The 144,179-nt window shown below is 40.2% G+C and overlaps 1 protein-coding gene across 1 annotated transcript; it reads right to left on the minus strand.

Moving 5' to 3' along the window:
• Positions 1-7,796: 7,796 nt before the first annotated feature.
• On the minus strand, positions 7,797-82,759 carry CUNH1orf87 (chromosome unknown C1orf87 homolog). The gene is made up of 12 exons (XM_036347249.1): positions 82,653-82,759; positions 66,544-66,760; positions 58,713-58,721; positions 56,230-56,361; positions 55,410-55,673; positions 52,379-52,500; positions 48,789-48,954; positions 38,815-38,912; positions 25,071-25,135; positions 19,496-19,575; positions 15,774-15,981; positions 7,797-7,957 (listed from the first exon to the last, which is right to left on the minus strand). The coding sequence occupies exons 1-12, from the start codon at positions 82,757-82,759 to the stop codon at positions 7,797-7,799; spliced, it is 1,629 nt and encodes a 542-aa protein (XP_036203142.1).
• Between the last annotated feature and the right edge of the window lie 61,420 nt (positions 82,760-144,179).

Genomic DNA, 144,179 nt, shown 5'->3' on the forward strand with positions numbered 1-144,179 from the left:
TCCACTAACAATTCTAATTGTTAGTTGAACCAAAATTGATATCCTGATAATTCCCCATTCCTCCCACCACTCTTAGACCTAAAGAGGAGCAGAACACCTCTCCTACCTGCCTTTCTGTTCCTTCACTCTTTCGCCCAAATACTGATTATGAGGGCAGGTGGTGCCATGGCTAAGTAAGGAATGGGGAGTGTTTTTAACCAAGGTCAGTTCTGTAGGAGTATTTTGAGGTTGAGAGGGATCATTTGGGAGGGGCTACTTATAGGGATTTATTTAGAGACCCACTAATATGAAGTTAAAAATGGAGGGTGTTGGTCAGGGTTTGGATTACCTAGTAAGGCACATATAATTTTGATTGTGCAGAATGAAACGGAATTTAATAACCAAGAGTAAGTAAAAAGAGTATTGCAAGAAAAGAAAATTGCATGTGCAGAGGCAAAAAAAATCACAAACATGTATAATATCTTTAGGAAGCTGGGAATGGTCCATGTGACTGAAAAAAAGATGGGGAAATAGAGGCAAATGAGGCAGGAGAGGTGGGAAGTGGTGAGACAAAGGAATGCAGTGAGATGATTATTTCTAGCCAGTTATCAGCCAAGCTACAGTCAGTCTTATTTGATGGGTAATGGGTAGCCATTTAGTCATTATGCAGTTTTGTTACACTTTTTTCATTTATACAAAGACATTTATTTTGTATCCTCTATAGGCCAGGCCCTATTCATAACCCTGATGATTTGACAGCACAGGGCCCAAGACATAGTTTATGCTTTATGTGTATTTTCCAAATAAATAAGTACGGTAGCTGGCTTGTACAACTTATGGTATTATAACTTCACTTACGACATCGTTTCTTACAGTGTCTTGCATAGAATGCTAGTTCTGAAGGATGTCAAAATGTTAATTGAAAATAAAAGTAGTTTGCTCAGATAAGTTTGAAATAATTAAGGGTAAGAGAGGCTTTTTTTTTGTTGTTTTAATTGTTTGTTCATTGGGCATTCAGACTCACTAAGGGAGAAAAGATATAGCCTATGGTGCTTCCCAAATTTTCTTGAATATGGAACACCTGTCTAGAGAAGCACCACCTGGTCTTAGTGATCCAGGGAACACATTCTGAGAAACGTAGATCTATAGAAATCAGAAACTAAGTAAAGAGGAAGAGTGGTTTTCATCATTAAGAACATGGTGGAAGGACAAAGAGTTGCTGTTTAAAATATCCAGCCACAAAGTAACCTATCGATTTCCATTTTATTTCACTGATGATATTCACAAAGTTGTGTCTAGTTACAAGGAGTGCTGGAAAATGTAGTCTCTGCAAAATGGCTACTTTTCACTTTGAACTCCCCATTATGGGTCAGGGAATACAAATTTTGGTGGACAGCTAACAATCTCTGCTGTAGTGTCTGAAAGAAAGGTTCCGTGACTGAGCAGAAAAGAGAAAACTAGAAGAGTCTGGATATGCAATTTTACACAGCTGAGTTCCAAGGGCTATTATTGGTAGTTATTTCACTTTTCCTATTACTTGCCAGGGTGAAGCAGTCAGTTTAGGCAAGTGTTGCCATGGTAACAAACAATCCCAAATTCTTAGTGACTTAGTTTTTGTTTGTGCTAAAAGTTTACCTATATATATAAAGTCTAAGCAACCAAATGACCGAATGACCAAACAACCGGCTGACCAGTTGCTATGATGCACACTGACCACCAGGAGGCAGATGCTCAATGCAGGAGCTGCCCTCTGGTGGTCAGTGTGCTCCCATAGCCAACCTCCTGCAGCTAGCCAACCTTCTGATGTCCTTCCTTTCGGCTGGCCAACCCTGATTGGCTCTCATCGGTCCCAATCACCGGCCAGGCTGAGGGACCCCACCCATGCACAAATTTGTGCACTGGGCCCCTATATATATATATATATATATATATATATATATATATATAACGTTGATTTCTGCTCTGCTCCATGTTGCCTTTACCCCAGGTCCTAGGCTGCTCTCTGAGAGACTGCTGGCTTGTGGTTGAAGAAAAAGAGAGAACATAGAAGAAACCCACAATATCTTTTTAAGCTATTGTTAGGAGGGACATGTTTCTTCTAACCCAACTTTAATGACCTGAGTAAATGATTGGGGTTGACAGGATGGTGCTGACAATTCTCTCAGTGGGAGAAGAGTGAAAAGTCACAGGTTAAGCCACTGGTATCAATGAAGTAGGGAAGTATCTCCTAGGGAGAAGATACATTTTTGGACAATAGTTATTTTGAAAACATTATAATATATCAGAGAGGGGAGCCAGAATTCCTACCCTTTAGGGTTAGGCCACTGGAAGTTCCTGTGACATTACCAACAAATTTCAAGGGAAAGTCATACCTTCAGTTGTTGGCAGTCACTCATCATTAAATAGGGGATTGGATTTCTAGTCTTGTGACTGTTAGAGGTAATGTTCTGCTCACCTGGGACTGCTCTCAGCATCCCTGGAGCCCTGAGTTCAATAGTCTCTGGAGGACAGCACCCTTAATGAGGAATAGAATCCCAAATCCTGGCCTATGAAGGTGAGAGAAGAGTCTATACAACCTAGTGTGTGTGTGTGTGTGTGTGTGTGTGTGTATGTGGTGTGTGTGTGTGTGTGTTGGGAGGAGAGGATAGCAAATCTTGAAAAACAGTGAGGTGGAGAAGAGATTAGATGTGGCTTGGACATGCTCTTTCCTTTCCTGGTAACATCATTTCTCTTTACTCACCTGGAAAAATCTATCTCAGTACCCCAGGGTGAGCACAATGTCTTCTCCTTCAGGGAACCCTTGCTAATCCACTCAGGTAAAGACATTTAATTCTCATTGTTCCCTCCTTCTTCCCAAGGAAAATATAGGAACACATACTTATCACACACAGACAATTATTTACGTACTTGTTATTATGGATTGAATTGTATCCCCCCCATAAAAGATACATTGGAGTCCTAACTCCCAGTACCTCATAATGTGGCCTTATCTTCAACCAGGATCTGCACAGAAGTCATCAAACTAAAATGAGGCCATTATGGTGGGCTCCAATTTAATATGACTGCTGTCCTTATAAAAAGAGGGAATTTGGACACAGAGGCAGACATGCACACAAAGAGAATGCCTCCTCCCCAACTCAAGTCACTTCTAGAGGAAAGTTCTCTCCCTCTGTCTCTCTCTCCCTGATGTCTAGAAGGTCCAGGGTTTCTACAATCATTGTTGCAATTATTGATCAAACTTTACATTGTCTTTGGCCACAAGGAAGGGTAGCGAGTGAATTAAAAGAGAGATCAATTTTAGCAAAACAAATTGGAGCTGGAGCTGCCTAGAGAGGAAAATGATTACAAGTAATGAGGCCCACGTCTGAATGTGTTCAAACCTAGGAAGGCTGAAAGAAACTCTGCATAGGGTTGTTGCCATGAGACTGTTGAGAAATAGCTTTGCTGGTTGGCATCTTCTAGGAAGTGGCCTACTGATCAGTGTTTTGTAATTCCTGTGAGACAGAATCTGGGTAGCCATCCCCTCCTGGCGCTGTTGAAGATTGTGTGGGGAACAGGATGAGTGTTTTGAGCAAGGGCTTGGTACAAGGTGCCAATTGCTTTCCATCAGATGAGTCTTTGTCAGAGTTCAATCTGCTTGTGAATTATTCTGGAATCCATTCCCAGCAGAGCCATCTGTTCACAATTGTTCTACCATCTGACCATTTACCCTCTATCAACACCTGTCCCCTGGGCACTCCCACTGACAGTTAGAGTCAACCCATTGTCCAACCTGGATAAACTGAGTCTGAGGAGAGACTGGGAATGAGAGAGCGGAGGAGGAGGGAGACCTTTCAACACATTGGCATTCAGGGCCAAGATGTGTCTGGGGAGGCCCAACCAAGCCTTCACACAGAACTTGGGGAGAGAGCATGTGGCCCTGCCAGAGCCATATTGTGCCCCAGGCAGTCTGATGTCTCCACAAATAATATTGATGCCTTTTGTTTGGAAACTCTTTGTGGAGGCTTCCCATTTCCCAACAAGCCACGCTAAATGCTGGTCCTCCCCCAAGCCGCTTGGCCTTTTGCACAGTCCCTCAGCCAACTGTGCAGGCAGATGAGGGGCTCTGAATGCTAATGAGGGGAACGGCTGGCATTCCTGAGGCACCCCAGCTCTGGGAACCCCGCCTTTGTTGCTAAGGAGCCTTGGAACTGTAGCTGAAAGGCTCTGACAAGAGGGGGGAGCGAGGAGAGGGAGAGAAGAAAGGCATTTGTGTTTAGAGCTTCACAGTTCTCTGACCAGCTCCAAAGCTGTCCAATTTCTGATCCCAATTAGAATATCAAACTCTGTTATTGTTTCTCTTAATAATCTTGGGAAATTCCTTTGAAGAGTCAGTGAGCACTTAGCAAACCTTTTGGACAGTGTGCTCCGTACAGTTGTACTTCTGCTTATGTGAACAAACCACGTCGAGCATTCTGAAAACACCCTTTATTCCAGTCCCCAGAAGGCAGTCATGAGGTTGGGAGAACTAGAAGAGGGTGAAAGCTGTGGAGTTTTCAAAATGTTTATGTGAGAGCTCCATTCAACAGATGTTTTCCAGGTGCCCACTTACTGGTGAATCTGGGTTCTGTGCTGGGGACAAAAGTGAGCAAGACCTAGGTCCTGGCTTGGAGTAACCTTGAGACTTGTTAGGGAGACAGACCTCACATAGTAAAGAGAAATCTGTGGGTTATTTGCTCTTACTGTGACCCAGAGAGCACTGTTGAAGTGTGCACTGGATTCTAACCCTTGCTTAGTCCCTCCCGTGCTGTAAGTCCTTAGGCAAGTACATTTATCACCTTAAGTCTCAATTTCTCATCTGTACAATGGGCATAATAATACCAACCTAGCTGGGTTATAGTGAAGACAAGTGCAGGTGAGAGAATGAGGAGCAGGAATTTGGAGGATATTGTTTATCAGGATCCCATTATCAGTGAGCCAACTGTGGGCTTGGAAGGTGTCTGTACCCGAAAAAGACAACTAATGATTTGGCCTATTGAATAGGGTAAATCAAAATACTGTCTAAGAGTAAAGTACTAAGCCAATTTCCCTTTATGGAGCATGTCTATGCACCAGGAATAATGCTGGGCAATTTGGAAGCATGATCTCCTTACCACGAGAGTAAACAGTGAATTGCTCAGTATCACACATCTGGGAAAGAGTCTGCCCAGCTAGGGAGTCCCAGTGCCTGTCTTCAGTGCTCTTTCTGTCTTCAGAAGCTGAGGCTTTCAAACATTTGGGGAAGACACAGGTGACACCATGTATCTCCAGAGCATATAGGAAATTAACCAGTAAACTGAACACAGGCACTCACTTGGAAAGATTTGGCTAGAGAAAGTTGGTCAAGACCACAGATACCCTCTACTGTGTTCGTTAGAAATTCACAATGGCACAGCCATGAGGAGTATACAAAACACCACTGATCTGAGAAGAAAGAGAGAGAGAAATAAAAGGTTTTTTCATAAGCAAACCATGGAGAACTCCTAGCATAGAGGTCACAACAATATTTTGAAGTGTGATGACCTCATAGCATTTTCCTGTTTGTGTCCAGGGGTTTGGTTTGTTGATTTAACCTCTACATTGTCAACTTGATATCTAAACTTTTCTCTATGACTAAAGTGGAATTTTTGTTCTTCTAGTGTTTACTTAGAGAAAAACTAATGTATATGTACTTCTGCAAAGAGCAAGTCTTGTATGTCTGTGCACAGACACACAAACACATGCAACAGATGTTGGGTAAAGTAGTGGATATTCTCAGATAGGAGTTGATCTAAGAGCAATGACCACTTGGCTCTAGAAGGCAGATATATTTCAAAATTTATTTTTCTGTAGCAGAAACTTCACCTCTATATGCCATCTCACACAGACTGTTGTTCAAGCTTCCTGATGCTCAGCAGCTAACGGAAGGGACATAAGAAAGGTCCATCTCTACCATGTGCAAGGAATTGTTCAAACGACATGGCCTTCAAGGTTTATAACACTCCTCTGTAAAGATAATATTACTCCCACTTTACAGATGGAAAAACTGAAGCTCAGGGAGAGCCAATCAACATGACAGAAGTACAGGGTATGTACCATCTGTAGTCACCTAGGTCTGGGACACCTTTCATACTATGTCAATGGAGTCCCCTCCAGTTGTCTGACTTGGTGGGTGCTGAGGTTCTCATCTATTGGGAGCTATACTAGATACTGGAAATAAGAATTGAGCCAGGTATAATCACTGCCCTTCAAGACCTTATGATTTAGTCTGATAACCCCAGCTTCGTGTTCAGGGCCTTCCTTTACCTCAATTCCTTTCCCAATCCATTCCCCCACAGAGATGTATCTTAAGTATCATGTGACCAGTGCTTTCAAAAATGCCCTATACATCTGGCCAATTATCATCAGGTCAGGCCCAAGCCAGCATCTTTCTTTTCACTTCCCTGAGGCTCTCTTTCCTCATCTGTGAAATGGAGCTGTAAGAACTGCCTTATTGCATTGTCAGAGTTGAGTGAAACAAAACATGTCAAGTTCCTAGTGCACAGTAGTTGCCCTGTGCATGTTGAATTGTTTGATCTAACATTCTAATTTTCCTTATTTGGTATTTTTAGCATGAGAAAGTCACATCTGTTGACTTACTTCTTTGGCCTAAAAGGCAGCTAGTAGGTTGAAGAGTTCTAGAATGTTAGAGAGGTCATCAGTCTGTCTCCAGAAGCATTTCTCTGGGCAACTTGAGGATTATAGAAATGAAAGCAAGTTAGACCAAAGGGCCCTTAGAGGTCATTTATGTTAGTGGATCCAAATTATTTTGTTCATAAGGTTTTGTTCAAAAGACTTTATGAGACACGTGCTGTATACGATGGATAAAAGAGGGTACTCAGAGAGCTTTCTGTTTGCTTTTTCCCTTAAACCCAACTTGTCCATGCAGATGAGAAAACCAGGATCCAGGTCACTCGGCATTAGTGATGGTCCTGGGAACACATTTGTATCTGAAGTCCTGGACCAGTGTTCATCAATGAGCTCGTGCCACCTGTGGGGTGTGTAAGTGTGTAAGTGTGTGTTGGTGTGGGAGGTGCAAAGTTGAGGGTGGGGGGATGTTAATGATAGAAGAACTGAAAATTGCTGGAAAGTTTTACTTGATTTTTCTGCCAAAAGAAGTGAAGAAAATGCTACCTATTTCTAGAATTCTTTGTCCCAGGAGTCCCTCCTCAAAACTTCTATCCAGTACTCTGGGAAAACATCCCTGGAGACAGTGTAACATTATCTAGTTATGTACTAGAGAAAACACTGGGCTTGTTCAGAAAACCTCAGTTGGAATTCTACTTCTTAGTAGTAAGATAATATATTGTTAATAGTTTTATTTTTCCTATAACATGGAAATCTTTTCCAGAACAGTAACTTATCCAACAACTATGTATTTAGATCTATTATGTGACAGGCATTCTGGGGAATTGACAACATCTAGCCTGTTTTTTACGATATGAAAATGCAGGGTTTGCAAAAACACAGCTTGATCGGCAATGTAGAAAAAAATATGTAATATTCATAATAAGCTTTATTAGAATAGAAGGGGATTTTAAGAAATTGGATTCTTGCCACCTCAAAAGAGAAAACCTGACTCTCTCGTATCACTTTGAGCTGCTTATAAGCGAGCATCACAGCCAGAAACCAAGGCCAAGTCCAAAGCATCTACATTAGCTGCATCGGCCTGCACACTGACAGCGCCTGCCTCCACCACTACACTCGGGCTGGGGATCAACATGTGTGCGGGTAAAAAGGGAGATAAAGGAAACATCTGTTCTCACAATATGGACTTGTTATCATAGCTCCTTTAAGTACCGGAGTGCTGGTTCCAAGAGCATATTTTCTCCGGAACGGAATCTCCTCAAGGCCTGGTCGATTTTCCGAGGGCTCAGGGATAGGTTGTAAATGAGGTTGTAGTTGTGAATGAGGCGCCTGGCTCGTTCCTTCTCCAGGACTCCTGTTATAAGGTGGGGTTGGTGGGATGTTTTTAAAAGAGGGTGAAGAAAACAAAAAAGAATGCAAAATGTATTAGCTTGAATGACTTTGGAGAAACCATGAAATACTAATAGTTTGAAACTTTAAGCTACTTAAAAATCAAGGGACACCTTTAAAAGATATTTCTAGTCCAGGTATGCATCATAGATGCCAGCAGGATTTTTAGGGTGACTTTGGGGAGAGGAGATGGGGGTCCAGTAAAAACTGTAGGTAGATTCTAAAGCAATTTAAGCATGTTCTTTGTAGCCATAAAACTTAAAAAGCCAAGTTTTGAATTAGATGGGGTGTTTGCTAAAAAGAGTTTTTAATTGTTCCGGTTTATTTTTATCTGTGAAGTATCCTATATAATAAACAGCTAATACGCAAATGGTCATCACACCCTCGCGCCCTTGTTCCCGGGGCTGGGGGACCAGAAGCGGGGCCAGGGGACCTGAGGCTGCGCCTCCCGCCCTGGCACTGGGGCCAGGGGACCTGAGGCCATGCCCCTGGTCCCGGCATCAGGCCAGGGAACCTGAAGCTGTGCTGGGGGACCTGAGGCCATGCTCCCCGCCCAGTGGGGCTTGATAGGGGACCTGAAGCTGCACCCCCCACCCTGTGGGGCTTTATGGGGGTGGGGCCAGCTGGGTCTGGGTCTCACGTGATTTGGAGGCATACGCAGGTGGGTGGGAACTTAACTCTAGGTCCCATGGCACATCCAAGACTCCGACAGGAGGGAGATTTTCATATACACTTTACTAATTTTCTTTCATCTCTGACACTTCTATTATAGAGAAAGGGCAAAAGCAATATTAAAATATTTCCTCTAATTCCCTTTTAATGTGCACTAATTCTGTGCACTGGGCCACTAGTCCAAACATATACCTAAACATGCAGGATTCAAAAAGCACATTTTTATTCCTTTCTGGAAATGTATTTATTGTGACTCCTTTCAGCTTGCTGTGTAATCACAGGTAAACCACATAACTCCTTGTGGCTCAGAGTCTGAATCTGTCTAACAGAGATGGCGATGTTTATCATTATAGGATTTACTCTGGTATCCACATGTTGTATATACTGGTGCCAATGTGTTTCCCATGGTAAGGTTAGGTAGGTTTCAATAGTTGCAAAGAGTTTAAGTGTAGAACATTCCATCAGCCAAGACCAACAACTCATTCATATGCCCCTAATTGTGAACTTACATATGTCAGACACTGTGGTTGGGAATATAAAAGGTTTATAAAGGTGGTCTATTACCTCAGGAAACTTCCAACCAGTTGGAGCTAAAAGATATGCAAAAAATTAACTAAAGTGCAACAACAATAATAATAATGGCTGATACTTGTATATAAACTAGAGGCCTGATGCATGAAATTTGTGCACTGTGGGGGAGGGTGTCCCTCAGCCCAGCCTGCACCCTCTCCAATCTGAGACCCCTCGGGGGATGTCCTACTGCCGGTTGTGGGACATCCTTCTCACAATCCAAGACTGCTGGCTCCCAACCACTCGCCTGCCTGCCTGCCTGATTGCCCCTAACCGCTTCTGCCTTCCAGCCTAATCACCCCCTAACCACTCTCCTGCCAGCCTGATTGATGCCTAACTGCACCCCTGCCGGCCTGATCACCCCCAATTGCCCTCCCCTGCTGGCCCGGTTACCCCCAACTGCCCTCCCCTGCTGGCCTGGTCACCCCCAACTGCCCTCCCCTACTGGCCTGATGGCCCACAACTGCCCTCCCCTGCCGGCCATCTTGTGGCTGTGGGCACTGCCATCTTTGAGAGTGTGGTAGTCACTTAGCATATTCCCTCCTTATTAGCTGTGGGCGCCACCATCTTTGAAGGCGGGGCAGTCAATTAGCATATTCCCTCCTTATTGGCTGTAGGTGCCTCCATCTTTGCGATGGCATGAGGGTCAATTAGCATATCTCCTCTTTATTAGATAGGATTCACCATGTTTCAGGCACCCCTACAAGCATTTTACCAATAACAATTCATTCAATCCCAATGAGAACCCATTTTATGGAGTGAAAAACAGACGTGGAGATGGCAAGTCACTTGTCCAAGGTTGCTCGGGTCCATGCATTAAATCACTCCTCTAGATTATAGAATTAGGGGAAGGACAGTGTTTCTCATCAGGCTCATATTGTTTCCTGGATATGTTCCTTGATTGTGAAGCTCTATGCTAGTGGTATAAATGAGAAGATTTTAAATATCGGGATGAAAGATACATCCCTTAGATGTTGCTTTACTACCTTCCTGTACTTGTGCAGACTGTAGTAAATGATTGTAAAATTCTTTCTCAAAGACTCCAGAGGTGGTCCCCTGGTAATTTATCGAAAGCCACTGCCAGGCCATGAGAGAGAGGTCTAGTGGATGCCTGTCATGTCTGTGTAAGTTACCAAATACTGTTCGTATTGGAATGTGTAAGGACTGTTGAGCAAGATGTGCCCCTCTGAGCTCCCATTCAATGGGTGTTTTTATCAGTGGAATACAGACATGTGGTCCTAATGTGATTTATTCCTTCCACTTCTGTTCTGTTGTCCAGTCCTATTCTATATCTTGCCCATCCTATCCAGGTTTGTTTGTTTCTATCCTATTCAGATTTGTTTATTGTCTATCTCTTCTATTAGAATGTTGGTCCTTTCCTCTGCAGAAATCTTTTTCTTTGATGTTGGCCAAGGGCATCTCTGCAGATCTCTGGATTAGCTGGCTGCTGTTGATCTGGCCTGGAATTGATCCCTCAGGACACTTTCTTATACCCTGTCTTTGGAGTAAGTGTCTGCCTGGGAAAAGTGCTTTAACCTTTTGAGCTGTGGTTTCTTCGACTTTAAAATAGGGATAATAAAATTGTATAAAAAAATCAGTAAAATAGCAAGTGCTTAGCAAAAGGCCCAGAACTAGTAAGCACTCATTAATGCAGTTAATACTAGAGAATAATGATAGCAATTATAACATCCACATTGTTTCAAATATATAAGAATGTATTTTAATAAAAAGAAATAATTAAAAATATATATCCATATATACTTCAGTGTATATTTTAATTAAAGATTTAAAATAATGTTAACACATTTAGGAATCACCACTACTGTGTGTGTGTGTGGGAAGGCACATTTTCTATTATTTTATAAGCTTTACCATTGGTAGGGGCTCCCTACTGTCAAATAAAAGTCCATTGCCTGCCTTGGTTGAGTGGTTGGTTGTAGTGTGGTTCCATACCCCCAAATGTTTCAAGTTTGATTCCTGGTCAGGGCACATACCTAGTTTGCGGGTTCGTTCTCTGGTCGGAGCATAGAGGAGGCAACTGTTCAGTGTTTCTCTATCACATCAATATTTCTCTCTCTCTCTCTCTCTCTCTCTCTCTCTCTCTCTCTCTCTCTCTCTCTCTCTCTCCCCCTCCCTCCTTCCCTCCCTCCCTCCCTCCGTCTCTAAAAACCAATTAAAAAACAAAACAAAACATATCCTCAGGTGAGGATTAGAAAAAAAGTCCACTGACTGGAATTTGTATCTGTCTGATTTACAGTCATTAGGGGCTGCCCACAGCAGCTGCCTAAAATAACCCTTACAATCTATCTTAGTGATAGAAAGCTGGTTCTTCTCCCACCAGAATCAAAATGAAAGAAATAATAAGAACCTCTTTAGCATCCACTTCATTCTATAGTTCACAAAGAACGTTCAGATCTCATGTGATCCTTTCTCAAATCTGGGAAGTACATTTTATCATTATCTGTCCTCTTTTATAGTGGAGGAAAAGGCTCACATAATATAAGTGATTGGCTTTCAGGACTCAGAAATTGGTAACATCTAAACTTGAATCTAGGTTTTTTTTTTGGTAAAAGTCAACAAAGCAACAAAAGTAACTCATGTCCTTTCTGGTATATCATGGAAGTTTGGTGTATTGGGAAGTCCAATAGATCTGGATTTGAAGTATGGTTCAACTTCTACCTTGAACTAGGCTTTCTTCTCCATAATAAGGACACTAATTCCTTCAACATGTGGTTGATATGAGGAGTTAGTGAGGCAGTGTATGTAAAGTCTAGACCAGGGGTGGGCAAACTTTTTGACTCGAGGGCCACAATGGGTTCTTAAACTGGACCGGAGGGCCGGAACAAAAGCATGGATGGAGTGTTTGTGTGAACTAATATAAATTCAAAGTAAACATCATTACATAAAAGGGTACGGTCTTTTTTTTTTTAGTTTTATTAATTTCAAACAGGCCGGATCCGGCCCGCGGGCCGTAGTTTGCCCACGGCTGGTCTAGACCCACCCAGAGAATGTCCTTGAGGGCTCTCATTGCATTCTGTCACCTTGAACTCTAAAATACTTTTCACCCAGCCTTTATTTCACTGGGAAAATTCCAAATCTACCGTTCATCCCAACATTTATCTCAACTTCCTTTCCTTCTTTAGAAAATATGACCAGTTATCCAGTCATTTCTTATTCCTTCTACTCAAGGGTATTTTCTTGACAACCCCCATTAGCAAATAAGCACAAAGTAGGTTCCCAGAAACGCCAATTTGATGATGAATGGTCTGCCTTCATCCTGGATGGAGGACACCCTGGCCTACATATTTCCTTGCACATAATAAAGAACAGTGATTCATCAGTGGGCAAAATAGGTATCATCTGCTCAGTGTCTAGAATGGGGCAGTGGTGGTTTGCTAAATACTGGGGTTAATATGCCAACAAAATGACTTCAGTTAATCCTCTTTCCTAATTAAAGATAGTAATAGATGTTTCCAGATCTGCCTGACACATTCCTTGGCTATTGAGGAACTACTGAATTTCATAGAAACAGAGAAACAGACATAAATAGTAAAGAGGCCATGAGAAAGGCATTTCAGATCTCTTGGAATCTGCCTCCAAAGTCAACAAAATGCCGTTTTTCCTCAGAACAGTTAAGAAGCATGAGAAAGGTCCTGGTCTTTGGGGAGTCTCTTAGCAACTAAGTTTATGATCCATCATCCATCATCATAAGTCAGCATTTGTTTCTTTGAAAATGTCTTTTATTTCTATTCAGTTTTCTGTTTAATTTTGTCTCATTTTTGTTTGTAACTCATCACCACTCTCACAGTACTGGTCTGAGTACCTAGAGTAATGATTATTTCAATAATCTTTTAATCTCCTTTTCTCCAGTATCTTCCCTAAATGATCTATCTCAGCTTTCCTTGTGTTCTCCTCTGGGTGAACCTTTGCTGAACACTGGGTAGAGAATGAAGCCCCACCCTAGCTCTCAGGATTCACAATAGTGTCTCAACTTCACTATTCAAACAACATGAGTCTCGAGTTCTGACCTGTTCACTCCCTTCGCCAAACTTCATTCCAACCTCCAAACTTTGCGGAAGATGGTTTCAAACTTGGAATGCCCTACCCACTTATCCAAAGTCTACTGCTCCTCAGGCTAATCTCAAGCTCTCTTTTGCATGGAGCCCTCTCTGAGTACCCTAGCTCACATTAGACAATGAGTTTCTTTTCATCTCTCTCACTGTCCTTTGGATTCTTTAACTCTTATTTGTGTCTTTACTTGTAATAATTTACTATATGCTGTTTGGTGGTTTTTTTTTTTTGTTTTTTTTTAGATGGTATCAAACTATTGCTAGTCTCTGTGTCTTACCTTCTTACTTAAAAGCCCGTTGAGATAAGAGACCATGTCTCATTCTTTCTTGTTTCCCTCCCATTCCAGCCTCTAGCACAGTGCTGGTCTCATAAAAAATGCTTAATAAATGATTTTCTGATTCAGCTAAATAAATTTTTGTTGGAAATTTTTATCTTTTCCTTTCTTTGTTATAATTATTAAAAGTCCTTGGGTGATGGAGGGTAGTTATACTTCATGTGGTATATATTTTATTTCCTTTGGAAATTCAAAACAAAATGAAACAAAAAGAAAAAGAGAGAATGAAAAGACAGGCATTGATATTGTTGTATAATTACTTCTAGGGAGTACTGATGTGTATACTAACTCTTTAAAAATTAATTACTTTCAGTTTTATTGAAATATAACAGCATGTGAATTTAGGATGTACAATGTGATGATTTGATACATGTATATATTGTGAAATGTTTACCACAATAAGATTAGTTAAAACAACTTTTACTTCACATAATCACCATTTCATAGTTGTTGATACTGTTATGGTGAGAGCATAAAAACTGTACTCTCATACCAATTTTCAAGTATACAAAGAGTATTGTTTAATCACCACCCTACATATTAGATCCTCTGAACTTATTGCTCTTATAACTGAAAGTTTGCACTCTTTGACCAATGTCTCCTCATTTTTTTAGCAACCACAATTATAATCTCTATTTCTTTGAGTTCAATGTTTTTAGATACCACATATCATACACTAACTCTTCATGAACCACAATATGTGATTAAATACAACAGTTTCAGTCCATGTGCTTTTTCATAAGCTCCCTCCTTTCCATTCCCCAAGTCTCTGAATTCTGGAATTCATTCTCTCACTTGGACATTGCAATGGCCTCTGATCCCTTTTTCCCGCTTTCATCTTCTTTATTCATTCACACCATCAAGGATCTTTATGAAATACAACTTTATCACATACCCACCTGTTTAGAAACTACTCACTGTCTTTTCATTAAGTTCAAATTCTCTGGTCCAGCATTTAAGAGCTTCCTAGATCTAGTCCCATCCCATATTTCCACCTCTATCAGTTAATATTCTTCTTTAAAATTTTTATTATTTTATTTTTAAGTTATTTATTTATTTTTTGTTTTAATTTACAGTTGACATTCAATTACTATTCTTAATAGCACCTATATTCTACCCAAACCTCCTTGCATTGAGCTTTACACATAATACTTTGCTTGGCCAACTTGCACCTTTGCCAGGAAGGACGCCGTATTTCATTCTTTTATCTTAATGATCCATTTCACATTATGATCCAGTCCTTGATTACTTCACTAGGAAGGAATTGTCCTTTCTCTGAATACCCACATAGCACATTCTAATGGCATTTAGCACCTTCCATCTTGGATTTAGTTATCTGTGTACATTCACGCATTTATTTGCTGACTCAAAATTATGTTAAACAGAATTGTGCAAGGTGCTGGGGTAAAAAGGTAATGTAGTCTACTGGTGAGATAGTACTAAGCCCTTAGACTAAAAAAAAAATACACTATGTCCAATATGATAATGGATATTAAAGAACTCTGAGAGACCAGATAAAGGTTTGCCTAGGTCTGTCTGAGGAAATCAGGGAAGTCTCAGAGGAATAGAGCTTTAGTTCCAACATATAAGATTTATAGGTATTAAGTAGTCAGGTGGAAAAGATGGGAGGTGTCAGGCAGTGGGGTAGGTAGAAAAGAGGGAAAGAGCTCAGATGGAGGGTGTAGGGTTAGAAAAGGCAGGCTTTAGGACAAAGCAAGGCAAGTCTGAGGAAGGCAAGTTATTCATTATGACTGGGTAAGGTATGCTGAAAGAATAACAATTGAATGAGAAGAGACTAGTCAGTCAGGTGGATAGGACCTAGGTTTTGCCTTGCTAAGAAGTGTGGAGTTAGCGTGTTAGCAGGCATGCTGAAGTATTTTATTTAGGAGAATGAGATTGGATTATAGACTCAGGTAGTAGAGTGGAGGGAGGATCAGGGACACAAGGAAACTGTAAGTAGCCTGGTGGGGGATTCATTCATGTCTTGATTCATCTTTATATTTCTTGATTGTGCTCAGCACAGCACCAAGCACTAGGTTTATATGGAAATTGTATTTTTTAAGAAGTGAAAAAAGATGTGTCCACTTTCAGACTAGAACATGAAGAGAAAGGTATATCAGCTTCACACACTCACCTGTATTACTCAGATCACACAGGTAGAGGGCATTTTCTAGCTTCCTGAACCTGTCAATCCACATCTCACATTCTTCAGATTTGTTCTCCATCACTGGACTCACAAACGGCTGTGAGACTGGTCTAATCATCAAAGAGCTCAGGGGATCTTTGGGGGCTGACATCTCAGCAGGAAGGTTTTCTGGCTGCAGCTCCTCTTCGGGAGACTTCTACCAAAAAACACACAAGCATCTCACTGGCAGCACATTCACCACCCAGAGCGCCTCCAGTCTTTTGGCCAGAGACGAGGCCACACAACTAGTACGATTTACTGCAAGGTCTGGCTTTATAAAGGTAGGAGGATGAGTTTCAAATCCTCAGTGCCATAGGACCATATCTGCCAAGTCTTGTTGGATGTAAACTACTATCTGAGTGTGTGTGTGTGTTTTCAAGGAGAAGGGTGAAATCATGACTTTTATTCGGTTTGCATTTCTGATTTACACAAAGCAAAGTTTTTGTAACTGGCTGAGCCTTTTCATGATGTTTTAGTCTTCATATTAGTGGCACCAAGAGGACATGGGCTTCAGGAAATGGTTACAACATCTTGATGGGAAAACCTCTGGATCATGAATGTGAGTTTCTTGACAAAGAGTGGTTGAAACAACAGTGCTATTACCTTAGGCTAGTGGGCTCATTATACCAGGCCATAAAGCACCTCTAGTTCTGTTCATTTCATTCATTTAACAAAGGAAGCTGAGGTGAGTGGAAGTGACTTACTAAGATCTTACATTGAATGGTAGACAGAACTAGAGCAAGGGTGTAGAGGTTATGTCTAGTTCATCTTGGTAATATAACCCCATGTTCAGTATAAAATAAAGATTTTTTAAAGAATAAATTTAAAACAAGTCTGAACAAACAAGTCTCAGTGGGGCCATCCTGTCGCCTACCATGTAGAGAGCAGGTTATAGTTTGATCTACCCAGCTCCACTTTTCCAGGAATTGCTGCTCTCTACATGGTTGTAGAGAGAACTGAAATATATCTAAGTACTTAGTATAGGTCTGAGCATCTAATATAAAATGGGTCAATAAACACATTATCTAGTGATTTTGGAAATATTTGTGAGAAGTAAAGACAGAGAGGTAGACAAACGGAGATCTCTGGGTGAGAGGTAGGTACTCTAGCAGGTTTTCCACTGTGTACTGGAAATGAGCAAAAGCTGGTCAGTTGAGATATAGATGATAGATAGATCAATAGATAGAGATAGAGATAGATAGATAGATAGATAGATAGATAGATAGATAGATAAGAGAGATATAGAGTTGACAGAAGAGAAGAGAGAAAAGATAGAGGAAGTTATGATAATGTTTAAGAACCTGATTTTAGTTCATTGTTACATTTCTAACTTTAGGGAGCATAATATGCTTCTCTATTCATCCAATAAATAATGTTGGTAGAGTTGATTCTCGTAATTGCAACCCAAATAATCTTAACTAATTTGCCATAGAAGTATGCCTCTAACTTGTGTATAACATCTGTGCTTCCCCCCAACTTTCAAATACCTGAGTTTTTCCAATATTGTACCTTTGTTTCAAACTTCTCACTTATAAGCTATGAAAAAAATCCAATAGCTCTAAACAATAGTAATTGCAATAAGAAGCCAAGTTTTGAGTTTGTTAACAAACGTGGATTTAGCTGCTGCTAGGGATGTGAAGAATTGCTTCATTTGAAATAACAGAATGATATATGAAATTGAACCCATATGGATGATCAGCAACGAGTAAATTTTTAAGAGATTAATATTAAAAAATCCACTTTAGTCCTAGCCAGTTTGGCTCACTGGATAGAGCATCAGCCTGGGGACTGAAGGGTCCCAGGTTCGATTCTGGCCAAGGGCATGTACCTTGTTTGTGGGCACATCCCCAGTGGGGAGTGTGCAGGAGGCAGCTGATCGATGTTTCTCTCTCATCGATGTTTCTAACTCTCTATCCCTCTCCCTTCCTCTCTGTAAAAAATCAATAAAATATATATTTTTAAAAAATCCACTTTAATAAAATCAATTTTTGGAAAAGCTGCAAGCTACATAAAGAAAATTGTGTGGTAAGTGAGTCTTATACTTGTTAGAGCTTTGGGTCACTTTAGAAATCTGAAGGAAGCTTTAGATTATCTACCCAGGTAAAAGCACATTTGTATACAGCTTGGTGGATATTTAGAGGGTCCACAGAGATTCTTGGAGGTGAGAAACTGATTTTAAATAACTTTATATTTCTTTAGATAGTTCAACATTCTGTTTGACCACTAAAGACAGGGAAAGGGTAAATTTGTATGGACCCAAATTAAGCTCAACTCACTCACTCACACATCTTATACTGTTTTGGTCCCATTGCATTTAAATGAAGGCCAAATTCCTTGCTCGGCACACAAGACCATTCAAGTTCTTGTTCTTGCTATCTTCTTTCAGTCCTACTTATCCATATTTTTTCTCCAGCCACATAGAACCAGAGAAAAATGAGGTTGTTTTATGCCTTATACATGCTGTTCCCTCTTGCCACTTATTCATTGATAGGTTGGGCTCCTCCTACTCATCCTTCAAGACAGGAGTCTTATTTCACTTCTTGTGGGAATCCTTCCCTGGCAGCTGGGTGAGGGGCAGTTCTTTGCAGCTCCTTTATCCACTATAGCTCTTACTGTGGGCTGTTATAATAGTTATTAGAGTATCTCTCTCTTCCACCAGAGAACTGGAGACTGGGCCTGTGGCATAGTCACTTATATGCCTGCAAGGTCTGGTTAGTGGCTGGAACATGGTTCTTAAGACATGCTTACTGGATGAATCAGTGAATGAGTGAGTGATTTTATTTGGGGCAGTAAGAAAGTTGCTTTACCAAACCTCCACTTCAATTTCCCTTTCTGAATTCTGTTGATACAGGGATGTGAGAAGAATCAATTATTGCAGAGCTGCAGCAAAACCCTCCAAAAGAGGCAAAATAAAAGAGCAAAGTCTATTTTTCATAATCTTATTCACAACAGACTTAACACTCAAGGAGAAAGCGTTTGCTGCTGTTTCCTGCATGGCAAGTGGCTTGCCAAAATGGATACTATTTTTCTAAAATATTTCAAAGTGTGAAGTGCATGAAGAGGCCTCCCGTCATTTTAAGATGAATTATGTTCTAATCCGGGCATTTTAAAAACAACAACAACAGAAAAACTCAGGCTGGTTTTCAATTCTGTCTGCATCTCCTCCTGGCTAAGTGCTGGGGATATTAAAACAGATTTTTACTGCTTGCCAGATTTTTTTTTTTTTAAAGCAAAGAAAGAACCCATTATATTTTAAAATGTGATGTCTGGCGAGAAGGTCACCCTCCGTTTCTGGAAGCTGGGCTGAAAATGTTAAAATAGGTCTCCTGACCACCCTTTATTTTGATGGCAGCTGGTGGATGGGTCACAGGATTTGGAGGGACACCTGTGCACGTGCTACAGGTCCAGTTTCTTGGGGCAGATGGCACGCCTGTCACCAAGTGGTGATGAGGTCTCTGCATGCATGCTGGCTAGGACAGGGACCAGCCCACACTCTAGGAGTTCTGCTTCCCTTCTTTGCTGGAGGAGAGTCTCAAAGTCAAAGATAGTCTGACATCAAGGCATTGGGTGGAAATAAAAAAACCAGAAGGGAGGGCCCCACCCTGCATCAGAGACCAGAAGGGGAAGGACCGGTGAAGCCCTCCCTGAGCTGCATACACCCAGGTGCGTACCATATGTTCGGTTTTGCCCTGAGACATCTCAGGAACTTCAGCCTGTACTGCGGTGACAGGGGTTTCCTTTCCTTCCTTCCCTGGACAAGAAATAGAAAATGGAAGGGTTTAGTTTGGTCTCTTCATTTTAATACATACACACATGCCCCCAGGCAAAGAAGATGTTGAGGCTCTGCTATATGGCTGGCACTCTGTTGGGTGGTGGGGATACACTGGTGGGTAAGAAAGGCCGATTCCTGGCCTGATAGAGCTCTCAAAAGGGAGGCAGATGCTACATAACTACTCAAAATGATCATTTCATTACCAACTATCATAAACACAACACAGGAGAATGTAAAAATATTTAAACTTATTTTGGGGTATGTGTGAGTGTTAGAGGATCAAAGAAAGCTTCTTGGAGGAAGTGACACTTAAACTGGGGACCTGAAGTGTGAGTAGGAGTTTCCAGGCAAAGGTGATAATGGGGTGCACATGGTACAGAGCGTTCAATAGCCTGAACCACCCTGAGTCAGGAGGGCTTTTACAGTCTGGGGAGTGGTCCTGTCTCTTAATACAGAAGCAGGCACTTCTGCCTCTCCCTCCACACAGGTGTGTGCCTGAAGTTCAGGTAAAACCTTTGTCTTCTCCCTTCCTTGCTCCTTTCAGTGGTCAGAGATCCTGTGCAGGAAGATGTTTGAATAGCATCCTTAACCCAGGGATTCTGCAGGTTGCTCAGTTGGCTGTCTTCATGGATAGAAGAAATTTCATTAAGATTCAGGAAAAAGACACAATGACCTTCTGCTAAAACCCTCTAAGAGTTATTGTGAGTATTCCTCATTCATCACTTAATACCTTTCATCAGACTCGAGACTGAGTTCTTTTACAAATCTGTGCGATGACCACACAGTCCAGATTTCTGGTTGCTTCAACTCCAGTATTTAATGCAGATTCAAATATGCCAGTGGTTCTCAACCTTCCTAATGCCCTTTAATGTAGTTCCTCATGTTGTGGTGACCCCCAACCATAAAATTATTTTCGTTGCTACTTCATAACTGAAATTTTGCTACTGTTATGAATTGTAATGTAAATATCTGATATGCAGGATGTATTTTCATTGTTACAAATTGAACATAATTAAAGCATAGTGATTAATCACAAAAACAATATGTAAATATATATATGTGTGTGTGTGTGTGTTTTCCGATGGTCTTAGGAGACCCCTGTGAAAGGGTCGTTCGACCCCCAAGGGGGTTGTGACTCACAGGTTGAGAACCACTGAAATATACCATTAAGAAATACATACTGCTTCTGAGTTGGGTTTCACTATCCTATATAATAAAAGGCTAATATGCATATTGACCTAACAGCAGAACAACTGGTTGCTATGACACACACTGATCACCAGGGGGAAGATGCTCAATGCAGGAGCTGCCCCTGGTGGTCAGTGCACCAGAAGACGAGCTCACAGCTGGCAAATGCAGCAGCAGTTGCTGGAGCCTCTCCCACCTCCGTGGCAGCGCTAAGGATGTCCGACTGACGGCTTAGGCCTGCTCCCCTAAGCCGTCAGTCAGACATTCCCTGAAGGCTCCTGGACTGCGAGAGGGCACAGGCCAGGCTGAGGGACCCCCCTGAGTGCATGAATGCCGTGCACTGGACCTCTAGTTTTTCAATAGTTCTGACTCCTTTCTCTACTGGCTGCATGGCCTTGGTCAAGTTACTTGACCTCTTTGTGTCTCAATTGTGACTTCTGTAAAATGTGGAGAATGCCACCTAGAGGTGACTGTGAAAATTAAATGAACTAGAAAAGATAAAGCAAATACCTGGAGCATAGCCAGTGTTCACTAAAAGTTAATTAATAGAATTACCTATCTAAGGATGTTTATATAAATAAATTCACCTACCAGATTAAAAAGCTGTTTGTTAGACTTTTAACACCACACCTGAGAATCATTAAGAATCTTCTCCCTTAGTTTCTTGATGGAGAAAACAATGCGGTTTCATAATCTTCTCTGAAGCCCCAGCACCCAGCATTAGAATAAGGACTCAATGCATGCTTGTTGACTAAGTGAATAACCTTGTGCCTTAATTTGGAGTTTGATAAATAAAATCACTAAATATATAGTTCTGTTTCTCCAATTCCTTTTCAGACCCTAGAAGAGAAGGAGTTTTCTCTGTATTTCTGTATCCTCAACTTAGCCCAGCTGCCATACAGAGTAAAACTTAATGAGGATCTTGATGACAGCCAGTTAGGCCTGCCTCTTCCAGGCAGGTCTAATTTCATCTGCTGAAAACTTAAGTTGTCATGGGAACTCGTCATCACTTAGTAGCAATGGCCCTTGCTTATTTCAACCAGAATGTAAAGGAAGCTTTCTGTTTCCTGTAAATGAAAAGAGGTTCACATTATTCTGAATCATAGAGTCAGAGAGTTAACGGGATTCTAGAAACAGTATATAGCATAAGGGCAGAAAGGTGGATTTTGGTGTCAGACCCGAATGCTAGTTCTGCTTCTTCCCTTTACAAGCTTTCGGATTTTAATTTTGTCATTTGTGAAAAGGGAATGATATCAGCAATTTGCAGTAACGTGGGGATTTTTAAAAATTGCCTTAACATGGGCAAGATGCTCAAAACAGGACTTATTATTCGTTGTTGTGTTATCTATAATAATAAGAGCATAATATGCTAATTAGGCTGGACAGCCGAATGACCTTCCAGATGAAGCCGGGGCTGTGAGGGCTGAGCCCCTTGCACGAATTTTGTGCATTGGGCCTCTAGTTATAATTATGTGACCTTAAGCATATCTAGAAGAGAATTTAACATTAACTAGGATGTGCCAGGCATTCTTCTGGGTGCTGTTCATATGCATTATTCCTTTTAGTATAAGGTCTAGAATCTAGACTTTGTCCTAGTTCAATTTCTCTTTACTGTCTGCACTTCTGAAACTTCTTTTAGGAGAAAATGCATGCTAGTCGTCTTGGTGTCTTTTAAGTTTCTCTGTCTCCCTCTTAATACCTATAAGCATATAAAAAGCTAATGATTTGCACATGTAAAAATCGGTGGAGAAACCCCAAGGCAGAGCTATTTTTTTTTTCTTTCTAACACAGCAGGAAGGATAAATAATAACCATCTGTCTAGTCTGCCAGCTGAACATTTGTACTGGAGGAAATCAGCCAAGCTGGCTTCTAGAGATTTCCAGGTGTTGGAAGGGTCAGGTTTTACAGGGCTTCCCGTGGTTTCTGATAGTTACACAGCCAGTGCTCCCATTCCTCCCTCCCCCCACTCTCCCTGTCCTCCCCCGTCCACTGACTCCCCGCAAATAACTTGAATCAGTGGTCTTCAGTGCTGGCTGCTAACATGCTCATACCTGGGGAGCTTTAAACATTAACAATTCCCAGGCATCACACCAGGCCAATGAAATCAGAATCTTTAGGGGTGAGAACCCAGTTCAGGACTTGTAAAGAATTCCCTAGATAATTCTCAAGTGAAGCCAGGGTAGCTAAACACTGACCTCAATGGACCTACTGATGAAGTTCTTGTGAGAAGGAAAACAATATATGTCAAATATCTATATATGCCAGACACTTCCCTCATGTTTTCTTATCTCAAGAATAACCCTGTGATGTAGAAACTATCTCCATTTGACAGATAAGGAAACTGAGGCAATGCAAGTTTCATTTACCTGCTTATGACAACAGAGGTAGGGATAGGTCTGGGATTCTAATTCATTCATTTATTCAACAAGCATGTGTTAAGTGCTTACTATATACTAGGCCCAGTTCTAGGCACTATGATGCAACTATGAACAAGACATAATCTTTTCATGGAGTGTGCATTCCAGTGGTGGAGACAAACAAATAGATACATAAAATAATGTCAAGTAGTGATAAATGTTATGAATACATCTAAAGCCAATTATGGGCATAGAATGTAGTGGCAGTTGCTATTTTAGATAGGGCATCTGCCAAAGGCCTCTCTGCAGTGACATATAAATAGAGCCATGAGTGAGGAAACAAGGGAGAAAGGCATGAAAATGTCTGGGGAAAGAGCATTTCAGAAAAGAACTATGGCAAGGGCAAAGATTTCAGAGGGCCTTCTTAGTGTGTTCCAGCAATAGCTGAGAAGAAAGCCTTGCGGACCCAGGATGTAAAGGGAAGATAGTGGGTTAAATATTCACACAACTAAAGGGCCTCATGGGCCATGCATGTGACTGGAGTTGATTTTTTATTATTTTGGCGTCTTGGCATTCATTTCTTCTCTGATATCTTTCCCTTCATTACCCTCTTAGAGTGACAGCAACTGTATTTTGCTTTGTGTGGACCACTCCTCGCCATCCCAGTGTGTGGTGTGGTAGGAATGTTTCGGCTCCAGGCTTGGTCTCAAAGAGCTGAAGACTAGGGTGGGTCTTACATCCAATGAAGAGTGGTGTCTTTAGAAGAGAGAAGAGAGAAGATCTTAGAAAGGGGGACGCAGAAGGAGGAAAGCCATGTGAAGACAAAGGTGGGGTTTGTAGTTATGCAGACACAGCCAAGGAATGCCTGGGTCTCCAGACCTGGAGGAGGCAAGGAAGGACTCATTTTTAGAGCTTTCAGAGGGACATGATTGATTTCAGACTTCTGGAAATATGAGAGAATAAATTCCTATTATTTTAAGCCACCCAGTTTGTGGTATTTTGTTACAGCAGCACTAAGGAAATGAATACACTCACCATCCTCTTTTTGCTCTCTCAGTCTCTCAATATTCCTATAACAAATCCTCCAATTTCCTATTGTGAGTTCCCTCTGTTTGACATACCTAGTAAGGTTTTTGTTTTTCTGCTACAATAGAAACTGACATACTCCCCCACCATCAGATGCTCAGTACCTTGCATTTTGATCCAAAAGGTAATCCGTAAATGGTTGATGGATATAGTATATAGAGAAATTGCAACAGCAGATTAATATCAATGCATATTTTTTCACCTGTCATATTTAAAACTTGCCAGTTGCTAAATATTTTCTCCAATTCATCCTTATCACTTTACTTAATAATGTGTCTTGGAAATCTTCTTGTATTAGGCCAGCCAGGTTATAACAGTTGCATAGTTTTATCAGTTGGATATATTGTAATTTAAGGAAATGGTTCCTAAAGAATCTTTATATTGTTTCCATTTATTAAAACATTAAAAAATGCTGCCATAAACACATACACACACACACACACACACACACACACACACACACACGTCTGTGGAGTGTCTTTTTTGTGTGAGTTATCAGTCAGATAGGTCTGTACCCTTGATCTAAGGAACTGCATGACTAAAGTTTCAATAAATAATACCAACTTCCATAATTGTGCTGCATTCACCGTAAAGGGCTATCAGTAGAGAATGCTTCATGATATAATAAAAATTGGAGAGTTATGCATTTTATGATCCAACTGCCCTAAAAGAATAGTCATTAAGGTAATTCTCACTCTTATTTTTTCTGCACTGGTGAGCCATTTAAATTTCTGGGAGCAATGAAATCAAACCCAACAAGCAAACAGTTGGAGCTAAGCATTAGAGTCAACAATAGCTCTGGGAAATAGGAGGTCCTCAGAGGAACAATATTACTAAACTCACCTGTAGGCAAGTCAGAGGACAAATCAGAGGAAGCTCTGCTCAACAACTCAACAAAATTCTGCCATCTGTGCAAAAACAGAGACAAAATATTGGTGATCAATATCATTGCTTTGGAAGAATGTGCAACAAAGCTCAAAGTTTATATTGGTAGTTTTGAAGGAGCTTTTTTTCCCCATCCTCCCAGGAGGAGATGCTTAGAGAGTTGGGAAGGGAGAGAGAGAGAGAGAGAGAGAGAGAGAGAGAGAGAGAGAGAGAGAGAGAGAGAGAGAAAGAGAGAGACATTGAGGCATTGATTGGTTGCCTTCTGTAGCCTTCAGTATGCTTCCCAATTGGGGATCAAACTGGAAACCCAAGTACATGCCCTGACCAGCAACCAGCAACCTTTCTGTGCAGGGAGGACACTCAACCAACTGAGCCACTCCTGCCAGGCTTGAAGGAGCTTTCTGACACCTGTATTTTTCGGGCTGCAATATAGGAAACAGAAGCTCCTTTAAGTATCTCCACTAGAAAGGACTTCAATATAAGGAATTAGGTGCCCACAAATGACTGCAAGGTCCAGTAGAATGGAAATTGATGTCTGTTGCTAGGCTCAGGGTCAGGCCTCCCTCAGCAGATATAGTCTAGAAATCAGGACATTGCAGGGAATTCTGGCTCATGTCTCAGTTGCCCCTGACCATGAGGTTGGTGACTTGGCTGTACAAACTGCATTTTAGCCACTGGAAAACTGATGCCTGCCAGGGTCTGGGGTTCCTACTACTGCAGGAAAATAAATACTTAAAATATCTTTGTCCCACTTCTCACTTCCTTCTGTCTTTTAAATCTCTGATGGAACTTAAATCAATTTCAGAACTTTGGTGTCTAGAGAGTTTTAAAAAATGTTCTTTTTAGCCTTTCCAACTATGGGATGCATTGCAACACAGAAAAGAGCATAGAAGGGAGTAGGAATGAGTGCTGAGTGCAAATAGACACTATTTAGTGAAGTCCCCAAGCAGAAATTGCATTGAGCAATATATCTGCATGTGACAATCAGAGTCATGTAAGCTTACAAGTACTTTAGGAATGCTTTGGTATTGAAAAATCACTTATATTTGCTTGTCCAGCATCCATGCACTTTCCATTTATATACAAATATGTTTTTTTCTGGGGTAATGGACCATAATCAAGGGCCCATACCCTTCCCTGGACAGTGCTGTGACTCACCTTGTCTAATTAATCTCTATCACTTTCTCCATTCCCACTTTCTTCCCTTCCTCCCTCACTCCCACTCTCTGTCTCTGTATCTCCCCTAATTTTTGATTTGGCACTTCCTGAAGTTTTATTTTTCCCTAATTTTGTGTAATATTTCATATCCTTTCAAATATTTATTTTGCTTATGTGATCCAAGGGCAGTTTCTGTTGCTAGCAACCAAATTACATCTGATAAGAATTTTTATCTCCTTCTTACCCATCAGAAGTTAAGCAAAAAGAAAGAGCAAGTTGTGAGATATATGTCCTAGGTTTTCTAGAAGATTTCTAGTGTCACGTGATTGTATTCTCTTTAAATAAAAATAATTCGTTAGCTATGTAACTAGTTTTGCTTACATTGCATAAAACATTTCCAGTACATGATATCACAAATCAGCAAAGTTCTTAGATTGGTACAGAAAAATATGGCCTCCAGAGCTTCATTCATTTTGGGGCACATGACTACATCAAGCATAGTTATATAGAACCGCAAGCTGATGACTACATCAGCTGCCGAAGGCTAGGCAAGGAAGGACAAGCAGGATCTGATATTAGCACAGATCTGGGAATGAACTGCAGTAGAAGTAGTTCCTGTCTTTTACACTTGCTGCAATTTATTTCTAGGCCTTTACAGGAGCGCCAAGCTTATAACTAGAGCATCTTCTGATCTGTTGAAAAACAACAGCCTGACAAACAAAATCCAGATCTATTCATATTTTCACACTGCATAGCATTTATTTTTTCAAAACTGATAGGAGTTATCAAATATGAGATGAGGCCTCTGGACAAATGGCACCAGAAACTCTCTTGCCCCTTCTTGATTATGTGGTGATAGTAGGGGAAGGAAACTGTGGGAAAATTTTCTAAGTACTGAGTGTGGACATTACCTGATTTAAATGTTGCATAGGACTAATATGACTAATACATTTCTTAAGAATCTTTGAATAAAATGTTTTCTTCTATATTTTTAATTAAATTTATTGGGGTGATACTGGTTAATAAAATTATATAGGTTTCAAGTGTACCATTCTATGATACATCATCTGTATATTGCATTGTGTGCTAATCACCCAAAGTAAAATCTTCCAAATTTTTTATTTGAACTTAGCACCTTCAAAAAGTCATTGACAACTTAAATGTGAGAATGGGCTCTGGTTGTCATAACAAGACTATAATTCTAATCACAGAAGCAGGTGCCAAACTCCTAATATCAAGTCAAAGAAATCAGGCCTAGAGGACAAGGTCTGTGAGTCAGATCCTAGAGTTCAAATTCTAACTTCAATTTAATTTATTAAGTTAAAATGGCCTTCAGTGAGCTTTCTGAGAACTTTATGTGCATTTCTCATTTAACTGAAATAACCACTTGATGAGACATGTAGATAACTTGCCCAAGGACATGGATCAATGAGGCAGCCAGGATGTAAACCCTAGCTGTCTGACTCAAATTCTCTGCCCTTGACCATTGTACTATGTGATCTTGCATATGAATGTAATGTAACTTGGCTTCATTTACATTTTCCCTCTTTGGAATTCCATAAGCACAGCTCCACTGTCTTCTGACATTTATTATTGCAGAAGTTTGAGGTTAGTCTGATTTTTGTTCGTTTGTAATTATTTTTTCTCTTTATTTCCTTTGGTTTAGTTTTATTTTGCTTTTGGCCTAGAGCCTTAAATACTTTGTCTTTTTTAATACATAAGATTTGTCAGGATTGACATGGGTGCATTTGTTTCTTAATTTAGTTTAGAGCAGTGTAAATCCTTTTCACCTGTACACAGATAACTTTTTTCTCTTCTTCCATCTTTGCAAAGTTTTTTCAGTTTTAACTTTTGTTTTTATATCTTGAACAATTTTTCTGTTTTCTTATTTTACAATACCAAGGCTTTGGGGGTTCGATTTCTAGTCTTATTTTTCTACATCTACTATCTTTTCTTATTTTCTTCTCTGTTCTTCAGATTTTGTGGGAACCTCTCAAAATTAACATTTTGTATTAGATTATTTTTAGTGTTAATTTTGCTTTTTTATTGAGTACTGGTTACTCTTTTTTTGATAAATAATATTTTATTGGAACACAGCCATTTAGTTATGTATTGTTTTTTTTTTTTACTGCTTTCAGGCTACGATCACATATTTGAGTAGTTGCAACAGACTGTAGACCCACAAAGCCTACAACATTTACTATCTGGCCCTTTATAGAAAAGGTTTGCTGATATAAACATTTAACATAAATGCCATCATACCCTCAAATATCTAGTAGTATTCACATTTCCTTAACTGTTTCATAACTTTTATTGAGATATAATTTACACAACAATGTGTTAGTTTCAGGTGTAGAACAAAATGATTCAATATATGTACATACTGTAAAATGACAAACACAGTAAGTCTAGTTAACATCCACTACCACGTATAGTTACAATCCAGTTACCTCTTAATTCTACCTCTTAACTGTTTGCTTGAAACTATCCAGAATTCCCCAAGGTTTTACTAATTTCTTCTATTAACCTTTGGTGCTTTTAAAATTCATTTTTATAGCCTTTTAATCTCATTATGCTTATTATTTTCCAATTCCTTTCAACAGAGGACATACTAGTACCTTCTTATATCCTGTAGAGAACAGAGGTGATTATCTAGTTTCTAGAGTAAATCATTTTAAAAAGTTTGTTGTATTTGGAGACTGCAGAATCATGATTCCCTCTTTATGTTTGCAGTATTTTAAAAAATTGGGCCTTCTGTGTTGGATTTTCTCTTTATTCAGGGTCAAATGAGGAACTGTTCCCATTCAGCACAATACAGCGAATGAGTTGTGTAGATTTCCATTGGCCTACGCACTGCTCATTTAATCCTGCAGTTAAAGGGCAGGTGGCAACTGCCACCAACACCTGGATGCCTGGTACCCCTCAGTTGGGACCACATCAGGGGTGGGATCATTTCACCCCACCTATTGAATATCAGACACTAAATCAGTGTAGTATGTCATAATTGATATACCCCTCAGCATATACAATTACCAGCCTACACAACTGTATTTTCAGGAATTTTGCTTCACCAGGTGTAAACACCATAGCCAGCTTTTCCCTTTCCTGCCTTCCTTTCCCCAACTTACTGCTCTGTCAATCCTGGGAGTTGTACTCTCTGCATAGGTACAGAAAGGAGTGTGCAGTGTTGACCCCGAGAAGTAACCTGCCAAGGATTCCTTGTGGTTAATTGGGCTCAAATTCATAACCAGAATCTAGCAGCCATTGCTGACAGAGGCCTCTCACATACACTGCACTTCAGGGAAAAAGCCACAGACTGATCTGCCAGCCTCTTGCACTGTGTTCCTGCAGGCTGACTGGACCCTTATAAGGGAGTTCCTGGAATCGTCTTTCAACCAATGGGTTGAGACCTGCCCTGCCTGTCCAATCAGTAATGTACAGCTATAGCCTCATTTGCATCTTTACTGACCAATCAGAGCAGCTCCATAATACCAATCAGGACGTGTGAATCAGGATGGTACTATTTGGGCCAATCAGAGTGTGTAAATCTGGATTTCTCATTTGCATAGAAGTAGACCTATCAGGGAGGGAAGGGAGTGGAAACTTTACATAAGCAGGCCTTCCCTGGTGGGGATCAGTCTTTTCCTTTCTAGGCCTCTCTGGTTTGCACTCTGTTTACCTGAATAAAGTTTGTCCTGTTTACAAACCCCAGACTCAGAACTCCTGGGGCATTCGACTGGTGGCAGTGACATTTTGTTGACAGCAGGTAAGTGTATATTTGTGCGTTCTTGAGTGAGGGATGAAGGAGGTGGAAACAGAGCTACAGAAAGCACCTGTGTTACTTTCTGGTTGGTTAAAACATGGAGCCTTCAAATCAAAGGGAAGGCACAAAATGTCTTCTTTCTTCTGCACTTCTTTTAGGTAGGCAGGGTAAAACTTGGGGAACCAACTCATTAATTCGTCCAGATTCCGTGTGTTTATAGTTGGTAGAGATTCCTTTTAGATTGTGGTGTTATTAGTTTTTGCTACTGGTGCATTTTTTGTATCTTTATTTGTCCACTAGAATTTTGATAATGGGTTGTGAAGCAGGTGAAATTTTATACAGAACATTTTATATATAGAAACAAGACAAAACAGAAGCCAAACACACAAAATGTGAGCTTTTTCATAGAAATAACCTTTAACCATGATGAAATTAATTACAGGTGGCATGTTTCTCTGCGCTTCTTATAGGCTCAAATCAAAGGTGTTCAGGTGCTTCCTTCCCAAGCCCATTACCTTTTCCCCCTGTGAAATGTACACTTTGGTCATAACAACAGTGTGGTTCTCCAAACTTGCTATGCTTTTGCTCACTTTTTTGCTCCTTCTCTTTGAAATACTCTTCCCCCTCTCTCATCTGATTAGTCCCTACAAGTTAAGCTGACATACATGATAGAACAGTGCTGCAGAGAAGGTCTGTTCAATTGCTAGACTCAAAGGTTAACTCCTGTGATTCGAAGAGTTTACTCATTCTAGCCATTCCTTTGGGAATGTAATCTACTCCAGCTGAGAAGGTACAAAGTCTGCTAGAACAGTGGTTCTCAACCTTGGCTGCACATTAGAAACACCTGGGAATCTTTTTAAAATCCTGATTTCTGGGCCTCATCCTCCGGAAATTCTGTTCCTTTGTTACTAATGTTGTGACCCCACCCCATAACAAAGAAACAGAATTTCCGGAGGATGAGGCCCAGAAATCAAGATTTTAAAGAGACTCCCAGGTGATTCTAATGTGCAGCCAAGGTTGAGAACCACTGTGCTAGAAGGAGGAGGCAGATGGGAAGGAGACTATGGAAGAGACTGTTAGCCTTTAAGGCAGGGGTGGGAAACGTCCGGCCAGAGGGCCATGTAAGGCCCGAGAAATCATTTCGTCTGGCTCTGCCAAGGCATTAGGGGTGAGTTAATTAAATGTTTGAGCAAATATAGCAATTTTTAAGTTGATAATTTTGTATGGCTCTCAAATGATATTAATATCCAAATGGCCCTTAGCAGGAAAAAGTTCCCCACCCTTGTTTTAGGGGCTGTATAGTTTACTCAGGCTGCCATAACAAAATGCCACAGACTGGGTGGCTTAAACAACAGAAATTTATCTTCTCACAGTTCTGGAGGCTAGAAGTTCAAGATCAAGGTTTCATTAGGTTTGGCTTCTCTGAAGGCTTAGAGATGGCAGGCTTCTTACTGTGTCTTCACAGCTGTGTCTTTTCTCTAGGAGTACAGATTTTCTCATCTCATAAGGACACCAGGCAGATTGGATTAGGGCCTAACCTGATGAACTCATTTTAACTTAATCACCTCTTTGAAGACCTTATCTGAGAATATAGTCATAGTCTGATGTCCTCGAGGTTTCAACATATGAATCGGGTGGGGATGAGGATATAATTCAGCCTACAACAGGAACAAAGACACCCAACTTTTGGAACAATTTACTAAGATCTCTGAATCTCAGTTTACTCATCTCTGAAGTGGGTATGAAAAATATAACTCATGGACTGCTGGGAGTATGACAAGAGATAACCCATGTAAAGCATCTAGCCTCGTGCCTGGGACATGTTAGGTGCCTTGCATGAATCTCTTACTTTTTTAGTTCAGGTGGACATTTGATTTACCTGCTGGCTGCTCATTTATCATTGTTTTTCTCACCAGAGGATATTTTTTTCCATTGATCTTCAGAGAGAGTGGAAGGGGGCAGGGAGAAACATCGATGTAGTGAGACATATTGATTGGTTTCCTCTTGCTGTGCCCCCTACAGGGCTGGAGAATGAACCCACAACCTTTTGGTGTGTGGACTGGTGCTCTAACCACTTAGAAACAGCTCTACAGCTGCGTGCTCATTTAACTGCACTGTCTTCCTTTGCTTTCAGCTTCTTGGTCATGTAGCCTGAGCTAGATTCTTCTCTTCTTGCATATTCACCCTGCTAAGTAAAGTCCTTCCCTGACACACAGGCAGTAAACTCAAATTCAGACAAAAGGGTTCTTTTTCCACTTGATAGATATAAAACCAAGAGAAAATATTGACTTGCTCAAGTTCCCAAAGCCAGTGCAATTCTGGGATAGGATTTCTATCTTGGCCTATGTGATTCTGGGACTCCTGCTGCCTTTCTGCATGGATGGGGCTAAAGGGAGATTGGGAGTTTCAAACAGTGAGAAGAGGCAACCTGCAAGCCCTGAGCTTCTTTGGATCATATCTGCTCCAGGAACTTAAAAGCCTCCCTGCTTTTATATCTGTATCCCACACCTCTCCTGGGTCTTGGAGGAGAGGCCAGGCAACACTCAGCGATTGGTTTGGAACTGTGATTAGGATCAAGCCCAAAGATAGACCTCAGGCCGTTTGCCCACGGCCCCTGGTCCTAGCAACCACCTATAAACTCCAGTTCCACAGGACTTGTAGAAGAGTCAATCTGGTGTATTAAGAGCCCAACCCCCTAAGCTAGAGAGCCTACATTTGATTTAGCCTATTGATGAATTTTTTATCAGTTGCATATTGGTTTTAGCCCCTCTGTGCCTCAGTTTCCTCACCTGATAAACAATAGTACCGACCTCATGTGGGCACTTGCAAAGATTAAGAGTCAACATTTATAAAGTATGTAGAAAACTGCCAAGAATATAATAAGCACTATATAAGTGCTGGCTATTAATAATAACAATAACTTTATTATTATTATCTTCACCGCTTATGAATTATGGGCTTCTAGAAGAGAAGACTGGAATTAATAAACCCTTAAAAGCCAGGTCCAGTTTCCAAGACCAAATCAATGGGTAGGTCCAAGCCATATTTTTAATAATCCACTGCTTAACAATTTTCCTGTTCTCATTAAAAGTAATTGCTGAATCAGACACCTCATGTCTCCTTTATCTCATAAAATCCTCTGGTTGGTCTTGGGATTTTCAAACCAGTCCTTTTCAACCTAATTGCACTCTTAATAATGGGCCAGATGTGTATGATAAGTCCTACTTAGGGCTGTGTCAATTGCTCCACTCTATTTACAAAGCTTCTATAGCAACTTCATTATTTATCCCCTACCCCAACACAATTTGGCTTGTGTGCCTGTGTTTTAAACTGGGTTTGAAGTGTTTAATTTTGCCAATACAATTTCAGAGTATTATTTTGCCTCCTGTTCTCTCTCTGCCCTCCTTAATTACCATTTATTGTAAAGTCACACAGAAATATTAAATGCTAATTCTGACTTACATGTTCCTGGCCAAGAAGAGGGATAATAATTTCCATCCAACACAACCTGAACTCATTTTACATCAGGGTGATTCAGAGTAGAGATTTGAATCGTAATCAAGTCTTTCTCAAAATCGCCTTACCCTGGCAGTCATTCAGTAATGTCTCTGCTAATTGGTAGGCAAATTGCAAAAAATAAAATTTCAGTGTTACACACACGCACACACACACACGCACACACACACACACACACACACACACACAGCAACAACTTTGCAACAGCATTCACGAAATTGCTCCTCTCATCAGCTCTTGCAACATGACAGTTTAAGAAGAGATCACAATTCATTTTATTTGGTTAGATGGGGCTAATCCCACATCACCATAATCCCTCCTGATGTTTTATTGATTCTAAAGGACATTTAATCAGGAAGCAGCTCAGCACTAGAATCCTGCTAATTAGCAAGCAGCCGCATTCCAAATGGGTTCCCAATTGAACAGCAGATTAATGGACAATATGTACTAAAATAATGATTCGTGCATTCAGCTCCTGAAATGTGTGTCTGAATTGCATCTTTAATCTCTTAAGGATATAGGTTTGCATACAAAGCCCTTAACGGAATGGATTTCATTCACCAGAAGAAGCTTTAGCCAATAACTATTTAAGGATGAAACAGGTTTATCACTTTTACATGCAATGCTTCAGTGGTTTCATTGTTTTGGTGTCCTTGAACATTCAAAGGTCAAAGACAGGTGAATAAAACAAATCAGCTCCTCTGATATGCACATTAAACAGTGGGAAAGTGAAAATATTGATATAATTATAAGTAGCCTAACCTCATTTGCTCTCCATTCACTCTTATTCTCATATCTCTGATTCTTACAATCTTGGTTCTGAACACCAACTTTTAATTGAGTATACTATATACCAGGTATAATGTGAGCTTTGATACTTGCATTTCCTCCCTTTATATCATTGTCTTTTGAGGCCTGCCAATTTTAGCTTATTGGTTTTCTATTCGGCTCTTAGTCCACTTCCCTGCTTTTGCTGCTTAACCACCTCCCTCCACCATCACCCAACCACCCCTCTAAGGTTTTAGAGAAGAGAAACTCCCTTGTCCAAAATTGGTCTGGCAGATATTCATTGACTAAGCTCAACCTTCTATCATCATTTATTTATTAATTGATGTTTCCTTTAACCTTTAGCCTTCTTTGTTTTTCTGGATTGCTCTTATCAGCATGTGATATGTCACATGTTCTAACTTGTTCTTTCCCATTAGAATACAAACTTCATGAAGGAAGGAGCCTTGTTTTATTCACATCTGTATTTCCAATGACAAGAATGGTGACTGGTGTACAGCAGGCATTGAGTAAATGATTGTTAAATTAATTAATTAATTAATCAATCAACATTTACTGTGTACCTACCATATGCTAGATACCAGCCTACAAGATGTTGAGAATAAAATAGGAAGGAAACAGCCCTGGCTGGTGTTGCTTAGTGGTTAGAGAGTCAGCTGGAACACCGAAGGGCTGTGGGTTTGATTCCTGGTCAAGGGCACTCACTTGGGTTGCAGGTTCAATCCCCAGCCCTGGTCAGCACATGTGGAGGCAAACAAAGGATGTGTTTCTCTCACATGGATGTTTCTCCCTCTCTCCCTCTCTCTATTCCTCCCTCCCATTCTCTCTAAAAATCAATTGAAAAATATCCTCTGATGAGGATTAACAACCACAACAATAAGAAAGTGAAGGAAACAGTCATGTCTTTTGCGAGCATGGAGATCATTATCTAGACATTAAACTAACAAATCACACAAATAGATATATAATTACAAATGGTGATAGGTGCTAGGAAATATATTAACACAGGGCCTGATTTTGATGAGGTGATTAGAGAAGGCTTTCTTCAATTTGATCATGAGCCAGGGACTAGGAAGAATTCATGTATCTATATCCTTAAGAGTATTTTGAGACTGTATAACTTTTCTAGTTCAGTTCAATTCCATATTTTTTGAATACCTATCACATGCCAGGCAATCGCAAGCATGTCCAACTCACATTAAATAAATGAGGCATGCGGCCTGTCGGCTGTGAGTTTGACTTGCTTGCCGGATCCTTTGGGATACATCAATGAATAAAATGAAGATCCTGCCTGCCCTATGACATATAGTCTATCAAAAATCAACAGATAACAATAAACATCACATCAGCAAATTACCAAATACATTAGAAATTGATAAGTGTATAGAAGAGTGCAAAGGAAAGCAGGTTAAAGGTGAGAATGGGTGAGGACTACAATTTTAAATAGGGTAGCCTTATTGATAGGTGACGTCTGAGCAAAAACTTGAAAAGTGGAGTAGCATGAAGATATCTGGGGAAAGAGCAGTTTAGGTAGAGGAAACATTTGGAAAATAGGTGCTAAGGTGGATTTGTGCCTGATGTGCTTGAGGAAGAAGACAGTGTAACTGAAAAATAATGAGCAAAGAAAGTTGTAGATGGAGCCAGAGAAGTGATGGGGGAGCAGATCACATGGAACACTTTGTAAGGACTTGTTATTTTTTGTTGTGTTTTTTTTTTTTGAAATCTCTAAAGTAAGATGCTCTTTCAGTGTTATGAGCAAATCAATGACATGAACTATTTTAGGTTTTAAGAGGTCACTATAGCTGCTGTACTGAGGATAAACTAGGGACAAGGGAGAAGAGAGTTCAGTTAGAAGGCTATTATAGTAACACAGGAGAAAGATAATAGTTGCTTGGATGAGGTGTAGTTCAGTAACAATAGAGGTGGTGAGAAGTGACCAAGTTCTGAACATATTCTGAATATAGAGTTGATTTACTGATGGCTTACTGATGAATTGGGTGTGAAGTGTGGAAGAGAGAAAAGCCAAGGATTACTGGTGTGTTGTGTTTTCGTTTTTAATTCAGTTTTATATATATACTAGAGGCCCGGTGCACAAAATTCATGCACGGGTGGGGGGATGGGCAGGGAGGTCCCTCAGCCCAACCTGCACCCTCTCCAATTCAGGAGCCCTCAAGGGATGTGCTACTGATGGCTTGGGCCCACTCTCCGTGGTTCTCTGCTCTCTGCAGGGCCTACCTGCTCCACACCACGGGGATGGGCAACCAGGCCATGCTGGGTGCTGCCTGCAGGCCCCAATTTCCTGCTCCCTGGTCACAGCTGTCACCACACAGCAGGCCCTACTGGGTGCTGCCTGTGGGCCCCGATTGCCTGCTCCCCGATCGCTGCAGCCACTGCCCAGCAGGCCCTGCTGGGTGCTGTCTGCAAGTTGCTATCACCACCACTCAGCAGGCCCTGCCAGGTGCTGCCTGTGGGCCCCGCTTGCCTGCCTGTGGGTCGCCACTGCCATCACCCAGCAGGCCCTGCTGGGTGTTGCCTGTGGCCCCGCTTGCCTGCTGGGCTCACATTGCAGGGGTGACACTGCCAGCATCCTGCCCAGCCACTATGGGTGCCGCCATCTTTTCTTGGAGTGATGGTTAATTTGCATATTACTCTTTTATTAGATAGGAGATATATATATATATATATATATATATATATATATATATATATATGATTAAAATATTTATTGTTGAAAGTATTACATATGTCCCCCTTTTTTTCCCCCATGGACCCCTTCTATCCTGCCCCCACCCCCCATCCCCCGCCCCTGGCCTTCACCACCCTATTGTTTGTGTATGCAGGTTATGCATATATGCATACAAGTTCTTTGGTTGATTTCTTCCCACCCACCCACCCCTGTCTTCCCTCTGAGATTTGACAGTCTGTTCCAAGTTTCTAGTAATTTCCCTTGTGATTTCTTCTTTGATCATAGGTTATTTGAAAGTATATTATTGGACTGGGGTTATTGTTTTTGGCTTTCTCTTTGTATCTTTCATATCTCTCATTAGGCTCATGCTTTTATGAGCATGTGAAGTGTATTTATAATTGCTCTTTTATTACTCTTATCTACTATTTCCATCATCTCTGTTTATGAATTTGCTTTTATAAATTGGTTTTTCTCCTAATGATAGATTGTACTTGTTTTTTTTTTGTTTTTTGTTTTTTGTTTTTTTGTCTTCTTTTCATGCCTGGTAATTTTTGTATGAATGCCAGAAATTGTGAATTTTATATTTTTGATTTTGTTTTATTCCTTTAGAAGTTTGGGGGCTTTGTTCTTGGATGTAGTTAAGTAAGTTGGAAACAGTTTGCTCATTTTAAGCTTTATTAGGATTTATAAGATTTGTTAATTTGTCTAGAGAAATTTGGTCTCACTACAGCACAATATCCTTCTCATGACTTCACTCAATGCCACATGTGTTCCTTTCTGATTTGTGAAAATATGAACTATTCCTAGCCCTGTGTGAGATCTAAGCATTTTCCCACCTTTTTCTTTTGGTTTTTCTTTCTCTGGACTTGTGTAGTTTCCTCAAATGCACACATTGGCCAGTTCTTACATGAAGACTCTAGGGCAACTCTTTGGAAAACTCCAGAAAGAACTCTCTGGGGGTCTCTCCTCTCTGCTACTCTGTACTGTGCATTCTAGCCTCCTTGGCCTTGCTGAACTCCACAGGAAGTGGAGCACAATATTACCTGTATTTTCTATATGAGGAAACCACGATTTAGAGAGATTTTTCTCTTTAGCTCAAGAAAAATCCTGGGCTAAGTTTAGATTCCCTCTTGTTGTTCAATAAGGTGAGCTTTCCTCATTTTTTTTCTCTGTCAGGAATCACTGCTCTGTGCTGCCTCTTGTCCAGTCTCTGAAAACTATTCCTCCATATAGTTTGTCCTATCTTTTAGTTGTTCAAGGTAAAATGGTAAATTTGATTATTGATAGTTGATAATGGCTTGAAATGGAAGTTCAGTGCTTTTGTTTTTCTCTGGTAAGTAAAGTGTTTGGCCTTAACACAATGCAGCTGGGAATAGTTCATATTTTCACAAATTGGAAAGCATTTGGCCTTAATACATTGCGGACGAATCACGAGAATTCTCACTTCATATTACACAGTGTTTTACAAAGTATCATACTTTAAAAAGATATTAGCTTGTAAGAACATGTAATAAATAACTTCAAAATACAATGGGTATTTCATTTTAAAGCATGCCTTTAACATTTATGTAAAACGTTTTTTTGTACTCATTCAATAGAAACTTATCTGGCCACTAGGCAAAGCTAGCAATAAAACTACTGGTCCGCAATGTGTTTTAATATAAGCAAACTTTTCTTAACTCTGTCTTTAGGTAATGAAATTGATTGTTTCACACATAAAACTTCTAATTTAGAGACAGATCTCTGTGTTTGGTATCCTTTCAGAGGACTCTGTGCATAAAAAATCAACTTACTTTATTTCATTTTGGTAAGCCAAATCTTGATGATTGAGCAATGTTTCCAGAAGGCTCAAAGTCATATATAATCCATGTTTCCCACAGATAGCTCTGACCTGCACATAAAAAGAATGTTGTCACTGTAATGAAATTAAAAATTAGAACCTATATGATTTTTTTAAAAATATATTTTTATTGGTTTTTTACAGAGAGGAAGGGAGAGGGATAGAGAGTTGGAAACATCAATGAGAGAGAAACATCAGCTGCCTCCTGCACACCTCCTACTGCCCGCAACCAAGGTACATGCCCTTGACCAGAATCGAACCTGGGAACTTTTGGTTAGCAGGCCGATGCTCTATCCACTGAGCCAAACTGGTTAGGCTGATTTTGATAAAGAATTAATACTCCAGAGTGCACTGTACCATTAGGATATCATTCAAGACAAGAATGTCCAACTAAATATTCAGCAACAGCAAGATTTTATTTGGTTGACACAGAGTATAGTTCATTACCCAGAAGTCACTGAACTTTAAAATTCTGATCTTACATATTTTTCAGCCACAGAATTGGTGGTCAAGTCCTAGAAATTATATACTTGTAATATAGGTAAATTGCAAAATCTTTCTGTATATCTACTTTGATTTACAAAACAAGCTTGTTGTATTAATATGGTTAATATTACCTGTATTTTATATATGAGGAAACCAAGATTTAGGGAGATTAAGTGATTTTTTCAATGTCACAGAAATCATGGAACTTAGTCTAGAAACTAGATGTTCAATAAATTACTTGTTGGATGAATGAATGAAGTGTCACTGCAGTTTCGTAAGTACTTAGTATTCTGAGTCTAGTTGACAAACCAATTCAGTTCTCAACTTGGTGAGTGGGTGATGCTTAGATTCAAACATGTCAAACTTTTAGGGGTGTGATAGCATATGTTGTATGGTTAGCATAATGTTTAAGCATATAGACTTTGGAATAAAACAGGACTCATTCTGAACACCCAATCTGCTGCCTGTTATCTGTGTGACCTTAGGAAGTTACTTAACTACTAAATAAGACTATAGTGTTTTCTGCTTCCCAGGATTCTGTGAAGATTGCATGAGAAAATAAGCAGTTAGAATAGTGCTGGGCTTTTGGTAGACATTGAATTAATATCTGTTGAATAAAGAAAAGAAGGAAGGGAGGGAAGAAGAAGAAAAAGGGAAAGAGAGAAGAGGAAAGGAAAGAAGTAGCAAGAAAAAGAACAAGAAAGAGGGATAGGGGAAGGGAAAAAGAATGGAAAGAAGGAAGGAAGGGACAAAATAAAGAAAAGAAATGTCTAGTTTAGTGTTAAATAGTAGCTACTATTATTATTTTGAGAGCAATTTCAGTATAATAAGTGCATCAAGCATATCTTTTTATTCTGATCTGGCTTTTTAACATCATGGGGCTTTGCTGACTCTGGAGAGATTGCTCCTCCCAGGGTTAGCCAATTCCTAGATAAAGTAATGGACTGGCAGGAAAGTGTGCCTTTTATATGCAAACCAACCACCTCCTTCATTGGGCTCTCAGGCTTGAGCCACTTTTTCCCTGTGCTTGTCACCCAAGGGCCAAGTATTGAATAAATCAGAACAGAATCTATGCCTCAGGGTCCAAATTATTCAATCCAGTCAACCCTAAACCTGGTTACCCTGCCTTTCTCATTCCACAATGAAGGCCTTGCCCACATGTCCCCTGATAGCCTCTGGTGCTCCCCCATGTGACCTGGGGGGTTCCATGCCCTTTCCTCTTGGGAACTATGAGTACCACACTATTTTTTCAATGGCAAGCATCTCCTGCTCTGTTGGTCTGACCATACCTGAATGATAATAAAACCTAGACTTAAACAGAAACAAGAAGATAATTTTCATTTGTCTATATGGAAGGAAACTAACAACAAATTTAGATTTGAAACTTGCAAGCATTACTTACTAAGTGTAGAGAGAGGAGTTGTGTCAGGGAAGCTTAACAGCAAAACAAAACAAACAACACACACAAACACACACACATGATCAATTTGAAATGTGAAAAAACAGCTAAGAGTTGGCTAGGAGAATAAGGGGTTTGGGAGAATCCAGGCAGAGAAAAAAGCATTGTAAATAATGGGTGAGAAAGAGCATGGTGCTTTTTTGAGACTGACTGTATTTTGACATTATTCACTATAGTTTTATACTCCTTTCCATGCTGAGCAGTAATTATCTGTTCATTAGAGCTTCTCTACAAGACAGTGGTCTACTGAGGGCTGGAATTGTGTTTCATTCATTTTCTTACCACCACTGCCTAGCACACTGTTATAAAATAAAAGAGCAATAATTATTGAGTAAATGAATACATGGATGAATGAGAAAATGAATGAATGAGTTAAAGACACTGAAGAGTGGAGTGTGTATGGACAGAAGTTAGTAAAGAATAAATTTCGAGAGATAGAAATTAGTTCCATTATTCCATTTTACTCCATAAATAAGAATTGATTCATAGTTATGATTACAGCATATTTAATGTATTTTTATTTTATTTTTGGACGGAAGAAGAAAGGGAGGGAAGCATTGGTGTGAGAGAGAAACATCAATTCGTTGCCTCCCACACCCCAGCCTCCAACTGGGATTGGAATCTATAACCTGGCATGTGTCCTGACCAGGAATCAAACTCACCACATTCTGGTATTTGGGATGATGCTCCAACCAACAGAGCTACACTGGCCAGGACATATTTTGAAACATTAAAAGGTTGAAACATTGAAATATTAAAAGGTTATTCTAAAAACAGTTTATTTACTGCTGGCAATATTGAATTATGCTCCAGGCTAAAATGAGCAGCAGATTGGAAATAGTACATCAGAGTTCCTAGAAGCAGGTTGATTGATAGCTGCTAAGAACTGACTGCTGACAGCTGTAGAGGAGTAATAGAAATATCTACTAGAAAATCCTGGCAGTTTAGTGTTATTCAGGATTATTATTAAAATCCTTTAAAGCATAGATATTAAAAGGATGACTCTTGTTCAATGAGAAAGTGATTATGTGAAGTTTCTTCTGTTTAATCAGGGATTTTTAAAAATCAAATGTAAATAAAGTATCTCTTATTTAGAAACTGACATGTGAAATAAATATTCATTTCCCCGAAATCCTCATTGAAAGAGTGGTGCACAGATGCCCTCTACTTCCTCTCTTCCCATTTATGGCTTTATTTGCCTTTTATCCCATCACGATGGATGCTTAAACTGTGTTTACCAAGTCACTAGTAACCTCCATAGTTTCAAATGTAATGAATACTTCTCATTCCTAATTATTGATGACAGCATGCGATATGGCTTATCTCTTGGCTTCCTGACCACTCCCACGTGTCTTTTTTTTTTAAATTAAATCTTTATTGTTCAGATTATTACATTTGTTCCTCTTTTTTCCCCCCCATAACGCCCCTCCACCCAGTTCCCAACCCACCCTCCGCCCTCACTCCCCACCCACTGTCCTCATCCATAGGTGCACGATTTTTGTTCAGTCTCTTCCTGCATCCCCCACACCCCTTTCCCCCCCACGAATAGTCAGTCCATTCCCTTTCTATGTCCCTGATTCTATTATAATCACCAGTTCCTTCTGTTCATCAGATTCTTTATTCACTTGATTTTTAGATTCACTTGTTGATAGATGTGTATTTGTTGTTCATAATTTGTATCTTTACCTTTTTCTTCTTCTTCCTCTTCTTAAAGGATACCTTTCAGCATTTCATATAATCCTGGTTTGGTGGTGATGAACTCCTTTAGCTTTTTCTTATCTGTGAAGCTCTTTATCTGGCCTTCACTTCTGAATGATAGCTTTGCTGGATAAAGTAGTCTTGGTTGTAGGTTCTTGGTATTCATCACTTTGAATATTTCTTGCCACTCCCTTCTGGCCTGCGAAGTTTCTGTTGAGATATCAGCTGACAGTCGTATGGGTACTCCCTTGTAGGTAACTGATTTTCTTTCTTTTGCTGCTTTTAGGATTCTCTCTTTGTCTTTTGCTCTTGGCATTTTAATTATGATGTGTCTTGGTGTGGTCCTCTTTGGATTCCTTTTGTTTGTGGTTCTCTGCGCTTCCTGGACTTGTAAGTCTATTTCTTTCACCAGGTAGGGGAAGTTTTCTGTCATTATTTCTTCAGAGGTTTTCAATATCTTGCTCTCTCTCTTCTTCTGGAACCCCTATAATTCAGATGTTGGTACACTTGAAGCTGTCCCAGAGGCTCCTTACACTATCTTCATATTTTTGGATTCTTTTTTCATTTTGCTTTTCTGGTTGGGTGTGTTTTGCTTCTTCGTATTTCAAATCGTTGACTTGATTCTTGGGATCCTCTAGTCTGCTGTTGGGAGTCTGTATAATATTCTTTATTTCAGTCAGTGTATGCTTAATTTCTAGTTGGTCCTTTATCATAACATCAAGGGTCTGACTAGATTTCTTGAGGATCTCACTACATTTATCGGCAGTTTCACCAGTCTTTTCGAGGGTCTTACTAAATTTATCGGTGGCTTCTAGAAAGTTCTTTAAAAACCTTAAAAGTGTGGTTTTGAACTACTCTATATCCAGTAGTTTGCTTTCCTCCATTTCTGTCATTTGTGTCCTGTTTCTTTGTCTCCGCATTTTTTATGCTTCTCTGTGTTGATAAAGTGGTTTTCTGTGCTAAGTGTCCTCTATGGCCCAGTGGTTCAGCCTCCCCAATTACCTGAGGAGGACACTCTTGGTGCACCCCCTTGTGGGCTTTGTGCACAGTCTTGTTGTAGTTATGCCTTGATTGTTGTGGTTAAGACTGGGAGGGAATAACCTCCAGGCCAATTGGCTGTGAGAATCAGTTGTGTCTGCAGTGGGAGAACTTCTGTGCTGGAGACACCCCTCCGGGGCAAGACTTGCTTCAATGGGCCTTTGGTGCTCACTGGGTCTTCCCCCTGAGTGTGTCCTTTAGAGGTCCGAGGAGCTGCAAACTGGATGGTCCCACTCTGACCACTGGGGATACTCGCTCCTGGCTCTCTAAGGAGGTGCTAATCTAGCCTTTGCCTGAGTCTACCCAGCAAAAGCCTCCCTGCAGGGCTTGGGCGGGACAGGGAGGGTCCCAGGAGATCCTCAGGGTGGAGCGAGCAGTTATGGCTGCTCTCAGTCCTGCCCTCAGAGGCTCTGCTTCTCAGTGTCCTGGTAATCACTGCAAGCACCTCCGAGAGAAAGCTGCCCTAGAGTTCTGATCGATGCCAGACAGTCCCGCTTCTCCCTTATGAGTCTGGGTCCCCAAAGTCTCACCCAGAACTTGAGCTCAGAGCCTGAGACTCCCTCGCGATTGAAAAAGACAACTGCGCCCTCAGCCACCAGCCCGCTCTGCATGCACCTCCGCACCTTAGTATTTTACTTCCGCACCGCTCCTCCTCTGGGTCTCCTTCCTTCTATTTGTAGAATTTCTACTCAGCCAGCCTTCCTGTGGTTCTTGATGATGTCCATTCCGTCTTTTAGTTGTATTTTTGAAGTGGTTGTTCGAGGCAGCAAACTCAGGTGTTTACCTATGCCGCCATCTTGGTTTCCTCCCCATGTGTCTTTTGATTATTTTCATCTCCTTTGTTGGCTTCTTTTTGTTTACCTATTCCTCAACAATAAGTGCCATCCTCACCCTTCCCATCTCACCTTTTGTTATGTCCCTAGTAACCCTAACTCAGGGGTCCTCAAACTTTTTAAACAGGGGGCCAGTTCACTGTCCCTCAGACCATTGGAGGGCTGGACTATAGTTTAAAAAAAAACAACTATGAACAAATTCCTATGCACACTGCACATATCTTATTCTGAAGTAAAAAAACAAAACGGGAACAAATACAGTATTTGTATTTGCATGTGGCCCACGGGCCATAGTTTGAGGACCCCTGCCCTAACTGCTCACATGGCTTCAGCTCCGTATTGAAGAGTCTTAAATCATTTATTCATTTTAATCTCTAAACCTAGGTCAACATGTTCAAAATTGAACTCTTTATCCCTTCCTATACCCCTTCAACATTTCTGTTTCCTGTCTCAGAGAATGGTACCACCAGCCATCAAGTTACCAAAGCCAGAACCTCAGGAGTCATTTTTGATTCTTCCTCATGCAGGGCCCCATTCAATTAGTCACCAAGAACTACTTTGTATTTCCTTAATAGCTCCATCCCTCCTGTTACTTCCTTGGTTTAAACCCTCATAATTTCTTGCTTGAATTACTGGACCAGCCTTTTAGAGATCTATCTGCCTCTAATTCTCCATATTCTATTAGAGTGCTCTTTTCAAATTCCAAATTTTAACATATCATTCATTTGTTTAATATCCTTTGATGATTCCTCTGTGCTTTCAGGATAAAATTTACACTCCTTAGGAACTTCATAAATTAGCTCCTACTTCCCATTCTGGCATCATTTGAGCAGCATCTCCCACCATCCCCAGCTGCCATACATTCACTATGTTCTGCCACTACAGATGACTTCCAGCTCCCTGAATTAACCATGCCCTCTCTCATTTCAGGGCCATTTCTCATTTCTCCTTTTACCTAGAACACCTTTCTGAGTCCTTCTTCTGTTCCTTCCCCCAATTCTTTGCCAAATTAACATATCCTCTAAGTTTAGTATTTGCATCTTCTCTATGGAGAGTTTCTGGAGTAGGCTAGGTTGGAGTTTCTTCTCTGTGCTCAGTGTTATGGCCATCACTGAATTTGTTATACAGGACTGTGACATGTCTAAAAATGTCACCTTTCCCTGAGCTCCTGAAATTGTAATAGTCTGTTGCCCTCAGCCTTATCAAAGTTCCCAGAACACATTGAGTGGGTAACATGTTGAATACAAGTATAGAATAAACATGCAATATTGATCAGAAAGATGGCTGTTGAACTGGAATAAGGAAGGATTTGAAGTTAGTAGAAATAATTTTATAATTTTAGGGCAAAGTGTACTGATACAGAAACAACAAACTACCAAAGAGGAGCTGACAAACTGCAGAAGACTGTCACTAGGTAAACTAGTGTCTTGCCACCAGAACAAACTTCATATTCACAAAGCCAGGATTCCCTCAGGAATGGACTCCCTGTTGATGGTAATGAGGAAGTTGCATGAAAATGAAGCAGAGTAATTAGAAGGCCAGCCACCTGTGTTCTAGCTAACTCCTCCTAGGAGGAAGGTCTGGGAGTAGTTTGGGATGTAGAGTGGAAAGAGAATGAGTTCATGAAATGAAGAATGAATATAAGTTATGTATAAAAGGGGTTAATCTGAGCCTATGTGCTTGGGAGCGTCTTAGTTTCTAAAGACCCATTGAACCTACTTGGGTAATGATCAGGGTGGTTAATAAATGTACATGGATCCATGATGCCTCAGCAGTCCTTCCAGAAGCCATCATTGTATTAAAGACATGCTAGAGGAACAGGATGTGTGTCCATAGGATGAAGATGATAGGTCGTTGATGTTTTCATATTGTTCTCTGACAGTGATCAAAATTCCATTGATTTGAGTGACAAGACTCATATTATCCTTTAAGACTGCATTTATTTATTGGAGAGGCTATTGATCGTTTGTGACCCCTCTTTAATGTTGGCTGTGAGGAGGTGCCTCAGCATCTCACCCCTGTCTAGCCCAGGGTGCAGAGTTTTATGAGAAACTTAAGGAGGTCTGTGACTCTGACATCAAGGAGATTTAGTACTGGTCAAAAAGAAAACCCCTTCTAATTCAGATAGCTCTTCCTAGGCCACTCTGAAGTCCTGTGTCCAGGAATAAAGATGCTGGACTGGGACTGCTGCCTTCCGTATTCAGTGTCCCTTGGGCTTCAATTTGTCTCATGTCCTGGGGAAACAGAATTGTATCTCACATGCCTCCTGGAACTGTACTATACTTTGAGTGAGTTCCAGATGTCTTAAGAGATGCCAGATGGCTCACGAGAGGCAGACCAGCTTTCAGGAAAATGTGTCCCATTTCCTTGGATATGAACCATGAATTTAAGTTTGCAGGGCCAGCTGTGGGGGGAGAAGTTCAAGGCTGGCTCTGCCTGCCGGTGTTCAGGTATCACGCAGTGTGCTAAATGCCTTTGCATACTTATCTTGTTTAACAACAGACAGGAGGCAGACATCTGGAACCCAGTGTTTCCAGATGAAAAACCGGAGACTCAAAGAGGTTAAGCAAATTTACTTTGATTTTCAAGTCATTTATATTCCACTCTAAGAGTATTGTCTGAGAACATTTGAGCGTCACTGATGCTGTTATGTAGTTTCTAATAACAAAGAATTGGTGCTTCTTAATCTATTCCTACTGATCTACTCCTGAGCATAAAAAAATGTGTGTAGGATGTGTGGAATCTCCTGTAGTATCCTCTCTCTCTTTCTAGTAAAACATGCATGTAAGTGTAACACACACACACACACACACACACACACACACACACACACGAGCTTTACCTTTGCATGCTTCGTTGACTGTATAAATGAAAGCACAGAGCAAGCTACTTCTGTGCCAGAATAAGATCCCACTTTCAGCATGTTGTTTCCTTGCTTCCTTAGTAAACATCACTTGTTCTTTTAAATTCTCTGCTCTCAATTCTAACCCCTATTTACCTAGATGAAAGGTATTTTTAAATCTTTCCAATGGGACTCACACCCCACCCCCTGCTATAATTTTCAATTCCTTCTATTTCTCTACTCCTCTGGAATTCTAACTTTTGTGTCCTGAGTTCAGTGGAACCTTCCAGATAGCTTCTGCCTAATGGTGTGCCAATTCTAGCTCTTAATTTTCAGTTTGTCTCTATACTTTGAATCCTGCCTCTGCCACTTGCTAACTGAGGGCCTTGGGTGACTCCTGAGGCTCATTTTTTAAAATTTATTAAACGGGTTCTAATGACTACTTAGATTTTGTATTTTCAGTGTTAAGTGAGATGATGTAAGAAAAGCATTTGGCGCAGGACTTGGCACTTAGTGAGAACACCGGCAAGCTTGGTGGTGACGAGTTGGTGTTAAAGGAATTGTAGCATTCGTGGTGATTATTATTGTGCCTGTATCCTAGGTAGCCTCATGACTGGGGTTTATGGTTCTGGATCTTCTTCCATGAAACACATCTGCACTTTTAATTAATGCTCCCAAAGCAGCATACTCAGCTCTATCAGCAATAAGTCACACCAGTCCATACAATGTGCTCTTCCAAAGGAATGGATACCACATGCTGATCTCCTGGAAGCTGGTGAGGTTATAAGGAATGGACATTTGGCCTTGGCAAACACTTGTTTTCCACTGTGAAATATTATTTGGGTATTGCTATATTATTCCATATTGTTGACACAAAATATAGCTTAATATAGCTAACTAGAGGCCTGGCATGTGAAATTCATGCATGGGTAGGGCCCCTAGGCCTGGCCTGCAATCAGGGCTAATCTTCCCTGGCTGCTGGTAGCCGGCCCCTGACCCTGCCACCGCCACTGCCCTCTGAGTGTGGGGCGACCAGCAGGGCGATCAGGGCTCTGGCACCGCCCGTGTTCGCTACCACCCACCCCTGGTTCCCTGTTCCCCATTGGGCAATTGGAGCCTGCTGGCCAGGGGGAGGGGCCAAGAGGTTGGCCAGCATGCCCTGATTGGGTGATCAGGGCCTGTGGACTGGGGGTAGCTCCTTCATTGAACATCTGCCCCGTGGTGATCAGTGTGTGTCATAGCCGACCGGTTGTTCCGCTGTCCGGTCGATTTGCATATTACATATATATATATATATATATATATATATATATATATATATATATATATAGAGAGAGAGAGAGAGAGAGAGAGAGAGAGAGAGAGAGAGAGAGAGAGAGATATTCCTGGATCAATGCTGCACATTTCACAATTCCTTTTCTGTTTTGTTTCTCTCTGCTCTGGCACAGAAAACAAAACACTGTGAGATATAATCCACGGGCAGAACACAGAAACAGGCCTTCTTACTACAGACCTAAAGCCTCCGGGGTAGACTTTTAGGGTTGAACAGATCTGAAATCTAATTTTGTTACCTTGGGTAGGGACAAGAAGCCAGACAATGCGTGGTCTTCTTTTCGAAAACTCCGACTGAGGCTCTCTAGGTTGAGCTTGCCGTTGGCTGTGCTGAGTGCCAGCTTTAGGATCTCCAGCAGGCTCCTGGTCACTTCTGATTGTGAGTCGGCATGTTGAGGGGCAGCACTGCTTGGAGGGGCAGGGGAAAGTCTGTGAAAAGGTGAACCCCTCAAGGAAGCCGCTGTGTATTTCATACTATGTCTCTCACCTGCGTTATACACCTTCTAAATCCTGGGAACCTGGTCATGGGACTGCATGTGGTGACCTCACAGATTACCTCAACTCTGTTCCATTCTAGGGAGTTTACAGTCTCTTCTCCAGGAGGCACCCACCCGTTTGACTAGAATATAGACCAAATTTGTAATCTACCCTCTCTTTTTGCCAGGTTGAGAGAAAAAAAATTAGAGGTGTCCATGGTAGTTTACTTTACCCATGTCTTTTTTTGAGCCCAGATAATCAAATTTCCAAATGGTACATGTCACAAGCAAAGCAAGGCAGATCCTGGCAGATCCCTGTGACCAGGGAACCTGTAGAGGAGGCAAGCTTGACCCAGGCGAACTTCCTGCATTATCCTTGACTCTGCTATTTGTAGCTGGAAAACCCAGAAAAGTTTGGGAGTAATTATGTATTTACCAGATGGCATGCAAATGTATGTAATTATTCAGGTGGTTTAGCAAACTGGCTTTTGTTACTTCCCATAACAGGTGAAAATGACCAGAGTGATAAAGCGTCCGAGTCATTTATTTTATGAAACTAGTTTGAGGTATTTACGTATTTCACTTTCAAAAGTATGTGTCCTTCCAGACCTGGCCAACTATTTTCTCAGCAATGGATTATTTTTAGACGCATTTAACTTTCCGAAAGGTCATATGCTTATCTTCCTTTTGCTCTGTAACTCTTACTTGAGCTTTGACACCAAACAATGCCTTTCTGAATTATGTAACAATAGCTAATATTTTCCAAAAGTTTGGTACAGAAAAGGAGGAAAAGGGGCTATTTGTCTTTGCATTGGTCACCTAGCTCTGCACCCACTTTCCTTGTTCAGGGAGTTCCCAGGCCGGGAGCCTGCCTCTCAGTCCAATTGAGGAGCATGCCAGCTATTTGCTTTCCCAGCCTCTGTTTGCTGCTCAGGGCACATGACTCGGGCCTTGTCAACCAGAAGTATCTGTCCCAGATTTGAATCAGAAGTTTTTCTTTCTTCCTTCTTTTCTTTCAATGCCAGTTTCTGGGGGTGGGAATTCATGGGGCTCTGGCCCCCATCTCCGTACACCGGGTCCTGAACTGGCAGGTGTATGGAACCCATTTACTGCAGCCGGTGGGGTTTCTTAGGAAACCTGCTGCAGGAGTGGATTTCATCTGGTCCCATTAGTGATGCTGGTGGCTTTTAAAACATCACAGAGCTGCCTCATTTAAAGCTCTACCTGAAGAACACGAGAGGGTATTTTCCTGAGCAGCACATTAATGAACAAGGAGCCTGGGTTCATTACAGGCCACTCGTCCTGCGCTTCTACACACACACACACACAAACACACTATCTGGTCCATGTAAACAGCGCCTTCTGTGATGAGTTCCAAATGATCTCTTCAGGCACCTTTTTTATAGGGTAGAAATCCAGATGTTCCTGCACATGAAGTGATGCAAGCTCTTTGGATAATGGGAGGTGCCAATTACACTCAACAAATATTTATTGAGCATCTCCTATGTGCCAGGAACTATGCTAGACCCGTGCTAGACACTGAGTGGGCCAGGACAGATGCTATTCCTAACCTCAAATGTCAGATAAGTAATTACCAGGACAATATCTGTTATGAAGGGAAACGTCTATGCGACTGCACAGCAAAGAGACATAAGCTAGTCTAGAATTCAGGAGAGGCTTCCTGTCTAGGACTCATAGACTCACCGTATCTGTCAATGCGTGGCCACGTTCTCCTGGGCACAGTCTGTTACCTCTCACAGTCTGTACCGTATAAAGCGTGGTTGCTGACTATTAAAAATGTATAGGGCTTTATGGGTAGGACCGTCATTCCCAGAGGGATATTTGTTTGGACTATGAGCTCTTGAAGGAGTGACTGGGCCTTGCCCAGCTCTGAATTCATTGTGCCCAGCAAAGTGTGCCTGGCACGCAGCTGGTATTCAGTGAATGTTTGATAAAGTATCAGAGACAACAGAGCACATGGAAAGGGAATTAAATCTTACACTTGGCCCAGGGACATTTGTACAGAAAACCATACCGTTTTCTTCTTTTTTTCCTTTTTTTAAAAATATATGTATTTTTTATTGATTTTTTACAGAGAGGAAGGGAGAGGGATAGAGAGTCAGAAACATCAAGGAGAGAGAAACATTGATCAGCCGCCTCCTGCACACCCCCCCACTGGGGATGTGCCCGCAACCCAGGTACATGCCCTTGACCGGAATCGAACCTGGGACCCCTCAGTCCGCAGGCTGACGCTCTATCCACTGAGCCAAACCGGCTACGGCAATACTGTTTTCTTAAAGAGGTGGCTCTTAATCACTATGTCACATGATTTGTAACTGAAAAGGGTATCTTCTGACAGGATAGTTAAAAAATAGTAACAAACACTTCTATAGCAATTTCCGTGTACCAAAGACTTTAAGAACTTTGCATGAATTAACTCAGTCACTGTTACACATTATTCCCATTTTACAGTTGGAGAGTGGAGGCACAGAGAGGGTAAGTGACTAGCCCAAGGCTCCACCTAGTGGCAGAGACAGGGATCGAGCCCAGGCTTCTGGCCATGGGGCTATGCTCCTAACCACCGCCCTTTGCCAGTTTTCTTAGAGAACACAGAGACGGTCATGCTTTACTGGATCTCATCTCTAATGATATTCCTCATTCCCTATGTTTACCTTTAATCACTTCTTTCCCTTGAGATTATGGGAAGGGATTATTGATTCTGTACCTTAAACTTCTCTGTGCTGGTACCTGCAGCGCAGGAGTTCACTGACTGAACATATTTCTGGAACACATTCTAGATGAGTACTGCACCAGGGCGCTATCATTTCTTTCATTTTATTTAGGTATTTACTTATTCATTTTAAGCCTCACCCAAGGATATGTTTTATTAATTTTTAGAGAGAAAAGAAGAGTGGAGCGGGGGAGGAGAGAGAAACATCGATCATTTGCCTCTGGTACCTGTCTTGACCAGGAATCGATCCTGCAACCTAGGTATGTGCTCTGACTGGGAATCGAATCCGCAACCTTTTGGTGTACGGGACGATGCACCAACCAATTAAAATTAAGCCACCTGGCCAGAGCCACAATCGTTTTTTATTTCAGAATGGATTTTTTCATCTTTACACCGAAACCTCATAAAAAAACAAACACTGCTGTTAAGAAACATATACAATTGTTGCAAATAATTTCCTATGCCCACCTGTTTACAGCACAGCGAGAGAAAACTAAGTGTAAACTGGGTGTTGGTGAACAGCTGTGTTTCTGCACTGCTCACCTAATAGGGAATTGCCTCCAAGAGCCCGGCCAGCTCTGAAAGTCTGGGAGTAACGTGCCCACAGAAAGGGAGGAAGTACCTTTCGCTGTGATGGGTACCACCCTGAGCTTCCCTCAGGCTGCTGTCCACGGCTCTTCTGCTTTGCTGTGGATCATCTGAGGCTGCCACTTTCAGAAAACAAAGTAGCTTCTCATAGTTCACCTGAAAATTAAATATGAAACAGAACATCCTCATTTAATTTACATGTAGGGAAAAGAGGCCTGCTGAAACGAAATGTGTTTGAAATATTGAACAATGAAGAATTTTTAAAGCAGCTTTAAAAATATAATAATTATTAGTGTTTTTTTTTAACCAACTATTACTATTATTCTCCCTCCTGGACAAATGGTAAAATTTCACTTCCTGGGTAGGACCATGTGACCAGTTCTGGCCAATGAGTTATAAGCAGAAGGGACATGTGCTACTTCTGGGTTGAGGATTAAACTGTTGACATGAGGCCTTCAGAGCTCTTTTTCCTGCTGCCATATGTCCCAAACATTCCAGAGTGTCTGCTTCATCAGCCTGGGTTTTGGAGCTAAGATAATGATAGTGCCAAGAAGAGCCTGTGGCAAACTCATTACAAAAATGTAATGTAAATGAAAAATAAGGTTCTGCTGTTTTAAGCAACTGAGATTTGGGACTATTTGTTAGTACACTATAACCTAGCCTTTAGCTTCTCTCTCTTTTATATATGTATTATATATAATGTGTGCTTATATTTAGATATATTCAGATTATTTGAGAATAAGGTCTTAGTTACTAAGGTAAATAAAAAATTTTAAAGTTTTATTTTTTATTACTAGAGGCCAGGTGCAAGATTCATGCACTGGTGGGGTCCCTTGGCCTGGCCTGTGGGGACTGGGCCGAAACCGGCTCTTCAACATCCCTCGAGGGGTCCCAGATTGTGAGACCCCCTCTTGCAGGCCCACCCCCCAGGACCTGGATGCCCACTGGCTCCCTCCTCCCTCCTCTCTGGGTCCAGGGTGCAGGTGACCAGATTCGGGGCTGACAGTGCCCCAGCAGCAGCCTAACCCCTGGCCAATTCCGCAATGAATTGGGCTCCCTCCTCTACTGGTCGGAGCATCTGCCCCCTGGTGGTCATTGCCTGTCATAGCTACCGGGTGAATGGTCAGATGGTCGGACGGTCGCTTAGGCATATATATATATATATATATATATATATATATATATATATATATATATATACATATACATATACATATATATATATAAATTATTATTATTTTTTACATAGAAAAGGACTGAAGGAATGTTGTCCATTTTCATTGCTGGGCTGGATGGAATCCTAGGGATTATGGTGGACAGACAACTCCAGAGCAGTGGAGGGGGTAGCATGGGAGAAGGAAGCTAGACAGGGTCCCAGATATAAATTAGATTTCAGACCATAAAATTTGATTGAATTAAAGATTCAAGGAGGTTATACTAATAAGTTGCCATTTTACTGCTAAATATTTCTCATACATATACAACTAATTTTATTTTTTTCAGTTTAAAGATGGGCAGGAGAGAGAACTTACATTCATTTGTGTACCTATTAACTGCTAAACATGAAACCAGGTTGATTTTGGCCTTGTTTTCTATCATCACATGCTCACTAATGATTTTCCCATTGCTATTACTTCTTCCTCTTTTAGGGCACTTTTCTCTAGCTCCCTGAATTTGGTTACACTTGGACCTTGTTTTGTATTCACTTTCAAGTGCGAGCTTGGAAAGTACAAGCAGAGAAAGAACCCTGCCCTTGTACTGGGGAACATTTATCTCAGCCCTGGGTCTGCCATTAATTCTCCAGGTGCTCTGTGCAAGTTCCTTAACCCCTCTGGAGCTCAGTTTCCTAATCAGTAAATTGATGGTGGTGAGTTATATTTCAAAAATTACTACCCCACCCCCCAAACTCTAATGCTCTAGGAACTGTCACACTTCTTAGTCAAGTTCTCCATTTTTACCAACTGCTCAGCTTGTAAATGGATTTAAATGCACTCATTATCTTGAATCTCTAACTATCACACTAGTGTTAAGAGTAGACAATGAAAGTTGAGAAGGGAAATCTCATTAAAGAGAAACTAAGCAGGACTAAGAGACTTAACTTGTCTGGTTCGTGAGGCTCAGTGGTTGAGTGTTGACCTATGAACCAGGAGGTCACGGTTCAATTCCCAGTCAGAGCATGTGCCCAGGTTGTGGGCTCTATCCCCAGTGTGAGGTATGCTGGAGGTAGCCAATCAATGATTCTCTCTCATCATTGATGTTTCTTTCTCTCCCTCTCCCTTCCTCTTTGAAGTCAATAAAAATATATTTAAAAAAAAAGAGAGGGACTTAAATCTATTTTCTATTCTGGTCACTATGTCCTCACGCCATCATGCCTTAACGGCTTAGATGCTCAACACTGGGGAGAGAGGTATGGGGACCAGCCAGGCTGCGGCCTGGGAGAGGGACAAGCTGCCTGCCCCATGGTCCAGGGTACCTGCGGCTGCGGCTGGCCCAGGCGAAGCTGGCCGGGGTCCTGGGTGCCTGTGACTGGCCAGAGGGAAGGAAGCCAAGTCCCAGGTGCCTGCAACCAGCTGGAGGAGGGAATCCTGGGTCCCAGGTGTGGGGTGAGGCAGAGGCAGGGGTGAGGCAGAGGCAGTTAGGAGAAATCAGGCCAGCAGGGGAGCAGTTAGGGGTGATCAGGCCGGTAGGGGAGCAGTTAGTGGCGATCAGGCAGGCAGGGTGGTTAGGGGCAATCAGGCTGGCAGGCAGAGGGGTTAGGGGCAATCAGGCAGGAAGGCAGGCGAGCGATTAGGAGCCAGTGGTCCCAGATTACGAGAGGCAGTAGGACATCCCCTGAGGGGTCCCAGATTGGAGAGGGTGCAGGCCAGGCTGAGGCCCCCCAACCCCATGCACAAATCTTGTGCATCGGGTCTCTAGTATGAATATAAATAAGCTTTGTATCTTAGGGGTCAATAGTAAAGGTTATTTTTTTAAGAAAGAAACTAACCTTTTAATTCTATTACTCTGGTGGGTTCAAGTAAAATAAAGGAAAGAAATGCAGACTGGAAATTTCGAGGTAGCCATACCATTTCAGGAGAGCCACTCCTGGCAAACCTCTGGCAGAGGATCTTGACTGTTGGTAACTGCAGAGGGACTTCATGCCTTAGGAAGAGGCGGCTCAGCTGAGACTGAAGAAGAAATCCGGAGGCGATGGGATCCAGGATTTTCAGCTCTTTTTGAAGCTTGTCTAATAAGCCAGAACTCAAGGAGTGGGACTTGAGCTCTCTTCTGACCAGGGCGAGAAGAAAAGTGTCTTCTTTTGTCGTTCCACTTAGCCTCTGGCCAATATCCTGATACAACAACAACCAAAAATTAACAGGGCTCTGAAATAAGATGGCTGAAGGCCCATGCAAGGAGGCAGAAGCCTCGTAGGGCTGGTATCAGAGCATCTACTTTCAGGCCTAGCCTAGTACAGGACAAGTTAGTAATACCTGAGGGTAAGTGTTTGACCTGGATGTATTTATTAGTTTACAATGCCTTAGGACCTTCTCCTTCAGAATAAAAGAAGCAAATAACTTCAGAGTACATACTACTTAAGGTATACCATCTTTGTTTTACAAAATAACCTTTTGATTATGTGAGAATTTAGAATGGCATATCTTAGAGACCCATTGGATTTGGGAGATGGAAGGTGGGTGGAAGGTGAGAAGTTCAGTTGGGACATTTGAGGTCTTCCAGTGAACTCCCCAGGGAAGCTTCCTGAAAAGCCAGTTAGATATGTGGAGTTGGGTGTCCACCCGTCCACTCTCAGACGGTCTTATTGTCTGTTCCACATCAAAGTATACAGTTAACAAGTAATACCCCTTCATCCACAATAGAAAACTCATCAACTCTCAGTATACACACCTCTGGCTGGTCAGAGCTTCCCCTTTCCATCTGCTCCAAGGACCAGTCTCTAAGTTTTCTCCTGGGGAGGCCATGGATATAGGACAGGGACTGGTCTCCAGTTGGTACAGAGCTGCAGTAAACATTTGCCTGCTTGGGAGTTTTAAAGAAACAAAGACAAATAAATGTAGTAAATCTCAGAAGGGGAGCGAGAAAGAGGAAAGAAGAGAGAATATGACTGAGCCAACCAATTCCTTCAAACATATTCCCAGTTCCAAATGACTTAGCCCATGGAGTCATTGGGTCATCGAGTCCCCAAAGAAGAAAGTTTGTCTCAACATCAATTTAAGCATTATATAATTAACAAGTGTTTGAGAAATATATTAATAATTAGATACCATTTCATTTGTGTAAGAAAGAAGGTGTCTGCACAAAGTAAAATTAGGTGGAACATAAGGTGTTTATAGGCAAATTAGGGTGCTTAATAGAGAAAGGGTATCCTTAGGCTCTTGTAATTAGCAGATTCAGGAAGGATTAGCGAAGGCAATTTCGAGTTTTGTCTAGAATGAACTAGAAGAGATGAAAAGCCCAGACTGTTACATCCCAAGAGTGATGTTATTAGAGATTACAATAGAATAAATGATGGGACAAGGGCTAATGATAAAATCCTATTCCCTCTTGCCATGGAGTATGTGTATGAATCATGCTTTTTGCCCCCTATATTTTATGATGGTTTGATATCTGAGAGAGCCTGGCTGGAGGAGACTGTCCCTCCCAGTCCTAATTCCTAGAGATAGTGAACAGCTTCCTGCTACCACACTGTTCATATGAAAACCAACCAGGTCTTGGTGCATATCCCCATCCACCTCCTTTATCTAACCCTCACACACAGAGCCAGTACTTCCCCTGCCTGGAATCAACCGAGGTCTAGATACCAGATAAATGGAGACCTATACCCAAAGTCCCCTGGGTTATTTAAGTTAGCCAGTTCTACTCTGTTAACCCTGCCTTGCCTTTCTCATGGAAACCCCAACAAAGGCCATGGCCTGTGCTTTCTCCTCACTTCTACCTCCTGACTGACCTTGTTGCTTTGTTGCTTCCCTATGTGGCCCTAAGTGGTGTGGTATGCCCCTTTTACTGGAAAATTTAATAAACTCTTCTTTCAAAGGCGTTGTCTTTATATCTGTGACTTTGCCATATCTGATGAAAATAAACTCTCAGGTACAAATCAGGTGCACGGTTATGGTTAATATCAGGTAATTGGAAGGAGACATTTCAAAAGTATTCACAGAAAACTGAGTAGCTGTACTCAGTTGGTTGCCATGTTGAATGAATGACCTATTAGTATAGATAGCAACCTATGATGCTTCATGCTTTATAGTCATAAAGCATCCTATATAATAAAAGGCTAATATACAAATTGACTGAATGGCGGAATGACCGGTCGCTATGATGCACACTGACCACCAGGGGGCAGATGCTCAATGCAGGAGCTGCCCCCTGGTAGTCAGTGCACTCCCACAGGGGGAGTGTTGCTCAGCCAGAAGCCCTGAGCCGGGCTCATGGCTGGCGAGCGCAGCACAGCAGCAGGAGCCTCTCCCGCCTCTGCGGCAGCACTAAGGATGTCAGTTGGACATCCCCCAAGGACTCCCAGACTGTGAGAGGGTACAGGCCAGGCTGAGGGATTCCCCCCACCCCTGAGTGCACAAATCTTGTGCACCGAGCCTCTAGTTTTAAAGAGAAGTCAAGAGGCTCTCTAGAATGGGCAGAGTGAGCAGAAGTAGCAGAGAGTTCTAGAATAGTCATAAAAGTAAAACATTTATTGGCCACATACTCTGTACAGGCATCATATAGATGTTTTGCTTAATTCATTCAATTTAATCCCTACAAAAATCCTATAAGGTAGATACTACATATAGCACCCTTTTATACTTGGGAAGCCGAGGCTTGCAGAAATTAAGTAACTATTCCTTCATTTAAGAAATACTTATGGATTGCCTAGTCTGGGCTGGGCACTCTAATAGGCCCTACAGTGAACAAAGCAGACCTGGCCCTTGTTCTCACAGAGCTTACAGAGTGTGAGAGACATAGAAAGAAAACGTGGAGCGAGGGCCACTATCAGAACAGTCCATGGGCCACCTAACCTGGACCTGGTGGTCCAGGTCTGGAAGCAATGACATTTAAGTCTAGGCTTGAAAGCTGAGTTAAATATGGATTTGAACAGGCTGAATGGTGAGGGAGGAGGAGAAAAGAAGAAGGAAGAGTACAGGAAAAGGAATATTGAAAATCTCATAGGTTCACACAAGGGCATAATAGAGAGAGATGGGTGCTTTCAGAGCACAGTTGAAGTCAGAATTGTCCAAAGTTAACTGCCTAGTAAATTGTGCAGATAAGATTTGAACCCCGTTTTCTACCATAGGATGAGAGAGATTCCACATTCAGTACATAGAGTACTTTCATTCTGTAAAATATTTGGCTAGGTATTTTAGACATATTGTTCAAACAGTAGGTGTCTTTGAAAATTACTTGTAATATAAAATACTTCCATTTACAAGCACATATATTTTTCTGTCTCTGAGAATTTGATACACTTCTATATTACAGTGTTCTGAACATGTACTTATTAACACTTCATTATGCTAATGAGGTCAAGGTGTTCTTTAGCTCCCTTTGCTCTCATTTAAACACCAAACTTTATTGAGTATCTTTATTTTCAGCACCATAGAGTCAGATGAACAAGGCAGGTATAATTCTTGCCCTCAAAATTTTTTGGCCTAGACATCACTGACTAAATTTTATGGCTTCCTCTATGAAAAGGGGAAAGATATTTTTCTCCTAGGAGTGGTATGAAGAATGTGTTATGATGCATTTTAAATATTTTGTAAATTCTAAAACTACATTATGTATTTGTTATTTTGTGTATATCCCTCCAATAGACTGTAAACTCTGTGTGTGCCAAGACTATGTCTTGCTGATTCCGAACATTAAGAAGAGCACCAAATTGGAAGAACAAAGAGAGAAACACAATGTCAGAATGTTGATGACCTCTTGTTCAGGCCATGTGCACACAGGGTTTCAGATTTGTCCCTTCACTAATGTAAATCATCCTGGTTATAGTTTTTCAAAAGCAAAGAGTGTCCCCAAATTGTCAATGAAAATAAAATGGGAAATTTTCATAAAAGATAACCATGTTGCCCGACTGGTGTGGCTCAGTGGTTGAGTATTGACTCATAAACCAGGAGGTCATGGTTCCATTCCTGGTCAGGGCACATGCCAGGATACGGCTTGATCCCCAGCAGGTGAAGTGCAAAAGGCAGCTGATGGTTGACTCTTCCATCATTGATGTTTCTCTCTATCTTTTCTTTCCTCCATCTCTGTAATCAGTGAAAATATATATTTTTAAAAATCACCATGTTTCTGAATTTAGGAATTGAAAGACTACCTATAAAATCTCTGATGCTATAGGTTTCTCTAATTTGCTCTATTTTGAATCACAAAATACTGATGTGATAGCCAAAATGACTCCTGACCAATACTGATTTTATGATGTTTCCATCAAAGAATTGGTACAAATGAAGCACAGAAATTTAACACTAAGTTAGTAACTTTTTTTGGGCTGTTGGAACTTGCAAGTGTTGGAAATGTAAATAAGTTTTCTTCTTAAAAGATTGCTTATAAATAAAACTATTTTAAAATAGTTATATTGTAGAAGTCATGTCAATTTGCAGAGACATCAAATGCATATTTTAAAAGTCCTAATAATAATATTATTCCATTGTATGCACATACAGTTTGTTTAGCCACTCATTTGTTGGTGGATAGTTGGGTTTCTTCCCCATTCTAGTTACTATGAATAATGCTACTAAGAACATGGTTGTACAAATACCTCCTTGAAACCCTTCATTCAATTCTTTTGACTCTATACCCAGAAGTGGTATCATACGGTAGTCCTACTTTTAATATTTGAGAAACCACCATACTGTTCTCTACAATACCTATAACCATTTTGCATCCCTACCAACAGATTTTATTCACACCTTCACTAACAGTCCTTATTTCTGTTTTTTTTTCTTTTTGACGATAACTCTATTCTAATAGGCATAAGATGGCACCTCATTGTAGTTTTGATTTACATTTTCCTAATGAATAATTATGTTGAATATCTTTTTATGTGCAATTGGCCATTTATTTATCTTCTTTGGATAAATGTCTATTTAAGTCCTTTGCTCATTTAAAAAATCTGTTTTCTTTGTTGAGCTTTAGGAGTTCTCCATATATTCTAGATATTAATCTCTTACTGAATATATGATTTCCTTCCATTCTGTGGGCTGCCTTTTTATTCTGTTGGTAATGTGTTTTGATGCACAACATTTAAAAATTTTTATAAAGTCCAATTTGTCAATTTTGTGTTTTAGTTTCTATGCCTTTGTAGTCATATCTAAGAAATCTTTGCCAGACCCAATGTAAAGATTTTTGCTTTGCTCAGCCAACATGGCTCAGTGGTTGAGCATCGACCTATGAACTAGGACTGGGTCATGGTTTGATTCCTGGTCAGAGCACATTCCTGGGTTGCGGGCTCAATCCCCAGTGTGGGGCATGCAGGAGGCAGCTGATCAATATTTCTCCTTCATCATATCATTGATGTTTCTCTCTCTCTCTCTCTCTCTCTCTCTCTCTCTCTCTCTCTCTCTCCCTCCCCCCCCTCTTCACCCTTCCTCTCTGAAATCAATAGAAATATATTTTTAAAGAAGATTTTGCCTTATTTTTTTATTCAGGGAGTTTTATAGTTTAGAATCTTATATTTAAGTCATGGATCCATTTTGAGTTAATTTTTGTACATGGTGTTAAGTAAGTGTCTAACTGCATATTTTTACATGTGGATATTCAGTTTTCCCAGTACCATTTGCTGAAAAGACCATTTTTTCCTCTTTGAATCATCTTGATACCGTTATGAAAAATCATTTGGCCATTTATGTGAGGTTCTAATTTTGGACTCCCTATTCTGTTTCATTGGTCTATCTGTCTATCTTTATGCCAGTGCCATACTGTTTTGGTTATTGTACCTGTATAGTTAGTTTTGAAATAATAGAGTGTAAGTTCTCCAGCTTTGTTCTTTTTTAGGATTGTTTAGGATCTTCAGAGACCCTTGAGGTTCTATCTGAATTTTAGGATGACTTTTTATATTTCTGCAAAATGGTTATTGGGATTTTGATAGAGGTTAATGATGTTAACTTTTTCTGTATAAGAACATACATACCTATCCATAGTTCAAATCTACTGTTGTGTCTTTCGAGAATGTTTTATTTTTTTTTTATAAAGGTTTAGACATTTTTTGTTAAGCTTATGTCTAGGCATTTGATTTATTTAGTTAACTTAATTGTTCATTTATTTGTTATTGTAAATGGTGTCTTGAATTTTATCTTCTGACTAGGTTTTTTCTATATACATGAAGTCTATTGATTTGTATATATTGATGTTATAACTGTTTTGTCAAATTCTCTGTTTTAGTAGTTTCTTCACTAGCTGTTTTTGAGAGTTTATGTGTATAATCTTATAATCTGAAAACAGTTTTTCCTATTCTCTTCTAATTATGTTTTTAGTTGCTTTATATTGTTTAATTACGTTGGTGAATATCTCCAACATAATATTAAGAGCCAGTGGAAAAAATACATACATTTACTTCTTCCAGGCTCTAATGTGAAAGCCTCTAGCATTTCTTACATAGAGAGAGAATTTTGGAAATAACAATGAACAAGATAAAATATTATCCTCAGGGGACTTATAGACTCATTCAAGGAGAGAGAGACAAAGAAACAACTTATTTTAATAGTATGATGACATCTGCTATAGGGTTATGCACAGGTTGATTTAGAAGTACATTAGGAAAGGCACATACCTCAGTCTTGATGATTAGACAATGATGTTTCTCTACAGAGATGATATCTAAGTTGAGACCCCAGTGTAATTAGGGTTAAATAAAGATGGAAGGAAGAGAATTTCATACAAAAGGAATAGCATGGAGAAAAGATCTATATATATAAAAGCCTAAGTGACCAAACGACCGAATGACCGAAAGACCTGTCAACTGGTTGCTATGACGCACACTGACCACCAGGGGACATATGCTCAATGCACAAGATTGGGCTCCCTCCTGTCTGGATCGGGCCTGCAGGGATTGGGCCAAAACTGGCTATCCAACATCCCCGGAGGGGTCCTGCATTGTGAGGGTGCAGGCCAGGCCTAGGGACCCCACCAGTTCACGAATCTGTGCACTGGGCCTCTAGTAGGAGATAAAAGAGAATGGAAGTCTATTTGTGAAACTGAAGTTCAGTTCAGTGAAAGATGGGGGATGGGAGGGATATAGAGAGTAGACAAAGTTGAGTTAAAATGAGCAGTCAAGGAGTTTGAATTTTATACTGGAGCATTGAGAATTAAACAGTGGTTTTAAATGTTTTAAGTAGGGGTTACATTTGATCTGTGGTTTTGAAGTTCCTCCTAAAAGAGGTAGCGTATATACACCCCTGCCCCATTAGTGTTATGCTTTGCCATGTGGCTTGCTTTGGCCAATGGGAGATTAGTGGATATGACACAAGCAAAGGCTTAATGTACTTGTGGTTGAGTTTGTACTATTGAAATGTTTCCATTACCATGACAAGAACTTGCCTTGAAGAACCCACTGATTCAGAACAATAAGAAAAACACAGAGCAGACCTGAACCAAATTTTCAATCTGGAGCCAAGTCTGGGAATGTCCAAGTGAAATAAATTAATGCTGTGTTAGCTCACATCTGCTGATGTAAGCATAAATTATTATAAACCACTGAGTGAGTGTTGGGGTAATTTGTTACACAGAAGTATTATAATAGCTGACCAATACACAGAGAGAAGCATAGAAAAGGAAAGCCAATTTGATGATAATTAAAGTCTCCTTGCTGAGGTATAATGGTGGTCTGACTAGGTCTGACAGAGGAAACATAAGGAAGAGAGCAGGTTTTGAGAGACATGAAGGAGGTAGAATTTAAAAGGCTCAGTGATTAGTTGGATACGGGAGTTAGGGAGAGAGAAGAGGAAAGCATGCCCAGCTTTCTTGTTTGTGCAACTAGGAGAACTGGGAGACCATTCTGTGAGACAGACCACAAGACGAAGAGTGGGATTGGATATTTTGCTTTGAACATATTGAATCTGAGCCACCAGTGCTGCACAGCCAAGTGGAAATGTCCTTCACATCTATCTATTCATCTCTTAAAGGAAATAACATTTTGTGCCTCTACCTTCCTCACAGGGCTATTTTTTGTTGTTTTCTCACAGGGCTATTGAGCAGAACAAGCAAGATAAAACACGCAAAAGGGGTTTAAAAGAAACACCACCAATCAGCCGTGATAATTATCAAAATGAGAGCACTAACACTTCCATTTTCATGCTGCCGGATACAAAAAGCACACTAATTTTATTTTTGAAACCATGCTACTGAGTTTGTTGCTAGTCACACATTCTTTTTTATTTTCTAAGAGAAGGCAGAACTGATTTTTCTGAGAAATAATGTAAACAACATATATATTTTCCAAGACACATAAGGAGAAGAATTTGGAGACAAAATGATCCTAGGGTCGGTGGTGAGAAGAACCAGACTCTTCACTTGTGAAACTTTGAACTAAACATGAAGCTCTGGGCCTCTTCTTCTTCATTTTTGAAATGAAAGTTTGTACTGGTTGATTTCTAAGATATCTAACTGTTATCACTTACATGAAATAATGGATTTACTTAACATTTTCTGCTTTACTTACCTCCTATTAATCATATGATACCCTTCAAGCTGCATCTGTAATTCAGAAAAGTTTGCCCATCCTCACCCACGTTAGCATAAGTCTTTATCAGTAAATTCTCTTTTGGAGCAAATTCAGTCCAGATTGTCTGTTAGATACCACACAGGAAAGCTTATTTTCATCTATGTGTGAGGGATGAGGATCTAGAATGAGTTCTGATTGGTTTGTTTTTTTCACTGAGGCATGATTCCATTTACCACTTATCAAGGTGGTAATGAGGGTCTCTGTACCAGGCAACTGTGGCTGCCATCTGGCAGGCCAGCTCCACACACTTGGCAGACAGAACCAATTAGGCCCACACCTCCCACGAGGCCTTGCTGTGTTTGGTGGTTGAGTGTTAGCCCTACGGAGCCTCCCACGAGAAACCTCATTGAGTTTTTTGTGTGGGGGAGAGACACGTCATCTCCCTCTGTCACTCTAGCACTAGCAAAAAGTCCAGATTATGGAGGCTCATGAACAGCTTACCCAGTGAATATGCTGCCCATTATAATGGCTAACGCAGAGTCTGTTCCAGGAATGGAGAGCTCACTGTGGTAGGGGGCATATTAAGAAACAACTTTCTATTTATAAGAGAAAACCTAGAAATGACTTACATGCCAAAAATAAGGAATTAGTTAAATGAGCCATGTTATATTCCTATAAAGGAATGAATACAGTTTGGTGATTAAGGACCTAGAACCTGGGCTTCAACTGGGCTCTGCCACTTCTCAGTCTTACGATCTGGACAAGGCACTTGAACTCTCTGTTTCTCAGTTCCTTCACCTATGAACTGAAGTTAACAAGTGTTCCTACCTCACTGGGTGCTTGAGAGTAGTTACATTAGTTAATCTATGTAAAGAGCTTAGAATAGCTCCTGGCACAGAGTAAATGTTATTTAAGTGTTCTGAGTATGACTCATAGAGCCATTAAAGAGGATGCTTAAGGTGAATTTTGTGAAGCTGGAACAGAATTCTTGCTATGAAGTGAATAAAGCAGGATAACAGAGTATATGCATCATGATTCATGCTTTACTAGTATATCTATGCATGGAGGAAAGAAGAGAAAGAAGTACACCGCTGTTTTTTTCTTTTCAGTTGAGTTTTGTTTTCTTCTTCATTGTATTCTCCTCGCATTTTCCAAAATTTCTACCCAAGTATGTAATATTTTATAATTAGGAAGATCAATATTAAGAAGAGAAAAGAAAACCTAGGTAAACATCTTATCTGGACATTTTTGAGTCACTTTAATTTTTATGCATCTCAGTTTTATCATCTATATACCATAGTGATAGAAATAACCTCACAGGTTAATTCCAAGGAGCAAATAATAAAAATTACCTGAAAGTGACCAGGCAATAATAAAGTGTTTCATAACTATAATATTCTTACCAAAGTCATCCTTGGGGAGCAACAAAAACAAATATATTAACACCAGAGTCAAAATTAGGTGAAAACTCAGAGGTCTTTAGAAGTTCATAATAGATTAGTTTACCTCTGCAGATGCATTATGTTATGCTTCAACCAAGTCCTAAATTCAAGGACTCACGAGAAAGCCAAAAGAATGCATTAGCTGGGGATTAGGAAGCCAGAGTTCCAGCAGAAGCTGTGCCATTGACATTTTGGGCAAGTCACTTTTATTTCTGGACCCCACTGTTCAAGTAGATCTTTCAGAGTATGGTCTGAGGTCCATTGTTGGGCTGTTAACTACTCCAAATTGCATTTTTTTCAGCATTCTTATGAACAAAAATCACAAATCCATAGGCTTTTATTTTCTCATATAACTAAAACTAGCTTGTATCTGAGAGATTTAGTAGGAGCTATTAAAATTAAAAACTAAAAATGGTTTTGTTAGAGTGTGCTGCAGACTCTCAGTATTCTACTAAAATATCTGGCTGTCACTTAATGCTTGGCAGCACTGCAAAACTCCTACCCTATGTATTCATTTAATTGCCGTTTCGACAATTTTTGGAAATGGTACTTTGTTATCAATAAATTATTAGTTTTTTCTTGTTTTGGATCCAGTTTGCAATTTCTGCTATTCTTGTTTTTTAATTACAAAATACTAATCATTTAGATTCTTCATTATCACGTTAGTTTGTTGTGGATCATTTGGCTGATTCTGAACAAGAGTGCAGTGATATAGATTTCTATCCAGATAGTTTTGGGCTGATAATTTTTGGATGTCTAGATATGGTGGCACTGGATTTTGAAAGTAAATGATCTCTCCCTGGAATGTTAAAGAAGACAGACCCCCTACCTCCAACCTATCCCAAATTTACATGTATGGTGATAATTATTACTATATGTCCATCATTGAGTGAGCCAGAGGCAGAGTAGGTTGAGCAACTCAATTTGTACTCAACAAAGATGCATATATACAATAATCTCAAAATTCATTTTCAGATTTAAAAAACTCATTCTAAGTCTATCTTATGCAAAATACATCTATTACCATTTGTATGAATATATGCCTCTATTCTAACTCTGAATTTTCCTAGCCCTTTACCAAGAACAGTTCGGGTATTTGTCACTCACTTTGCCATCCGGAAGTCTGCAACCGAGCGCTCCCGTTAGGAGTTTCTGGTTGTTCTCAGGGGGCTTGTTCTCTTGCACATCATCTGGGCCATGACTGATTTGATGATCAGTGGGATTACTAGGAACTGGGGGGTCTCTGCTCATCCGCCTTGCATCACCAGTCACAGATTTCTGGAACACTCTTTGAGTTTCTGCCTTCAAGTTCTCCTCCTCCTTGCTATGAAGAAAGGTTTTGCACTTTGTTACTCACAGGGCGGATTTGCATGTGCTAGGCTGGCATGAAAAAATAGAAGGTGTTTTGTTGGTGTGAACAATAGTAACCCAGCATTGGGGAATGAAGAAGTAAATGTTGGTTATTTGTCTAGGGATCATTTACCATAGAGAGGCCATGTTATTATTTCCTTAGCCTTTATTTCCCCTTCCCTCTTCCTCATACTCATAAAGATAATCTGTCCATCTGCTCCAAAGCTCCTATTATAAGTAATGACAGTATCAAAATGAACCCTATAGATCATCACATATCCTACTTACAAGCCTGAAAGGTATTTTTGCTGTTTGTAACTAGAAAAAGAAGAAAGTCAAGGCAGTTCGCCAGCTCCAGTTCTGCTCTATGTCTTCCCTCAACTCCTCACCTTGAAGCTTCTTTTCCTTTCATTAGTTCTCCATTTAAATTTAATTTAATATTACATAGGCATGGGTGGGGAACTTCTGGCCCAAGGGCTGTATAAGGCCCACAAAATCATTTGGTCTGGCCCTGCCAAGGCATTAGGGGTGAGTTAATTAAATGTTTGACCAAATAGAACAGGCTAATTTTTAAGTTGATAATTTTGTGTGGCCTGGGAATGATGTTATAAATATCCAAATGGCCCTTGGCAGAAAAATGTTACCCACCCCTGAAGAGAGAAAAGAAAAGGAAAATAAAAATCCAATAGGAATGATTCATGAAAATGCAAATAATAAACAAAATTTAAAAATTACTCAACCTTGTTTCATTACTAAAGACTTATAAGTCAAAAACAATTGCAAGGCACCATTTTAAATATAGAAAACTTAAAAAAAAAAAAAAGTGAATGGCTACACGAAAAGATCTAAGTGATTGAGTGGGTAACCTGACAAAATGTATGAAGAGTCAGAAAGTTGAAACTCTTTAGCCTATTAAGTCAAAATTTTAAGATTGTGTATTATGAAAAAAAATGCAGAAGCAGAAAAATTAAAAACTCTAAATATTTAGTAATAGATAGATATGTTGAATATCTAATTATATGTCCATATGATAAAATGTATAGAGCTATTAAAATGGTTAGGAATAATTTTAATGACACAAAAATGTCTAGTTATAGAAATAAGTGAAAAATATAATTATCTCAACTATGTACAAAGCATGTCTGTAATATATGTGTTTATGTGTGAGTGTACAGTATATCTAGAAGGATATAAACTGAAGTAAACAGTAAATATCTCTGGGTAGTGAAACTCAGTAGATTCCATTACACTCTATTACATTATATCACATCACATCTCATAAAACTATTCTTAATTTTCTACACGAGAAAATATTATTTTATAATTTGGGAAAATAAATTTCAAAATTGTTATGTCTAGAAGGGATTCTATAAATTCTAGATGTTATTGTTAGTACAGTAGAAAGGCTCTATTTTAAAGCATGTCATACTCTCTGAGCATGAAACAATTGCCTCAGTATTTGTTGATTTAGTAAAACCAAATCATAGGCAATGATTTAGATGTATATTTTTGGTAGTAATCCTCTTGGTTGTGGCAGCATGAGAAGGAAAGAAGGCCTAGGAAAGAACTCTGAGAAACTCCCACATTTATAGAGGGAAGAGGAACCCTAAAAGGCAATTTAGAAGAAATTTTCAGTAAGGTAGAGGGGGACCAGCAGTGTGAGTTTTTGGCAGCAAAGTGAAGAGGATGTTTCCAGAGAGAGGGCATAATCAACAGTGTTAGGTACTCCTGAGAAAGGTAAGCACTGAAAAGTGTCCATTGACATCACTAGGAATCTTGGCAAAAGAGTTTCAGTGAGATAATGGGGGTGGATACTAGACTGAAGTGGGCTGAGAAAAGAGCCAGCTGAGCCAGAGAAAAGGAGAGGATATCATTGGTAAAATGAGATGATCCCTGACAAAGTGAAATGGAGTGTCACTGAGAGAACAGAGGCGGAAATGAAACCTCAAGGTTGGGTAATAGGGAGCTAGGTGAGGATGCAGGCAAATTTATTTGTACATTTGGTGCCAGGATGTTGATCAAATTGCTGACAGTTTGAATTTTCTTTTGATATACACAGTATGGCTACCTGTTGGCTCTCAAGGGGGAAGTGGTGGGATAGGAAGTCTGATTAAGGGTAGATGGCTTGAGATAGCTGCTATGAAGAGTGGAAGGCAGCTGATCAGAAGAAAGGTTGGCGGGGCAAAAATGAGTGACCATGAAGGCTGGAGACCATGACTTTGTGGCATCAGCCTGAGAGTGTGAATGGTCTCCACCAAGATTGCCCAGGAGCTCTTGTGGAGAAGCAAAGAACACAGTGGGGCACATTCGGGGCTGGGGCCTTGCCAGACAGGTGCAGTCAAATAACAACAGAGCAAGATGGGAATATAGAAGAAAGGTGCATATTTAATAAATAGTTCTTGCAGTGAGAGAAGACGTATACATATGGTCCCTGACCTTAAGGAACTTAATTTCATTTGGTTGTCCAAAAATAACACAAATAATCAAGTTAATAGCTGGTATAACTTGCTTCTATAAGTTAGATAGATAGCTTTTAGCTACAGGTTACCTTTTGGAGAGTTGTAGAGCCCAGAAGAGAATTCCAGGGGGCTTCTAGGATATTGGTACTATTCTATTTTTCGATCTGGATGGTTGTTGCATGGGTGTATTATGTTTGTGAAAATTCAGTGAGTATACTTATGATGTGCACATCTATGTATATGCATATAGATATATTTCTAAGTTTTTAAAAAATCAACATATATTTTATATAAATAATATAAAACATACCTCATTAACTTATAGATGAATGTCAAGTGAATATTACAAAGAATCAGTGATATTTGAAATTCATAAGAGGAATAACCAAAATAAATCAGACAAATAGCATATAATTTCACTTATTTGTGGGATCTAAAAAAACACGCAAAACAAAAACAAATTCATAAATACAAAGAATGAACTGGTGGTTATGGGAGGGGAAGGGACTTAAGAGAAGGGTGAAAGGGGAAGGGGCAGAGGGGACCAATTATATGGTGATGGATGGTAACTAGACATACAGTGGTGAACACTGTGTAGTGTATGCAGCTATCAAATTATAATGTTGTACAACTGAAATGTATTTAATCTTGTACCCAAATTTTACCACAAAAAAACTTAATGAGTAATAGTTACAGTTTGCAATGGTTGCAAAAATAATGTTTCTGAGCATTTAACCCCATGACAGTCACACTAGCCACTTACATACACTAGTTTATTTAGTCTTCACATCAACCCTACAGATAGGTGCTCATATTTGTCTCATTTTTAGGATGAAGGTATTAAGTGTCAGAAAGTTTATTTGATTTGCCCAATTCTACATTGTTTTTCAGTAGTAAAGCCAGAATTTAAGCCTAGGTCTACCTTGTTACACCTAAATTCCTACCGCCCATAGAAGAGTCAGGAGAGACTCCATGGAAGTTTGGGATTATCTGAGGGACCGAAAGTAGAGGAGGAGGCAACGAAAGCAGGTAGTGCAGGATTTAAAGGCAAAACTGGGCACAGGGGCAGAGAGTTCGTTCTTCCAGATGAAATCAAGGGATAAATTATCTTTGCTTTAATCACCTTCAAAATTTTTTTGTGGGCAGTCTCAGGACAGACGAGCCAGAGAAATGTGAAATATATCTGCCTGTCTGTTTAAACAACCACAGTAGATATAAAAACCAAAAATAACCTGTTAAATCTGTTGCTGTTGTTTTGTGTTTTTTTTTTTTTTTTTAAAAAACCCCACATACATAGCAGTTTAAAATTATCATGAAAATGACTCCCTAACTGAGAAATGGCATGTGTCTATTGCTAGCACAAACATCTAGTCAACACATATTGGTTGTTATGCTGTTCACAAACTCACAGTTCCTACTTCTGTGCTTGTGTGCTATCTACCTGCGGTACTGAAACTAGAAATCTGCCATTTCAAAAGAATAAAAAAAAAGCCATCAGTACTCTCTTGGAAGCAAGACACAGCTAGCTTCTTCATAGGTACTTCTGACTTTAGCTGCTGCTCTCAGGGACACAGTGAAGAGTTTTATGTCCTCTGGGAACTACAGTAATTAGGGGGGATTACTGTATTGCTGAATGATAAATAAACATGGAGAAAACTATCCAGTTGTTCCCTCTCTCACACTGGGCTCTTCCTGCAAACCAGCCTTTTGGTGCCACCCTCTGCTACTGCTCAGAGTCTCAGAGTTAGAAAGAAACATTGCAAAGGTGGCTAGAAGCATCCCTCATCCGAAGAACATCAAATCTCAAACGGAGAACCCAAGGGGCTCAGCAAAAAGGTCACCAGATGCCATCTTAAAGGTCTGCCAGTCTTGGCAGGCACTCAGTGTCACCGATTTCCAACTGTGCGCTAACAGGCCCAAATCCTCTGGAGAAGGTGGCCCAGAGTGTGCCAAGGCAGTGACTGCGGATCTAATTTCAGTAAATGAAAGCATGTTCTTATTTGGAAGTAATAACAGATAATCAACACAAGCATACTTTTCCTTTTTTAAAAAAGACAACAACAAAGTAAAAAATAAAATGAGACTTGAGAGGGAATGCAACTGAAAATCTCACAGAACTCCATGGGGAGGCTGTAATATGAAGCCTGTGCTAATGTGCAAATGTTATTGTGAGGGGTTTTTCTTCTTCTGCTTCTTTTGTCATTCCCTAAGCCATGGTGTGTATTATTATCATAGAAATTTATTCTGCAGAAAGAATTTTAAGACTTTAACTGCCAACCCTATGCCCGAATCATTTCTTTCTTTGTTATTGTAATTATACAAGCTAAAATTTCTAAAAGCTTATGTGTCAGCTATCACATATAAATTTGCATATTTTTTTTCATGCTGTACTAATAATCCTGAAAAAATAGGTATTATTATCACCATTATACAGATGAGAAGACAGATGACCAGAGAGATTAATTGCCCAAGATCACCTTGCTAGTCAGCACAGTTCCAGGACTCAGGCCCAGACTCCAGACCAAATGCTCCTCCCTCTACATTACTCCTCAAGTCTAGACGTATAGTTTATAGCTGTCTGTTTTAAACAACAGGATTTTGCTTCTCTTTAAAAATATTAGTTAAAATATCATATATAAAGGCATCTAGTTCATCTTCCCACCTAGACCTAAAGGCCCTGTACAGAACACCAAAGTGGCTGTCATTCAGCTTTGGTTTGTAACCTTCCCAGGGACAAGGAATTCAATGCATTTTCAAAGTTATTCCCAAAATATCCCATTTCTTTCTTTATAGTATTGAGTCAAATTATCACATCAATGGAAATAACCAAATGTATCTTAAATGACATTTGGACTACACTATTTCACAGAATAAAAATGGTTTCTCAAATTAAGGTCATATTGGCTGCAAAATTAGCAACCAAATCAATCAGCAGTTGTCTTTTGGTATGAAGTACTTTCAGTGATATCCCAGCAGCCCTTCTCTTCTACAATCTTCTTTCTTCACTTACACCATTATCCGTGCTTACACTATGGACATTTTCTTCTATCTGACCTGTCTTTAAGCTACACATTACTACCTTCTTAGTCGAGGTAGTAGTGGACAACCAATCCACTCATTGTCTTCAGGCTATGTTGTCTTAAAATTTATAAAAGTAGGTGATAACTTAAAAAATGAAGTATGTAAAAAGAGATATGGGACCATAGCGGAGTTTCCAACTCAATCTGCTTAAAGGGGATGAACATGACTCCATGAAGGAATTAAGCTATAAAATAGCAGTTGAAGGAGAAAATAAGAGGTGGAAAAACATTCCAAATGGGGTGAAGGGCTTGTTCTTGAAGGAAATGACCGTGATTCCTAACCATTGAACCTCAGGTCACCTGAGATGGGCCATAATCATGCAGGGTGCTGGATGATAAAACAGATATGTGGACCACTCTGATATTCTTAAATTGGGATTAAACAGGACAAGAAAATCTTGATTCTTGGAAAACATCTCAGATGATTCCTATGTGCACTAAAGTTTGAAAAATAAAAGCATAGAGAATGAAAAAGGAAGGGTTTTTTTTTTTTCTATAATTGTGCAAAGTTTACCCATAATTTCAGTCAGTGTAGTACTGATTTTGAATCCTAGCCTGATAACTTGTGTGACTTTTGGCAAATTAGTACTCATTTCTGATTTTCGGTCTTTTATCTGTGAGATTAGAAAAATAATACTTACCACGGTAAGATGTATAAAATATTTAGCATCAAGCCTGGTGCTCAGTCAGCCCTTGACAAGTGGTAATTTTACGTTAGTTATCAGTTAAAGTGCTATCTCCTTTATCCAAACCTCCCCATCACCCAGGTACAGAAAGGATGCTCTTTCCTTCGGATCCCTAAAACTTCCTTATTGATAGATAAAACTAGCATTCAAAAGATTGAAGTTCTATCGTACACAGGAACTAAGGAAAATCTATTTAAATAGATAAAAAGAGATTTAATGTAATCTGTCTAATAACAGTAATTACCAGTTCTAGAAATCACCCACTTTAAAAAAAACAAAGCAGAGTAGTTGAAATTAAAAATCTTCAGAATCCTTCATTTTATAGAGAAAAACAACAACAACAGAGCATCGCCACAATGTCCTCAGGTGGATGATACCCAGGAGCTTTGCAGACTGTGCTGCTTTTAAATCTTTCAGCCAGCCTCGTTCAGCTTGAAATATAATGTTCTTTGCACTTACACTCTCCCCTGTTTTTCTTTTGCAAGTCTAAGCCAAATGATTGTGCAACTGCCTGTCCTCTTCACCAATCATCTCAGCGCTTTAAGGTACAGTTTCTGAGCCAGGTCTTCGGTCCATACTGTGAAGGCGGCAGCACCAACAGCTCTCCTGGCTCCCTGCCATCCTCTGGATACACACATGTGGTCTATGGGAGTGGGGAACAATAATCTCTGCTATGTTATTTTCTTTAATGAGGTTGAACTAAATCAAGGGTATGAAAAGAGATCATGGATTTAAAAAGAGGGATGGATAGACAGAATACAGGATTTTTAGGACAGTGAGACTATTCTGTATGACACATAATGATGGACATATGTCATTATACATTTGTCCAATCCATACAATGGACTACAAAAGAGCAAAGCTTAAGGTAAATTATAGACTCTGGGTGATTAAGTTATATCAATCTAGGTTCATCAGTTTTAACAAATGTACCATTCTGGTGGGGGATTTTGTTAACGGGGGAGGCTATGCTTATGTAGGGAGAGGTGTATATGTGGAATCTCTATAACTTACCCTTAAATTTTGTTGTAAATGTAATACTACTCTAAAAAAAATCAGCCCTAGTGGGTTTGGCTTAGTGGATAGAGCATCAGCCTGCAAACTGAAGGGTCCCAGATTCAATTCCGGTTCTAGAGCATATGCCAGGGTTGTGGGCTAAATCCCCAGTAGGGGGCATGCAGGAGGCAGCAGATCAGTAATTCTCTCTCATCATTGATATTTCTATCTCTCTCTCCCTTCCTCTCTAAAATAAAAAAATAAAAATAATTTTTTAATCAATTTGTGTCTTCCACTGCTCTCAATTCTATAAAGAACATTCCATTCTCCATAGAACAAACCCAGAGTTCCTACCATGGCCCACATGACCTGCTACCTGACTTCATTTCCTACTCCTCTTTCCTTGTTTACTCTGCTTCACCAACATTGGCTTCCTTGCTCCTCCTCAAACACGCCAAGAGGCTATCTTTTGTCAGTTCCCTCAGCCCAAAGAGCTCTTTTCTCAGATGTTTGCAGGTTTACTCTCTGTGTAGATCTATGAGGCATGAGGATGGTGGTGGGCACCTGTGGTGTCATTTGGCACAGCCTAAACCTCATGGGCAGGAAAGCAGCAGCTACATGGATGCCCTAATCTTTGGGCACTGTGCTCCCAGAAAGAGACATTATTCAACTTTTTATAGAGCAAGCTGAGGCAGCCTTGTGAAAAAAAAAATCTGCTTGCATTTCAGGTGGTTGACTTAGGTGCTGTTTGTAGCAGTTGCTAGGAACACCAGATGTCTAATATCTGAAGAGCTCCGGGCCTATAGAAAGTTGCAGTCTTACAATAATGTGTGTTCTGTTACTATTGCTTTCACTTGTAGTGTTCTATATTTCAGTTAGTTCTAAAGTGTTTTTTAGATTTTTTGTTACTGATATCTTTGTTAGTGTACATATTAGTTATTTAGAGAGTCATGCTAATAATTCCAGCTATGATTATAAATTCATTTTGCTTTTAACTTATGTCAATTTATATTTCATACATTGTAATGTTATGCAATTGAGTTCATATTAATTAGTAAGTACTAAATCTTCCTTTTTTTCCTATAAAGTATTCTTTTGAAAATTTCTACTAATGGGTCTTGCCTTAAAGCCTGCATTATCTGATGTATGTATGGCTACACCATTTTTTATGGAACGTTGGAATCTAGTGAGCCATGCCCAATGGGATAAAGTTGGGACAGTCTTAGCCAGTTCACTGGTAACTAACCATGGATAATTCTCATTGGATAGTTCTAGCTCTTACTTCCAGGCAGTCTCAGTTCAAATGTCACTTATGCAGAGAGGCCTTCTGGGAACACCTTTGAGATTTGAAATACCTTTATGATCCTCCTTTATGTTTGTTCATTGCACTATTCTCACTTGAACGGTCATTGTCTATATCAGTGATGGCAAACCTATGACACACGCGTGTCAGAGGTGACATGCGAACTCATTTTTTTGGTTGATTTTTCTTTGTTAAATGGCATTTAAATATATAAAATTAATATCAAAAATATAAATCTTTGTTTTACTATGGTTGAAAATATCAAAAAATTTCTACATGTGACACAGCACCAGAGTTAAGTTAGGGTTTTTCAAAATGCTGATACGCCGAGCTCAAAAGGTTCACCATCACTGGTCTATATGTTTGTTGTGTATCTCTCATCACTAGAACTTTAGGTACATTGCTGTATCCTCAAAGCTTGGCACTCAGTAAGTGCTCAATTATTGTTTGTGGAAAGAATGTTGATGGGATTCCATATATGCATTAATTTTTATAGCTGTTAATGATAACACTTTAAAAAAGTTCAAGAAAGTAAAAAATGTATTAATATGAAGGGCTTTGAGGGATTAAAAATAATAAGATATAGGCTCTAGGAGAGTCACGTGGGAAAATATAAGAACTTTATATATTTCTTGGTTATAAATATTAAAGTACATTATTACAAATATTTGCTACTTTTTTTCCATTAAATATTGCAGTCCATTTCCCTTGTGCTTAACAATGCTGTACCAACAGCAATGTAACTATGGAATAAAGTGCTTTGGGTCATTGATTCTTGGCACTGGAAGGAACTATAGAGGCCAATTTTATTCACTGGAAGTATCTATACTCACAGGAGTTTCTTGAAATGAACCCAATTCCTCTTTTAGTTAACAACTCAATCCCCAGATTCTATAAACGAGCCACATTTCACACCCTGGATCATCTATAATGCCACACCTTTGGTGTCCACCCCTTTAGTGTACCAGAGTCCCTCCTAGAATGTGACATCCAGAAGGAAGCACACTACCCCTCAGTGACAAGTACAGTTCTGAATACAGTGAGCCTCCCATACTGTCTATCTGGATCCATTCCCCTCATGCTGAGCTCAAACACAAGTGTAAAGGGGAAACTCCATTTTATCCTCTACTTTCTATTGCTATCACACACCGCTGGTCACTAAGTGTGTAGGGTTTTCCCCACAGTGAACAATTCTCCCACACCAGCTAGGTGTCCTACAATCCAATTAAGTTCTGACACCATCTACATGGAATTATTGCAGATCCCACAGGTTAAGGGCTCAGTCCTGTAAGACTGCCCTGCCTCCTTGGGATTGACATCTGGGCTATAAGTCAAGGTTCCCCTAACTCCCTCCTCCAGTTTGATTAATTCCCCAGAGTGGCTCCACCAACTCAGGAAAACTATTTACCCTTTAGATCACTGGTTTATTTTAGAAGAATATAACTCAGGAACAGTCAGATGGAAGAGATGCATAGGGCAAGGTGTGTGAGGGGGGGCATGGAACTCCCATTACCTCTCCAGGCCCACTACCCTCCCAGCACACAGAGGCATTCAGCATCTCAGAGGCTCTCTGAACCTTATTCTTTTGCTGTTGTTGTTTTTAAATTAAGACTTTATCTCATAGTTGTGATCAAATCATTAACTCAGTCTCTAGCCCCTCTCCCCTTCTGGGAGGATTGCGTGGGGGGTGCTGAAAGTTCCAAGCTTTTAATCATGGCCTGGTCTTTCTGGTGACCAGCCTGAAGCTATCTAGGAACCCATTGAGAGTATCCTCATTAAAGCAAAAGACATCCCATTATCCATTAAATGTCAAGGGATTTAGGAGCTCAAGGGATATCAGGAACCAGGGTCAAAGACCAAATATTAGAACAAAAAAAAAATGTTCTTAGTACTCATATCTCTTAGAAAATTGTAAGAGTTTTAGGAGTTTCATGTCAGGACCTGGGAGCAGAATTCAATATATGTTTTTTTTTATTATTTCACATCAAGTAAAAACCAAATATTTATGCCATATAATCATTTACATGTACACTTAACTAAAGGCAGAATATATCTTTGCATAAATCTCTGTTGATTTCATCTTGTTTTAGCTCACTTTCCTGCCAAGGCTTCCCAGAATTATACTATCTACGTGTTTACTGATGTGATTTTTCTGTCCCCCTTCAACTGTGGATTAAAGAATGTTGACTAAGAACAGGGTCACACAGAAATCCTCTCTTCTTCACTCCTGTTGGAACATTAACTGTCCAATCACCACCATGTTGGTATGGCGTCTATCCTAATACTATCAAGTCCAGAGCCTTATTTCAAGTCTTTGTGATAGAGATGTGCCTAATGACTGACTGAAGTAAACAAACACTATGTCTTCATCATTCCCTTCATTTGACTGCAGTCACCTTATCAATAAAGAGAATGGGACAAGTTTGACATAATCTGTTTTTAGTCAACATGTACCAACCCTTAGTGACCATCACCTTTGTGTTTTGTTTTCACAACTAATACATTTAATTCTGTGGCCTGCAATTTTGCCAGGGATTATCCACAAGCCTTAAAGTTCTGTGGTTTTATTACCCACTTTTACACCTTTTAGAAAATGCGAGTATTTTTCTCCTGTTACCTGGCATATTTTCTTCTCAATGAGCTATCCAAGTTTATGTATTGGGATTTTATAGTAACATATGCATACTATTTTAGCAACATGGGTCTTTAGACTTGAATTTAAAGCAACTAAGTATTGTCTTTTTAGATATTTATTTTTCTTGGTGTTCACTGTGCTCTAATTTATCAGGCTTTTCAATATGTATAAGACTTTTTGTACGCAGAGTTTACAGTTAAATGGGGGAGACAGAAATGCTTAGGAAATTGTCATAAAGTGTCATAATCCTGAAGAGGGTTATGGGAGTCTATAGAAGGTGGGGGCAGGTGATTTGGGGCTGATGGTAGTGACATCTGATTAGACTTGCATTTTAGAAAGATGATACTGGCAGTACTTGAGAATTGGGCTTCACTATAATGTTATGTAGGAGTCACCTGGGAATTGACTAAAATGCAGATTCTGACTCAATATGTCTGGAGAGGGGCCTGCAATTCTGCATTTTTCACAAGGTCCCAGGTGAGGTTGGTGGAGATGGTCCAGGGACCAAACTTTGAGGAGAAAGTTTTTAGCAAGTGGAGTAGAGAATGAGAAGAGTAGAGATAAGGAGTTGCATTGGAATGCTGGTGTAGTGATCCAGGAGGAAAGTGATGATGGAACCAACTAGGATACACTTGTTTCACTCTTTGAAGCCTATAGATTGGTCTCCCTTGTAAAAAATAGGTAATTAGGTATGCAGTATTTTCCTTTCATCTGTCAATAATTGTGCTGTCTAAGTTACAGAAAGAGGGAGGGAGCTCAATTCCAGTCTTAGTTCTTAATAACTGGCCTCACTGTAAGCTCATCAAGGCCTCAGTTGTCTCATCTCTTCTGTAAAATTAAAGATTGGGTTGTTATGGGTTGAGTTGTGCCTCCCCCAACATTTATATGTTGAAGTCCTAACTCCCAGGACCTTCATAGGGTGATTGCAGATGTAATTAGTTAAGGTGATGTCATGCTAGAGTAGAATGGGCCCCTAATCCAATTGAGTGGTGTCCTTATAAAAAGATGAAATTTGTACACACACATATTCCTTGTGAAGCTTAGAGTTATGCTTCTACAAACCAAGGAAATACCAGAAGCATGGAGAGAGACCTAGAAAATAAAGATCCTTACTGGGCACCTTCAGAGGGAGAGGGAGCATGGCTCTACCAATGCCTTGATTTCAGACTTTTTAGTCTCCAGAACTGTGAGACAATAAATTTCTGTTTGTCTAAGCCACTCAGTTTGTGGTACTGTGATATAGCAGCCCTACCAAATTACACTGACTTGAGAAGGCTAACCCCTATTTTGTAAAACTACTGTTTGGAATTCTCTGCTATTTTTTAGATGGCCTCTTATTCTAAATAATAATAATAATAATACTAATAATAACAACAACAACAACAACTTTGCTTTCTAGCCTGCTTTAGCCTACTTGAATAATAAGGAAAATAAACTTAGCTGTCTGACCTTGTAGGCCAGAGACTAGATACGCACATACTCTCAATGCCATGCCAAGTGTATTTTTTAATTGGATAGAACTGTGTTGTTTTCAAGGCCACCAGCGAGATAACCACTAAGCACACATAGGGCTTTCTATTTAATAAAAAGGGAAGTTCTGCCTGTAGCTCTGCTTAGAATTTGAATTCATTTTTCTCTGAGCCCATCGGTGAATAAAGTGTGACTCCAAACTCTCCGAGCATTACTTGATTTATTCTGGTTTTATGTAACAGATTTACTAGTATATATTTAAGATAACTTTCAGGTGTAACATACTATTCAATCTTCTCCACATATCCTATAGGAAATCTGAACTAAATGTGGTTAAACAGAAAGACTTCTGTTTTTCCATCCATTATTCATTTATGATTTTTCTTTTAAATTCAGATTCTCCTTTTAGAGTCTTCTTTCTTTTTTTGGTTTTTACTTATGTTTCTTATGTAGATATATTTTTTTATTAATACTAGTAGGCTCAACTGATTCAATCCAAAGAAAACACCTCCTTGGGCCCCCTGCTAAAAGGTGTAGATGTAGTAGTATGACTAAATGCTTTGAGGACAGATTGTGGGACATGCATGAAATAACAGCAGTGAGTCTGTCCTTACATCAACAATAAGAAGGCTTTTGAGAATTATTTATTTTTGAACCACACTGGAATACCTTAGCAAAGCATTGTCCTAAGTCAGTGATGGTGAACCGTTTGAGCTTGGTGTGTCAGCATTTTGAAAAACCCTAACTTAACTCTGGTGCCGTGTCACATATAGAAATTTTTTTTATATTTGCAACCATAGTAAAACAAAGATTTATATTTTTGATATTTATTTTATATATTTAAATGCCATTTAACAAAGAAAAAATCAACCAAAAAATGAGTTCGCATGTCACCTCTGACACGCATGTCATAGGTTCGCCATCACTGTCCTAAGTAATTCCAGCCACAGTAACATCAAGCCCATAGAAAACAAAAATAATTGCCTTAATATAAAAAACAGTTATAGAAAAAACAGAACTATGTCTTTTATTTCACAATTAATATAGCTGATTTAATGTACTCCTTTATTTCCTGGATTCTGAGTTTAACGAATAAATAGGAAAGCTCTGGACAGTAGCTTAATGGTTAGAGCATTGGCCCAGGGTCATGAGTTTGATTCCTGGTTAGGGGCATGTGCCTGGGTTGCAAGTTCACTCTGCACTCGAGGTCAGGTGAGTGTGGGAGACAACCAGTCCATGTGTCTCTCTCACATTAGTATTTCTTTCTCTCTCATTCGATTGTTCTTGCTTTTGCTCTCTCTTTCTCTCCCCCTCCTCTCCTTCCTTCCCTTTCACTCTCTCTGAAAAGCAATGGAAAAAATATCCCCAGGTGAGGATTAATAAAAATAAAAGAACAAACAGGAAAAAATAAAAGGCACCTTCTTATAAGACAAAGGGAATTTTTCCTTATTTAAAAAGACAAGTATCCTTCCCCTAATCACCCATTTAGGAACATATTAGACTCCTGGAAAAAGGAAGGGGGTTGGGATAAAAGAAGCTAAACAAACAACTTAGAGAGGAAGGGAATTAATAGAGCAGTAATGTTGCTTTCTGGGTAGGAGAACTCAGCAGAGAGGGCAAACTAATCGTATTTACTTTTCTTGACAACAACTGGCATTTGACAGGCGATCTTACAATAATCACAGTGTCTCAGGTTTCCTCACCTACAAGACAAAGGTAGTGCGCCTCCTAGGCATAGAGTACAAAATAGATGGAAACATTTCATAGAAAGAGATTTGATGTTTTCATTAACTGTCTTGTATCCAGGAAAAAATTTGCTTCAAGAATAATAGCAGAACAATTTATAAGCATATTGAATATACTGTTAGGCGCCAGAAAGGTGTTTTGCATATTTTTCTCATTGGCTCCTCACAACAACCCTACTAGATAGATGTGTTTTCCCCTCACTTGATAGATGTACAATCTGAGGCCAGAGATATTAATTAACTTTTTCAATGTCAAAAGGTCAGGAAGGCACAGAGCCAAGATTCACTCTCATCTCTCAGCTCCGTAGGGATCCCAACTGATGTGCTGCAAAGCCCACTTCTGGTGCTATGGCAAGCATTACTGATCATAGCGCTTGCTTTGGAACCTCTTGGGGCTGACAATACTGATGGTGGGGAAATAAAACCAGTTTGCCCTTCTAAAGCCTATACTCCATAACAGTGGTCCTGATGGTCCCTTCTGAAGCTTACACTGCATAACAGTGGTCCTGATGGTCGCTTCTGAAGCCTATATTCCATAGCAGAGGTCCCGAGAGCTGCTCCTAAAGCCTATACTCTATAACAGGGGTCCATCTTCAGAGATTCTGATTCTTTAGGTCTTGAATTGGACCTCAAATCTTTATTTTAAAGGACACTCCCGATGATTCTGATGATAGCCAGATTTTGTAGCCATTGCTTTCTGCATCTATGTTTTGTGAGGCCAGATATTTTTTTTTTTCTGTTTTCCTGGTTGTTTGGTCTGTTGGGTTCTGACGTAGAGAAAAGGACTGTGGAAATCATCTTAGGAGGGAAAGGTAATGATTGACTAGATTCTGTTTATGGAATGGCTATAAGATGAAAGGCAGGTCTAGTACCTTCTTTCTCTCTTGTGAACCACCACAACTCTGAAAGGAAGAGCTGGTCAGACTGTTCTGTGCCTCACGTGTAGTTAATTTTAGAGCTATAGGAGTGTACTCCCTTAAACGTGGCTGTGCTGAGCTTGGAAGGGAAGAAAGACCTCTTAGTTATGCTCTGAGAAGCCCCTGTTTGGAGGAGTATCGGGTAAGAAGAAGAAGTGAAAATCTTACACTTTATAATTTATTTTTAATTCCACTCCTTTAATTCATAGCAAATTGACTAATGACTTTCTCCCTTACCCTCCCCCCACCCCCAATTACTACATGTGGTAGATTACAAACCTGATGAAGAGAAGCAGCAATACTCCATTAATATTTATAAATGTCTCACTGCTTCTATTTCCCATCTATTTGGAAAATCAGCCCAAGTAATTAAGGAATATGGGGAATTATAAAAATGAAAAATATCAGGAAAACAGTGCTCATAGAAGTTCTCAACGCTATTTTACTTCTACTGTTACTGCTTAATGACTTCATTTTCCATGAATGGCATTGTTAAAATGTAAAATTCTAGATGAAAAACATCCAAATTTCATTATGATCTAGGCAAAACAGATATTTTCAAACAGTAAACTTACATCTTGGGCTTCTCCACAAGGTACCGAAAGTGTTTACTTCCGATGATTTTCACCACAGTCTCAGGCATTGCATCTGATGCCCGGGGAGTCTTCCACACTGAAGACATGATTCTTCTCAAAACCCCTCAAGCCCCTGGGAGTGGAAAATAAGTAAATCTCTCCTCATGACTTTCCAGTTGGCAACTGTAACATCCTTGCCAATAATAACAATAATTAAAATGGTGGATTAAGTGCTTTAACTATATTATCTCACTTAACACTCCCAATGAAGACATGAGTAAAATACTCTTAATTACTATTATCATTGTTGCTTTGCAGTTAAGGGAACAGGCATAATATAGTTATTGTAACTCACTCAATATCACACAACCAGCAATTAACAGAGTTGGGACTTCCACCTCAAAGGTCTCCACAATTGATCTACTGAGCCATTTGGTGACTACCTTCCTTCCTGATACCACAGGATGGCATTCTGGTGAGGTTAGAGTGGTAGCCAGGACTTCAGTGGGACATATGAAGATCTTATCACTAGCTCTGATGATGTTTCCCCTTTTATAAAACTTGGATATGGTAATTCCAGTTATGTTCTAGGGACTCGGGGTGAATCCGGTGAGATAATATATCTGAAGTAGCACCAATCATAGGAAAGAGGGTGGGTTTTTTTTTTTCTTTTTTTTTTCTATAGCTGACCTGCCTTTACAGTAAGCTAATGAGTCTGAAATTGAGATCCTGCACTAGGTAAGCACTGGGAGTTTCAACAGGTCTGATGACAAGGGGAACTTAGTTCTGTAAATCTGGCCCGAGGCTGACGACTCCCTTTTAGAACCTCTCAGAGCCTGAAAAGCCTTTAGGAATTATTCTAATCCAAATGCCTATGCGACAGAGTAGAAGACCCGAGGCCCAGAGAGGGTGTGTTATTGACCACGGTTTCACAGACAGTGAGAACATATCTGTTTCCAGCGTTCTTCCCAAGGCCCCAGCTTCCCTTGGTGTGCTGTCAACACTAGGACCGCTCGCTCTATATGGGTAGCCCCATCCAGCGGGAACTGCAACCTTTGAAGGGCCAACATTTATGATTGTGGGGTCTCCTCTCTTCCCAGCATCTGCGAGTCAGTCCTGAGGCCTTTCTCAGGAGAGAACAGAGGGGGCATTCTTACCGTTTAGGCTGCGTTTTCCTACCCAGGCAGCTCAGGGGTGCGGTAGGCACTCTCCCTGTAACCCTGTGGAGGCTGGGAAGCAGGGCAGGCGGCCTGGGGATTGGAGCCCAGGAGTCTGGCCAATCACAGGGCCTGGCTCACAGTCTGAGGCTGCTCCTGCCCAGATCACTAAGGACTCTGAAGGCTGTTGCTGGGCGGGGACAAGTTGCTATCCACTTGGGGAGGCAGGAGTACTCCCCCTCAGGTGCTGGTTGTGTGGCTGCTGACAGGCTTAGGTGTTTTCAAATTCGTGGTTTGGTGCCTCTTCAAGGACCTGTGAGCACCTTCCTTGAAATCCACCTACGTCACCTGTTGTGGTCACATTTATCCCTCTCTTTCCCTTAAGCTTCATTTCCTTTTTTTAAAAAAAAAATTATTTTAGTGTTTAAAGTATTACAAATAGTAGTACATATGTCTCCTCCCCCCCCCCTTTTATGATATTTGCACATAGTTGGAAATCTTACACTTGTCTGTTCAAATCCAAGCTATTCCACTGTATGGCTTTGAATTAATCCACGCTACCCTGAGATTCCGTTTCTTCATTTCTAAAATGAAGAAAAGCAATAACATGGACCTAAAGTTAAGTTGGTGATGAAATTAAATAAGATTGCAAAAAATAAAGAAGTTTTGAGTTGTATGGATATGCCAGACCCTTCATTTGAACCAGATAGCTATTACCTTATAAGTTACATTTTCCAATAAAATAACTTTATTTCTATTTTAAAGATTAAGAAAACAGGTCTTAGGGTTTTGAGAAATTTCCTGAGATCCCACAGAGGCCCACAGAGGCAATTGACAGAGCCAAGATTTAATATAGACCTACATTACCAACATCCAGGCACATTTTACTATGCTAAAGACTTCAGCACATGTGGGTAAGGGCACTTTACATGGACTCCAAAATTATGTCTTTTTTTCCATCAGCAGCAGCAGCTTCCCAGCATCCATTCCAGCTGCCTCCTGCCCTCTAGCTGTACTGTGTTTTGTGGTTTACTGTTTTATCTACTGGCACATGCAGCCAGAAATGCCGGATACAACCAGCTCCCCTCCAGGGCTCACTCTCTAGTGGGCAAGACACACATGCACGTTCTATGACATACAAAATGCCATGGCATCGAGGAGAGGGCCAGCCCCCTTCTCACTCCTCCAGCCCAGCCTTCACTTGGTCACTGTCACCACTCAGACTTCACAAGGCTCAACTCTGATAGCCCCTTCCTCTAGTTCAGTGTCTCTTAGAGCTCCCATCTGTTTTGAAGGTTGCCCGTGGTTTCAAAGTCTTTTATGTCCTGTCTTCAACATTAATCTCCCACTGCTTCTCCCAAGCTTGCTACACATCCCGGTTATTTATTTTATAACTGGAAATTTGTATTTCTTAGTCCCCTTCACCTTTTTACACACCCCCCCCCCACTGCCATCCATCCTTTAAATTTCATATCAGATGGTCAAGAATATGGCTCAAATTCTAGCTCTGCTACTTCATTGTGATCTTGGGCAAATCAGTTATCATCTTTGTAGCTTAATTTCCTCTTCTATAAAAGGCTTTTTTTGTGTGTGTGTGTGTGTGTGTGGAGATTACTTGATTTATATAAGTAAACAATGTCTGACACATAATGAGCAATGCCAGCGTTTGCTATCATTATTATTATAATTATCTATCGAGAAGCTGAGCCAGCCCTGTGTCAGTGGTTAGAGAATCGGCCTGCCCACCGGGGCCGGGGAGTGACAGAGGGGTTGTGGGTTCAATTCTTGGTCAAGGGCATATACCTGGGTTGTGGGTCCCATCCCTGCCCCTGGTTTGGTCCCAAGTGGGAGGCAACCAATCAATGTATCTCTCTCACATTGATGTTTCTCTATCTCTCTCTCCCATTTCCCCCCTCCCTTCCACTCTCTCTAAAATCAATGGATAAGGACTGAAAAAAAAAAGAAGAAGAAGCCAAACCAGATCCCAGGAACCAAAAATGTTTTCTCCATTCTTTGTATAATTTGTGTTTTTTCTCTTATAAAATATGTCTTTCTTTACCTGAAAGTATTACTATTTGTTTGCATTGGTTTTCATATCTTCTTGGACTATGCATGTGGTAGGTTGAATAATGCCCCTCCCCTCAGATGCCCACTTCTTAATCCCTGGAACCTATTAATATTACCTTCTGTAGCAAAAGGGATTTTGTAGATGTGATTAAGTTAACCATCTTGAGAAGGAGAGAGTATTCAAGTGGGCCCTAAAGTTAATCACAGATATTCTTAGAAAAGAGGGAAGCAGAGGGAGATTTGACCACAGAAGAGGAAGTAGGAGATATGACCATGGAAGCAAGAGGTTAGAGTGATTTAAAGATGGGGTCCTGAGCCAAGGAATGTAGGTGGCCTCCAGAAGCTAGAAAAAGCAAGGACGTGGATCTTCCTCTAGAGCAGCGGTTCTCAACCTGTGGGTTGCGACCCCTTTGGCGGTCGAATGACCCTTTCACAGGGGTCGCCTAAGACCATACTGCATATCAGATATTTACATTACGATTCATAACAGTAGCAACATTACAGTTATGAAGTAGCAACGAAAATAATTTTATCGTTGGGTCACAACATGAACTGTATTAAAAGGGCCAGAAGGTTGAGAACCACTACAGAGCCTCCAGAAGGAACCAGACCTTGCTCACTCCTTGACTTTGGCCCATTGAGGCTGATTGAGAATACATTTGTGTTGTTATAAACCACCAACTTTGTGAGAATTTATCATGGCAGCCACAGGAAATTAATGCAATGCTGTTGAAGGGTCCACTTCTTCATTGAATTGATCACACTTATGCCTCAAGTAGGCCAAAGTTCTTATCAAATGACTGGTGTACAGATATTGAAGGAAAAAAGAAGTCTTCTATCTGTTCGGGTTACAAAACTGTGAGTATTGAGGCTATGGGTAGATGTCCGAATCAACACATATTGCCTTTTGTTTTCAGTAGAAGAAGAGAAAGCCACGTCAGAGTTGAAAATGGAGCCCGTGTGGCACAGGGGAGGAGAGCAAAGAGCCTGGATCCAGCTGTGCTTGAAGCTAGATTCTAGAATTCTCAAACAGCAAAGTAATAAATTTTCACTTAAGTTGCTTTGAGATGGGCTTCATTAATCTATATACCCAAGAGTCCTGGCTAATTCAGAGATTCTTACATTTTATGCTGCTAAGATTTACATATGGAGTGCAGTTAATTAAATGCCATTTCAAGTTTCATAGTAGATTCTGTGATAAAGCTTGAAGGAGTAAATTGATTTTGATCAAATTATAGCCAGACAACCAAGGGGTCCAGGCTGCCTGTCGCCACTTGAACCAGTTAAGCACAGACAGGGTTGAATCATATATGAGTGTTTATTCCAATAATGCTGGCAGTATGGGAGAGCAGTCGGTAACCCACAAAAATCTGCTCTGACCCCCTTGCCAGTTGGCTGGTTATATACACAGGAGGGAGAAGATAGCTACGTGCAGCTGTGAGCTACAAGTATAACATGGAAAGGGGAGGGTAGAGTCTGCAGTCCGGCCTTCAGGAGCTCAAAGTCTGATTTTAAGGTGACTAGACTAATATTCTATGATGTTACAAACAGCTCAGCCCATTCCTGGGACCAGAGAATGGTCATTGTTCCTGAGAAAAACTCCCAGAGGGGGTCAGGGTCCAGGTGCAGCAACCAAATCAAAGCGTTCCTGTCCTTGGTCTGTTCTCAAAAATGTATTTATTTTCTGAGTAATGGACCCATCGAGGCATCTTATCTTTTTACAGACTTGTTTCATCCTCCAGTTCCCAGGATCTGTAAGAAAACTTCTTATCTTTAGTTAGTGAGGTGAATAATTATTAGACAACTGTGGCTCTATTCTCATTACATGTCCTTTCCTGCTTTCAAAATCAGATATTCTACTACTAAAGACTATCTTTTGATTTTATCTTGACTTAAAGTTTTATAAATGCCAACTAGAAACTTGGCATTGGAGGGAGCTTTTCATTGCTCAGCACTTTCATCAGTTTGGAGGTATTTAGATAAAAATTTGATATGTTTTTTTCAGACTCAAGGGACTCTGATTTTCCATTTCCTAGTCAAGTGACTTTGGAAAAAAAAAATTAACTCTTTTATCTTTAAAGTGGAAACAAACAATAATAACCTTGAAGATTGCTGTCAGGATTAGAGATAACATTCTTAGAGCCCCTACACCCAATAGGCTTCCAATAAATTGTTATTGTTTCTAAAAATAGCAACTAACTTTTAGTGAATATTTTGTGTAAGAGATTTTCATTCAAAATCTCATTTAATTTTCCCAAGTATTTTATGAAATAAGGAAATTAATATCCCCATTTTAGAGACGAGGAACCTGATGCTGAGAGAACATAAAAAAAGGAGCATAGTTAGAAGGGTCAGAGTTGCATTAAAAATTCAGGTGTGACTGACTCTAGAAGTAGCCCTTATAGTCACTATTCTACACCTCCTCCTGTGGATTTAGTTAACCATTGTCATCATTTTTATTACTACTAGTGGCCCGGTGCATGAAATTCATGCACATTAAAAGGGAATTAATTAGAGGAAATATTTTAATATTTCTATTTGCCCTTTCTCTATAATAGAAGTGTCAGAGATGAAAGAAAATTAGTAAAATGTATATTAAAACCTCCCTCCTGTCAGAGTCTGGTGCATGCTGCGGGACCCAGAGTCAAGTCCCCTCCCACCCGCACACACTTCGAAATTGCAGGAGACCCAGACCTGGCCAGCTTCACCCCTGTCAAGCCCCTCCAGGCAGGGGTTGCAGCCTCAGGTCACCCGGCCTGGCTCTGGGGCAAGGGGTGTGGCCTGAGGTCTCCCACCCAGGCCAGGTGCCATGCAGCCTCAGGTCCCTGCTGTTCGGTCGTTACATAATGGCATCCTGACTAATTTGCATATTATCCTATTATTAGATAGATTAATGTTGTCAGTGGCATTGTTTTAAGGCTCTAGGTTCCTTAGAGGAGGCAATGTCTAAGACAGGAATCTTAAGGAAGAGTGGCTTTTTTTTTTTTTTTTTAATCCTCACCCAAGGATATTTCCTATTGAGTTTTAGAGAGTAGATGGGAAGGGGAAAGAGAGAGAGAGAAACATCAATGTGTTCACTGGTTGCCTCCCACACATGCCCCAGCCAAGGCCAGGATCAAGCCTGTGACCGAGGTATCTGCCCTTGATTGGAATTGAACCCATGACCCTTCAGTCTATGGGCAGACACTCTAACCACTGAGCAAAACTGGCTAGGGTTGGAGTGGCTTTTTTTTTTTTTTATCTAGGATTTTCTTCTTCACACTTTGCTTTATGAAATGATATAACCAGGAAATATCTCTCCAGTGGTTTATATTAAACAAGGCAAAACAAAAAGCTGTGCAATAAATGTCTCTATAAGATTAAATACTGTGCTTAAAACTGCTTTCCTTGAATTCAACAGCTTTAGATTATGAGTCACCAGAGAAACATCTTTATCCAATAGAGTAAGCTTTCTCTTTCTTTCCCCCAAAGAAAGATGAATAGCTGTAATAACGGAACCAAAAAATGCCCTCTCCTAAAACTTCGTGATTTTACATTTACCATGGAACAGAGTAAGGAAGAGAAAAAAGGACTCCAATGTTTTGTTTTGTTTTTCCCATATAAGTCAAAGAGGAATGAGTTTATAAACAGGAAGCAATAAAGTACTGTTCTTTTGAACAGTTTAATCATAGAACTATAAAAATGAGACACTTTGGAGTGAAGTCCCTGTCTGAAAAGAGAAGGGACAAATGCATAACACTGAGCTGTACTGAAAAGAATGTGGGGCATTCCATTCCCCATGAAACATACCGGACCCAGGCCAATGATCTTTATGACTAACCAGAGGCCCCGTGCATGGAATTCGTGCACTCAGGATGGTCCCTCAGCCAGGCCTGTGCCCTCTCACAGTCCGGGAGACATCAGTTGGACATCCTTAGCACTGCCATGGAGGTGGGGGAGGCTCCTGCCACCACCACTGAGATCACCAGCCCTGAGCCCTACTCAGGGCTTCTGGCTGAGTGGCGCTCCCCTGTGGGACCTCACTGACCACCAGGGGGCAGCTCCTGCATTGAGCATCTGCTCCCTGGTGGTCAGTGCACATCATAGGAACTGATCATTTTGCCTTTTGGTCAATTTGCATATTTGCCTTTTATTATATAGGATGATAAAAAGATGAGAAAGGGCAGGCTGATTTTAGAATAGAATGTAAATATGGCCAGGTTTCTTTCCTCTTTAAAATACTATCATGGCTCTGGAAAAACAGTACTGTGTAGCATACTGATTAGGTAGGCCGATTTGGGGTCCGATATTTACTTTACTAGGGTTGCCGTAACAAAGTACTGCCAAGGGAGTGGATTAAACAACAATAAAGGGACCAGAGCTTCCTCTCTCTATCCTGTACAGGTACAAGAAGGTATACCTCTGAAAACTAGGAAGAGGGCTCTCTCCAAGAATCAATTTGGCTGGTACCTTGATCTTGGACTTCCCAGACTTCAAAACTGTAAGAAAAAAATGTTTGTTGTTTAAGACCTATGTGTTTTTTTTAAATTTTTTTTATTTATTTTATTTTATAGCAGCCAACCTAAGACACATTTCAACTTATAACAGGTCCTGCTCTAATACCTGGCTCTGCACTTAGTGTGGTGGCATTATTCAAGCAAGCTCCTTTGCCTTTCTGGAATTGTATTTTCTTTAGGATAATACTAATACCAACTATCAAGTAAGGATAAAATGAGTTCATAAATGTTTAGACTAGTGTTTGGAATATGATAAGGATGTGTTGCCATCAGCCTTACCTCCTTAGGAGAATACACACGTTCTTTAGTCTGCCTCTTTGGTTTGACTCTTGCTCACTTCTACAACCTCATCTCCCACCTCTTTCTCTCCCTCCTTATTAACTGACCCTGCACCAAGTTACCTAAAGTTCCTTAAACTTTCTACGGAGTTTTATCCATCATGTCTTTGAAAAGGTTGCTGTTTTTGCTTGAAATGTCTTCCCCATAGCCCTGTTTCTAACTTTCAAGGTCAAATGTGACCAACTCGATGAAGCTATCTGTTCTCAGTGTGCCTAGGCAGATGGTCTTCTCTCTTCATTGACACCTACCACTCTCAATGGCAATTACTGGTTTAATAACTTTCTTCCCTGTTCAGTTGCTCCCACTGACAGTAAATACTATCTTATTTACCATATAGTCAATTCTAAGCATAGTGTGGGCACATAGAATGACATCATCAATATATGTTAACTACATGAAAGAAAACAAACATATGTTGGATAACTTATAAGAGTATAATCGTAACAAAGGATAGTATCTACTATTTATTTAAGGTTTACTATGTTCCAGTTCTTGGGTATAGTATCTTATTTAATTTCAATAATGATCCTATAAGAGATATATTATTTTCTTTGTTCTACGGATGAGAAATCTGGCCTCAGAGTATTGGACTCTTGGTGATAAATAGCATAAACTCCACTAAAGCCAACTCTACCAAAAAGGGCATTTCTCCTGGAACCAAAGTGGAGAAATGAACCCAGGCCTCTGGGACAGGCAGGGATATGGAGAATTTTCTTTTACTAACCCTTGTCTCTGATGCTCTTTGTGAATCAGTCTCCTTTTTCTTTCCTCTGATACACATTGGTGTTTTCTGATTCTCCAGACCATGAGAAAGAAAGTCACCCGCCCCAATTTGTGAGTTTATATCATTTCATAGTAAACTCAGACTTTGTTATTCTCATTTACTAGGGAAAAATTATGTTTGGCATCATAGAACTATAAAAATGAGACACTTTTGGGTTAGGAAAAATCTGAACTGATGAATTGTTGCACTGGGGAAATGAAGATAATTGCAGAATCATGTACACACTTGATTTTTACAAACCTTCTTAGCTACAGGGAAGGACAGAACCCAGAAAGTTATAAGGTGCAGAAACCTGGTAGAGGTTAATTTGATAGGAGGTTGAGTAATTTGCTTAAGGTCTTAAAGCAAATAAATGGTAGAACAATGATTCATATTCACATCTGTCTGACTCTAAAGCATTGCATTTCCTCCCTTGGAGCATATGATTTTAACCTCTAGAGTATAATAAAAGAGGCCTGGAAAAATGTGGTTATAATAAAAGATTCTAGAGAGCCACTTCAGAATAGAAGCTCTAAAGCAAAGAGAGAACATTCTGGTCACCTCTGCTCTGGATTCCTCGTTGTTAGGAACCTTCCGTGCTCTTAGGTGTTGACATCTATAAATCACAGAATCTCAAGGTTGAAAGGGACCTTACAAGTGATCTTGTCTAACCATTCCTCCATCCAGCCAGGTAGAAAATGGATTTTCTTTGTCACATTTTTGCTCAGTGATTCTGAGGGTCTCAAAGAGACTGCATGGTAGAAGAATTAAGAACATTGACTCTGAGGCCAGAAGGCTTGGGTTCAAATCTCAACTGTACCACTTACTACTTGCATGTCCTTGGGCCTTAGTATCCTTATCTGGAAAGAGGGGATAATAGCAATAATTACATCACTCATTTTTTTTTTTCAGAGCAATATCCATCATACACTTACCATGTGAGGGCCCTCTTTTAAATGTCTTATGCTTACCAACACATTTACCATCATCCTAATTCTATGAGGTAGGGAGCATTGTTCTTAATTAAGGAAACTGAGGCAGAGAGAAGTACCTTGTCCTAGGTCACACAATTAATTAACCACATTTTCCAGACTTCTGATATTATACTCTAGAGGACAAAGCAGTGATTTGAACACATGCAATGTGGTTATAGAGCTTAAGCACTACCCATTAGGCTATATACACTCGCCCTGCTGTTCTTGGGAAGGGAAAGTGATAAAACATACATAAAGCATTTAGCACAGGTACAGGCTCACCCTACATTGTCAATAAATATTGATGCTACTGCTACTCTCCTCCCAGTTCCAAGCTTCTTAATACCAGCTCCCAAGCCCAAGTTCCATAAGCCCTTCAATTCCTGAGTGCTTCTGGGAAAAGAGGGAAGCCTGCTCCATTTCCTAATGGTGCTTCATGGCCTAGAAGAGGGACCCCATGTAGATGCAGAACTTTTCAATGTCCAATATCTCCACCCACTACTACCCATGACCTGGTTAGGATAATGCTGCCTTTGGGGTTGGGGGACAGTAAGAAAGTAGATGAGGAAAGGACTGCTTCTTGACAGCATCCCCAAGGGTTCAAATTGATTTCATGATAAAACTTACAATATTAACATCACTGATATATCTGTATCTATTAAATATTTATTGAGCATAATTTTAAGGCACCGGGTTGAGTTGCTGAGGATAAAATGAAGAGTCAGACTTAAATGTCCCTCTCAAGATTACCAATAGGAGAGATAAAAGGTGCTCATAAATAACCATAATGCAAGATATAAAGTGAAAAGGATTAACAAGAACTAAACATAAAATTTGAAGAAAAGAAAAATTACTTAAGAATGGTAGAATTAGGGAAGATTTCATGGAAGAATTAGCATATAAAAGCCTTTTAAAGATTGGTAATAATTTGACATTTTAAAAGGAAGAGACTATGCTATGCAGAGGGGATAATATAAGTAGAAGTAAAAAGAATAACAACAAAAACAGCACAAAATTGTGAGATGTGGTCAAGAAACAGTGTCTAGTTTCATTTGCAGAATGGTGGAAGACAACATTGAGAAGGTAGAATTGGACCAGACTGCAGAAGACCTGGGCTCTTGGATTAAATGCATATATTATTTTTGAGAGAGGTGTGTATGCTTTTTTACAGTATGAATGAAATTTCCTCACCCACAGTATTAGTGAGGAGAATCCAAGTTATGCTGTAGTAAGAGGCAACACCTAAATCTCAGTGATTTAAGAAAGCAAAAGTTTATTTATTTATTTTCATATATTTTTTGATTTCAGAGAGGAAGGGAGAGGGAGAGAGATAGAAACATCAATGATGAGAATCATTGATCGGCTGCTTCCTGTACACCCCTACTTGGGATTGAGCCTGCAACCGGGCGTGTTCCCTTGACCGGAATCAAACCTGGGACCTTTCAGTCCGCAGGCCAACACTCTATCCACTGAGCCAAATGGGAGAGGGCAGAAATTTTATTTAAATTCATGTGGACTCTGCTGGGGATATGGGCAAGTCTCCTGGATGATTATCTTATATGTGTTGCCTCAGCTATCTAGTCTCTGTGGATCCCATGGTGCTTCCATTTCAGCACATGCTTCCATGATGGCTGTGGCAAGAGACAAAAGTTCTGGAGGATTATTTACCTTGAACTTGGTACTTAGTTCTAGAAGTCACACATGCACTCTTTCTGCTAATAGCCTGTTGGCTAGATGGTTAACATGGCTCTACCTAGTAAGAAAGGGGGCTGACAAGTACGGTCTCTGTGAGCCTGGGAAGAGAGAAAGAGTGGACACTGATGAGCCCTTGGAATATCGGCCACACCCACATTTTCAGAAAAATCACTATGATTTAGAACAAGATTATATTTACAAACAAAATAGAGATATGTAAGATTTCTAATATACTATTAACAGAAAATTTCTGACCTGCCACTAAATGTTGATGGTTTATCCACCCACAACACATAATGAAAGAAACATATCCACTTATTTCTGTAATCTGCCGGTTGTTACCTCCAGAGTAGCTTATGCTGGTGAACATTACCTGTCATGTAGGCTCTGCTGACACACAGCTGACACCTTGTTTGACTTCTGCTGCAAGCTGCAGTCTAAGCATCACAGACCACAGCTTCCAGAGGAACACCTCCTGGTCCCAGTGTGATGGCAGAGAAACCTGTAGGAATGTAGAACTCCTATATAATGTACATACGCACAGGTGCCTATATGTGATAGTAATACTAGCTGGTTTCCAGATCTCTTTCTTTTTCAGAGAGTGGAATGTAGATCTAGTGTGGTTTAATCAATTAGAGTGCCTGAGCTTCGAACTTAGAGAAAGATAAGTTCCTCACTCTATGAACTAATTGCTCTGTGACTTTTGAGACTCAATTTCTTCACTTTTAAAATGACATGGATGCCCAGCCGGTGTTCACAGTGGTTGAGTGTCAACCTATGAACCAGGAGGTCGTAGTCCGATTCCGGTCCAGGCACATGCCCAGGTTGTGGGCTCAGTGGGTGGTGGGCAGGAGGCTGATGATCAATGATTTTCTCTCATCATTGATGTTTCTATCCCTTTCTCCCTCTCCCTTCCTCTCTGAAATCAATTAAAATTAAAAACATAAAATAAAGTGATGTGGATAACAACATAATTGTCAAAAATGTATTCATGATGATAATGGCTAAAAATAATTGTCAAATATTTTATATGTGATAGTCTATTATATGTCTGTCTATCAATCATCTATCAATCAACATATATAAGGACACTAATTCAGTTCATATGTAGTGGGAGTTGGTGTTAAACATTGAGTCTACACTGGGATTTAGAAGTATCTGATGGACTGAACTGGTAAGCCTCAGCAGTAGGATTGCATGAGGGTTTTTCCAGGGGTGGAGAGGAGTTGCTGAGGGAAAATAATATGATTTTATGTGGGTGTCTAGGACTGAGCCTGAAATAAAGTGGACAATATAGTGTTTGTCTGAAATGTAGGTGTCCCTCCTATTACCCATGTCTGTACGCAACTAGAAGTAGATGTTAAAGGAGATGACGTGAGGAGACTCTGAGACACAGAGACACAAGCAGCACTTGTTTGGTGATCAGGTGACAAAGTGTAGCTCACAAGAGAAAAAAGTGGCCATTTCCCTCCGCTTGGTCTGATCACCATGAGAATCAGAATGCAGCTCTGCAGTCTCTTGAGGGTGTGATGCTCTTGAGTGCTCCAGACCACAGTATCCTTGGCTGGCAGTCACCATCCTCCTGGAGGGTACCCTCATTTGTGCCTGAGCAAGGCTGTGTTATCTTTAAGTTGCTTCCTGGCCAGTTACCATATCCTCAAGACAAAGAAAGAAACCAACAGAAGTACAGTGTTGGTCTGTTGGTGAGAATGCACAGAATACCCACTGGGGTCCTTTTAAATTAATGGGAGACTGTGTCTTCTTTTGTTGTTGTTGTTAATTTTTCCATTGATTTTTAGAGAGAGTGGAAGGGATGGAGGAAGGGGGGTGAAAGAAGAGAGAGAAACATGTGAGACACATTGATTAGTTGCCTACCACATGTACCCAAACAAGGGCTGGGGATCAAACCTGCAACCCAGGTATGTGCTCTTGACCTGACCAGGAATCAAATCTGCAACCCTTTTGGTGGGAGGGCTGACTCCAACCACAGAGCAACACCAGCCAGGGCAGGAGGCTATGTGTTTATTATCAAATCCATAGATTCTATTCCAAGGTCTGACATGAAGAAGTTCAGAAAATCCTTTATCAAGAATAAAAGGAGGAATGAAGAATTATCCCAGTCCTTTAGTGAATGCTATGCTTCTCTGTGGGGACACTGCTGGCATTCTGGATGGAACATTTTTCAGTGTGAGGGACTGTCCAGATGATGGGAGGACATTCAGCATCCCTAACTCCTGAGCATGAGATTCCAGGAGTGCACTCCATTTACTGTGGCCTGCAAAAGATACACCCTACCTCATTTCAAATACTCATTGTGGGGACGCTACTTCCTGAGATTGAAACTCATTGATTTGGGGATTCAAAATTATCATGGAGCTTTAGAATCAATATTTCTGTGGGAACCCATAGAGCTTCTGTACAATGGGAACTCTCTTCTTCATATCTTGGTACATTGTAACTGGGACTTTTTCTGGCTCCTTCACAAGAAAGGAGCTCCACTTGAAACCCCAGTGTGCTTGTCCAGTGCAATGAGTCTGCCAAGGTTAGCCTAGTATTCTCCTGAGGAACCAATCGTGACTCCTCAACATCAACTCTGGATCTCTGTTGTCAGAAGACTGGAAGTGCTTCTGTATTGCATTCCAACTGGTAGAAAGTTTGGAGAGAGGAATCAAAATGGGGGTAAAATATTGCCATTGTTAATATTCTGGTAGATATTAAAAATCAGGGCTCTTTAACATAAAATGATCTGGGACCTATACTACCTCATCGGGCATATATTCATATGAGAGCTTTATAGATTCTGGATAGAATAATGTGTGTGTGTGTAGAGGGGGTTATTTGGATGTGGAATGGGAGAGGTGAGATAAGTGATGCAGGATAGAAAGATGCATATTAGCATCATTACTTTGTGTCTTTTGTTTTGTTTTAATGCTTAAAGTATTACAAAGAGTATTACATATGTCTCCTTCCCCCCCTCTTGATATTCCCCCAGTCTCCCCTACCCCCCAGTGTCTTATGTCCATTGGTTATGCTTATATGCATGCAAACAAGTCCTTTGGTTGATCTCTTACCCCTCCTCCCACTCCCCAACCCTCCCCAGTCTTCCCGCTGTAGTTTGACAGTCTGTTCGATGCTGCTCTGCCTCTGTATCTATTTTTGTTCATCAGTTTATAATGGTCTTTATTATCCATAAGTGAGTGAGATTATGTGGTATTTTTCTTTCATTGACTGGCTTATTTCACTTAGCATAATGCTCTCCAGTTCCATCCATGTTGTGTCTTATGCTTCAAAAAGTCTTCAGCCTCCTGGAAATCCAGCAGCAGAACTGCCAGTTCTAATATACCTCACTAGGTGGCAGTAAGACAGAAATATCTGCCAAAAAAGCAGAAATCCCTTCAGCATTATAAATTTTATTGACCAAGACAACTACAGTTGTAAAACATTATGATGTATCAATTGGCATATTTGCTGATCAAATCTTTATAAGGTTTGAATAGGCTCATAAATACTGGGTCCTCTAGTTTGTCCTATTCATGCTTCATGCTTCTGTTGAAGATATTTTGGAGGACTGGAAATTCAGCAAATGGTTGAAATATCAAAGCAATATGCCACTGACAATTTGTTTTCCTGTGATTGAGGGAAAATATATATATATGCCTTGATTAGAAGCACTACCCAAACAAGCAGAATCTGCTACATTCAAGGATGAGCTCATTTCTCATGCAAAGCACAGTCCAGGCTGGAGGGAACAAGCAGCTGAATCATATTGCTACTTGATTTTTGTAAGTGAGTTTCAATTCCTTTACCATTCCCACAAGAGTCTTATTATGCAGTGATTTTTCCATTTTTTAAAAAAATAAGTGTGCCAAAACCGGTTTGGCTCAGTGGATAGAGCGTCGGCCTGCGGACTGAAAGGTCCCAGGTTCGATTCCGGTCAAGGGCATGTACCTGGGTTGCGGGCACATCCCCCGTGGGAGATGTGCAGGAGGCAGCTGATCGATGTTTCTCTCTCATCGATGTTTCTAACTCTCTATCTCTCTCCCTTCCTCTCTGTAAAAAAATCAATAAAATATAAAAAAAAAATAAGTGGTAACTGGCTGATGTTAAAATCAGGCTTTATGATAAATGCATAAAATCATAGGGCAGGAGGTGACATCAAAACTCTCCTTTCATTAAAGTGTTGGGAGATGTGCAGGAGGCAGCTGATCGATGTTTCTCTCTCATCGATGTTTCTAACTCTCTATCTCTCTCCCTTCCTCTCTGTAAAAAAGTCAATAAAATATAAAAAAAAAATAAGTGGTAACTGGCTGATGTTAAAATCAGGCTTTATGATAAATGCATAAAATCATAGGGCAGGAGGTGACATCAAAACTCTCCTTTCGTTAAAGTGTTGGTCTCATGTGGCATGTAGAAAAGAAGAGTGAACTAGTTTCTGACTGTCAACATTTAACAGTGGGGAAACTGAGGCTCAAAGACATATGACTAATGAGTGATTTAGCCAGACTATGAAATCAAATTCTCCATAGGGTGTTGGATGGGCTGTGAAACTATTTATCAAGAGAGACCCATTCAAGAATGTTGGACTAGCAAAGCAAGTTGAGCAGCTAAGCTCCTCTCTGCCTTGTTTTTGTAGATGTGCATACTGTTTTAGGAAAAAGAGTGAAATCCCCTGAAAAGATAGACCTTTATCACGTGGTAGCTGCTTATCTTATATTATTCAATAAGGATCTGATCTCTGACCAATCAGTTCCCATAGATTCTGCCTTAAGGAATGTCTTTTAGCATCTTCCTCAAAGCTAATGCATGCATGCCCATTTCTCTACCTAGAATCTTCTGCCTCTGTTTTCACCTGGCAGAATTCTATTGAGGATGAGTGTGGTGGCCCTTTGATGTGTTCCCCAGGTACTCTCCCTAGGAACTTATTCCTGGTGGAGCAAGCCTTTGTCACTTTTATGTATGTATGTATTTATTTATTTATGTATGTATTTTTCTTAACATCAGACAGTCAGTGGCAAAACTGAGTGGCAGAATCTGGGACTCCTGACCTTTACCTAGATGAGAACTCTCCATCTGCATTAGACTCTCTGCTCTGTATAATGAGAAGATAAGAACTCATTTCCATGTAGCTGGAGTAACTTGGCAGATTTCAAGATTTCCTGAGGCCCAGACTTTCATTTAGTTCTGTTTACATTGAGAAATGCATTCATTTGGCAACTGCTGGAACCCATGTGAATAGCTGTTAACTTGTGGCGTTAGCTAGTTCACAGATTCCTTGGTCCTCCAGACTTGGACTTCGGCAGAAGTTCAGGATTGGGAAACACGTGTTCTGCAATCCATTTGTGTGTAGTAAAAATGTTTTTCCAGGTCTTCTCCTCCATAGTGATTCTCTTCCTAAGCCATCTTGCCATACATTTGTCAAGGAAACTTGCCATTTCTAATTTGGAGACAACAATTAAGTCAGAGAAAGCTAAGCACCAGGACTCATGAAAAAAATATATTACAAACAGTTTAAAAATAGGAATGGCTATATTTGCTCTATAACAAGCAGAGCATTAAAAAAATCAATAAGAACAACAACTAATGGTGATAATGTCTTCCCTGACTCATTGGGATATTTAAAAGTAAAATGATGTAATTGATGGGAAACACTTTGAAAAATAAAAGCACCATGCAGCACAAGACATTACGATTATGATGCGATTGGCCTTAAGCACAGCTAAAAGTGAGCCTTTTCTCCCTCGGGACCAGATGTCTTCATTGATAAATCATTTGTATAATTCCCAGAGTGCAAAGGATGTCTGCAGCGCCCAGGCTCTTATACTTGTGATCTCCTCCTCAGAGTGTTCAATGGATGTGACCAAGGGCAAGTCACAACCTCTCTGGGCCTTTGTTCCCATGTCTTTGAGCTGGGGATTACTATTATCACTAATGGCTACCATCTACAGAGCAATTCTATATTCAGTGTACAAAGCATCTTGGGTTTATTATTTTATTTACTGCCCTATCGAGTGCCTTATTTTATAGATGTGGAAAATGAAAAAGTGAAGTATCTGGGCTTAGATCATATAGTTAGAGGAGTGTGTGGTGTCTGTAGAAATCTACAGATCTTACGTACCCTGTGTGTAGTGTAGGCTTGACTCCAGCATGCTTCCCTCTGTCCCCTTTTCTTTGGAAAATTTCTCCTTCTGCAGAACATATTTTTCAATAATCTGCTAGGGCTGCTAATCTCATGTACCCTTCCTTGCCATTAGAGGGTAGAAGTGTGTAACACTGTTTTAGAGTCCTGTTGTCTTCACCTGCATGTGCAAACCCTGCACACACTGTAGGTGACCCAATTTATTATTTATTTATTACATATATTTTTATTGATTTCAGAGAGGAAGGGAGAAGGAGAGAGAGATAGAAACATTAATAATGAGAATCATTGGTTGGCTGCCACCTGCACACCCCACACTGGAGAATGAGCCTGCAATCTGGGTATATGTCCGGACCAGGAATTGAACTGTGATCTCCTGGTGCATAGATCGAAACTCAACCACTGAGCCATGCTGGCCAGGCTAGGTGACCCAATTTTAGACAGCTTGTAGGAAATCAAGTTGGTGGTATGTCTTATCACCTTTCCTTTCTTGAGTAATTTCTTTACTGTTCGTCAAAGGTAGAGGAAGGTAAATGTTAGGAAGTCAGTTTGGGAAGTGGGTGAACCTTAGGCCTTGTGATTTAGTTAGGCTTTCAAACATCTGCATAGGTAACTACTGACTATTGTTAGTGGTAGACAGTGATAGTTAAGAATATGGCCTGGAAGTGACAGGGATTCAAATTTTTGCTTCTGTCTTTTTAGTTTTATGATTTTTGCACAGTTATCTAACCTCTCTAAGCCTCATTATACTCACCTATATTATGGGTATAAAATACCTGGTGGGCATTACTTGAAGAAAAACTCAGAGTTTGGTACTTGGGAGTTAATTGAATGCTGTAGTTGTAAAGTTTTTTGTACAAGTTACATCAGTGAGTCAGATATCTAGCCGGACAGAGGTTGCCCAAGGTTTAATATCCCTGACTATATTGAAGTGTCAGCCTCTCCCTCCCTCTCTCCTTTCCTTTCCACCAGTCTTCGTATAACTTGTATATTTCTTTCTTACTTTCTATTGGTATTTATCAAACACTCTGTCTTTCAAGGACTAGGCTGCCAAGCCTCCTGCATTGCATTCCTGCCTTCTGAGCTGAACCTTATAAAGGAGTTCCTGGATTTGTATTTCAACCCATGGGCTGAGACTATTTCTGTCCAATTGGAGCTGTGAAGATATATTCTCATTTGCATTTTTATCCTCCAAGCAGAGTAGGATAAAATGACCAATTAGCATGTGCGATTCCAACCAATCAGGACAGTTATGTGGATCAATCAAACTGTGCAAATTTGGATTATTCATTTGCATAGAAATGGACCAATCAGGGACAGGGTAGGCACTTTCTCTATGTAAGCATGAGTGACATGTATTTCTTGTGGGAGTGTACTTTTGGCTTCTTCTGGAGGCTGTTTTTTTCTCAGTTTATAAACTGTTCATCCGAATACTCACTCTCTTCTTTTACTACACTCCATATTGGGGACTCCTGTTGGCATTGTATTGATGGCAATGGCCTTTTGTTGATAAACCCATCCTGTTGGGTATATAGTGATATTTTTATTTCAATTGGCATTTCTCTAATGCCTAATAATGTTGAGTAACTTTTCATATGCCTATTGGCCACTTGGATATCTTCTATTGTGAAATGCCTGTTCAATTGTTCTTTTTCTTGATCTGTAGGCCTTTTTTTTTTTTTTTTAAATTCTGGATATGGATTCTCTGCTATGTATACATATGGCAAATATAGCCTCCTGTGGTTTGAGTTTTCACTCTCTAAGTGCTGTCTTTTAGCATATAAAAGTTTTTAAATTTTATATAGTCAGATTTATAAATTTTTCTTTTATATTGGTGATTTTGTACTCTGTTTAATAAAATTTTGCTTGCCTTAAGGCCATAAAGGTATTTTGTTTTGTTTTTAAATAGGAACTTTAATGTTTCACTTTTCAAATTTTCATCTACATTTCATTGAGGATTAGTTTATGTTTGGTGTTAGGGAGGGATCAAGATTCATTTTTTCCCATAAGAATTTCCAGATGACCTAGTACCATTTATACAAAGTTCATTATTTCCTACTGTACTGCTGAAAAACCTGTCAAAATCAAGTGACCATGTATGCATTGGTTTATTTTTAAGCCCTCTCTTGTCTCCTATTGATGTATTTGTCTACTCATACACCATACTACAATATCTTAATCAATGTAGACTTAAACAAGTCTTTATATCTTATAGGTAAATCTTCCACTATTGCCTTTTTCAAGGTTGTCTTGGCTAGTCTTGGCCTTTTACACTTCCACACGAGTTTTAGAAACAGCTGGTCATTTTCCACAAAAGCAATATTAACTAATCCTGTTGGAAATGTTGAATGGGATAATATTGAATCGACACTATCCCATTGAATCATTTTGGAGGGAATTGATATTTTCACAGTATGAGTTTTCCAATACATAAGCATGGCATATGCCTTCATTTATTTTGGTTTTCTTTAATTTTTCTTAGTAATGTCTCATAGTTGTGTCTTGTACATCTTTTGTTAATTTTCTTCCTATATTTTTCATGCCTTTGATGCTATTGTGAATGTTATTATTTTTAAAATATGATTTTCTATATTAATGCTATATAAAATACAATTTTTATGTTAACCTTTCTAGTTTCACTTATTAATTCTAATTTGTATATTCTTTTAGGTTACTTATTGCATACAATCATGTCATCATTGAATAAAGGCATTTTAGTTTCTACCATTCCAGTTATTATACTTTTAAATTTTTTCTTCCTTTGCTATACCAGCCAAATACTCAATACAATGTTGAATAGAAATGGCAATAGCAGACATTATTGTCTCATTCCCAATTTCTGGGAGAAAGTATCAATATTTCATTAAGTATGATACTTAATGAATTTAATAGATGGTATTTATCCAATTAAGAAATTTATTCTATTTCAAGTTTGCTAGGAATTTTTAGATTAAAGGGTGTTGGATTTTATCAAATGCTTTCATCTATTGTGATTATTATATTACTTTGCTCTTTATTCCATTTGTGCTGAATTACATGGTTTGAATTTTGAGAACTAAACCAACCAGACATTTTATTTTTGAAATAAACCTTAATTGGCCTTGGCCACTATTATTTTTATATAATACCGGATTAGACATGTTAATATTACGTCTAGGATTTTTACAGGTTCTTGAGAAAAATTTCTCTAACATTTTTCTTTTTTGTAAAATCCTTGCCAGGTTGTTGAGTCAATGTTATGCTGGTCTCATAAAGTTAGCTCCACTTTCCTATTATTTGGAAAAATGTGTGCAAGATTGATGATATTTTCTCCTTAAATATATGGAAGAATTAACCAGTGAGGCTGTCTGAGCTTACAGGAGACTTTTACATTTGGTGGATTGTTTTTTAATTAGAGACTTAACTTTTTGAATAGTAATAGATTCTTCAGGTTTTCTACTTATTCTTGGGTCAGTTTAGCCAAGTTTTATTCTTTTTTTTAAAGAAATTTGGCAATTTCATTCACAATGTAAAATTAATGGTCATGAAGCTATTCATAATATCTCATTTTTCTTTGTTTTTAAAACAATATGTAGAATATGTTGTGATATGCTTTTTTTTTTTTTTTTTTTTTTTTTATACCAGACTAGAGGCCCAGTGCACAAAATTCATGCACTGGGGGTGTGTCCTTCAGCTTGGTCTGCACCCTCTTGCAGGCTGGGAGCCCTTGGGGGATGTCCAACTGATGTCTTAGACCTGCTCTCTGAGGGGAGTGGGACTAAGCCAGCAGTCGGACATCCTTAGTGCTGCTGTGGAGGTGGGAGATACTTCTGCCACTGCCACTGTGCTCACCAACCATGAGCCCAGCTTCTGGCTGAGAGGTGTGCTCCCTATTGGAGCACACTGACCACCAGGGGGCAGCTACTGCATTGAGCCCCCCTGGTGGTCAGTGCACATCATAGTGACCAGTCATTCAGCCTTTTGGTCAATTTGCATATTAGCCTTTTATTATAAAGTATTCAGTCTCATTCTCCCTCCCTCCCTCCCACTTCCTACTCCCCTTCTATCTTTCTCTCTTCCCTCCCCCTCAGTCTTACTAAACATTTATTCATTTTGTTATTCAAATAATCACTTTTCCTTCATTAGTGTTCTGTATTGTATTTTTTCATTTTCTGCTTTTTAATTATTTCCACTTTTAAAAATATTTATATCTTATTGATTTCAGAAAGGTAGGGAAAGGAGAAAGAGATGGAAACCTTAATGATCAGAGAGAATCATTGATGAGCTGCCTCCTGCATACTCACTAGTGAGGACCAAGCACACAACACAGAATCAAAATACAACCACCTGGTTCAAAGATTGATGCTCAACCACTGAGCAACATTGGCTGTGCTATTCTTTCTACTTTTTGAGTAGATGATTAAAAACATTGGATTTTGACCTTTAAAATTTATTTTCTAAAATATACATTAAAGGTTGTACATTATCTTCTAAGCCAATATGTCAGCAGCATTCTGACAGTTTTGATATGATATGTTTTTATTATAATTTAGTAAAAATATTTTCTAATTTCCATTGTGATTCATTCTTTCATTTAAAGGCCTTTTGGAAATAATTTACATAACCTTTAGTTTTAGGGATTTCCTATTAAGCTTTTTATTACTAATTTATAGCTGTAAAGCACTGTGTTCATAGGGCATATTCTATATTTATTTATTTACATGTTGTTGAGACTTGCTTTATGGTCTAGCATATGGTCAATTTTGATAAATGTTCTATGCATACTTGAAAATAATGTATGTTCTGTTACTATTTCTTTCACTTGTATTGTTCTATATCTATTAATTAGTTCTAAAGTATCATTTGTGTTTTTTAGATCATTTTTCTTACTGACATCTTTATTGTGTATATGTCAGTTATTAAGAAAGTCAGGTTAATATTTCCAGCTATGAGTATAGAATTATCTTGCCTTTAATTTATGTCAATTTATATTTAATATATTGTGAAGTTATGCAATTGAGTTCACATTAATTAATGCTAAATCTTTCTTTTATCTTATAAAATATATATATTTTTTAACATTTCTAATGGGTCTTGCCTTAAAGCCTACATTATCTGATATTTGTACAGCTATACTAATATCTATTTAATTAGGGGTTTCATGGTATATGTTCTTTCGTTTGTGGCAGAAGTTATTGATGTCTTGCTCATTCACTCTTCTAGGATATACCAAAGCATCCTATGAGTCCTTTTTAAGGCATCTTCAACTCTCTGTCCCAGAGTTTTATTTTAATTTATTCATACGGGAAGCAGGAAATAGGGGGAATAGACAGTCAGAAGGTTCAGCCTTCTACCAACAAAGAATGGGAGTTTATGGATAACTTTTTCAGACTCCTTACCCCTCAATTGAGACAACTGTTTTATACCCTATACTAGAGGCTTGGTGCATGAATTTGTGCACCAGTGGGGTCCCTTGGCCTGGCCTGCAGGATCGGGCTGAAACCAGCTCTCTGACATCCCCCGAGGGGTCCTGGATTGTGAGAGGGCACAGGCCAGGCTAAGGGACCCCACCAGTGCACAATTGGGGCCAGGGAGGGATGCGGGAGGTTGGCCAGCCAGGGAGGGATTGTGGGAGGGCTCCAGCGCATGTCTGGCCCTTCTTGCTCAGTCCTGATGGGCCAGATCCCAGCAGCAAACTAACCTACCAGTTGGAGCATCTGCCCCCTAGTGGTCAGTGCACATCATAACGAGCGGTTGAGTGAGCTTAGCATATCATTAACATATTACGCTTTGATTGGTTGAACAGACAACTGAACGACCAAACACTTAGCATATTAGGCTTTTATTACATAGGGATTGCACTCAACTTCTTATATCAGGATCTACATCTGTGGAAATCCAGCCTAAAAAGCTATCCTTTTGCTTATAGTTTGTCAATATCTTTATACTTAAAGAATGTCTATTTCAAGGAGCATATTGCTGTGTTTTGTTTTATTCAATCTGATAACCTTTGTCTTTAATCAAAATATTTAGTCCACTTACACTTAATATATTTACTGGTATATTTATGGGTTCTATTTTTTCTACTATGTTTATCATTTTATTATTTCCCCTCTATTAGCTTGTTAGTTATATATTATTTTGCCATAATTTTAGTGGGTATCCTAGAAATTACAACAAGCATTCTAAACTAATTACACTCAAAAATAAATTACATCTTTTACAGACATTGCTAGGATTTAGAACATTTATACTCTCTTTATTCTCTTCCTGGTTTTGTATTATTAATGTCCATAAAAGTACTATATACATTGTAGTGTTCACAAGACATTGTTGTTTTGTGCAGACAAAATTCATTTAGGTTTTTCTACTTATGTACCTTTACTAATTGCCCTTAATTCTTTCCCACATTTTGATTTCATTGTCTAGGATAATTTGCTTACTGTCTGAAGAACTACATTTAACATTTCTTTTAGTTTGGTTCTGTTGACAATTGTTTTCTCGGGGCTTTTGGTTTGTTAGCTTTTATGGAAATATTTTTATTTAAATTTTTCTTTTTTTTCCTTTTAAATAAGTAACATTGTTTTTATTGAGGAATAACTTATATACACTCAATAGCACAAATTTTAAGTGTGCAGCTTGATGAAATTTTCCATGTCCACAATCCAAATCAAGGCTTTGAACATATAGAGCTCCAGAAAATTCTCCCACCCTCCTCCCACAATTCTGTGTTCTCTCACTATGTCTCCAACCATGAGTTAGTCTTTTCTGCTCTTGAACTTCATATAAATGAAATACAGTATGTACTTTTGTTTTTTGATTCTTTCAGTCAATGTTCACTCTATGGAATCATCCATCATTTATGTGCAATAATAATTCATTTTCTTTATTACCATGTAGTATCCCATTCTATGGATATACCACAATTTATCCATTCTATTACTGGTAAACATGGGTTATTTTTTATTATTGGCTATTTATAACAAAGCTGTGCTAAGCATGATTGCAGATGTTTACTTTTTGTAGGACATAAAACATTTCTGTTAGGTATATTTTCATTGTTTTAGTTTTGGGGATTGATAGTTATTTCCTTTAAGCACTCTTAATAGCGTTTTTATAGTTTTATAGCTTCTAAAGTTTCTACTGAAAAGTCAGTCATTAAGTCTTGTTCCATTATTGTTCCTTTGAAGGTAAATGTTCCCTCTGGCTGCTTTTACAATGTTTTTTTTTTTTTTTTTTTGTAGTTTTATTATGATATGGTGTGGTTTTCTTGGCATATATCCTGCTTTAATCTGTGACTTCATGTCTCCTGTCAATTTGTGATATTTTATCCATTGGCATTCAAATACAAGTATCTCCTACTTTTTGAACTTTTGTTAAACCACTTCACTTTTATGAAAGACCTGCATTAGTGCCTGTTTTCACTAACTAAAAGAAAGCTGAAGAAGATATTCTCTCTTATGAAAAATAAAAGGAAAAAAGTGAAGTTAGCATTCAAGCATTTGTTTGCAGTGAGCTATTATAGAGGCAGCACATCCCTGAGCAGTGAGAATGGCCCCGCCCTAAGCTTTTCCCTGGGGAACTACAGTAACATCTCAGCATTAAGCCATCATAGCTTCACACTGTCTATGAACATCTGCGCTTTATCTTGATTTATTTTGTGCATTCCTGCTTTAATATATGTTAGTGCTAGTTCAGGTTTTATGTGTTATTTGATATGATTTAGTTGGTTCCTTTGGGGTCTGGAAATACTCAAAAATTTTCCATGTACATTAATGGTAATTATTTTTTTCAATTTACACCATCATTTCAGCTTACAAAGTTTTCATAGGCATGCTCTACTTTTGGATAGTGGGGGAAACTTGTATTGCCTTTTATTATTTCTCTGCATTTTTCCTTTGTGTTATTCCAATTATATGTTAGACTTTTTAATCATCTCTCATATGTCTCTTATGATATTTTCTAACATCCCCATCTACTTTTACTCTCCTTGTGTTAGTTTAAATAGTTTCTATTGACCTAACTCCTGGTTCACTGTTATAACTATATTAAATTCTTAATTTGGATTATTATATATTTTAGGTCTCCAATTTTCATTTAATTTTTTATAGGTTTCAGTTATCTGATTACATTGTTCATCATGTCATCTATTTGTCTAAACATGTTTCTTACAGTTATTTTAAAGTTCATGCCTGATGGCTGCCCAAACCAGATCACCACTATTTTTTTTCCTATTGTCTGTGTTTTTATCTTAATTCTGCTTCTTTAATTGACTGCCAAACATTGTGTGTAGGAACTTAATGAAGCTCTCAGTGATGTCATTTTCCTCCAGAGTGAGTTTATGCTTAAGATGGTAAATAGAGGATAGATCATGTGAATACTGGCTGAGACTGAGATGACTTGAAGCTGGGTGGCCACTTTGGTAAGGTTTCAGCTATGACTGGTCCATACCCTACCTAGAGTGTAATCCTTCAGAGAGATGACTTATTTGATTCCAACGTTGTATTAGGCAAGATTCCTTTGGCAGCTGCAAGTAAAAAAAAAAAAAGGTGGCTGAAACATAGTAAGTTTATCATCCTATCTAATAAAAGAGAAACATGGTAATTAGCGTACGACCACTACGCTTCCCATTGGCTAATCAGGGCGATATGCAAATTAACTGCCAGCCAAGATGGCGGCCAGCAGCCAGGCAGCTGGAAGCTAACATGAGGCTTGCTTGCTTCAGTGATGGAGGACTCCAACGTTCCCCACCTGCCTTGCCGGCCTCTGAGCTTGCAGTTTAAGAAACATTGTAACAAATATAGAAGCTAAACAAAACCCCAGAAACCAGCTTTCAGCCAGCCGGGGTCTCAGAGCTGGAGTTGATACAGTTTCTTGATTATAGAACCTAAACAAACCAGATACCTGCTTTTAGCAGCAGAGGCCTCAGAGCTGGAGCCAGAGCTAAAGCTGGCCCAGAATAAAAAAAAAGAAAAAAAGGAGTAGTTGGGAGCTTCAGTCACCCACCAGCCTGAAAATAGCCCTCAGCCCCTCACCCAGACTGGCCAGGCACCCCAGTGGGGACCCCCACCCTGAAGGGTGCGTGACCAGCTGCAAACAGCCATCATCCCCTCATCCAGGCTGGCCAGGCACCCAAGTGGGGACCCCCAACCTGAAGGGTGTGTGACCAGCTGCAAACAGCCATCATCCCCTCACCCAGGCTGGCCAGGCACCCAAGTGGGACCCCCCACCCTGATCCAGGACACCCTTCAGGGCAAACCAGCTGGCCCCCACTCATTCACCAGGCCAATATCCTATATACTAAAAGGGTAATATGCCTCCCAGCACCGGGATCAGCGTGACAGGGTGCAGTGCCCCAACCCCCTGATCGGCCCTGCTCTGTGGGTGACAGGGGGCGGTGCCCCAACTCCCCTATCGACCCTATTCTGTGAGTGACAGAGGGGAGCTCCTCAACCCCCTGATGGGCCCTGCTCTGTGCGTGACAGGGGGTTGTGCCACAACCTCCCCATTGACCCTGCCTTGAGTGTGACGGGGGCGTTGCCCCAACTCCCCAATCGGCCCTGCTCTGAGCCTGACCAGGGGCTGCACCTAGGGATTGGGTCTGCCCTCTGCCACCCAGGAGCAGGCCTAAGCCAGCAGGGCGTTATCTCCTGAGGGGTTCCAGCCTGAGAGAGGGCACGGGCCAGGCTGAGGGACCCCCCTTCCCTCCCGAGTGCACAAATTTTTGTGCACCAGGCCTCTAGTCCTATATAATAAAAGCCTAATATGCAAATCAACCGAACAGTGAAAAATCTGGTGGAATGACCAGGTACTATGACACTCACTGACCACCAGGGGACAGACACTCAATGCAGGAGCTTCCCCCAGCCAGCAGGCCCCAGGCCAGCCAAGGCGGGTGCCAGAGGGGGTCCTCCAATCACCCTGCCATTTGCCCTGCAGAGGGAGGCAGCAGGTTTGTGCCACCCCCATGTTGCCCCACAAGTGTCCTCCTGCAGAGGGAGGTGACCAGCAGTGGTGGTGGGGTGATTGGGGGCAGGGCCAGTTGACAAGCGGGCGTGCCACTGCCCTCCCATCCCCCTCCCCCTCTGATTGCCCAGCTGGTTGCCTCCAAGGTGGGTGCCAGCGGGGAGCCCCCTGAAAGCTCCACCAGTTGCCCCACAGAAGGAGGTGACTGGCGACTGGCGGTGGTGGCAGAGGGTGGGGCCAGTGAGTGGGCAGTGCCGGTCACCCCACAGATCGGCCCTGATCGCTGGCCAGGGGTAGGGACCCTAACCATGCAATGAGCCTCTAGTAGTAAATAATAAACTCCAGAGATAAGATGATTCTTTGGCTGTTAATTCATCAACTCATTCTCTCAAATTATCTCGGTTTTGTTCTCATAGTCCTTATATGGCTGCTGCAGTTGCAGGTGTCACATATAGCTAACACTGTCCTAAGGTAGGGAAGTGAAGTTTGTCTTCATGGGGTTGGGTTCCATGAAAGAGTAAATAATTCATTTTCTAGGGGCTTTCTTTCCCTCATATGTCTCTTTGGTCAGAATTTTGTCACATGCCTATGCCTAAACCAGATTATGTCAGGGGCAATGGAATAGCCATGTTTGACTTAGACTGATCAAGATAAACCATTTAGGCTTGTTGAGGAGTCCTTTCTCTGAAGATACAGCTGGCAGGTATATGAATGCCTAAGCAAAATTGGGTCCTGATTGACAAGGAAGAAGGGAACAATAGCTATCTGTCACATGGAAAGACAGCTGTCCATCACATCCAGAAGCCTGTGAGAGAGGTATTATTATTATCCATCTAGTTTTGATTAAGAGACTCCTGTGATCAGAGAGTTTAGATACCAAGTACAAGGTCAAATATTGAGTGGCGGAGTCCCTAGCACAAGTTTGAGTATTTAGTGACAGAGTCTCTATTCAAACAAATATCTTTGATCCCGTATTCTGTGCTCTTTTATATGCCCTGAAGTCTTCTGACTGGGTTGTAAGTTTTCTTTTTTTTGTAATTATCCCTAGAAGATGTTCATAAATCTAAATTAAGGTAGATAACCGTATCCCCCCTCCCCCCGCCCCTGCTTTTCCATACCTTAGCGGAAGCATCACAAATGGTCACTCAGGAGGAGAATGCTGTGTGAAGAGTGTTAATCACCTATGGAGCTATGATAGCCTAAAACTTGAATTCATATATTATGTGGCCATTCCTCAATAAGTAATGGACATAAGTCTCCTAGGGCCTGAGCATTATAAGGTGTTGCTATTCGAGCTGTAAACCACTAGGGACCAATTAGACTTTTCACTTCCATTAGCAAATATGATTTGTGTCCACTCCCTGCTGCCATTCATAATTTTGAGTTCCACTCTACTTAAAATGTTCTCGCTCAGCTTCAGCTGAATGATTTTCACGAGAATCTGTCTCTTTGAGATGTACTCTTAGAGTGATGCATTAACAGCCCTGACAGTGTTGGCTAGGTTGGGAGCACATTAGCCATTTCCATTTCTTTCCTCCAGAGTGGAGGTGGGAGCCAAGAAGCTGTGCTGTCGGAAGAGTTGGGGAATAGACCGCGTCATGACAAAGCAGCTGGAACAACCACAATTGCAGCCCTTGAGAGCAGCTCACGCCACGGGGTCAGGGGAGCAGCATTTTATGTTCCTTTGTAGAATAAACTGAATATTTTTATAAGAAACAAATCTTCCATCTATGATCCTGTTCCCATTAGAGGGTCAAGGCAAGAGCAAACCAGAGAGGCTTAATTTACTTAGGAGACATTCAGTATAAATACTCTATTCCCTTGTGTGATGTTCCTGTTCTGTTAGCCTTAATACGTGCAAACCAAGATGACTTACTCAAAGTTGTGATACACCCAAAGGCCATCCTTCTTGTAACATGGTGTTCCTTTTCGGCTGGGTGTCAGAAGATTCAGAAAGTCTACATCAACACAGCGTGTATTTTCCCTCCATGAAACTACTATGCAATCTGTAATAGCTAACCCCACAAGTTTGAAAGTTTACCTTAACATTTGTGGGAAGCAGATGGTTTCCATACACTGCCAACCTGTTGTTATCAGAGCATTTTCCAGGAATTGTTTCCCAACCACAGTCACTAGCACAATTAACCTTTCTGTGGATAGGATAAACAAGAAAACGATCACCAATCTGCATGCAAGCCAAATGTGCCATTCAAGATTTTGCCTCACAAGCTCTGGGACACTCACAAACCCACACAGAGTGTCACAGATGATTCCTTTATGGCATGTTCTCTGGTGTGGTAGGTAGGGCTGATATCACTATTTCCCCCCACAGCTCCTCCATTTCATAGTGCACCTCTCTTTCTAGTCACCTCTTTCCATTTACCCATTTCTATCTGCAGCCACTGCTCTGGCAAGTCCCGAGATATGGTTCTTAACAGAACACTAACCAGGCAAAAAGTGTCCAGGCAGAAAGAGAAAGCAGCCTCCCTCAGATCTGAGGCTTTAGGACCAGCAGTCCTCTGCTTTTGTTTCCCTACAGTCTTCATCCAGCCTTCTTCAATACCTGTGGATTTCTTGCGTCTCCCTCTCTTTAACTCCCTGGTCTTTGCCTTTTTTTTTTTATTATTAGTGTCTTGCTGATCTCTCTCTCTCTCTCTCTCTCTCTCTCTCTCCCTCTCCCCCTCCCCCTCCCCCTCCCCCTCCCCCTCCCCCTCCCCCTCCCCCTCTCCCTCTCCCTCTCCCTCTCCCTCTCCCTCTCCCTCTCCCTCTCCCTCTCCCTCTCCCTCTCCCTCTCCCTCTCCCTCTCCCTCTCCCTCTCTCTCAATTTCCCCTGACTATTTTTTTTAACGTTTTAGTTTGAAACAATTATAGATTCAAAGGAATTTGCCAAAAAATGTACATAAAGGTCGATTTTGTGCCTTTCCCCAATGGTTATATCTTGCATAAATTAGTACAATATTCAAACCAGGAAGTTGACATTGGTGCAATGCACAAAGCTCAAACAGATTTCACCAGTTTTAGATGCCTTCAGGTGTCTATGAAGGTATTTTCTGGGTTTTAAGGAGGAAACAGCTTCATTCTTCTGCCTGATTTCAAAATGGCCGAGAGTCAGATTTAATAAACATAAGGGTACACATGGGACATTTTTCATAGAATTCACATGAGCCTGTTCAGTTCATCTTCACATCAACCCTTTCAAGAAGAGGTAATATTCATTTTTCATTTTAACCATGAGAAATTCAGTGGTATTCACACAGTCATTCAAGTAGTGGCCTGGCTAAAAGTCCAGTGCTCACCATGCTACTTGCTTATTCATTAAGGTTCTGTGTAGACCATGGCTGTTTTCATGGACTCTCCGATTCACAGCCTGAAATGGACCTCAGATTTGTAGGGGCCTCCTTCCATCTAGTCTGCCTGGTTGCTGACGCACAGCCTGGATTCACTCATAGCTAGTATGTCCTGTGCTTTTCTGATTCTGACAACTGATTGGGGGTCAGAATGTCCAATGATGATATTTGCAATTGTGCCTTAAATGTTGGGAGCAGTTTATGAAGTTCTTCCACACATAGATGTGTTGGTTCTGCCCCAGCACATTGAGGTAGGTAGGGCTGATATCACTATTCCAGAAATGGAGCCCAGGTCTTTTGACTCCTGGTGAAAGTTCTCCACACTGTTTCCTGTCAAAGTGTGGGAGGATATTGTCCCCATAATGGTAAATAAGAATGACTGAGTACCTACTATGTGTCGTGAACTATGCTAGGCTTCTTTTGTGCATTTTCTGGTTGTTTTTCTTCCAGCAGTAAATAATAGTAACTACTATTATTATCCCCATATTATATACAAGGACAGGCTCACAGAGCATAAGTGACTTAACATCAGGCACAGAGTGAACAAGTGGCAAGCTGGGATTGGAACCTAAGGCTGGGTGACTTCTAACCTGAATTCTTAACCTAGATTTCTTGTTTTGAAGGAAACAATGATCTCAAGACAGGAAAATAAAACAGAAACATTCAAACTGTGATATAGGGTAGAGATTGCAGAATGCATATTGAAAATTTAAATTCTTTACTATTAATTACAAATTGAGATATTTCACATTAAAAAGAAGTCTAGATTTTCAGGATGGATCGATAGAGTTGGCAATGGATTCTTGGTCCAGCCCCGAATCTGTGCTTTCTGGTTTGCCAGAGTTCCTGCCAGCCTCTTTCCTCATGCAGCTGTCTAGCTCTGCAGGCTCAAGAGGTGTGGGTGGCACCTTAGACAGTGAATCAAGGGAGTGGATTTGGGAGTCAAAGCATGGGTTTCAGTTGCTGTTTTACTATTTCCTGTGAGCCTATGGCAGTCTTGAAGCATCACCACTGGTCCTTTGACATTTCCTCCCAACTGGAGATGGAATTGGTGCTTTCTCCTTTTGAGTTTGTGTGAGCTTTTAATTGCTTTGGCCAATAGAATCTTGGTAAAGCAACCCTGTGAGTTTAAAAGTTAGATTATAAATGTCATGTTGTTTCTGCCCAGTTCACTGGATCATTCCCTTTGGAACTAACCCCAGACCATCATGCTAGAGAGGCATGGTCTGTACACACCATGGTCAAAAGTCCTCTTGATCTTGGTAATCACTCTACATTGTGTATGTGTATCAAATCTTCACGTTGTAACTTTAAAAATATGTAATTTTATTTGTCAGTTACTCCTCACTACAGTTAAACACTATTCCCAGCTGAGTTCAGCCTTTCAGCTATCCCTGCCAAGGCACCAGACACGAGGGAAGCTATCCTGGATTTTTCAAACCAGTCATCTTCCAGGTGAATACCACTGAGAGATCTCAGTGCTATGCGGGAAGAAAAACATTACAACCCAGCCCTGCTCAAACAGCTAACTGCAGAGTCGTGAGATGCAATAAAATCTTTTTTGTTTTAAGCTTTGGTAGTGGATTTTTCTCCCCAGCAATAAATTAGACAAAGTACTTAAAGCTCTGGGCCCTGGTTTGATAATGTACAAAATAGAATTCAGGGTAGTCTGTCCTGTCGTCTTCATACAGATGAGAGTGGGAGGGGCAAATAAAAGAATGGATTTAATGATATATCGTAAACTACCAAGTGCTATTTAAATAAGGTTTTTATGATGATCATAAAAGGCGATGGTTTTATGAAAATCTTTAAGCCTTCGTTCAAGGGAGATACAAAGATTGCAACCCACAAAGGGAGAGTGAACAGGTGAAATTCTTTATAAATGCTTGTGAAAGATTTTAATTAGTCACATGTCTTAGTAATATGCTCCTGTAGCACCATGGCCTTTTCAGTATGCAGTATCCCCACCAAATGGCCTTTTAATGTCGGCAGTAATGGAGGACACAGTGACAGGACTTGAAAGAAACTGCAACTTCCAGCTATGTGGAGACATTAAAATAACCAGAACGAGGGTGTTATGGAAAGTCAGCCAGGCAGATTTTACTGGACAATGAGCTAGTGTTGGGCAGAGTAATCAGGTCACTGTGTAAGACTATGTAGAGCACACTGGGCAGAACACTTTTAACCAATTGGCTGACTGAAGGTTGGGACAATTCTGTTTTCTTTTAATTCAGAAAATATATTTTAAAAAAATATATTTTATTGATTTTTTACAGAGAGGAAGGGAGAGGTGATAGAGAGTTAGAAACATCGATGAGAGAGAAACACTGATCAGCTGCCTCCTGCACACCTTCTACTGGGGATGTGCCTGCAACCAAGGTACATGCCCTTGACCGGAATCGAACCTGGAACCTTTCAGTCCATAGGCCGAAGCTCTATCCGCTGAGCCAAACCAGTCAGGGCAAGAAAATATTTTTTTTAATATATTTTATTGATTTTTTACAGAGAGGAAGGGAGAGGGATAGAGAGTTAGAAACATCGATGAGAGAGAAACATCGACCAGCTGCCTCCTGCACATCTCCTACTGGGGATGTGCCCGCAACCAAGGTACATGCCCTTGACCGGAATCGAACCTGGGACCCTTCAGTCCGCAGGCCAACGCTCTATCCACTGAGCCAAACCGGTGCTGGCAGAAAATATTTTTAAAATATATTTTTATTGACTTCAGAGAGGAAGGAAGAGGGAGAGAGAAATGAAAACATCAATGCTGAGAGAGAATCATTCATTGATTGGCTGCCTCCTGCACGCCCCACACTGGGGATTGAGTCCGCAACCCAGGCATGTGCCTTGACCAAGAATCAAACTGTGACCTCCTGGTCCATAGGTTGATGTTCAACCACTGAGCCATGCCAGCTGGGCTGTTTTCTGTTTCTTTTTATGCAACGAATTTCTAGAGAGCATTTCTGGCTGTGACAGGCAGCTGTGATATAGTGACAAGGTCTTGTTCAGACATTTCCTTTTGCCTCATTCTACCAGTGGTGGGTGACTTTTCTGTAGGTTGTTATTTTGTTTAGGGTATTCCCTTAACTCTTCTGCCTGGTTAACTCCTTCTGGTTGCAGCGCAAACATCACCTGGCTTTACTTGGTCCCACAGATTAGTTGAGGTTTCTCTGTCATGAATTACAGGGCTCCCCATGTGTTTACTTCACTATATTTATTACAAGGATGTTGGTATTTAAGGAGGGGCAAAATAACCTCATAGTATGTTCAGATAGAAAATAAAATGTAGCTACTTCATTTTCTATAATGGATCTCATCCTCCCAGGAAGTGGCAGCCCTGAGGGTGTAGCAGGAATACTCAACTTTAATTGACTGATCACAGTATATAAATTGCGGCCAGTGTGAATTATCGGGCCTTAGATAGCCATTCCTACTTTAAATGCTCAGTTGTTCTAAATGCCTCCTCTGCTCCACATTCAAGATGGTGTCCAAGTGACTGAAGGGGCAAGTTAGAGTAACTCTGTGGCTTTGGGGAGAAGAGGGGGTCTCTGGCTAGGAGTTCAGTCTTGGTGGGTCTCGGTATATTGTACAGTATACACTGTATGTTCTGTAAATATTGTGTAGTATACACTTTAAGTTCTGTAAAGTACACTACACAATTTGGTTACCTTTCATTTTTATAGAATAGAAGAGTGGTCAAGAGCATTTGCTTTGAAATCAGATTTTTTTAATACCAATCTCTATTCTACCCTTTGTTAATAGTATTCTTTGACCAGACACTTCATTACCCGAAGCCCAAGTTTATCTTTATAATAGAGATATCAATGGCTACCATAGGCTTTGATTAAGTACTTAGCACAGTGCCAAACTCATTGTTTTCTTTCCTTTGCTTTTTTTCCAGCTCTTTCTAGTTATAGTTTCTTCTGTGCAGGGCCTTCCATCCTTGGATATCCTTGGACTCATGTTCCTAATCCTATTTTTCCCCCCACGGGGAGAATGGCATGCTCATTGTTTGAAAAGCAGCATGTTGCAATGAAATGAGCACAAGTCTTGAAATCAAGAATTCTGTGCTTGCAGATTTTCATGAATGCCTCTCATATCCAGGCACCTTCAAATCAGGCCAGCATATTAGAACAGTCTTCATGAAAGGAGATGCAATGGAGTGGCAATGGCAATGGAATAGTTTGCTGTATGTGACTAAATGAAATGAACCTGTCTAGCTTACAAGGAAGATACTCCATTGATCTATTCAATACATAGATTCTGATGTGTATTCCACATCAGAATGTGATTCCAGATGTTTCAGATTTGCTGGTTGTGGAATGATTATCTGATACCTTTCTCTAAGGTGCTCAGCAGTTTCCTTAGAGCAGTGGTTCTCCATCTTCCTAATGCTGCAACCCTTTAATATAGTTCCTTATGTTGTGGTGACCCCCAATTTCATTGTTACAAATTGAACATAATTAAAGCATAGTGATTAATCACAAAAACAATATGTATTATATATATGTTTTCCGATGGTCTTAGGCGACCCCTGTGAAAGGGTCGTTCGACCCCCAAAGGGGTCGCGACCCACAGGTTGAGAACCGCTGCCTTAGAGGAAATAATTTTTTATTTCCTCCAAAAATAGTTGATAAAAATAGCATTCAGTATTCATTTCTATATCTGACATGCCGAAGGGGCTTGTAATTTCTCTGCTTCTTATAGCCTAAGAAGGGAGAGACTTTTAAATGATGTTAATGTTGTGATAAGCTTGGTGTGGAACTTCTCTTTATAAGAGATGATCTCTTTTTCTAAGATTAGATTACTGAGATCTGGTCCTCTGGTAGTTACTTCCCTAGAGCTTGGATCAGATTAAGGACATGAAGACCATACAGAGTGATAAGGCCCTGTTGAGTGGGCCATGAATTTTCTGGGAAGATTGCTATGCAGGAACAACACTTACTGTGGGAGTCTCTGCAGTTGCCCTCAATGTGTGGGTTAGGAATTACATTACGAATCATGATCTACAAAAAGCACTTGGTTAGTAAAGCCTATAAATGTAACTTATAGTTTTTTTTGTTTTTTTTTTTTTCAGTTTGAAATCTTTTCCTTTCATATTTAAAACCACATGAAGTTTGTTAACTCATCACCGATCTTTTTAAAAAATATATTTTTTAATTAATTTCAGAGAGGAAGGGAGAGGGAGAGAGAGAGATAGAAACATCAATGATGAGAGAGAATAATTGATCGGCTGCCTTCTGCACACCCTACAATGGGGATAGAGCTGGCAACATGGGCATATATCCTGATAGGAATCAGGCTGTGACCTTCTGGTTCATAGATCGATGCTCAACCACTGAGCCATGCCCACCCGGCTCATCCCCTATCTTCCAAAGCCTACTTTTTGCTCCCCCCTCTGAAAAGTCTTGCCTGAGCCATCTAAGTAAAATTAGTTACTCTACTTATTTCTTGTAGTTCTACTCTGTATAGTAATTATTTTGGTTGTAGGATGGCTGTATAGCATTTGTTCATGCATTGGTCCTTCCTCCCAACACTGTGGCTCTTTCTAGATAAAGGTCATGCTTGATTTGTCTATGATTTAGAGAAAGTACTTAAGAAATAATTGAATAAATAATGATTTTTAAGGGTTCAGGGGAAAATAAGAGAAGACTTAAAAGACTTTGGATAAAAGAAGGGGTACTTAACCAATGTTTATTGAATTCCTAATATAGCTGTCACCTAGCATAGAATAATTCAAGTGTCCCTCACAGCACCCTTAGAAACAAGCATTACTGTGCTCATTTTAGAGGATAGGAACTGAAGCTCAGAAAGTGTAATAAATGTGTCAGAATCACACAACCAAGAACTGGTGAATTCAGAATTTGATTCAAAATCTGTATGATTCCACAACCATAGTCTTTTATACTATTCTTTCCTATTTTGCAGTGATACAGGAATTCATAGTTTGTCTATACTCTCAGGGACCAGGCTTTCTGGAAGTCTGTTATTTAATTTTTTTTACTCTATTTTGTTTACAATATTTAGTCACTTCTCAAATGTCAGGCCTGTCTCTACCCAATGACTCTTTGGCTTCTTGTTCACTTCTAAGGTAAAATATTGTCAGACTGATTGTGGAGAGCCCAAGATCTTAATTATGCTTTGATTGTCAGTGGGTAAAGTCACTGTGCTGAAATTGCAGAATTTTTAAAACTTCATTGAGGTATAACTAAATGTGTATAATTTTAAATGTGTAATTTGGTAAATATCCATGATTATATTATATATATAATCTATATATCTATATATCTATGTCTATGAATATGTCTATGTCTATATATACATATGATATATGGAAAAAATGACCACAATCAAGATATTAAAATAATCTGTCACTACATAATTCCCTTAAGTTTTCTCATGCCTCTGGGTAGTACGTCCAGTAAAAAGTTGAAGAGAAGTGGTCCAAAGTGGTTGGTTCCTTGACTTATTCTTCATCTTTAAGGAAAACACTGAATCTTTTACTATTAAGTATGACTTTAGCTTTAGTTTTTTTTGTAGATGTGGTTTGTCAGATTGAGGAAGTTCCCTTCTCTGTCTTGTGTACTGAAAGGGTTTTTTCTTTTTTCCTACTTGGATTGTCAAATGATTTTTCTGAGTCTATTAAAATGTTTTTTTGGTCTCTTTTTCTTGTTAATCTGTTCATCTAATGATAAATTATACTCAAGATTCTTTATAACCTTTAGATTCTCTGTTTCTTTGATTATAGGTTATTTAAATTCTAGTATTGCTTTGCACATCACAAACCTAAAGTCTAATAACAATGATAGCATAAATATATGTCTTAAGTAGTGTAGCAAATCCATGTTATTAAATATGTAGCTGAAGTTCTCATCACACCATGCAAACAAATTACATAGACTTTAACATTTATTTTTTTATTTTACATACAATTAATTCCTGACTGTACAAACCTTTGGGTTTTGATGAACAAATAGTCATGTAAATACTCCTAAAATCATCATAAGGATTCATCTCTCTCCACCCAAATTCTTTCATGTTGTTTCTTTCTAGGCAAGCCCAGCACCCCCTCTCAACCTTGACAATCATTGATTTGGTCTCCATCCTATAGTTTCACCATTTTCTCAACATTTTATGCACAGATTCACAGCCTTTGGGGAGGGGCTTCTTTTATCTAGTAAAATGAATTTAAGATTTGCTGATGTTTCCTGAATCAATAACTTGAGAGCACATTTTCCTACAAACTTCTTAAAAGGAAAGAAAAAAATGCTATTGGGAATGTGGTATATTTATCAGAAGAAAATGGAATCAGATTCATAGATGATGAAGTGGAAAGGCTACTCTTTTCTTTGCAGTAGTACAAAAGTACCTTTTTTTTTCTATGTAAACAACAAAACAAACTGTGAATTTTTTGGTTCAACAAGTGATGGTATCCTTCTATCACAGAATCAGGGGCAACCAGCTGCAAGTCCTTGTCATGGTTGCTATCCATATTCTGTACTCACTCTCTGCCCATTTTCCTTACCCAGTAGCAATTCATTAAATTCTCACTTGATGAATTAAACTGGATTATATAGCAATGCTCTGTGTATAACCTATATGTTATTGAGAGTGAAATAGTTAAATAGAGATGGTGTAAGTGATGTCAGACTTAGTGATGGATTTCTGTTTTTCTCCCCAGTGAGAGACACATTTTCAATCAGGACTCTGCTGGGCAGATACTCTGACAGAGCAGGTAGCATGGGACAAGAGCAGCATGAGCCCCCAAAGAAAAGTTTAAGCAATGACAGAGAAAAAGAATAGATACAGTAGGTCTCATACACTTAGACATTTCACTCTAAAGGTTTTCTCTAATCCTTTAGGGAAGTTGAATAGGGCATAAGTATCAGGTTCCCCTTGTGTTGTATGTAGACAACAATGTAAATTAGGTGTTTGTTAACCACATTATAAATCCTACCTAATAATAGACAAACATGGTAATTGGCAGTACCTTCGCTACGCTTCCCATGGGCTAATCGGAGAGATATGCAAATTAACTGCCAACAAAGATGGTGGTTAATTTGCATATGCAGGCACAATGCTGGGAGGTGAAAGGGGAAGTATGGAAGAAGCCGCCTGCTGCTGATGGTGATCAGAAACCCAGGCGGCAGGCAAGATCAGGGTGGCAGGGCAAAGGCAGCCCCCATGATCGGAGAACCGGGGCTGCCTTTGCCCGCCCCCCAGCCAGTGATCGGAGAAGCCAGGTGGGGCAGGGAGGAGGTGGCTGCCAGCAGCTGCCTCTTCCCTGACCTGCCCGGCCAGTGATTGGTGATTGGAGAAGCCGGGCAGGGCAGGGAAGAGGTGGCTGCCTCTTCCCTGCCCTCCCATGCCCCCCCTCCCCATGGCCGGTGTTCAGAGAAATACCTGTATTTCTTTTTTCAAAGTACCTGTATTTTTAATAATTTCTTGACATGGTAAAAGAATTTTACATTATGATCCAAGGGTGGTGGGATGAGGAGAAGGAGCAGCAGAACAATCCAACAAACAAAAAGGGAAACAGAAATGAATGGTGGAAGGGATTTGAAGGGTGGGTAGGGGCATTACCCAACTAAAATGCAATTTGTTTGTTACTGAGTACTATTCATGGGAAGACAGCATCCTGACTCCTTCTCTATACAGCATATTGGGAGTAAAAATGATGCATCCAGGTGGAAAGATGATTAGGGGTTGGAAGACAGACAGGGAAAGAAGAAGTCAGTAACAGACACTGAGAGAGTCACTGGCTGGCTGCAAATACTGACTCTCCAGTAGTGATAGAATAAAAAAGTGGGGGATATCTCTGGAAGATTCAAGAGATTGGGGGAAACTCTTCTATGATTTTGACTTGCCCAGCAGATTTCCACATAACATGTGTACACGTCTATGTTTGCATGCACACACATATGCAAATAACTGACTGCCTTCCCTGGAAGAACAGAAGAAGAAGAAGCCGCCAGAAGAAGAAGCCACCCACCTTTGGTCCAGGCGCCAGCGCCTGCGGCTGGCTGCAGCCCAGGAGATGGACAAGCCACCCGCCTGAGGTCCCAGGCTGCAACCACCCAGAGAAGCTGCCAGCCCTGTGGTCCAGGGCGCCAGCACCTGTGGCCAGGGAAATAGGTTCCCTCTTCTCCTACTGCAGTCATTACTTCAGTATTCCCCTTCTGAATTCCTCTCCTGTGCTGCAACTCAATTCCACTTTTCATCAGAAGGATACGGAACAGAGAGAGCAGTGTTAAAAGCTTAACCTTTTAAGCCAGTAAGGTTGGTACTCAAACATATAAATGGAAAACTAGAGTCCTTAAGGTAACAAAGGCTACAAAGGACAGGGACAATGCATGACCTATTATATCCAGCAATCTATATGGGGACTGAAAACTTTGCAATGATGACAATTAGTGAAGATATGAATCAACTAAAATAGTTGACAAGGACAATTCTTCCATCTTTGAAAATATCTACATCAAATCTGTTTAAATAGATTTTCATCTGCATAATATAACACATTCTGACAAGACCACCACCACCACCAATGTAGTCAGTGTTGTGCCGATAAATGTTTAATAACTGAGGGAGCCCCTCAGTGCACAAATTTTTGTGCACTGGGCTACTAGTTGTATAATATTCTTAGTCCATGAAGTACATTCATCTCTCAATTGATCCTTTAGCTGTCTTTATAAGGTCCTGAGTAAAACAAATAAAACAAAATAAAGCAAAACATAAAACAAAACCAAAAAAACCTTCTTGGCTTCTCTGAAGGCTGGCCAATGCACCTCAGAAGCCCTCACAATCATAACACAAGTCATATGAACCCATAGCTGGGAAACCTTCAGGTCAGGGAAGTTAGTGTTGGTGGGGAGTGGGGATCTTTTGGGATGGGTTGGAAATTAACACTGACACTTTGTAGGGCATCTTGGAAAGTAAAGTTTCCTCCCCACAGACAGCAGGGAGCAAATCACCAGGCAAAAGAAGTCCAAACTTACAACAAAAGCTGTTAGGCACTCTTTCACAGCAAATGTCAGACTCCAGACACCAACTGCTAATGTGTTAGAAAATGCTGATTAGGGATTACTGAGGCTGCCTATAAACTTTCTATTACCATTATTTAAGAATGTCTGAATTGAGTTGATGCTAATTCCATCAGCATTTTATGTTTTTCTTATAGGTTTCAAATCTGTGAATGTCAGCATTTACAGAATTTAGATGAGAGCTATATTTAAATAAATGCATTATAAAAGAAATAGCCAGATATTTAATTAATATAAGTTCAACTTTAGATCATATCTACTGCATTATTTTTTCTATTTTATTTCTTTAAAAAAATTTATCTTTATTCTTGAAAGTATTACAGATGTTTTGCTCCCCTCCACTCTTCCCCTTCCATTCCCAGTCCTACTGCACACTATTGTCTGTCCATGGGCTATGCATATCCTATTTAATAAAAGAGAAACATGGTAATTAGCATACGACTGCTACCCTTCCCATTGGCTAATCAGGGCAGTATGCAAATTAACTGCCAGCTAAGATGGCGGCCAGCAGCCAGGCAGCTTAAAGCTAACATGAGGTTTGCTTGCTTCAGTGACGGAGGACTCCAACGTTCCCCGCCTGCCACTGCCGGCCTCTGAGCTGCAACTCTAAGTAACTATGTTACAAATATAGAAGCTAAACAAAACCCCGGAAACCTGCTTTAGTCTGCCGGGCTTCAGCCAGCAGGATCACAACATGGTTTCAAATACAGAAGGTAAACAAAGGCCAGAAACCTGCTTTCAGCAGTGGAGGCCTAAGAGCTGGGGCCAAGCCTCAAAGCTAAAGCTGGCCCAGAATAAAAAAAAGAAAGAAAAAAAGGAGTGGTTGGGAGCTTCAGTCACCCACCAGCCTGAAAACAGCCCTCACTCAGCCCCTCACCCAGACTGGCCAGGCACCCCAGTGGGGAACCCCACCTTGAAGGGTGTGTGACCAGCTGCAAACAGCCATCATCCCCTCATTCAGGCTGGCCAGGCACCCCAGTGGGGACCCCCACCCTGATCCAGGACACCCTTCAGGGCAAACCAGCCGGCCCCACCCGTGCACCAGGCCTCTATCTGATATAGTAAAAGGGTAATATGCCTCCCAGCACCAGGATCAGAGGAGCCGAGAGGCCTCCTGGCACCGGGATCGGCATGTCGGGGCAGCGCCCAAACCCCCTGATTGCCCTGCAGCTCTGTGTGTGACAGGGGAAGGCGCCCCAACCCCCTGACCAGCCCTGCTCTGTGCTTCATAGGGGGAGCTCCCCAATCCCCAATCGCCCTGCGGCTCTGTGTGTGACAGGGTGCCAGGGTGCGGCGCCCCAACCCCCTGATTGGCCCTGCTCTGTGTGTGATGGGGTAGAGCCATAACCTCCCCATCGGCCCTGCCCTGAGTGTGAGAGTGGTGGCGCCCCAACCCCCTGATCCGCCTTGCTCTGTGTGTGACAGGGAACGGAGCCCCAACTCCCCTATAGGCCCTACTCTGTGAGTGACGGGGGGAGGTCCTCAACCCCCTGATCAGCCCTGCTCTGTGTGTGACAGGGGGTGGCGTCGCAACCTCCCCATCGACCCTGCCTTGAGTGTGACCGGGGGCGGTGCTCCATCCCCCCTATCAACCCTACCCTGAGTGTGACTGAGGGTGGCATTGCAACCTCCCAATCCGCCCTGCTCTGTGTATGACAGTGGGCTGCGCCCCAACTCCCCAATCTGCCCTGCTCTAGCCTGACTAGGGGCTGCACCTAAGGATTGGGCCTGCCCTCTGCCACCCGGGAGCAGGCCTAAGCGAGCAGGTCGTTATCTCCCGAGGGGCCCCAGACTGCGAGAGGGCACAGGCCGGGCTGAGGGACCCCCCTCTCCCCGAGTGCACAAATTTTTGTGCACCAGGCCTCTAGTATGCATGTAAATTCATTGATTAATCTCTTCCTGCCCCCTCCTTCCATGCCTCTAAATGGGATAAGTTTTATAAGGGTATAATTTTTATTCTATATTGTTAAGTGATATACACTAAGCTCCCAGAACAGTCCCTACATATAATAGGCTCTCAATAAATGTTGTTGAATTAAAGTAGAGACTAGAGCCTGGCCAGCTTGGCTCAGTGGTTGAGCATCAACCTATGAACCAGGAGGTCATGGTTCCATTCCTAGTCAGGGCACATGCCCAGGTTGCAGGCTTGATCCCCCAATGTGGGGCATGCAGGAGGCAGCTGATCAATGATTTTTCTCTCATCATTGATGTTTCTATCTCTCCCTTCCTCCCCCTTTCTGTCTGAAATCAATAAAAATATTTAATAAATAAATACAGTAGAGACTAAGATACAATAAAAATATAAATATCCAAACTAGAGAATTACTATAGTTGCTATGGTTGGACAAGAAATTCAACTCAAGTTTCTAAAAGCTAGAGTGAAAATGAAATTATACTTGGTTAGATAGCTTATATTGTCAAAGAGGAGAAAATATACTGATTCATTAAGGGAAAAATTAAGCTTCCCTAGGGCTAAACTCTACAAGAACTTCTCAATCTAGAAATTTATAAGAAGCTGTAATGAGTTTTGGGGGTGAGTTTTTATAGCAATCATCACTAAAAATTGAGAGCGTACGGTAAACTTTAACATGGTAAATCATGAATAGGTTTAGAAAATAGCCATTCTATAATAAGATGGGAGAAGGTGGAAGGGGTATCAGGGAGTGATAGGTAAAATTGTACAGGTAGGTAAAACCCTACTCTGGCTGAAAGAATTTGGCTTTTCAGTAATGGAGATTATTTTCTATTTGTCTTTTTAGCCATTTATGATCACTTTTGTTTTAATCATTTACACACTCAAAGTCATTTATTCATCACTTTTTACACCTCAGTTGCTGTGATAAATGCTGAGGATACAAGATAAATTCAACCTAATCCTGTTCATAGGGAGTTCTGTATCTGGAAAAGGAGAAAAGCAAGCAATTGGCTATTATGGTGATGTCCTATGAGTAAGGCCCCCCTGGTGTCTGTGGGGACACAGAAGAGAGGCATCTAAGTTAATCTGGAGTCAAAGTAGGCTTCCCAGAAGAGGAGATCATGGAGTTGATTTTTAAAAATATGTTTGAGTATCTGGATGAACAAAAGAAAGAAGCACCCTAAGTGGGAGAGTGGCATGCGGACTGGGAAGTTGCAATTACTGGCTGAAGTGGAGAGCTGTAGAGTGAGACATGCTTCTGGGGATTGAGGTGAGAGAAAGAAAGGTGAGGAAGGGCCTTTTGGGTTAAGGTAGGAACTTTGAACTTTATCCAAAAGCTTTTTGGCAGTCATAATCATTGAAAAATGAGACTTTAGTGATTATAAGTCTCTTAATAATTAGTGGTTTTAATCTTGGTCAGGGAAGGGTTTTAATGCTCTTCCTTTGGTTCATTCATAATTCTTTTCATGGCAGATAGGCAAAGAATTCTTCCTCTTTGGTGCTCTGTTCCATCCTCAAAAATTAATAGAACAGAAAAGGCTCAGAGAGACTAAGTAGCTTGACAGCTATCAAATAGCAGAAGTAGGGTTTCAACCTCAGTAAGGAAACAGTGTAGAATGATGAAAAGAACAGAAATGTGAGTCAGGAGATGTGAGTTCAAATTTCAACTGTGAAGCAAGTTTGTGACCTTTAAGAAAGTCATATAACCTTTCTGAGGTTCAGGGTCCTAATTATAAAATAAAGCTCGCAATGATTGCCTTAAAATATAGATTTCAGCCCTAGCTGGTTTGTCTCAGTGGATAGAGAGTCAGCCTTTGGACTGTAGGGTCCCAGGTTCCATTCTGGTCAAGGGCACATGCCCTGATTGTGGGCTTGATCCCCAGTAGGGGGTGTGCAGGAGGCAGCCGATCAATGATTCTCTCTCATCATTGATGTTTCTATCTCTCTCTCTCCTCCATTTCTCTCTGAAATCAATAAAAATATATTTAAAAATATATATTGGTTTCATGTTGAAATAATGTGAAACAGCTCCAGTTTACAGTGGGTGCTTACTCTGGATTTTTTGATTCTGAAACTCAAGCCCTCTGATTTCTATGTTGGAGTTGTTTTCCTGCAGCCTTATTCATAGCATGGTCCTCTCTCTGCTCTTTCTTTTAGTCCATAGTCTCCCTGTGCCTTCTGGACTCAAGCTCCAGTCATATCCAAATGGATCTTTTGATTTGGGGCAACTTGTGTCTATAGAGAGTTCCTGAAAAGTCTCAGTGAAGATCTTGTGAGTTACTGGAATTAGAACAAGTAGCAAAAACATGTGGTTCTCATTGAAACCTTCGGATAAGAACATTTCCAGAATCTGCCAGTGCATCTGCGATTGAGGCCGGAAGTCATCTGGAACCTAGAAGCTACTCATTAACAATGAAAGTGCTATGAGAAAGTGCTATGTGGGTGAAGGAAGGGCGGCTGTGACTTAACTACAGACATGGATGCAGAAGCATATTTTTGAAATAAATTTTTCTTAAAATAAGCCCATCTACACTAAGTCATTATAAAGGTAACCAAGGATAACAGCCCTATCAATCAAATCTTTTGCCTTCACAGTGAGTGAAGTCTTTTACTTCCCTTTATAATAAGATCCGAGAGGGTAGTTTAATTTCCCAGTTAGAGGCAAAAAAGTCTTTTCTTGACCCCTAGCTCTTCATATGAATAGCTCACGCCACTTTAAGGTGATGCTTTATTATTCATATTACTATTTTTGAAAATTATTCCCAGGGGAGGAAGAATATAATGAAAATATATCAGACTTTTTATTTGAAGAATTAATCAGATTTTGGAAGACACACCAGTGCACTACTGGGTTTCTGTGCAGGAAGCTGAAATGATCTGCTTCCCCCATGGTTATGAAAGTGCACATTTAGCAGAGAATGAGTTTTCTGGGCTTTGCAGGGAGTGCTCATAACCAAGGAGGTGAAGGACCCTATTGTGTCACAGCATGAGGGATACCAGGCCCATGTTAAGAACATTCCCTTTGAAAAATTGAAATATTACCCTAATAGCTGCAGTGTATTAATTCTTTAGTCTCATTCTAGGAAGAAATGAAGTTATTGTGGAAGAGGTCAGCCTCAGAGAGGATACCTGCACCTCTGTCATGATTATGGCTCATTGTGTTTCACCATCATAATATGCTTATGAAACCATGTCTGATTTAGCCACATGCTAGGATCCTACCGATGGTGGTCAGAAAAATCAACAAGGAAGTGAGGGTTTTTCTATTTCATATTGTTCTGAGTTCCAAAATGTATATAAATTGAGCTCTCTGCAGAAATACATTTTCTTCAAGACTTGAGAGAATCGAAGGAAGTAGTTAATCTAGGGCAGTGGTCAGCAAACTCATTAGTCAACAGAGCCAAATATCAAAAGTACAATGATTGAAATTTCTTTTGAGAGCCAATTTTTTTAAACTTAAACTATATAGGTAGGTACATTGTTATTAACTTAATTAGGGTACTCTGAAGGCTTAGGAAGAGCCACACTCAAGGGGCCAAAGAGCCGCATGTGGCTCGCGAGCCACAGTTTGCCGACCACGGATCTAGGGCATGCATATAGCTAAAGAATCCAGAGGCTAAAATTTGTATATAATTTGCTGAAAGTCAGTCACAAAGGTGGTTAGGGCCAGTGACAGAGGGAGAGACCAGGCCTGAATTGAATTACCATCCTTTCTTACGTTGCATTCACGAGGAATTTCTTAACTATTCTACCTTTATTAATAGCATAAATTTGAGGGGTGGAAGAGACAAGGAATCTACTGTTTGTTAAATAGTTAATAGATACTTGGAGTAGTGCTGAGTGCTCTTATATTTAATAACTAATTTAATCCACAATAATCCTGGGAAGTCAGTAGTAGGCTCACTCTACAGATGCAGAAAATGAGGCTCAGAGAAGCTAACTTAGTTAAGGTACCAAAGCTAGTGTATTAGAACTGGAATTAGCTCCAAGGTCAATTTGGTCCCCAAATTGCCATAAATCACTATATAACACAGAGGCAGTATGAATTTATGAGATCAAATATTCTCAGAGTTGGAATTAAATTAAAAGTAACCAACTACTACCTTCAATTTGAGGCAGTACTTTTCCCTACAGAATTCTTGACAGATGTTCACCAGTTTCTATTTTAGTACCTCCAGTCATGAAGAGCTCAGTCCTTCAGGAAATATTTAACCCTTGTAGATATATAGTAAAAAATATTGCCCATATTTGATTTCTTAGTTTATGCTTATAACTCATCTTTCCTAGATATTCATTCTGCCTGGTATACTCAATCATTCATTTGTCAATTAAAAATATTTATTGAATATCTATTATATGCCAGATACTATGCTCTATTCTGAGAGTACAATGATGAAGAAAATAAATATCATTCATATCTTCATGACTTTTCATTTTTTAAGCAAAGATGGGTATAATTCATATTTAAGTAACTGGAAGAAGAAAGTATTAATAACAGAGCACATAGAATTAAAGAAAGATAACCTACACTCTAAAATGTGGCTTGCTCAACCCTATAATAAAATGTTTATGTAGAAGGCAACTGACATGCCTTTGAGAATCACTTAGAAAATGAAATATGGGGAGAATTTTTTCTCTGAGAAAGCAATGAAAAACTTTGCTTAGAGCATCTAAATGGTTCCTCAGAGATCTGGCTGAGTTATGCCTGGTGACATAAAGGAATCCCTGGCAAACAGGGCTGGATATTTGGCTGCAGGCAAATTGTGCTACGTGCTGAACTTTTCGTTGTGCAAATATTGGCTCTAGAACTTGATGTATACAGGGCCAAGGTCTGGTCCTGAAGTAGCAGCTGCGTGAACTGACTCTCAGAGGATGCAGGTGAAAACCTAATTTGATCATAGCAGGTAGGAAGCAGGCCTGGGGAATGCTTGAAGGGAGGCTGCCACAGCAAAACTGAACAATCACTAAGCCCCTATTGTATGCCATGATCTTTATGTAGTTATTTCAAGTAATTGTCTCTGTTATAGATAAAGGAGACCAAGTCCCCAACCCAAGTTTATATCCAATAACCACATATATCTGATTCCCATTTCTATGCATTTGGCATTATATCATGCCGCTATCTTCACATTTGTGACAGATTCCTTGCAACTGGCAGATTCTTTGAAACTCAGAGTTGAGATTTAAGAAGTAAGAGGTTGAAACTAGAGAAGGTGAAGTCTCAGGTCCCTACGTTTGCATGGGCCCATTCAAGGTCTTGGGAGTGGCCTTAGCAATAAGGTCCCATATTTTTGCAACACTGAGATATTTGTACATTCTTTTTCTTAAAAAGAGCCTCCAAAATTATAGACACTTTGGCTTCATAATCTGCTAACACCCTATATAGAGCACAGTCCTTCATTCAACAAATATTTTTTGAGTGCCTAATACATGCCAGGCACTGTACTAGGGGCTGGGGAAATAGCACTGAACAACCCAAAACAGAGATCCCTGTCCTCAAAGTGCTAATAGTCTGGAGGAAAAGTGTGACATACTTACATTGGATAATTTAAAGAAAGTTTAATAAATTGACTATTTGCTAATATATGGTTGGGTGCAGGTAAACCACAAAGAATAGTGTAGTGTTTTCTGGTTAGTAACAGAAAAGCACTAGCTTGCTGGGCAAATGGAGGGAGTGGTTACTACCCTGAAGATAGAGATAGTTGAGTAAAGAGAAGTGCCTGTTAGGGGATGAGACCTTTGGTTGAGGAAAACTAACCAATCATATGGGAGGGAGTGGGGCAATACACACTCAGACTTATTTTGCTCTTGCCCTCTGACATCCTGTCTGTATTCCTCAATGACCAAACCCAGCTGGAAATTAAAGAGAAGTTTAACCCATTTTTTCCATTGATACAGATCAACCTCCTGGATCATATGGTGCAGAAGTGTGCAGTATAGATCTGGAGGAGAAACAGGTGATATCTAACGCAACATATGTGTTCAGTTAAATTCTTAGAACTTTGGTGAGGATGCAGTCAGAAGAAAAGAGTTACGACAAGTAGAATGCCAATTTTCTAGTATTAATAGTACCCCTGAGAATAATAATAATAACAATCCTATCTAATAATACACTAACATGGTAATTGACCATACCTTCGCTATGCCTCCCATGGGCTAATCAGCAAGATATACAAATTAACCCAACCAAGATGGCGGCCGGCAGCCATGCAACTGAAGCGAGCAAGAGGCTTGCTTGCTCCAGTGATGGAGGAAGCCAAGGTTCCCCGCCTGCTGCAGCCTGGCTCTGAGCTCCGAAAGCAACAAAGTTTCAATTATAGAAGCTAAACAAACCCCAGTTACCTGTTTTCAGCAGGCCATGGCCTCAGAGCTGGAGTGAGCAGGAGCCCGGTTCTCAGCTCCAGTGATGGCAACTGGCAACAAAGTTTCAATTATAGAAGGTAAATAAATCCCAGAATAAAAAAAAGAAAAAAAGGAGAAGCTGGGAGCTTCAGTCGCCAGCCAGCCTGAAAACAGCCCTCAGCCCCTCACCCAGACTGGCCAGGCACCCCAGTGGGGACCCACACCCTAAAGGGGGTGTGGCCAGCCTGAAAACAGCCATCAGCCCTTCATCCAGGCTGGCCAGGCACCCCAGTGGGGACCCCCAACCTGAAGGGGGTGTGACCAGCTGCAAACAGCCATCATCCCCTCACCCAGGCTGGCCAGGCACCCAAGCGGCACCCCCACCCTGATCTGGGACACCCTTCAGGGCAAAACAGCTGGCCCCCACCCATGCACCAGGCCTCTATCCTATATAGTAAAAGAGTAATATGCAAACTAACCCTAACAGCAGAATGACTGGGAATGACTGATCACTATGACACACACTGACCACCAGGGGGCAGACGCTCAATGCAGGAGCTGCCCTCTGGTGATCAGTGTGCTCCCACATTGGGGAGCTCTGCTCAGCCACAAGCCAGGCTGATGGCTGCCACTGCAGCCGTGGTGGTAGGAGCCTCTCCTGCCTCCTCAGCAGCACTAAGGATGTCCGGCTGCAGCTTAGGTCTGCTCCCTGCTGGTAAGTGAACATCCCCTGAGGGCTACCAGGCTGCCAGAAGGATGTCTGATTGTCAGCTTAGGCCCAATCCCCTGGGGAGCAGGCCTAAGCCAGCAGGTGGTCATCCCCCAAGGAGTCCCAGACTGCGAGAGGGCACAGGCCGGACTGAGGGACCCCCCCAAGAGTGCACAAACTTTTGTGCACTGGGCCTCTAGTAATAATAATAGCAAGAGTAGCAAGAGAAAACCTTTATTGAAAGCAAACTCTGTTGTAGACATGAGCTGAGAATTTGCAGCATCTGATATCACATAAGCTCTCTCCTTCAAACAATGTTCTAAAGGGCTCTTGAAGTTGGTCTTTAACCAACTTTGAAGCATTTTTCACCAAATTAGGAAGAGTTAAATTTCTTGAGGGGCCTTTCATCTTTATGTTTTATATATTAGGGTCTGTGAAAACAAAAGGAAAACCATTGGGTAACTGTACATGTGAAGAATTCACATTCAATCAGCCATAGTGAGGGTAATAAAAGACTGAGAAGCACTATTTACTGAATCCCAATGGATACTCTTTTGCAAATGCCTTAGTAACCCCTTGATTGTCTCTCAGATTGGGCACTTGCGAAAGGTCCATTGGACCTAGGAGGCAGTGTGAAAGACACAAGGCATTGAATAGTTCCCATTTCTTTTAAAAAATATTCTAAAGCAGAAAGGCTATTTCCAAAGAGGACCCACAGGGACCAACTCATTTATGAGACTAACTTGATATGTCTGTCCACCTAAGAGACATGGTTCAAATCACTCAGGCCACTGAGATTGAATACGCAAATGAGTTCTTCCAGAGTTCCTCAAAAGTACCCATAGTAAACCTGGAAAAGTTGACAAATTTCAAAAAGGTTCGCAATGACTTCCTCTAAGCCCGTGACATTGGACATACATTAACCATACTTAATATCTAGAAAGTCTAAACTTTGTTGGAGTAAATGAGGTGCCTAAAACTAACAGGACATCTAGACTCTAAATTAAACTTTGAATTAAAGAATGTTTAATCTGTAAAATGAGCTTATAAATTATTCATTGAATGCCTTCATTTGAAAGATGATAAAAATGGAAAGGAAAATGACTTGTTCAAGGTCACAACATTTGTTAATGGCAGAGACGTGATCAGTAGTAGCCTTTGTGTCATGTCTCCAGCCCTATGTAGTCCCTGTAGTTACATTATACTGGCTTTTAGACACATAGAGGGAGAGACCAACAGTCTGAGGAATCTTGAAGATTACTCAGTCCATGAGAGAAGGGATATCAATCACTTCTTTGATAATATGGAGGGAAAAAATTCAGTGTTAAAAAGTTCAATTGGAGAAAAAGTACAGGAGAAAGAAATGCTTCTAAAATATTCTCATCTGTCTACACAAAACAAGAAACTTAACCTGTGCAATCTTTGACATCACCAAGTTGTTAGTTTTATGAAAAGTGGGCAGGAACAATATTCATTTCTGAGACTATCTATAATTTGGGCAAATGGTTTTATCTCAAAAATATATTAAGGAGTTTAATCATCAGATCATACTTTACAACACTCAATTAAATGAAATATGAATAAATGAAAATTAGGCTCTGATAATTCCTGAACAACTTAATGCTTCAAGAGCCATTTACACAACTGATACTTTCTTTACTCCTCCTGAGCAGGAATGGAAAACTTGAGAGACATCTGTGTTCAAACTCCTAGCTTTTCTAAGACTTTGCTATTGAATTTAGCTTTGGATAAAATAAGAAAATTAAGTTGTTCCACTTTTAACCATCACCTTCCCACTTAACTGTGTTTGGCCCCACTGAGTTTTCCTGAGCTATGATTTAAGTCATACCTTGCTTTCACAGAAGCCATTGACTCCACCAGCCATTAACTGCCTAGCATCAATTGCCATCTGAAGCATACATATTATGGACTTTGTCTGATATCATTATGGATAATAAGCACTTAATTTATTTAATTGATAGTTAATATCTTGTTTCTCCGATCTTTGTTGTTTTTGACCAGAGAGATATTTTCTTTCCCATGAAGTTCTCTAAGAACTTCCATGACCACTTATTCTTCCAACAATCAACACTCTCAATGTCTTTTCAGTTGGTTGATATTGACAAAGTCAACTTATACTAAAAATATTAAATCTTGACAAAGGTTAAATGTGAAAGAATACTTCTGCCAGAATGAAGAATTGGTGAGCTCCCTTCCACTTCAGGTTGTTATTCTCTTTCTAATTTGGCCTGAATATTAGCAACCTCTAGAAATATTTGGGGATAACCAGGAGATTTCTCAACTGCCCTACAGAATGACATTTCTACATTTTTGATGGAGAAAAATAATGTCCTTTTTAATACACTTGTATTATTTTGAGCCACACCGGTTATCTGTTTGTTTCTAGTACTGTGCCATGACATAGAGAATCATCCACGAGTCCATGCTCTACACTCCAGGCCATGATCAGCATCAAAGACCAGGCTTATTTTTCTATGGCTTGAAGCATATCAGCTAAGACAAAGGCAGGAAAAAAAATTGCCATCAATAGGGAAATTTGGCCCAGGGTAGGTAAATAATGAATTCAGTGTGAGAGACTTGTCAAATAAACATACAAAAATCTTGAGTTTGTTTTTTTTATACATTTAGAATGAAAACATATATCCCATGGAAATGTATGAATATTGACATGACACATCATCATGGATCTTTTGAAGGTTCCAAGGTACCCTAAATGACCATAAACATCCAGTTATGCCCAATTCATATATTAAACTCACAGCATTCAAAGATGTATCGTTTAGCTACGGATTTATACAATTTTCAAAATTTATATTTAATGCACTGAGGAAGAGCTATGAGGAAGATTGGGGAAACCTACTTAAATACCACTTAATAAATGCAATTTATATTTGATGTAGAATTAAGACTTCAACCAGGGTGAACCAAGAGCAATGAGAAATGACAGATATAAATGTATATCAGGCCTTTTTGGATTGATTGATTAACTGGCACATTGTATTATCTAATAAATACTAATTGAATTCTTACCAAGTTTGATATATCATACCCATTGGGGACTAAAACATATAGTTCATATTCTTGCAGAATATATAGTCCAGTGGCCTTTAGATGGGGTTTGTAGTAACAGTATGAGAGTACACATGCATGAAGGAACTAATTTTTTTTTAGCATACTTTTATGCTAAGTATGCTATGCCAAAGTCAGGGCTGTGATAGGAAAAGTGTAGAACCATGAGACCTGGGGTGGTAATATTTGAGTAAACAAATATGAGAATTTTGGACCCCCAATTAAGATAAATAAAATTATCTTAGTATGGGCCCAGGAGGCACTCAAGTGCTTTATATCAAGGGCTTGCTTTGTTTTAAAGGTAAAAATAAAAATACACACCAACTATTTAAATAAATAACATTTACATTTTTGTAGGTTGCTATTTATATCATTGTCATTTCATTGTAGTAGAAGAAGAAATTTATTTTGGGGGTAGAATTATATAAAACATATTGTGATTTTTATTTCTTGATTTTTAAAATGTGAATACCTAAACATATTTTTTATGTAAATCAGAAGAAAATTCCCATGAATTCTCTGTGGGTTTCTGGTCCCATTGGTTCTTTCTTTCCCAATCCTCTCTATGTAATATTAATTAACCTGGAATACCTTAGTTCAGAGTCAGCTTGATGTGTGTATTTTATTTCATTATTTCTTACTGATTTATATGAGTTCCAAACATATGGTCACTTGCAAGGTTGGATATTTTTGTGAACAGGATCCTGCGGCTTGTATTTGCCGTAGAAGTTTCTCTAGTGCAATGGAGCAAACCAAGAGTAATGATAAATGAGGAATAGAAAGGAACCAGTCAGGTATTTCTACCTCGTTTATCTTTTTGGGGATTTCTCTGAGGTAAAAAATTTCTCTGTAAACCTCCCAAAGAAGTCCTGCAGGTCAAGCAAACACGTCTGACAACAAGTTACTGTAAGTCTTCTTGACTTATTGAGAAAAAGTGACCAGTGTGATAAAATACACTGCATTGCTTCTCATATTTCCTTGCCTCGTTTCTCCTTTCTCACCTTTTTATCTCTAGGCTTGCTTCTTCTAAATAAAGTATCATCCCTTCAGTCCTTGCCTCAGGTTCTGCTTTATAGAGATTTGGTTAAAACCAGAAGAAATTCATGAAAACGAGATTTAAAAATGGTATTGCCCACATGTCTAGAAGCAGTAAGACTAATTGCTATGCATTATAGTAAGACTAGAGGGCCAATGCACAAAATTCGTGCAAGATTAGGCCTTCTTCCCCCTGGCTGCCAGCACTGGCTTCCCTCTGGCACCCAGGACCTGGGCTTCCCTCCGGCCACAGGTATCCGGGACCCAGGCTTCCCTTGCAGAGGAAGGCCATGCCCACCTACTGCATCCCGCTGGTCGGTGGCCTGGGCCTCCCTCTTCAGGGTGATCATGGAGCCCCCTGATTGATCTCCCTGACTGCCAGTGGCCTGGGCCTCCCTCTGTGGGGTGATCATGGAGCCCCTTGGTTGATCTCCCTACCAGCAGGTGGCCTGGGCCTCCCTCTGCGAGGTGATCATGGGGCGATGGCCGGGTCCCCGACCAATTCCATCACACCCACCTTGGCTTGCCTGCCACCAGTGGGTGTCATAGCATGGTCTTGGATGGTCATTCCACTGTTCAGCCATTCAGTCGATTATTTGCATATTATGTTTTTATTATATAGGATGCTATGCATTGCAATCAATTAAGTTTCCCTCACCCCCTGTGGACATTGAGATAATGCAGTTGGAGGGCAAGGCATTGGGGCACCAAGAAGTTATAGCCCTTACTTGGTATGGGAACAATATTATGTTTGCTATTGTTTGCTTTGGCTTTTGTTTGTTTATAAAGATAGTAAAGTGAGATGGCTGCTTTTGATAGTGCTGGCGATCTAATTTTAAAAAAAGAAATACAAAGGAGAGTCAATATCAGCTTAAGGAAGAATATGAGAACCAGAAGGCTTCCATCAGAGCTTTAAATTTCAGTTTTCTCTCTGGAAATCTTAGGACACAAGTGCAATGAAAATCAAGCACAGGAATTGAATATGAAGGTGGCTGAGTTACAAAGGGGATACACACATAGTCTCAGTAAGTATGCTATGCCAAAGTCAGGGCTGTGAAAGGAAAAGTGTAGAACCATGAGACCTGGGGTGGTAATATTTGAGTAAACAAATATGAGAATTTTGGACCCCCAATTCTCTTGAACCTTTCTGGCCAGTGAAAGCAGCATCTTCATCTTTTCCAGAGAAGAATAACTTCCCCTTCCCTAGATACCATGCTATTATTTCACCTAAAGCAGGTCCCTCATAAGATGACTATCTCAGACTCACCCCTCACCCCTACCATCCCTTGGATATTAGTCAGAGTTAAGTCTCAGCACAGCAGCCCTGACAGAAAAATACAAGCCTAGCTCTGAACAGAAAAATCCTTAAGCCAAAAAAAATTCCAGGATTTATTTAATGTGTGTCAGGAAGAACAAGGGGAATAGTTATTGGAATGTGCAAATTTCTATGTTGCGCATTTAATGCCACTAGAGAGACCCAATGCAGGATGACAGAAGAGTGCTTAGAATGCCAGCCATATTCTTCAGTATCCCAGTGCTTGGACAATTAATGGATAGGCATGGTAGCAAATATGTAGATTATGCAAGGGCTCAGAAGCAAAAACTCCCTCCCACCAAGGCTGATCTAACAGTTGTCACTGCTAAATGCAAATCTGCCAGCAGCAAAAACCAAGGAGCAATTCCTCAGGGATACCAGGCAGCCACCTAGTAGCATAAAACAACATCAATATTCTTTTACTTCGAAGGAGGATTTATCTTTAGTGGAATTGACACATACTCCAGATAGATACTCCCTTCTTATAGAGCCTATCCCGTCAGACCATCTGAGAGCTTACAAAAGTCTTACCCATTGGTGCAGGTCCAATACAACATTCCTCTGATCAAAAGACCCATTTTATAGCAAAGGAAGTGTGGCAATTGGCTTATAGTTGTGAGTTTATGGTCTTACTATATACTCTATCACCTAGAAACAGCCAGCTTGATAAAAGAATGGAATGGCCTGTGAAGACTCAGCTAAGGCACTGGCAGTGTGACAATACTTGCAGGGTAGGATCCTGTCCTTCAAGATGTGGCGTATGTTTTGTCCTGTTTAACTAATTACATTGCTCTGGAAGATAAGGGATGAACGTGGAAGTGGCTACCCCAACTCGCATACCCAGTGATCCACTTGTGGAATTTGTGCTTCCATTCTCTTAATCTTAGGCTCCTCCAGTTTACAGAACTTAGTTCTGTGGTGGGGAACACTCTTTTCCAGGGCATATTACACCCTACACTGTAACTACCACCAAAAAACTTTGGCCTCCTCATATAACAGTAGACCAATAGGCTAAGAAGAATATTATCTACTGGCTGTGGTCATTTATCCTGTCACTATAAGGCAAAAGGGTGAGTGCTACACTAAAAGGGAAGATATGGAAACTTGAAAAATCACTGGGATATCTCTTTATACTTCCATGTCTCATAAAGACTATGGTCAAGTACATCAAACATATCCGAATAAGGGCAGAGCAACTAAGTACTCAGAGCTCTTAGGGATTAAAGTCCGGGTCACCCCAGTAGGCAAACAACCTGGACTAGATAACATTCTACCTAAGGGTGAGGGGAATCTAGATAGATAGTTGATGAAGGAATAATGAACATTAATTTTTCCCTCTAGAAAAACTATAGCTGTAGACTGTAGCTTCCCTCACGAACTCTTGCTTTAGTCTTTCTTCAAGATATCATCACATCTAGCCACCACACTCAAAATGAATCATTGGACTTGCACTTATACTCTCAGAGAAGCAGTGAGAACAACTTAATTTTTAAAAATGGAGCTATATTGTACTCTTGGAACTTCTTGTTATAAGATTGTGATGAAGAAAGGAAATAAGGAAGAGCCCAGAAGGGAGACTGGCAGGGTGAGGAAGTGCTTTACTTAGGGTGGCAGAAGAGGGACTCTGAGGAGGTAAAACTGAAGCTGACCCTGCAGTGAGGGAGTGGAGCCGGCAGCCTGTGCAAAGGCTGGGGCCTAGGGGCACTCACGAAAAGGGTGGGGTTCATCTAGATCAGTGGTTCTCAACCTTCCTAATGCCGCGACCCTTTAATACAGTTCCTCATATTGTGGTGACCCCCAATTTCATTGTTACAAATTGAACATAATTAAAGCATAGTGATTAATCACAAAAACAATATGTAATTATCTATGTGTTTTCCGATGGTCTTAGGTGACCCCTGTGAAAGGGTCATTCGACCCCCAAAGGGGTCAGGACCCACAGGTTGAGAACCACTGGTCTAGATCTCCTCAAGGCCTGACAAATAGATTTGGACAGATCTAAAACAAACTCCAAGCAGCACTATTCACAATAGCCAAAAGGTGGATACAACCCAAATGATGAATGGACAAACAAAATGTTGAATGTCCTTACGATGGAATGTAATTTAGCCATATAAAGAAAAAAAGTGCTGATTCACAGTACAATGTGGATGAATGTTGAAAACTTGATGCTGAGTGAAGGTTATGGAAGACCAGATACGGTATGATTCCATTTATATGAACTGTTCAGAATAAGCAAATCTATAGAGACAGAGAGGAGACTAGTGATTGCCAGGGGTTGGGGTTAGGGAGAAGTGGCTACTAATGGATATGGGGTTTCCATTTGGGGTAAAGAAAAGTTTCTGGAACTAGATAATGGTTATGGTTGCACAACACTGCAAATGTAGTTAATGTCACTGAGCTGTACCCTCCAAAATAGTTATAATAGTAAATTTTATGTATTTTTTACCACAATAAAAATATATTAAAGAAATGATCTTAAAGGCAGACCCATTTATAACAACTGCTGAAGTCTCCACTGTACCTGACTTCTTAGCTTCAGGTGACACACTTGAAGGCAGATGGTGACTGGCAGCAGAAGTGGAAGGACTACCTTCTGTCCCTTCCAAACCATTTCCTCTTTCTTGTACCTTTGACTACAAAAACAGTATGGTTTTCATCCCTTCACTCATGAAAAACATGTGCACAGGGCAAAACTGTACCTACTAACCCTAGAATTGCACCAGAAATAGTGAAAAACAGAAAAAATTTATCATTTAACAGTTGCTTATGCTTTATGTCTTCTGTGGCACCCAGAAGCCTCTCCCAGGTTGCACTGGTTTTGCTTTTATTGAACTGATTTTTTAATTGCCTCTACCTTTTGGTATAGAATATTTTTTATAATACTTATTGTTGAAAGTATTACTTATGTCCCTTTTTTTCTCCCACTGACCCCTTATAGCCCGCCCCTGCCCCAGGCCTCTACTACCCTATTGTCTGTGTCCATGGGTTATGCATATATGCATATAACTTCTTTGGTTGATTTCTTCCCACCCCCTTTTAATATGGGCTTCTAATTCTTAATTATAAGGTCGACATCTTTCCTGATTGGTACCATAAATGTTTAAGAAATATGATTAAATCATTTCTGGTTTTCTACTTTTATTTTCTAGCATGTGTCAGAAAGCATGCTGGCAGGAGATCAAACACCCAGGTTTAACACTTTGAAGCTGATGTCATGATAGATATTGTAGAGGCAAAGACCCATTACATTCTTCCAAGATGCTAAAACAGGAGCAGGAAGAATATTAACTCTTCAGAGACTGGACAGCCATGTCTTATTGTTCATATGTTCCAGGGCACCAGCTCTACCTTTTTATGCATCAGTGTGGGGCTGTGGAGAAAGCAAAGATTTTGGAGTCAGAATCTCAGTTCACTTATTCAGCTAACTATTGGACAATGGGCAACCCCTCCTAAATTTTGCTGAACAATTTCTTAATCTATAATATGGGGAGGGTTGTTAAAAAAAAGTAAACAGTATGTGTCAAAAGCAGCCAGGACAGCATAATTACTCATAGAAAACAATAAAAGGAAATTAATATTGACTATAGCAACAATCAGAAACTTCTCTCCAGAGAATAAAGTGAGTAGGTGTTTGAAATGGTGATTCACCAATGTAGAGCAGACAAGGACCAGCTCTAGCCAGACTCAATCTCCTAAATAAATATAGGCCTATTCAGATTATCTATTTCTTCTTGTGTGATTTTGGTGAATTGTATCTGTCAAGTTACTGGCTCATTTCACCTAGGTTATCAGATTTGTGGACATAGAACTGTTCATAGTATCCCTGTATTTTCCCTGTATTGTCCATAGGATCTGTAGTAATGTCCCCTATTTCAAGATGGAATGTTCATTTATCAATTGGGGAAGATTAAGAGAAGGAATGTCTTGGGGGGAGATGAAACCCCCAGTTTTGGACTGGTTAAATCTGAGGTAACCCATCTAAATGGAGAGGTCGACTGGAAGTTGAATAAATAAGTTGTAGTTTTGCTTGTCCTGTCAGCCAACTGCATTAAATAAGAGGGTGGGATGAACTATAGTAAATGCTGCTGGTAACAATTAAGATGTGGATAAGATTTAATCTTTCAGTTTAGCAATCTTGGAGTTATAGGTGTTCTTGACAAGAACAGTTTCAGTGGAGTTATGGCTTAAAACTTGAGAATAGAAAAACAAAGTGTTGGGAGGACGTCTGGGAAAATTCCATAAGAGATTGATAGACAGCTGATTTGCCCTGCAACGTTATGTTTTGATTCTTCCTTAGAATAATGTGTTCAAAGTCATGGGTTCAATGGCTATTTGAAACCATGGGTCAACCTTGAGAATGGAAACCACAGGAAACTGATAATAAAACAAAAGGCAGAAAGAGCATGGGTACCTGATGACAGCGTGAAGTCACCCTACTAATCCTGAATGCCTACTTTAAGATATATTTTATGTAAAACAGACTCAAATTACAGTGGGAAGGCTGGGGAGTGTTGGGGTGGGGGAAGGTAAGAGATCAACCGAAGGACTTGTATGCATGCATATAAGCATAACCAATGGACACAAAACACTGGGGGGATAGGGTGAGGGCATGTGCCGGGGGGTAGAGGAGGCCAGGGGAAGGTCAATGGGGGGAGGGGAAGGAGACATATGTACTACTATCTGTAATACTTGAAACAATAAAATAAAATTTAAAAAAAACCAACAAAAACAAACAAACATAAATTTATATTATTTATTCCACTGTTATTTCTATTTTGTGTTACTATCAGCCAAAAACAATCCCTAACTGATATAACCCAAATTCAGCATCCATTCCAGGAATATAGGTGACTAGGACACTTACAAATGCTTATGTATAGAAATTACTGTTTGGAAAATGCACAAAAATACTAAGAGAATTTTCCAGCTGGACCTCATTCCCAAAGTGAATCTCAAAGACAGTTTTATACCAACCGTATATATAACCTGGAGGAAGTCCAGAAGCTTTTTAGGAAGAGAATGTGGCCGCTGTGCCTGCTGATACTGCTGTAGTTTAGTGAAAATGGAAAGGCCGGAACGATGCCCTTTGAAGAAGCACAAATGTTATTAAATAATGGATTTTGTCTCACCCCCTACAACAGTCAAGAGCAAAAGGATGAAAAGGGAATCCTATTCTTCTATTAATAACTCCTTAGTCAGGCTTATGCTGACAAAGCAGAAATCAACTGTAAAATTAGCAATTTTGTCTGCAAATTAGACCCTTGCAAAGTCATAAAAAGAGGAAAGGAATTAAGAAAAATTTTATTAATGGAGTCAAGGATGGAACTACCATGAGTGATAGAGCATAAATACCCAGACAACTGGTACTTATTTTAAGGAGGATATTACCCAGGTTTTAAGTAGCTGCTTATAGCTATGAATGAAGAAAGTGTGAATTTATAGCTCTTGGATCAGTGGCCTTTCTTAATGGCTCCTTGGAGCAAATCTATCAGAACTTGAGGAGCATGAAGTTTAGGTTGATGTTAATAAAAACTACCCCATCCACCCCTATTTGAGATATTACTATTCCTTTTTAGAAAGGCAGTGCAGTTAGTGGAAAGAGGTTAAACTTCGGAGGCAGTTGAAGTTAGGTTTGAACCTCATTCTGCTCCATCACTAGCCTTGGGAAAGTGTTTTCACCATTCTGGCCTTCTTATTTTGTCTTTTATCAAAGCAGGGGATGATTGTGCCTCACTGGGTTAGTAGCATTAAATTAAATAACATACAAAGAATTTGATCCCTAATAGGCTGTTAGCAAATATTACTCCCTTTCTTCTTTCCCTTCAAAATTGGAGGGCCATGAAGAACACACCTTCTCCTCACAACCCATGCAAAACAGTTATTTAGCTCTCTGACATTCTCCCCTTACATAGGTCAGCCCCTACAGAGGAGCTGAGAACATTTTCATAATTTATGGCCGGTCTCATGCAACAGGCTCCCATTTGCAATTTTATGAAAATAATAAATCAATATCCAATAGGGGGGTAATCAGAAGAAAGAAACTGAGATCCCTTTAATACTAAAGCAGCAGGGGGCTCCATTCCAAGAAGGAGCGTAACACAGGAGGAGAAATTTGAACTTGGTACAGTTTGCTTCATTGGTAGTGTTGGTAATTTC

Source organism: Myotis myotis, unplaced genomic scaffold, assembly GCF_014108235.1.
Source record: "Myotis myotis isolate mMyoMyo1 unplaced genomic scaffold, mMyoMyo1.p scaffold_m19_p_2, whole genome shotgun sequence".
Classification (NCBI taxonomy): domain Eukaryota; kingdom Metazoa; phylum Chordata; class Mammalia; order Chiroptera; family Vespertilionidae; genus Myotis; species Myotis myotis.

Coding starts and splice junctions, on each gene's coding strand:
- CUNH1orf87 (XM_036347249.1), bottom strand. CDS start 82,759: ATGTCTTCAGTGTGGAAGACTCCCCGGGCATCAGATGCAATGCCTGAG. Junction 55,674..56,229: donor GAAGCTCTGACCAGCCAGAG/GTGTGTATACTG, acceptor TTGTTGTATCAG/GATATTGGCCAGAGGCTAAG. Junction 48,955..52,378: donor GGTACCCATCACAGCGAAAG/GTACTTCCTCCC, acceptor CCCTCCAAGCAG/TGCTGCCCCTCAACATGCCG.